Raw genomic sequence first — 139,609 nt, 5'->3', positions numbered from 1 at the left:
AGACGCAAGCACCGTCAATGCCATGATTGGCTATTTGGCTTCGTACGTAAGTGAACCATATCGTATCATTGGCTGGACACCTGTCACTCACTGAGTGAGAAACAAAAAAACAATATTATTGGGCGAATTAATTAGATTAGATTAAGTCTAATATTAGATATTAATTAATACGTTATGTTGATGTTGTTTATGCGCTGGATAGATTTTCTTGTGCGCTGAGAATGTGCGGGCAGTGCGCGATTGCGCACGCGCGCAGCTTAGAGGGAACATTGATCACAAGGTGTCTGTACATCAAGCTAAATAAGGCATTTTTCCTGACAATTATTTTTATTCAATAGAGCGCATAACCCATATTAAATAGATTATTCACAATTATTTTATTGGCATCATTTATTTATTGGCATCTTGAGTATAAGCAAGAGTCTCATGTTGAGTAAAAAAATAAGGATAGGGGAGTAGTGATACCAGGTATCGGTGTCAGGCCGATACCCGGCCTTATCTCAAAATATCAGTACTCACTCTGCCGATCAGGGATAAGAAATTAGACAAATAGAAAATTGCCATTAATCTCATACAATTTAAAATATATATATTGGAAAATACCTGTAGGTATTTCTTTAAAATTATCTCTATTTTTTTTGGGGGGGGGGGGGGGGTGTTATGTATCAAAAGTCCTATGGGTATCGGTACTTGTTATAAGGTACCAGTAACTACTCAAAACTCGTTTCGGTCTGAAAAAATTAATCGAACATCCCTAGTCAAAAAAAAAAGAAGATTGCAAACAATGACTTAATTATTTCAAAACTCTATATCCTGTCTTTAATTGTTGGCAATCGTCCTTTAACTGCATGATCCATACTAAAATCCTAACTGAAGCAAATGTAGGGAAATTGATAAGAATTTAGCAATTCCGATTCCATTTTTGCCACTGTTTATCAATCTGGGCGAGGGAATCATATAAAACACACGGGTTTGGTTTAGGGTTGACTTTTAAAAATACATATACTTATTAAACCTTAATTTATTCTGTTAAGGCCTTTCATATCAGATTCCCATTTGTAATGCCAACCTGTTTGCAGAAATTTTTATCACTATCAATAACTTTAACTATATTCGCCACCAGAGAAGTGTGTGGACTACAGAGAGGCCCTACTGGCAGAATCGATAAGAAAGGAGGTGTACTATTCCGATAGAATCAATCAATTGGAACTAGTTCTTAAGCCTAACCCCTATGCAGTACTCACAAAAAGTTTGGGATAGCTTTGGGCTGAAATATTAGCATTAACATGAAATGTAGTATAATCTTTACATTTGAGCTTTTTTCAACTTTTGAATGCACATGTCCAAAGGGTAACTGGTTAAGTACTTTTTTCACAACTTGCTGATCTCTCGCAAGGAACTGAAAGGTAAAATTTACAACAGGCGTATTTTTTCCCCCCAAGCACATCCACTTATATGTGTAGGTCACTCTGTATCTCTGTTACAACTTGCTGCTGATGACATTCACAAATTCACAAGGCTGGGTCCTCCAAAAGCAGAATTTATCGGCTGCAAGACGTCACTCCCGGCACGACTCGACAGCATCCTCGGACGTATGACACGGACAGGCTTGTGGAGTAACGGAATACATGTACCGCCGTTACATAATCAGATTGCAAACAAAAATTAACTATTCCATTACAGTTACAGGAAAAAACATGTCATCAGATTACTTTGAGGGATTACAATTTTTACGATGAGAGAGAGTGCGAAAGAAGGAGAGAGAAGGAGAGAGAGAGAAGGCCAGAGCGAGAGAGAGCGCGTGCACGCCCACGCGAGTGGGACCGTTGCTACCTGTCGAGGAGGTGAGAACGAACGAACTGACTAGTCGTGTCCTCCACACGCAGGCAGTTTGAAAAAGCTTCATGGACGGGAGGAGGAAATAGCGACCAGTATTCACTGGAATTTACTCGGAGCAAAAGTTTGAGTTAAGAGTCCAGCGGCATGCTATACGCTGTAGCTTCTTGCTAGCTAGCCTACAACCATAATGAGTTACACCTTCCAAACAAATCTTCCTCCCAACAATTCATTATTTAAACTTCCTACACAACATATAATCACGGCTAAACTTGGGACTGGGATAAAAGTTCATTTTGCAGTTGATGTCACACATCGTCATCCTCATTGGATGACTATCTATCTATCTATCTATCTATCTATCTATCTATCTATCTATCTATCTATCTATCTATCTATCTATCTATCTATCTATCTATCTATCTATCTATCTATCTATCTATCTATCTATCTATCTATCTATCTATCTATCTATCTATCTATCTATCCATCCATCCATCCATCTATCTATCTATCTATCTATCGATCGATCAAACTGTGAGGTGTGGTTGCTTTCAGTGACAGTTCAAAAACAGCATATGGCCTTCAATCAATCAATCAATCAATCAATCAATAGCCTACATGCTTTTTAATTACACAAGGATTTTTGGTATTTGTAGGCTGCCCGGGTCCCTATCACCCGCAAATAGCAGGGGCACATTGGATAGAATATATATTGTGGTGATATTTATTCTTATTTTGTCTTTATGAGCATACTCAATATTGGAGTAATCCAAAAGTAATCCAGTTGCATTACTTTAATATTATGGTACTTGGATTACATTTCTAACTAATTTTTTTAGCAGGTAACTTGTAACTGTAATGTATTACATTTTAAAAGTAACCCTTCCAACCCTGGATACGGACATATGAATGGACTGTCAATGCTTCTTGTCCTTAGCGCATTGACCGACAGTCCATGTGTTTTTTTCTCATATAACTTTATTGAACACTTTTAAACAGAACACATGTTTATTTTATTTTTTTGTATTTTATTTTTATAATTATTTGTTGTTGCTTTTTTTTATTAATTCAAACTCCAACATCCAATTCAAACTGAGCACACAAATCAGAATGGTGCTGTCAAACAAGACACAAGAAAAAGAAAACACACACACACACACACAAAAGGTTAAACAAAATACATGTGTAAGTCCGTGCTTGCTGTCGAGTCCCGCCGGAAGTGATGTCATGCAGCCGACAAATTCGCAATTGGCAATTTATTATTATTATTATTTCCCCTCTTTTTTATTTTGTTATTGTGACATTGTTGTGTATAGTGGCTTGTAAGTTTACTGTGCTGCTTAATTTTTGCCATGTTTTGGCTTTTGATTTCAATTTGTCAAAAAAATTTAAAAAATTTAAAGGAGAAAGAAAAGGAAGACCCAGCCTTGAGAATTTGAAGACAGGCATTGACACTAGGCTCAGTGGCCACTTCTCTCTGAGAACATCCTGCTTGGCCTCGGAATGACGAGGGACTGTTGATCAATTGTTTGGTGTCGTATAGGTCTCATGTCAAAAAGCAAAATGAAGATGATGGTTTTAGTGAACCAGGAAGTGTGCTGGTACAGGGCTGGACTGGCCATCTGTCATTCAGGGCAGATGCCCGGTGGGCCCGCCTCTTTTAAGCCTGATGCAGTGCTTTTTAATGATTATTTTCCTCTTTTATTATGTTCAGCTCCCTATTAGAAAACATATACAAGAACATTGAACAATTGGACGTAGTCATAATGCATTTTAATTTCATCCTGAAAATTCACCTGCAGTGCCTATACATACACTCCACACACTGACTGCACGACATTTTATATATATATATATATATATAATTCTAAGGGGGAGGGCGTGGTGGGGCACAAAACACACAACATTGCTCAAGCCAACACTATTAAACATAAGATGCCGGTACAATAATGCTTTAGCTTACACAAAAGTACAATAATACTTTAGCTTACAAAATTAGGTGATCTAAGCGTTGTTATAGCAATAATGACAGTGACAATTTATCACAAGCTAGTAAAGCATAGAAATTGTTAGTGTCCATCCATCTATTTTCCTAAATCATTTCTGGCCAAGATGACTGGGAAGCTGGAGCCGATGCCTATTATTTTTAAGCTGCTATTTAAGGTAAACCTACTACTAACTATTGTTGCTTTAATCACCTCCATACATGTTATCTTTACCACAAATTTATAAAAAAATTATTTTCTCTGCTGCACTGAAAATGTTTTTTGTAACATCTCAATATATCCACTATGTTCACTCAAGTCTGAACTGTGTTGTGAATCCCTGCCGCAACACAAATCTCAGGAACATTTGATTCCTGCTTTGAGACAAGGTAGCAATGGGCTTGAATGATAAAACTGCGTTGTCAAGGAAACAGGTTGTTCTGAAGACTGCAAATATGTCGCACTGGAATGCTTCTATACAATATTTCAACCTGCAGCCTCAATATCCCTGAAATGTAGAAGCTCTTCACTTCAATCCTTCAAAGTCATGCAGGTAATTGCTGAAGTAATATTTGCATTCATAATTCAGAGATGTTTAATAAGCAGTCTATCATCATCAAAATTATTGAACCCATACGCTGCAAATCTCATTTGCAAAAGCAAATCTTAGCATAAGAAAACCTTGAGTTGGCAGAGCGATGTATTCAAATGATGAATGGGGGGGGGGGGGGGGGTGCTGCTTGAGAATAGACACACTCAGGCACCCTTTCACATGGCTCCTGATGTAACCATGGATACCTCTATTTCATGGATGGAGTAATTTTAGCTGGAGTGGGATCTGAAGGATAGATATCCCTTTCTGCATTGCACATCATACACGAGCAAATCTTAAATAGCAACACCAAATGCATAGATTATAAAATTGTATGAACATTATTATACTTCAGTATGTTATTTATGATTATCACAAGTCAAGGCATGCGATGAATTTGCATGTACCTCCCATGTCTGCGTGGGTTTGCTCCGGGTAGTTTGGGTCACGCCTACATTTTAAAACATGCAGAATAGGTTAATTAAACTCTCTAAATTGCCCAAAGATGTGAATGTGAGTGTAAATGACTCTCTCTCAAAGTCCATTGGGACAGGCTTCAGTTGCCACAACCCTAATGTGGATTTGCAAAATGGATGGAAGAAGGTTTACATGGGATTGCAAAGTATGGTGCAATGCACATTGAATATTGAAAATAGTAAGTTTAATCATGGAGTCATGGCAGATGTCACAGTTGATTTGTTGATAATTGATTTATTAACATGCAGCCTAAAGAGCAGCGCTTGTGATTTTGCATCTTACCAGGAAGAGCCGTGTAATCGATACGACTACGAATTTAGGGTATGGAAGCAAAATAAATTAGCAATATTCCAACAAGGGCCCGTTTTTCGTGCTAAGTGCAAGTCTAACACAAAGTGTTGTCTAACTGTGTGCATGGGTGGAGTTTGCTTTTGTTTGGTATTTTTCTAGACTCGTGCAGATAGAAGAGGGCATTTGCTCTGCTATGTGCCGTTGTGGGAGGGAATGCATTCCACTCACGGCCAATCGAAACAGCTCCTCTTATTAATGTATTTAAATTCAGCAGAGAGCGGCTAAGGGTTGAAATAGGTTAGCTAGCCAAAAAATGTAATCTCATTTTCTTTTACATTGATACAGAGGAGTAACTATCCTCTATCTATAAAATCTATTCGGGTTGCAACTCAGCAGAGAAGCCCATGCTTCCCTCTCTTCTTCCATTTTGTCCAGCTTTTCGCTTTAGCCCCTAGTGCTAGCTAGCTAGTTAGCTCTCTAGCAAGTGTTAAGTTATTAACATTGTTTTTCAGTTTCAATTTCTATTTTAGCCGTTTTGGATTTAGTTATAGCAGTATGGCTCAATGAATAGAATTGTATTCTTATCTGTCTCACTCTCACAAGAAGGGCAACGGGTTTCTTCCATTTGCTATCTTGAAGGGAGTGTAGTCTGGTACCGGTCGGAGGCACAGGCTTTGTATTATTGTTTTTCTCTAATCTGATTTATACCTATGGGAACTTGCTGAGGGAGGAGAGAGGGATTTTCTTGTATTCACTGAGTTGTAAACAAATGTACTGTGGGCTGATGGGAGGAGACTTTTCGTATTCACCCACTTTGCAATAAATAATGATGTGCCGGAGTAGAAGAGACACAATCTGAACAGACCACTGTTTGAGTGAGTTCAATTGTTGTCATCAAAAGCTTTTGATACCTTTGCAAAGGGACTTCTTCACCAGAATCTCACCATTCAGTTAATTGAACACGCAAAGAGTAGAATACAAATATTCACTACTGTAACAAATGGTGATCCCCGACGCTGAATTATAACAAATGGTGACCTCCGCTGAATTCTAACGGATGGTGGTATTTTGACATGGAGCAAGCTGCGGCGTTCACGGACGGGCGGAACTTCTAGGCCTAAATAAATAAAGTACGGTAAGTGGAGACTTTTATCCACGTAGGGAGGTTCTGTCTGTTTGGGTCCGCTGCAACTGGGTTTTCGTCTTCTAAATTGTCTAAATTTTAAATGAGATCTGTGTGAACAAGTTGTAGTTTGATGTCGTTATAGAGTTGGGATAATTCCTACGATATTGAACTAAACACGTCGTGGGGTGGTGCATTTTTAAGTGACGTAAATGCAGACCTATTGAGAGATAAAGCTTTTTTTGTACAGGATGAAATAGCGTTTTTTTGTTATTGTTTTGTTTTGTTTCGTCACGCTATGAAGAATCCTTAGACCATAATATATATTGAATAAAAGGGTTACCGGATGACGTAAGAAGTCTTTCTTTTTACTAAGGATCGCGAAGATTATGGTATGCGCTCTGCCTTTTTAGCAGTTTGGCCGATTGGGGACTAGTATCATATTTGCTCATGACTCTTGGTGAGAACGTCCATTTACACGTAATATGTTTTTTGAAAAAGCGCCTGTTTGAAATTGAACAGTATTGAGGGGTCCAGGTTGATTACAGTGATAATTGGATTTGTGTTACTGTATTTGCAATCGAGAGATTACGTGAATTTATTTTATTTTTTGGCGCTCCTACGATTGTAGTTTTGGGGTCAGGATTACCGTATGAATTCCTTTTGTTCTACGGTTTAATTCGATAGCGCGTGACAAGTTATTTTGAAAATGAGCGCCTTGCAAAAATTTTGCAATATATGGAGAACAGTTTAGCTCAGCGGGATTGGATAACCGCTGTGTATAAACGAGAGGTCACGTGATTCTTATGTGTGTCTATTGTGTGGCCATTTGTGTTAACCTATTGAACTATTATACTAAAAGTGAGACGTCACTGTATTGATAAATATTAAAACTACTTGCGTAGAATAGAAACCGAAAGTAAAAAATAGCCTACAAACAAAATGGAGGGCGATTTTGACCCGGATACAGAATGGTTTGTCCTGAATGCGCTTCCGGTTCATAGTCGGGACTTAGAGTCACAGCCATGCGGAAATAAAAAAACGTCGATGAAAAATGAAAAAACAAACTATGGATCGATTGTATGAAAAGCTTTCGCTGGACAAAATGGTACGTCAGACTTTTGTATTTTCTTTGTTGGTAATGATGTAGTGGCTGAATTTGATGCTAAAATGACTCCAGCATTTGTGGAGCAGTTTACGGGTGATTTGTTCGAAGTTAACCCGTTTACTGAAATCACCGTACAAAACTGCGGTTTAAATGCCATAAGATTTGTAGACAACGAATTGATAGAATAAAACCGTTTATTATTTTATAATGACTAAAGAGTGTGTGCGTATGTATTTGAGTGTGTGACCTAGCTTCTAGAAGGTGGGGGCTATTATTGTGATTGTGAGTGAGAAATGTGCATATGGGGATTTTGTTTGTTTTTCTTCAATATTTTTAACTAAGTTTGGTGTTGTTTTTGTGTGAGATGAGACTGGTGTGATAGTGACATTTGTTTTATTAATGGGAATGTGATAAAATAGGTTTTGCGATGTATAATGTTAAGATCCCCCCCCCCCCCCCACCGTTTCTAGGTTAGAAGAAAAGGAGGGGGCTGTGGGTTAGAGCATAATGTTTCTCTTTTCTAGGTAAGAGAGGAATGATATACAATAAAAAAAAATAAGTAATAGTATTTGAAAGATATTGTTGAGTTTTTGTAGAAGAATATTACATCAGTGTTTTATTTTTTATTTTTTTTAGTGACTGAATTGATAGTCTTTTACACTATAATAATTGATGAAGATGGTTAATTTGTTAACTTTCCCTTTTCGGGACAAATGAATAAAAAATAATGATAAAATAATAGTATTTTGTTTGAGCTGTATTGAGTTGACATGATTGTGCCTACATCTGTACAGCTGTGGCTAGAAGTAAGATAGTTGAATAAGAAGTTATAAATGTTTTTGAAATTGACATAATGATAATGATTTTTAATATTTGTTTTTTCTCTGAGTGTGTCATTTCAGAAACTGATGTTTGAGTTCCAAGGCAGATGAGGGTTTGATGGCCTTCACTGATTACAAACTGCGAACGGGATGCGCCCCAGCTGCTGATACGTTGTATTTGCAAGTATTGCTAGTAGCTATTTCAAAGGGGTATTTAAAATAAAATAAAAGGCTGTTTTTTACGAAACATTTTTGAGAAAGCAGGAAGTGAACTATCTTGCTGTGATCCCATTTCCTCAGTCTGGCATTGTAGTGCATTGGATCAGCCGGGTGCATTTGTTGGTCGAGGTGAGCGCCTGGAAGGACCGAAAATGTGTCATCGGGTCCACATTGCAGACAGCGTCTGAATGGATGTGGCAGAGATCAAAGGTCAAAAGCCGCAGAGCAACAGTCTTCTCCTCCTGTGCCTAAAAAAACATGATGCTCAACTTCCACAATGCCCAGTGACTGTGTACAAGCCTCATTACAGAGATGTCTTCCCTCATCGCTGATACCTGCTGAACTTTGTCTGACACAGCCCCGCCCTGAACATTGACTTTTGAAAGCTGGTGGTCTGACTGGGATGCGACCCTTCAATCAGTGAAATGCTGCACGGTATATGCAAGGCATTTTTAATGTGTTGAATGGGGAACTGTGATCTATAGCAAGATATTTCAGGAAATTGAAAGAGACATATGTAAATTTGAAATGAGGGATTGAGAAAATTTATTTCATTCTATAGCCTACTAAATTTTTGCCTATATTTTTGGGAGAATCAGTTTCTGAATTGGTACAATGGGAATTTTATTAATATGATATGATACGATATACTTTTATTTTCACCGTGAGGAACTTTTTTGGACTTCGTCCAGCTGCAGCTACAGTATAGAAAAATAATAGAATAAAATGAGTAGTAATAAGTAAAAGGCTAACTAAGAAGTTTTCACAGTGGTATATATTATCTAAGTATAGGTTTTATATACATAATATTGAACCATGCATCTTATCGTACTGAGTTGATGCTATTTAATAAATAATAGCGAGTTTGATGGTTAATTTTAGATTTTTTTTTTTTTCACAGCACTGTGATTTATGAATCCCAGAAATATTTTGTGTGCTGTGTTTTTTATGAGCCCCGCTAATATGTGAAAGAGTTGAGGTTGATTAGTAGTTTAAATAATTTTTAGTTTGCTTAACTCTAGGAGAATTAGATTAATATGGTTATCTCTATTTTTATGGCCCCAAAGTCATCATATATTAGTGTCTTAAATTGTATCTGCTTGTGCTCATTTTTATTGTGTTTTGTAGCTTTTTCGTTTACCTCATAGCCTGATTTAGAGGGTTGTGTTATTTACGACGTCTTTTGAGTTATGAGGTCTCTATTTTATCCTCCCTTTATCTTGACGTGTTTGAAAAAAATCAGTGGATCTTTGTCAAAATGAGGGAGTTTATGTTTAAGAAATAAACCAATGTAGACGAATTAGTAGATTAAAAAATGAAAAGGTTTTGAAGTGATAATCCACAGTTTGAATATGAAGAAATCTACCAGAGGAAATCATCACGAGCAAAGTAAGTCTGAAGCAAGCAAGGACAATAATGCATATTCGCCGGATGAAGGTAATTATATTATATTATATCTTTTATTTTAGAAAAATGTAATGTTTGGAGCCCAGTGTTTGCAAAAGAGTATAGATAATATGAATATATGTGAGCTTTTTCCAGGATCATCACGATTCGATCGGTCGTGGGATTCTGGGAAGAGAATATATGATATGCTAGTAAAATGATTCCTTTCAGGATGGTGAAAGGCACAGTTATGCAAATTTAGAACAAATTTAGTCGTGGTAATAAATTACCTATTATTGAACAAACCCTATTTGAAAAATAAATATTTACAAGCTCTGTCTTATATTAATGAATGAGCGAATGTCATTCAACTCAATCAAAGGCTGGGCTCTATTTTAATGTCACAAAAATAGATATTTTCCTGTTCCAACAGCACAGGACCTACGGATCTTAACCAAGTAACATTTACTAATCCCAACTAACAAAAACTATCAGGGTTTTTCCTCCAAATAAAATTTATGTGGGTTCATGAGAAGACTAAAAACATATTCCGCTCTCAGGTTGATAACGGAAAGGAGAGACGAAATTCCACAACTGGTCTACAAGGCTGCCGGCTATCTCATCAACTGATGATCATCAATCTTATCACCTCCGACCTGGGAGCCACGTCAGCTGACCCAGTGTTCGGTTCTGGAGCGGCCGTTTGGACACCGTTCTGACATCATTCAACGGATCAAGTCAAGTGCCTTTTCCTGGGCAATCATCACGAGAATCACATTTGCAGGCAATCTATTCTGGGGATCTGCAAAAAGCTGACAACGTCATCTTCTCATTCAACAAAGAATTTCATCACGAGATGGCTTCAAAGAACACATATTTGTCTGCCGATACATTGCGACACTTTTTAATGAACAACATTTTATGTTAAGCCTCACATATGCTATGCTTATTCCACTAAAAATATTTTAAATGTATCAAATTGTTTTTTAATGTCATATGATTGCTAAACTACCTCCTCTCCTGCTAAAGGGATGTTTTAATGATAATTATTTCCACCACACAACCATTGAAATTTTTTTTTTAATGTGTTGAGCTCTCATGAGCTCAAATGAGGGAATGTTAAGTTATTAACATTGTTTTTCAGTTTCAATTTATATTTTAGCCGTTTTAGATTTAGTTATAGCAGTATGGCTCAATAAATAGAATTGTATTCTTATCTGTCTCACTCTCACAAGAAGGGCAACGGGTTTCTTCCATTTGCTATCTTGAAGGGAGTGTAGTCTGGTACCGGTCGGAGGCACAGGCTTTGTATTATTGTTTTTCTCTAATCTGATTTATACCTATGGGAACTTGCTGAGGGAGGAGAGAGGGATTTTCTTGTATTCACTGAGTTGTAAACAAATGTACTGTGGGCTGATGGGAGGAGACTTTTCGTATTCACCCACTTTTCAATAAATAATGATGTGCCGGAGTAGAAGAGACACAATCTGAACAGACCACTGTTTGAGTGAGTTCAATTGTTGTCATCAAAAGCTTTTGATACTGTTAGAGTAGACAATATTAAGTATTGTACTCTTTACGTGTTCAATTAATCAAAACAAATATTAAAAATCATTATCATTATGTCAATTTCAAAAACATTTATAAATTCTTATTCAACTATCTTACTTCTAGCCACAGCTGTACAGATGTAGGCATAATCATGTCAACTCAACACAACTCAAACAAAATGCCATTATTTTATCATTATTCTTTATACATTTGTCCCGAAAAGGGAAAGTTAACAAATTAACCATCTTCATCAATCATTAAAGTGTAAAGACTATTGGCTCAGTCACTAAAAAACAAACAAAAAAAAAAAACACTAATATAATATTCTTCTACAAAAACTCAACAATATCTTTCAAATATTATTCCTTATTTTTATTGTTTATCATTCCTCTCTTACCATTTTGACAAAGAAAAAGTCCCATTACGAGGACACATTATGCTCTAACGCACAGCCCCCTCCTTTTTTTTCCTAACCTAGAAACGGCGGGGAGGGGGGGGGAATCTTAACATTGTAAATCGCAAAACCTATTTTATCCCATTCCCATTAATAAAACAAATGCCACTATCACAACAGTCTCATCTCACACAAAACAACACCAAACTTAGTTAAAATATTGAAGAAAAACAAACAAAATCCCCATATGCACATTTCTCACTCACAAACCCCCACCTTTTAAAAACCAGGTCACACACTCAAATGCATACGCACACACTCTTTAGTCATTATAAAATAATAAACGGTGTTATTCTATCAATTCGTTGTCTACAAATCTTATAGCATTTAAACCGCAGTTTTATACGGTGATTTCAGTAAACGGGTTAACTTCGAACAAACCACCCGTAAACTGCTCCAGAAATGCTGGAGTCATTTTAGCATCAAATTCAGCCACTACATCATTACCAACAAAGAAAATACAAAAGTCTGACATACCATTTTGTCCAGCAAAAGCTTTTCATAAAATCGATCCATAGTTTGTTTGTTCATTGTATATCGACGCTTATTTTTATTTTCTCCACATGGCTGCGACTCACACGTCTATAAACCGGAAGCGCATTCAGGACAAACCATTCTGTATCCGGGTCGAAATCGCCTCCATTTTGTTTATAGGCTATTTTTACTTTCGGTTTCAATACAGTGACGTCTCACTTTTAATATAATAGTTCAATAGGTGAACACATATGGCCACACAACAGACACACATAAGAATCACGTGACCTCTCGTTTATACACAGCGGTTATCCAATCCCGCTGAGCTAAACTGTTCTCCATATATTGCAAAATTTTTGCAAGGCGCTCATTTTCAAAATAAATTGTCACGCGCTCACGAATCTACCGTAGAACAAAAGGAATTCATACGGTAATCCTGACCCCAAAACTACAATTTGTAGGAGCGCCAAAACTAAAATAAATCTTTCACGTAATCTCTCGATTGCAAATACAGTGATACAAAATCCAATCATCGCTGTAATCAACCTGGACCCCTCAATACTGTTCAATTTCAAACAGGCGCTTTTTCAAAAAACATATTACGTGATACGAGGACTTTCACACCAAGAGCCATGAACAATTATGATACTCGTCCTCCAATTCGGCCAAAACTGCTTAAAAAACAGAAGCGCATACCATAATCTTCGCGATCCCTAGTAAAAAGAAAGACTTTTTACGTCATCCGGCAAACCCTTTTATTCAATATATATTATGGTCTAAGGATTCTTCATAGCGTTGACGAGAAACAAAACAAATCAAAAAATTAACCGCTATTTCTTCCTGTACAAAAAAAGCTTCATCTCTTTGAGTCTGCATTCACGTCACTTCTAAATGCACCACCCCACGACGTGTTTAGTTCAATATCGTCGGAATTATCAACTCTCTAACGACATCAAACTATAACTTGTTCACACAGATCTCATTTAAAATTTAGACAATTTGGAAGACGAAAAACCAGTTGCAGCGGACCCAAACAGACAGAACCTCCCTATGTGGATAAAAGTCTCCACTTACCGTACTTTATTTATTTAGGCCTAGAAGTTCCGCCCGTCCGTAAACGCCGCAGCTTGTTCTACGTCAGAATACCACCATCCGTTAGAATTCAGCGGAGGAGACCATTCGTTAGAATTCAGCGTCGGAGGTCACCATTTGTTAGAGTAGACAATATTAAGTATTGTACTCTTTACGTGTTCAATTAACTGAATGGTGAGATCCTGGTGAAGAAGTCCCTTTGCAAAGGTAAATAATTATCAGAAGCTTCTGATGACAAAAGGCTGATGACACTGAAGCCGTGTTCTATCAGGTTGTCTGTCTCGTCCAACGTGGGGCATCAATACTTATTCAAAAGTGGGAGAATAGAAATCTCCGCCCATCAGCCCACAGTACACTTGGTTACAACTCAGTGAATACAAGAGAATCTGTTCCCATGGGTATAAATCAGATTAGAAGAAAAACAATAATAATAAGCCTGACTCCCTTCCGACCGGCCCTCCCATTAGAGATAGCGAATGAATGTACAAACCCGTTGCCCTTCTTCTGAGAGTGAGACAGATAATACAATTCTATTCATTGAGCCATACTGCTATAACTAAATCCAAAACGGCTAAAATATAAATTAAAACTGAAAAACAATGTTAATAACTCATCAATACCTTTGCAAAGGGACTTCTTCACCAGAATCTCACCATTCAGTTAATTGAACACGCAAAGAGTAGAATACAAATATTCACTACTCTAACACAAGTAAATGAGCACCATAGGTGCTAGCTAGCTAGCTAGCTCCCTAGCAGATAAACGAGCAACATGGGAGCTAGCTAGGAAGCTAGCTAACTAGCTAGTACCTGAGGCTAAGGCCAAACTGTGGTAGGGTTTTTACTTTCTGCATCTGGATTTGCCACCTCTGTATGCGGATAAAGACGATGACTGAGGGCTGCTCCTGCGTGAATATCCTTTAGGAGCGCCTGTGAGAGGTATATGAAGAGCGCATGCACCATGGATAATAGCAGTACGCGGTTGGCTCCTGTGCCCCGTACACAAATGGCGCCTGAGCCACGAAATGATCAAACATGTCTGATACTCGGCGCCGATGGCGCAGCACCATCCGTGCTCTAAAAATGTCCCCCCGCATATGAGATAGAGATGGCGAATGAGCGCTGATGGCGCCTCGTGTGCGCCGGGTTAAAAGTGGAAGTCAGCCTTAAACATTTCTTAACAATAATATGTTATATGTGACCTCACGATTCTAAACGTGACATTCTGATTAATAATGCATTTGTGGAATATGAGTTATGAAGCAAAATCCAGCCGTTTTTATCCATTTTAGAGGGCGGACATTTTACCACTCGCTGTGTAGACTGAAGATGACATCTATGTTGGCCATGACGACCAATCAAAGCTCACCTGTTTTCTGAAGCTGCGCTGTGATTGGTTGTTACCTGAGCAGCAAGGAAGCAGCAAGTGGCAAAATGGCCGCCCCCTGAGATGGATAAAAATGGCTGGATTTTGCTGCTCAACTCATATTCCACTAACTCAACATTAACCAGAATGCTATATTTAGACTAGTTGGCTGCATAGAACATATTATTGTCAAAAACAAACCAAAAAAACTGGGGTTGACTTCCCCTTTAAGCAGGGGTGTCCAAACTTTTTTTTCAGAGGGCCACATACAGAAAAATAGAAAGATGCAAGGGCCACTTTTTTTTTTAAATATAACTTAACTTATTTGTTAAACGCGGTAAAATCAATGAAGCAATTATACATTGTTGATATAAAAGGGAAAATAAAAAGGGATCTAAAAACATTTAATTGAAAAATTCAATACAAAAAATAAATATAAATGGACATAAAGACACAACTATATATATATACTGTATATTGTTGTTTTTATTTCCTTTTATATAAATTTTTTGTATTAAATTTTTCAATTTACATTTTTTTTAATAAAAAATAAAAAACTGTAATAGAATGCTATTACAATTTCAAAGATCAAATATTAAGGGAGAGTCAATGCAAATATAAGTTCAGGATAACTGAACTGTACTTTGTGCAGGAGCGCAGGGGTCACCAACCTTTTTGAAGGTGACAGCAAGTTTTTACTTACTGCTGATTAACATGGAGGGTTACCAGTTATCAAACACACTTCTAAAAATGTGCTCAAATTACCTTTAATAATGTTATTATTATATGTTACTATTAATAATTAGGGGAGACCGTGATAAAACGTCTCCTTGGTTTGTGGCCTTTATTTTTTCGGGTCAGCGGGAATCCAAATACCTTTTTTACACCACCTAAATATGCCTCTGTGATTTTTTTTTAAAGGATATAAATACACCAAGTTGAGAGTCTCGTGGAGGTTGATCAATTAGTTTGAACAGAAAATACCAAATTCTTCTTTTTTTTCAGTATGTGAAACTATTAAATATAACTTTGTGAGTGTCATGTTTTGGGTTCTGTTTTCCTTGTGTGTCTCCCTTGGTCTTGTTTAAGTGTGATCCTGCCCTTCCTCGTGTGATCCAATCAGTGCCCTCAGCCACTTGTGTCTTGCCCCAGGTGTGTCTTGTTGTGTCGTTAGCCTGTGTATTTAGTCTGCTGTCTCCCCTCTGTCTGTGTTGGGTCATTGTTGTATTTCCCCCTGTGATGCTGCCCGTTTTTGCCTTGGATTTTTCCCCCCCATGTCATGCTGCCCGTTTTGCCTTGTTGTTTTCTCCATGTTATGTTTTTCCGTGCAATTTAGATCTCGCCTTTTGTTTTGTAGAAATTAAAATCCCTTTTTTGATCGAACCTCTGCCTCCTTGCCCTGTCTTCCCGCATTTGGGTCCTCAAGCTCCCCCTTCTTGACAGAATGACCCGACCACGATCAGACCCAGCGGGAAGCTCCCGTTGCCGACCGGCACGCCGTCGGTCGGCTCGAAAGCACCGTCAGCCTGCCACCCAATCCCATTCCCTCCATGTAAATTATTTTTCTCTGGCTGGTTCCACCTTGTCCTCTGATCCCCATTCACCCGATCTCCTTAGTTCACTTAAGTCCCTGCCCTATGACACCATTTTGTCACCCCATTGTTTCATAGACACAGATTTCACCGATGATGAAGATGAAGAAGGCTGTTTTTTGGTTAATGCACTTACAGATTCCAGTTCCGATTTAGACACCGATTTGGATTTTTTCACCAGCATAAACCCTTACATGTTTTCGTCACAGTTTTCGTTTGCGGATTATTTTAACACCGGGTCATGTCACCCCCCGTCACCTCGGTCCCCGCCAAGTTCATCACTCCGGTCCCCATCTTGTGCACCTCATAGCCCCACATTACCGCCACGTCAAGACTTAGTCCCCACTTCACCTGGTTCCTTACCCAATCACGTTTCTTCTCGTCACGTTCTTTCAGTCTCAGTATCCTCGGTTTCTAGTATCCCTGCTGCTCCTCACTCCCCATGGTGGCAGGCTGATGTGGCCCCAGTTCCTGCTCTCAAGTCTACTTCAGCCACGCCACCCCAAGCCATGTTCACCCAGCTACCGCCAAGCCAAGCACATGTCCCCGAACCACGTCCGCCGCAGCCCCAGGTCCCTGCACCACGTCCGCCGCAGTTCCAAGTCCCCGAACCAAGTCTGCCGCCGCAGTTCCAAGTCCCCGAACCACGTCTGCCGCCTCAGTTCCAAGTCCCCGAACCACGTCTGCCGCCGTAGTTCCAAGTCCCCGAACCACGTCTGCCGCCGCAGTTCCAAGTCCCCGAACCACGTCTGCCGCCGCAGTTCCAAGTCCCCGAACCACGTCTGCCGCCGCAGTTCCAAGGCCCCGAACCACGTCTGCCGCCGCAGTTCCAAGTCCCCGAACCACGTCTGCCGCCGCAGTTCCAAGGCCCCGGTACCACGTCTGCCGCCGCAGTTCCAAGTCCCCGAACCACGTCTGCCGCCGCAGTTCCAAGGCCCCGAACCACGTCTTCCGCCGCAGTTCCAAGTCCCCGAACCACGTCTGCCGCCGCAGTTCCAAGGCCCCGGTACCACGTCTGCCGCCGCAGTTCCAAGTCCCCGAACCACGTCTGCCGCCGCAGTTCCAAGGCCCCGAACCACGTCTTCCGCCGCAGTTCCAAGTCCCCGAACCACGTCTGCCGCCGCAGTTCCAAGTCCCCGAACCACGTCTGCCGCCGCAGTTCCAAGTTCCCGAACCACGTCTGCCGCCGCAGCCCCGTGTACCCGAGCCACGTCTGCCGCCGCAGCCCCGTGTACCCGAGCCACGTCTGCCGCCGCAGCCCCATGTACCCGTGCCGGCTCCGCGGCAGCCCCATGTACCCGTGCCGGCTCCGCGGCAGCCCCATGTACCCGTGCCGGCTCCGCGGCAGCCCCATGTACCCGTGCCGGCTCCGCGGCAGCCCCATGTACCCGTGCCGGCTCCGCGGCAGCCCCATGTACCCGTGCCGGCTCCGCGGCAGCCCCATGTACCCGTGCCGGCTCCGCGGCAGCCCCAGGTTCCCGTGCCGGCTCCGCGGTAGCCCCATGTACCCGTGCCGGCTCCGCGGCAGCCCCAGGTTCCCGTGCCGGCTCCGCGGCAGCCCCAGGTTCCCGTGCCGGCTCCGCGGCAGCCCCAGGTTCCCGTGCCGGCTCCGCGGCAGCCCCAGGTACCCGTGCCGCCTCCGCGGCAGCCCCAAGACCCCGTGCCAGGTCTGCCGCCTCCACGGCAGCCCCAAGGCCCCGTGCCAGGTCTGCCGCCTCCACGGCAGCCCCAAGACCCCGTGCCAGGTCTGCCGCCTCCACGGCAGCCCCAAGACCCCGTGCCAGGTCTGCCGCCTCCACGGCAGCCCCAAGACCCCGTGCCAGGTCTGCCGCCTCCACGGCAGCCCCAAGACCCCGTGCCAGGTCTGCCGCCTCCACGGCAGCCTCAAGACCCCGTGCCAGGTCTGCCGCCTACACGGCAGCCTCAAGACCCCTTGCCAGGTCTGCCGCCTCCACAGCAGTCTCAAGACCCCGTGCCACGGCAGCCTCAAGACACCGTGCCACGGCAGCCTCAAGTCACCGTGCCACGGCAGCCTCAAGACACCGTGCCACGGCAGCCTCAAGACACCGTGCCACGGCAGCCTCAAGACCCCGTGCCACGGCAGCCTCAAGACCCCGTGCCACGGCAGCCTCAAGACCCCGTGCCACGGCAGCCTCAAGACCCCGGACCAAGGAGGTGCATGTCCCACTGCCGTCTTCTCCCTGTCTGGCGGCGCACGTTGTGGTCGCCCTTTGCTCCAGTGTGGCGTCCGGGGCGCCCTCCGGACCGGCGCCGCCGGGCTCCCCTCGTCTGGCGTCCGGGACGCCCCCCGGACTGGCCTTGATGGGTGTGCCAGGTTCCCGCCTCCGGGCCCCCTCCGCCCGCCCTGTTTTTGGACCTTTTTGTGTTAGGGACGTCTGGGAGCCGTCCCTTGAGGGAGGGGTTCTGTCATGTTTTGGGTTCTGTTTTCCTTGTGTGTCTCCCTTGGTCTTGTTTAAGTGTGATCCTGCCCTTCCTCGTGTGATCCAATCAGTGCCCTCAGCCACTTGTGTCTTGCCCCAGGTGTGTCTTGTTGTGTCGTTAGCCTGTGTATTTAGTCTGCTGTCTCCCCTCTGTCTGTGTCGGGTCATTGTTGTATTTCCCCCTGTGATGCTGCCCGTTTTTGCCTTGGATTTTCCCCCCCATGTCATGCTGCCCGTTTTGCCTTGTTGTTTTCTCCATGTTGTGTTTTTCCTTGCAATTTAGATCTCGCCTTTTGTTTTGTAGAAATTAAAATCCCTTTTTTGATCGAACCTCTGCCTCCTTGCCCTGTCTTCCCGCATTTGGGTCCTCAAGCTCCCCCTTCTTGACAGTGAGGAAGATGCACCAATCCATATATGGTATGATGCCCTCATGATTTTGCCGGTGTTACATGTCTGACAAATTCCGCACATCATCATCTAACGTATAATTCAAGTCAGAGATGTATTAGTACCCGTTTAAAAAGCTACTTTGCTGATTCTATGCCACAAAATAACATTACGCTATATTAAACTGTAGACTATGTAGGTGTGTCAAGTATGTTTGAGTCATCTTTTTACCTCAAGGAAGAGCCAATCTAATTCAACTTTATAAAGCATTTTAAAAACAACACAGCTGACCAAAGGGCTGTACACAAATCAAAGAAACAGGGACAAAATAAGCAATAACAAAAATAATAATAAAAAAGATAACAAATCAATAAAATACTAAAACAGTAAAAATAAAAAAATTAATCAAAACTTTTTTTAAACGCTCGGAAAATTAAACAAAAACACAAAAAGACTATAAACCAACTCAGAATAATAATAGCTGCACATCCTTAAAAAAAATAACCCTAACCCCTGTTAAAATCAATAATCATTTATTTTTGCGTTTCAATTGAAGTAAAAGCAATTGAAGTAAGAGCAATTGAAGTAAGAGCAATGCCAGAATATGAGAATGAAGTTTAGTATTATGCATAAATACCGAGTTTGTATGCATCAAAATGACGTGTGGGGTGGGAGGGAGTCAGCTTCCCCCACTAGGAGGTTGGGAGGGTTGGAAATGGGGGGTGCTTTCCCCAGGTTGTGGGGTACCATGCCCTTTTCATAAGATTTTACATTTAGTTTTATAAAAAGTTTCAGCATGCACCACGTGCGTGTTAGAGAAAACAGACATTTTTCTTAAGAGGGGAAGAATTTCATGATCTCACTCTTCCCATGATATATTAATTTACACTCTAAAAAATGGTACTGGTCGAGTGTTTGTGCGAAATAAAGTCGTCAGGCACCAGATACATTTTTAAATAAACTATAAATCTACTTAAAATATATATATTTCTGGATCCAGATGATTTTACTGTGTGCAACCACTTGATGATTTTTTCAGTGTACGAAACCACATTGTCCCATCATTTAATTGATAGCCATTCTTGATGCTTATTTAAATTTAAATTTCTTGGGACGTGCTTGCGATTCCCTCTAATTCCAGTAGACGGCAGTCATGTAACAAAGCAAGCAAACAAGAGGTGCGGTTTTGGCAGCAGGACTCAACTTGTCCGACATACTCTCGTCCTGCTTGCTCTTCTTTCTCTCTATTCTCTGGTTCTGCTAGCGGCACAGTCAGGGTGTGTTTGTGTTGACTGATCCTAGTGCCAGCTGCCTCGGAACTTGCCAAACCCCGGCCGACTGTCCAGCTAACAACTTGAGTGACTGCCTACAACGGTAAGTTATTGCACTTTATATAATTATCAACCCACGTAAGGTTGGATAACTATTAGCTAAATTAAAAGGTTGTCCAATTCGACAGGCAAGGTTGCGTTCCTCGTCGTTAGCTTGCTAGCTTCGTGTTAGCCGATACTAATATTAGCTAACTCGGGCAAATGTTGCTACGTAGGCGAGGCTTCGTCAAAACAGCACTGTTGAAACTGTATGGTTTGGAGATATTTCAACCACGAATATGTGTTTTCCCCCGCAATTTATTCCATCCAATAAACAGCGAAAAACAACATGATACAGTATTCGTTTTCAACGTCAAAGAACGAATGATACCGGTCTTACGGTACGGGTTGTGTGGAAAAACGGCTCATAGTTAAGGCTTGAAGACTTATTGGAGATCACAAGCGAAGAAGAAATAAACTTTGTTGGTCTCTTTCAGCGTTCGAAGTGCGGCTGCGTTTTCCACCAAGGTGGCGGGTGTGTCACAAGACGACGTAAAACGAGAACTACATGCATACAGACATTCATAATGTTTTATACTAGGGGGCGGGGCAGTCAAAAATTACACAATAACCCCAATTTTAATGCAACTTGAGGGGCTTTTGGTTACTATAACCCTGTCAGAAATCTGAGTATCCCCAGTTAAGCATCCCCAGTATATATTTAATATTCTAACATTCTAAAATTTATTTATAAATGATTTTAGTCATATACAATATTTACAATGTTTTTAATTACCTAAAACAAGAGGCATAGTGATGTCTACACTCATCTGTATTCAGTAAGTGTAATGGTGGCTAGTCAGTGTGACCCAATGTAAAAAAAGAGGTAAATAGGTAAAGATTTGTGCACTCCAAGCGGAAGTATGCCACAAAATTAAACAGAGTTCAACAAAACGACTCATCATATCGAAATACCATTTATCATGCTAATCTAAAAATAGACTTTTATATGAAATGTTTTTTATTTTCATATAAATATATTTGTTGATTATTATTTTTTATTTAGTTTTTTTGTCAAGGGTTTTAGGGTGACCACTATCAGTTCTGGGGTGGCCTCTGTTGACCAGCTGCCACTTCTTGTTTAATTTCACCATGTGTTTAATTGGTACTGTTGAATCCAGACCCAAGTATTGTTTGTGATGTATGTATTTTTGAGTAATATGTGTTACATTTGATATTCACAGCTGACTCAAAATGTCATTTGCCAGAAAGTTCATTGGTGGCCTGATTAATGTCATCGGGTGAGATAATGCACAAAGAATCATCCAAGAGTAAAACATGCACATAGGTTTTTAAACTTCTCTATTTAATTGTGCTTTTGCAGGAACATCGACCCAGCCCAGTTCATTCCCTCTGAACCTGTGAGTGACATGCATTTCCTATTTAACTCACTGTGTGCATCACTGCGCCATTAACTCAGTCTAATGACAATGTTTGTAATGTTCACGCAGCCTGCGCCTCGCAGACCTCTTGCATATGCAGAGCAGCATGAGAGCGATGAAGAGAAACAGTTCCGCAGAGTCTTCCAGCAACTCGCCGGAGATGTGAGTGTACCATCAGACTCAGCTGTCTGTCTGTCTTTTTTGTTGCCTCTGTTGATAGTTTAAACTGTTAATTAAATAAAAACAACATAGATGATTTTCAGAGAATAGCTGAGGATGGGGTTTGACATAAAAAAGGTGGATAGGTGATGAAATGATGAATAATTAACTGAAAAGTTGGGGTTCACTCTATTTGAAATACAATTATCCACTTTTATAATTTTTTTTTGCACGTACAGATGTGTTTCTGCAATAGTACCTGCCTGGACAAGATGTGTTGCCCAAATTGCTTTTGTGAATGTTTAGCACATGTATATCTTATATATCTACTGACCCCATGAGCTGTTTCTATTTCATTATTTGCAAGCTCCTTTTTTCTTGGTTCTCTCTTTAATCCCGCCAGAGATTCCATTTCAGTATTTGAGGAGAAATTACAGTGTGCCCCAGCTATTTGTGGAGGATAAGGCCCGGGCCAGTGCACAAATAGCGAAAATCTGTGTATAATTGATGCCCTTTGTATATGCATTGAAATAAAATAATAATATTTTTGGGCGGAAGTGCTACGAGTAATTAAAAAAAAAAACATTAAGCATTTTCCATGAACCGTTCAGGAATGGCACCCCTCATATAACAAAAACGAAGGGGGAAAAAAATTAAATATTGGGTGAAAAAAACACAAGTTTGCGAAGGCCCGCTGTATTTGATGAGTGAAGAGGGAAACGCGTTTGGAGAAATGAGATGTCTATATTTCATGGCGATTAGATGTATTGTCACTAATATTCATATATTTTATTCACACATTCATGCCCTTTTATGATGTCACTAAATGCATTTTACAACTTTAAAATCTATGAATGCATAGTTCATTTCGATTCCATACATAACACAGAAAAGAAAGCACAAACATCCCTTCGAACAAATCAATTATCAACTGAAAAAGGAATATGCTGAAGCACCAGTCTTTTGTGGGAATGCTGGAAGTTTAGCTCGGTGCTTAGAGCAATTTCTTCCCACCACGGAGAACCTGGGTTAAAATCCCGCTTGGACATCATTTAAGTACATTCAATGGTTCGATACCAACTGACTATCATATCAGGAAATGGATTATAATTTCTCTGAAATGATTAAATGCCACAAAAGGTCCGGTTCAGCGTGGGAAACGAACTCTGATCCATTTAAAGCGGACCAAACAGTGCAGGTCTGAATACACCCTAATTGTTTTACATTTGATCAATGGCATTATGAGGATTCATTATTTTTACATTTTCTTTTTTTCTTTAACACCATCAGAAAAGTACACAGCTTCAACGCATCCTCCAATCCATTCCACAATTTTACACCCAAAACTGAAACACGTTCTCACATCCTATGTTGGTCCTCACTTAACACGTTTCAAAAATAAATAAGCCCCTAAAAATTATAATTTCCTTCTCTTAATTTAAAGAGATTCTGACTTCAAACAGGTAGGCTATTGTTCACTGTACTAAAAAGCATGAAGAGCAGGAAGAATGGCAACAAAAATCTTGTAAATAGTGACCCTGCAAATTCAGTGTTTGTAAAGTCTGAGACCAGGCTGTGACTAAAAGCTCTATAAATGGTCTTGTAATGTAAGCAGGTATGAGATGATAGTTTTCAAAGGTACTTTTCTCACATTTTCTCAGAAGTCTTCTGATGTACAGGTAGCACAATACTGGCAATATTTACTTGATCCTACTTTGATAGTATTCTCCACATAGGATCAAGAAGGCTAAAGAAAAACTATAATTGAAGAACAACTGTTGTCCTTTTTCAATTTCACTAGCTAAGCAGTGCAGGACAAATATATTTTCATTTCATGTAATTTAGACTCATTATACCTTGGCAATAGTCAGAAAGCAGACTCAGCTCTTCAACATCTGTAGTAGTTGCCATTTTGCATTTGTCCGCAATGGGACACCAACTGTGATTTCAGTCCCGAAGCCCTCGTCCTTACATATAAGCTACTACTCTTTTATTTTATTTTTATTTTTTTTAGATGTTTGTGTAGCGATTATTTGGGTTGCCGTAATGGCTTAATGAGAAATTTAGAGAGTACTGAGGGTAGTTGTAATTTCCTCAGCAACCTCTGGGGCACCACGTTGACTTTGCTTGTTTGTAGGAGCAAAATAAACTATAAAAATCCTATTATCAAGTATTCATAATCTGAAGTTGCTACTTTAGTTAATCATGGAGTTCTTTGCTTTCATAAGAGAATTACTAATCCACTCAGTAAACACAAATTATTCGGAAGAAATTGAATTTCTAGACAACAAATGTATTTAGTAAACACACATATATCAGTCACAGCCTAACCTATTAATGAAACGGAATAAAAATGCGAATCAAAGATAAAAAGAAAACTTGCAACCTAACCTAAAGATAAAAGAAGGTAGATGAAAAAGGTAGATGGAAGCGTTTGACCTGTCAATTATTTTATGTTTGAATAAAAGCGTTGCACCAGTAGTATATGGTCAGATTGCAATGCAGGCGCAACTCATGGACTAGTTCAGTCGCACGGGAGAGAGAGAGAGACTCGAGCGTCGATCCTCGGTTGAATGCTGGTATGCTGCCCGGGAGTCTCTGGCTGCTGGTCGGTGATGCACGCACGGCGTGGAGGCAGCGCCCGGTCCTTTTGTGAGCGCTGAGGGACGCCTCGGGCTCACGGCTGGAACAGACACGCATGTTTTGGGGATGCGCAGTGTGTTTGCGAGTCCTTGCTTGATCCGTGCTTTGAGACGCGTGTTGTGACTCAAGTCCGGGGCTCAAAGGAAGAAGCCGCGTGGTCACCCTCAGCGACCACGTTTCTCGTGATGATCAAGAAAGGTTCATGGGGCCAGACGTGAGGTGGAGAGAGGGTGGAGGAGTTGCAGAAGAGCCCTTGAGCAGTTCATGGGGAAGAGAGTTCAGGAAAAGAGTTGGGATAGTATTTGATAATTTTTGGATCAGAATTGACAAGCCAGATGCTTCATTTATCATTTTGAACACATTTCAAACATTACCGCGATCTTAAAGTTATTGAATCCGCTAAGCTTACTAATTAGCTGGTGGCTACAGAAATTACACACGTCATTCATTTGAGATAGACATACAGGTTATGTACAAAGATAAACAACAGGAGTTATTTGATGTCAGTCAAGTATATAGAGTCCGTGTATGTCCCGAATTATGTAGACTTCAGATTAATTTGGAGCGGCAGGATTCTTGAGGATAACCGATAGTGACCGTTGGAGGGCACTGTTGTACCATACAACTTCCAAGGGGCATTGTTTCCCCCCCCAAAAAACACATGGCTAATTCCTGTGGATAGGCCAGACCATAAAAGATGGTCTGGGGACTGCTTATCAGACAGGATTTCAGGTCTGTCGGAGCTGTGATATGCGTTTCCTGGGTGTTATAAAACGAAGTCCAGTCCCTGCTGGAGGGAAACTCAGAGTCCTTTCGAACTGAAAACACAGAGTTAAGACACGCACACACATTCCCCCAGGGGGAAATGTTTAAAAAGGCACATAAAATGAAAACAATTGAGGGTGACTGGCAATATTCGTTACATTTGATACCAATTTTTTCGAGACCGATACCAGTACTTGTACTAAGATTCTTGAATAGTCACAAATACAGATACCAAGCACCGATAACTTAACTTAACACTAGTACTTTTAATACTTGTACATAACCCCCCCCCAATAAAAATATAAATTACAGATATTTTTAAAGAAAGACCTCTGCATCCCAATATACCACTTTTTACTTAAAGTGATCATTTCATTTATTTTTATTTTTTTGTTCTAAAACATTTGTGCTTTTGTATGGCTTTTATAAAATATAATTTTGTTTGGCTTGCTCAAAGCAAATAAAAATATCAAGCAATCAAACTCAAAAAGGCATTATTTGCATGGATTTATATTTGGAGCAGTATTGAATTAATATAAATTATATTTAGGCTGGTTCATCCCTTATATTCTGTACAATGTTTTATCATGCATTTAGCAACATATAGAACATAAAAATGCTCTGAAAAAAATTGTGATTCTGCACTGCCTTTTCATTACATGCAGTTAGATTTTATACAGAATATTTTTTTTGTTTGTTTTGTTCCCAATTTTATTTGTATTTTTTTTTTTTTTTTTTTTTTTTTTTACAATTTTACATTACATATTAGATTGTATGGCTGCACTTTTAAACTGTTACTCTTGAATTTTCACAGGACATGGAAGTGAGTCCAGCTGAACTCATGAATATCCTAAACAAAATCATTGGAAAACGTAAGTTACTTTGTCATACTGTACTTGCACATCTTTTACACATATGTCTACTGCCTTTTATGATTTCTTTGGAGTCTGATGCGAATCAGACTGTAATATACTGTAATGTAACGCTGTATATTGTATTGCAGAAGAAAAAAAAGTGTGTGTGTGTTGTTTCAGATGGAGATCTAAAGACCGATGGTTTCACTATTGAGTCTTGCAGAAGCATGGTGGCCGTCATGGATGTATCCTTTCTATCTGTGGAAGGCTTTATTTGATGTGTTCCAGAATGAGAAACATGTTACTGAAGCTTATAATTTCAAACGGGCACAATTAGCATGTTTGACAGGCATAAACGATTTTGGACTGATCCCTGAACACAAACTGAAGTGTGCACTGAATGAAATTAGTCCATCACTTTTATTGATTTGTATTGTCTTCTATTTCTGAACGTGATCATTTGGTTAATTAAAGGGGTACAAAGCCAGGCTTGCGTAGGATTTTGACCAATTTTTCAGATTATGCTACCTAAATTGATGGATAGTTTAGAATTCTACTGTACACAGAGGTATTTTTTTTTTTTTTTTTCAAACATCTATCAATCCATCCTTCTATATTCCCTACCACTTATCCTTATTTGGCTCGCTGGTGTGCTGGAGAAGCACTGCAAATTGCCGCGTAGCAGAATCTGGTGGCCACAGAACAACGTGGCGAATAGATAGTAGAGATGTAACGATATCCAAACATCACGATATGATAAATATCCCAATATGAACCTCACAATATGATAATTATCACGGTATTGTGGGGAGGTTGGCAATATAAATAGGCTCATTGTACCGTATAAAAACTCACGCTATTGTAAAAAAAAAAAAATCATATGTGGGGTGGGGGGGGGGCAATATTGTGTTTTTATACTTAATAACAGCAGTGACGGATAAATAGGCTTGGCTATGGCATTGACGTGCTCTTGGCTCATCGGGCACCATGGTCTGTGTAGTTCACAATGTTGTGTCCGGCTGAAGCTGGCCCCCAATTATAATTTTTTTTGACAGATGTTGAAAAATATTTGATGGCATGACTGTTTTATAGGAGTGATAACCGCTGCAGTGGCCAAAACATTCCTAATTAAAATTAAACAGCATTATTACACTAACCACCAGAGGGTGCTATCACTGCACAAATGGAATACAACCTCACCTTTTTAACAGATGTACTGCTTTTAATATCTTGACATAACAATATTGTGGCAATTTTAATATCGCGATATCACAATATTGCCATTATCGTTACATCCTTAATAGATAGTAGTATTGTGTTCTAATGCTGTCAAAGTTACAGCATTAATTCATTGATTAATCACAAAAAATTATTGCATTAATCACGTATTAACGCAGATTAATCACACTATTAATATTATTGTGTATGACATTCAGAATATTTGTTCATGTCAAACTATTGAGATATTTTTTTCCATTTTAAATTATGCAAGTAGTTAACTGATTAGAAAAAGAGGAGGGTGAGTGTGCAGTGGATCAAAAAATGTATAGACATCCTCATATTCTAAGATGTGATTAATCTGATTTTTTTAAATATAATTTGACAGCTCTAATTTTAACGTGTATGTTGTACATAAATTTAGTGCATGAGCTGTCCATTGTCGGTAAATATACATTATTGAAAAATTTTCCCCCCTTATGAGATTTTTTTTTTTTAAGCATTACGAAAAAATATCAATGCCGTTATCAGCGACTAGTTGACTCGACTTTCATTTTATTAGTGTCGATTAAAACCTATATGAAATCATGCAGCACCTCGTGCCCATGTAGTCAGCCTTTCACAGCAGGTAAAACTACTGTAAGTGAGATGTGAACTGGGTGTGTATGTTAAGTAAGGTGGACTGAAAAACACCTTAGGCAAATATGCCGGGGCACATGTTTGCATGTGCTTGATGAACACCGTGGACCTTAATGATGTTCCAGAGTGACAGCACTGGAAAACTTGGCTTCCATGAATTCAAATACCTCTGGAATAACATAAAGAAATGGCAGGCAAGTATTGCAGACTTGACACATTTGTTCTACATGGGTGTTTCCTTTCTCTGCTGTTGCATTCCTGTGGTCAGTTTTAATCGTCAGCAGTGAGTCAGAGAAGAAAAAAAAATTATAGTACAATGCAACAAAGGCAACAACAGTACAGTTCAAGTATTTTTGGAATTGCAAAGCGGTCAAGTAACATATTCCATTCCACTCAATAATAATTTCACTTTTTGAATTAAGTAAAAAAAATAAAAGAGCGCCATCCATTCTATTCTCTGCGGATTTCTGTTGTTTACAAACTTTCACATTTTTTCCGGCATACCTTGACGACAAGCCTCTTCAGTTTTAAGTTTGACTAGATAATTTACAAGCTTCAGTACCTTAATACTCAAATTCCACATCCTTTCAAACTTGAATGCATGTTTGAAAAATGTTCGTTCTTGTTGTTTAGGGAGTGTACAAGTCCTACGATTCAGATGGCTCTGGTGTTATTGGGGCCGATGAATTGCCCAATGCTTTCAGAGCTGCTGGTGAGTTTTTGTTTTGCCTGCCATTTTGTTCTTTAAATATCACTGAAAATTTATTTTTACATCGTTACTCGGTGCATCTTGAAACAATGCCCATTTTTTACAAATACTTTTCCTTCTTTGTCTTACTGTTTATCTGTGTGACTTTACAAAAACCGTATTAAAACAGTATTTGCAATGTCCCATATTACTATTATTTAGGCAAATTACAAATACTGCATGTACTGTACATTTGTAACTGTGGTGATTCCTGCGCAGTCCAAGCCACACCTACTCAAAACCCGTGCCACCATTTGGAGTGCTCTGACTGTTGAGCTATAAGCCCAGGCCGCATCCTCTTTCAAAGGCTGCTGAAGCATTCCCACATATGTTATTGTGGTTTCTATTCTTCACACTTACTTGCCCCATAACAACTCCCACATAATACTTCCGATTTAGACTGTTCGAATTTAAACTTGCTTCAAAAATTCACGCCTCCCGGGGTATATATCGTCTGACTACATATTACTTGCAATATTTGCACAGTTTAACATTATATCTATGAATCAACTTTTCCCCAATTATTTTCAATGGAAAAGACATTGAGCTTTTTCTAAGTCTCACTTTCCACGCCCACTTCCATACATATAACGTAACATCATTACCAGGTTTCTGATACTGCTCTGTGGCACAGTTGGTAAAGTGCATTGTCCAGTAACCAGGAGGTCAAAATGTCATAATTTATCTCTCAATTTACTTCATAAGCATTCCACATGCATTCAGCTATTAGCTAGCATTCAGCTTTCAGCATTCCCACGCAATTTCTCTAAAAATTGCACTTAGTCTAGTTTGTTTTTTCTATTTGACCAAGTTTAGAATTCTCATCAGATGCTGTTGGCTAACATAAATATATATTAATTGTGAGACGCTACAAGGAGGAGGTGCACGCAGCTGTTAAATCGCCTTTTTGGTAGTTTGCAAAATCAATGTATGACTTGCTGCTGCTTTTTAGACAAGTTGAGGTTGCTTGACTGTTGCACATAATGTACTTGTCACTCGCAGTACTGTCAAATATTTGCAACATTACTAGATACTAGATTTTTGTAGATATGTATCTTAAGCATTATACTACAAGTGAAAGCCCAAGCCAATTTATCTGAGAAAGATTTCTGCCACCCTTGTAATTGTTAAATGTTCAATTCTCTTTTGATAACTCAATACTGTATAATATACGCTATATTTGTATGATTAATTGATTTTACAAGTGACAAAGAAGATTTGATTTCTAAACTAGTTAAATTGCCTTGCGCAAGATATTCAATCTCATGTTACCTTCATATGAGCAGCTAATAAAATGTTTTGTATTGGAAACCCCATTTTTGTTCTTGGTTAATGATTTGCATGACATACCAACCTATTTTATGGTCACGAATCACAATCACCTTTTCAAGGTATCTGGAAACTTCATGTTTTCCATATTTTTGCTATGCTACAGGCTACAGCCAAACCCGGATCAGTAATCTGGACATTTTGGCAATTTCCCAGTGGGTCGGCCTGTGAAATGCACTGCCTGAGATGGCTGTTCTAGCCCGCACATTTTTTTTAATTATTATTATTTTCTTTCTAGCCCGCACATTTAATCTCCTCCGGCCCACTGACTTGTTTTAAACTCAAGAAATAAAGTGTGGTTACATTGGTTACATTTAAATCTATTTGCGCTTTCTTGTACAAATGTTCTCTTGTCACTCAAACATAGGGCATTGCTTTATTTATAGCACCGACTGGACTACTTTTATTACTAAGGGTGTCACTAAGTAACAACAATTTAATACCCTACTAGAAACAACACCACTGTAACTGTACAAAATAACATATTAAAAAGGCATAACATTGTCACAAGTGTTATTTGTAATGGCAACAAAGCATGTTTGGAAAGCTTCCACGCAGTCATACAGTTAACGTTAGTCCACTTAGTCCACCGGATATGGTGTGAATAGATTTCAAATAGGAGCACTAACAGGAAGTGACACGTTAGCTGCCTAAATGTTGCTGACTCATCATCAGTGTTTGATAAATCTGCCTTGTTAAATGTAAAGTGTCTTATTACGTGTCCACAAAGTCTTGCATGTTCTCAGTTGAGATTCCATGGAATGTTTCATTCTTAATGCATTATACACTTTTATCTGTGGTATGTGGACAATAAGAACTTCATTTGGTTTAATACGGACTGTTGAAATGATCTTCTGCAGGCTTTCCTCTAAGTGAGCAGCTGTTCCAGATGTTAATTCGCAGGTATTGCGATGAGAGCGGCAACATGGATTTTGACAACTACATTGGCTGTCTTGTAAGGCTGGATGCCATGTGCCGTAAGTTTAAAATGAGCCCACTCAGATATGATATGAGGTGCTCAGACACTAAAATTGACCTGACTGCTCGTGTTTAGGTGCCTTTAAAACGCTGGATAAGGAAAACAATGGGACAATCAAAGTCAATGTTCAGGAGGTAATCTCATCTCACTTTTTGTTTGACATTTTATAGAAGTCTGATTGATTTCAAATCCTTTAATCAACTATCACTGTGTTGTTTGTCTTTTCAGTGGCTTCAATTGACCATGTATTCTTGAGCCCAGAAGGATACTCCTACTTGGACTCGATTTGTTTGGATGTTCTTTATATATATCTATATATTTCTCTCCACCTTCCAACAACTTCCCAGTCTCTCCAAATGTTATTTTCAAAGCAATGCCTGATCACGAGACCGTTATAGGATTGTTGACTGTGCCATATTACTTGTAAGGTAGAAATTATGCTGTATCAACCCAGGGAAGCACAAGCATTCACTGACAATGTTCACAACGCTGAAGAAAAAGCAGTTATACAGTGTGATTAATTGCATGCTGAGTTTAAGTCAATAGGTTTACTGTTTGACATTTGATTTTGAGCTGCACTTAAGTACAAATGAAATGTGAAGACATAATTGCAAATCATAGAGCACATACAATGTGAAATAGTAGGACTGAATCAAAGTTTCAGTTGACAAAAAAAATTTGGGTTAAAATTTTGAAAGTTAGGATCAACTTTAGAAGGTATTCCTCTTAACGCAAATAACAAGAGTTTAATTGCCATAGGTGTTTTTTATTTTATTTTATTTTTTATAATTTTGTTTTGCATTACATCACATACATTTACGCTAGCCTTCAAATGTTGGCTCTAATGAGGGGAAAATGAGTAATCAAATATCGATTGTACATGAAACAATGGAAATATAAGTCAAATATTGTACATCAAACAATGGAAATAATGATGATTTTAGCATACAAAGACAATCAATGATTTGTTTGGACACTATCGTTTTATGTTAAGTATGCACACATGCCCACCTTACTATCTTGTTACGTTTACTATTTGATACAACTTTGCATTCTGTGGATATGCCTGAACCAGCATAATGTGTGAATTAATAAACAATATAGCAGATGTGTATGCTACTGATGCATGCAGCCAATAATTGAGGTGCCTTTTTTCCAAGTTTTTGTCATTGTCGTTATAACCACTTTAACTGCTCAATGAGATGTGCTATATATGAAATAAAGATGTGTTCAATGATGAAGAACACTGGCTAGTGACCAACTTCATTAATGACCAACACTGGTTGAAATGTGCCCTTTCATCATTATCACAAGTAGATTACGCTTGCCTCACTTCCTAAACAATAAGTGCACACTCAAAATTTTGATTGATGGATAGATAGGGGTGTGTACTCCCTCTCCAAAAAAAGATGACTTGACAAGCATCTCGATACATATATGATTCAAGGACGGTTTATTTCAAAGTGGAACAATTTGGTTCAATAGTATAGGGCTGAGTTTGAAAGGGTGTATGATGCAAATAGTTTATTTTGTAATATGAATGAATTTAGCAGGTTACTGGAAATGTAGCATTTTCTTAAAATATACATTTCTCCAATACAAGACAATTTGATACATATAATATATTTTAAAGATGTTCAAGTCATTGCTCTCATCTTTTAAATCAAATTTTATATTTAGATTAAAATAGCTTCTTATGCACCCCTAATTAGTTAGATGGGGGACTTTAGATTGACACAATAGCAATACAGTATTCACAATTAATTACACCCTAAACCAGAAGAAAGGTAGTTAAATACACCCAATATTGTTTAATCTATAATCTCTGTGGCCTTAAATACTAGAATCGGCGAGTTTATTCGTTCAAATACAAATCTCTTTCTCCTCCTACCTCGGGAGAGTTTTTCCTTCAAAATAAGAGCATATTTACAATCTGGAAAGTGTCAAAGACCAAATTAATCGCAAATCCCTAAAAAATTATACTGTTTACTATTTCGCACATAACTAGGGGAATTTGAGTCGTGTAATGTAATTTAAATGTATTTTTGCATAAAAGCAGGATCGCTGTTTCAGTAAGGCTATGCAAACCTGAACGATTTACCGGACATACTAATCTGGGTGGGAGTCTACCCGCTAGCTTTATACCAGCTAGCTTGTTGATAAGGACGTTTATATAAATACTCTACGAACAAATATCAATATTTGGACTTTCAGGTGAGTTCACAATTTTCTGAGTACGGGTTGGAAGCTCACCTCCCGTCCAATAGCCAGCGCGTGTGAATACTGCGCTTTATTAGCTTAGCACTAGCATTAGCTTTCGCTATCTTGCTGCAAAGAAAGCATAGCTGAGTTTGGGTATCACTAAGTGATGCCACATAGCTAATACTGTCAAACAACGTCTGTCGAATTACCATTATATGTGCAGGTGAACTGTGTGGGTGTCATGTTTAAAATACATGTGTACATTACAAGTTCATATAGTCCACGAGGTGAGGATGAATTTAACAGTGCATCATTCATTAGCTCAACCTGCGAACCTCATCCAATGTTAGCTTTAGCCATCACTACCTCAGAGAACTAGCCGAGCTGAAATAGAGCCGACGGTACCACACATCTTATGTCTATGCAAGTGCTCGTCGAAATTAATTTGTCTATAAATGCATATGGTTATTTGAAGTCCGTGTCCGTAAAGTATATTTATGTGTGAGGTCATGCGAGTAAGAGTATTGTGTTCATTTAAGCTAGGCTGTCGCAAGTGTGCTAAAGTGCTTGCATTGTTCGTTGGGTTCTTCGTGGGCAAGGTGAAAATGCACTGAGTACTTTATGTAATCTAAACATTACGTTTAAATGTTTAATTGGTAAAATAAGTCTAATGTCAGAGTTGTCGAGGGTGCTCGTCTGGAACGCGTGGACGTTTATTCTCACCTCGTGCCAAAATAGCAAGCCATTTAAACCCCCATTGTTCAGTTATTGTAATTTTGGTTATAATGTATAATAATTAACCTTTTGACAGAGTCCTCTGGAATTTGGAGCAGAGAGGCTATTACAAAGCAGCTGAAGAACCTCAGACGCTGTTTTGTGGAGGATGTCGTCAACGTTACTCTTCAACCAAGACAGTGTTATACGCTTCAAGAAAAGGAAAGCCCGTTTCACTTTCAGTGAGGTCCACATACTTTTAGATGAAGTGAGGAAACATCGCTCCGTGATTGTGGGTATGTTTCTAAATGTGGCTTTTTATATGAATAGACTAATGTTCCTGTGACCACACATCTGATTTAACAAAACATAATAAAGCTAAGAAGACACAGCATTTCAAGTAGAGAGAGGCATTTGAGGACTGATGAAAACTGTCAATTATTTATTTATTTATTTATAGTTTATATTATATGAATGTCAAAATACTAAGGAAAGTGTATTTTTAGTTTTTGCATTTTCTTTTAAACATTATACATTAATGATATAGAATAAAGCCATTGTTGTCATTTTTGTTCTCTCAATTTAAACAATCTGAGATTAATCAAGTTATCAACAGCTTCTGCTGGTTGCAGACAAGTAGTGCACTTTTATTTGCTTATTACTCATTCATTAATTTTAAGGCTGGATACTACAGGTCCAAGTTCCCACTTCCGAAATATTAGGAATGGACAGATGTTGGATTGTGATTCGTGAGCAAAAATAATGTGGTATCACATTAAAATTACAGCTCTAAAATTAAATTATTTGAAAAATCTGGGTAAATCTAAACAGCATCCCAAATTGAATATTTTTTTATTTTTTTAACAAAATATAGAATATTTGGTACATTAAGAAACATGTACCATGTTAAGTTTAAATAAATAAATGATTGTTAACATTATTCTTCTGTTTTCATTCTTATTCTTGGTAAGTCTAGATGTCAGGTGATTATTTTTAGAACTGACTGCTCACGTTGTCCTTTGAGCTAACTAGTACCCACTGGCACCATGTTTAGTTTTTTTGGACAGTGCACATATGATCAAACAAATATGTATGTTGGAGTTTGCATGGTGCCATAGTGTCGAATTCATCAACATGGAATTAGCTATAGAATTGTAAAATGTTAATTATTGGATGTCAGCTATTTTTACATTGTGACATTTAAAAGTGCATCATCTGGTTGCTTTTGTGTTCTTTTAACCTAAAGGAAAATTCAACCGTGGCGTGGCAACAGACGTGAAGAAGCGCACATGGGCTGAAATTGCAGCCCGTGTCAATGAGATTGGCGAGTGTCAACGAGAGGTCATTGAGGTCGTAAAGAAATGGTCGGACCTGAAGTGTGACACCAAGCGGAAAGTTGCTGCCATGCGGTCGGGCAAGGTGCCAAACCGGGGCATCAACTCACGTCTATCTAAAGACCTTAATCAAACAGAGAAAGTAGTACTTCAGATTCTGGAGATGGATCAGGAAGATCAGATCAACAGTGACTTAGGCCCACTTTGTGATGATGATGATGTTGAAGAAATGGAGGAGGATGACATGGTTGGAATGCAGAGTTCACCAAATGGTGCTGATGAGTTGTCTAGGCCTCCACCGATGGCCTACTCTTCAAGCGGATTTGCACAGTCAGGTAGCAAAGAGGAACCATCTCTACTACTCCATTGACATTTATTATAGTTTTAAATTAGGTGTTAAAATATCACCATCATCAGACATTCAATCAGTATATAGGCAATGTTTTAAGTAAAATAAACAATTTAAACTGTTACACTGGTATAAAACTGAATGGCTGTATAACTAGAAAAACATTGTGACGTGTGATGGTGGTAGAACAAACAGAAGTGAGCAATAAGGATTGCAGAAGGACATAGTCAACTTTGTCCACCACACATTTTAACTAATTGTTCCCAAAAACTTAGAAATACGTTCTATTATAAATATTACCATGCTCCCAAAGATGTATTTATACGTTTTTTTAATGTTTATTTTATGCTATAACATACAGAAGGCTTTGATGCAGCCTCTGAACTGAAGAGAATGCATTAAGCAATTGTAGTTATTACAAAAACGGCCAACAGGTGGCAGCAGAGTATAAGAGATCAACCAGGGCAAGCTGGGAAGCAAGCTGTTTCCCCCGCTGTTTTCAACAGGTTTGTGAATAATTATGAAACTTAGCTATATTCTAATGCTAATTGCTGCAAAATGAAAATGGATAAAAATATACTTTTTTTTCCTGATGAAAGAAGGGACTCTAATTTTTCTTTTGGTAGGTTCCACGTTTTAATAGCAATAGAACACAATATTCTGTGGGCCTTGCAAAATCTGTCAAAATCCAGTAAACCAGTCAGGAGTGAAGGGGGTTGCTTCAGTGTGTTAACCTTGCTTACATTATAAATGCAGGAATTTAATTTGTTGCTTTTCGGTAAAATAATCTTAAGTCAAATTAACCTTGTTTACATTATAAATGCAGAAATTTAATTTGTTGTTTTTCAGTTAAATAACACCCTTAACTTTGGTGACGCTGTTGCAAAAGTACAGTACATAGGATACTGTAAAATCTTACAGGAGTTTTGTTGATTTTGTATTTCTTCCTTTCGATGCACCACATTGCAAATTTCATATTGATGTTTTTATTGTTTCAGGGGACTCATCACGGACTGCCTTTGATGTGCAGTTTGAAATACCTGCTTCGGAAGGTGAGTTGTCGTGAATGGGATCCGGATGCAGTTTAACAGACACCGCTTTTAATTACAGCAGGGACAACCAGCTCTGGTCCTCGAAGGCCCTTATCCAGCATGTTTTAGATGTTCCTCTCCTCCAACACACCTGATTCATATGATCAGCTCATCAGCAAGCTCTACAGAACCCTGATCATTTTAACTTATACAATCCCAAAAATGTATAAATGTTTTTTAATACTTTGTACTGCACTCTTAAAAACCTTTTTATATGTTTTTTTTAATGTTATTTTTAAACATACAGAAGGCTTTGATGCAGCTTCTGACCTGTAAAGGTCGCGTAAAGCAATGGTCATAATTTCAAAAAACGGCCAGCAGGTGGCAGCAGAGTATAAGAAATCAGTCAAGCTCTTTTTGCCATTGTTTTCAACAGGTTTGTGAATAATGATTAAACTTAGCTATATTTGCTGCAAAACGGAAACGGATACAAATATACTTTTTTTCCATGATGAAAGAAGGGACTCTAATCTTTCTTTTGGTAGGTTCAATGTTTTAATAGCAATAGAACACAAAATTCTGTGGGCCTTGCAAAATCAGTCAAAATCTAGTAAAGCGAAGGGGGTTGCTTCAGTGAAAATGGCTGGGAGTGAATGAGTTAATCAGGTGTGTTGGAAGAGGGAAACGTCTAAAACACGTTGGATAGAGACCCGCAAGGACAGGAGTTGGTGACCCCTGAATTACATCCAGTATGTCCGTTTGGATTTCTTTGACTCAAGATGCTCGTTTCTTTGGCAGACTGGGATGATGACGCAAAAGATGACTCATTGCCTTCAAGTCATGCAACTAAACTTAGAGGGGATCACCAAGGAAATAATGGCCTCCAGAAACGAGAACGACCTCATACTTCCTCTGGCACTTCAACGTTGTCAGCCTCACTCCCAATCACTGGTCAGCCCAACGTAAACATGAGGGAAAGCATGCTACAAAATGCGTCACTCAGCCTCCAGGAGCAGCACGCCACCAACGTCCTGCTGGAAACAGTTTCCCGCTCCCTGGAGCTTCTGTCCGAGTCGGTGCAGCAGCTAGCAGAGACTCAGCAAGAATTTGTACGCGAGTCTCTGCAGCTCCAACGAGAAACAGTCCAGGTTCTTCGAGACTTTACAGGCAGCGCCATCACTCTCATGCATGACAAACTAAATGGACGGCCTGCATTATAGCATCAAGTTGGCAGATACATCTATGACTTTATATATGGCCTTCTGCCACAAAAACCTTCAATTTCCTTTGGATTTTACACTGGTTACTGTATTTATGACAGTACTCAACTGATATTCCATTATGGGTAGAGACAGTGTATTTAGGGTGACCAGAGCCGGGGTTTTGAGCCTATTATCCCGAGTCACAGCGGATTTCACCAGCCCTATTTTGTCCCAATTTTACACAGGTCCTATCCTGGCATCTGCATTTTCCAGTCAGCAAGCAGATTGTTTGGGCCATGTGTCTGTCGATCACATATCTGAGATGCGCACTTCCGTCAATCGTCAATACCCTGGCCGTCCTTATCGATGGGCACCTTTCGCCGAGTGCTTACACATTTTCAGTAAATGTTTTTTGATGCAAAATTACAAGGAAAGGGAAGGACCGTCTGTACTCAGCCCAATCGACGGATGTAAACCTGCTTCAGGTGAGCATTGTCATTGTCGGGAATTGACAGAAGTGGCGATTCATACAATAATACCAATTTAATAGGAGTTTAACTGTTAAATTCAGTCCAATTTACTTTCACATCCATGTCTGCATTTTCATTCGCATCTACTCGCGAGCAGGCATGTTTTTGTCATACTAAAAACAAAACTACTTCCTGCGTCTGTAGTGGGGGTTTCCATCCAATTATTTAAAATGTACTGAAAATGCGCAAAACGGACATGTGACATATGCCCGTTTCCATCTGTTCTTCTTTTGTGAAGATTGAGAGGGGACTCCCCCTTGGAGATGTGATCCACTAGTACTTTAAAAGAAGAAGAAGAAAAACAAAGCGACTGCGCCGTGCGATGGTGTTGTATGAGTTTGCTTTTGTAATTCTTGATAAACCGTAGTTTTTCTTGGCTGTTTTCCATCTAAAATAGCATTAATATTCGCTTCTTTATTTAATTCCAAAAATATTTCAGTTTTGTCGTCCCCCCAAACATACCTTACTTTATCGTTCGACATTGCTTTGGGACTACAAACGTACGTGTGATGTAATATCCGGTCAAAACGTGCGACGTGTATCTGGTCGTGGCAGCGTTTAATCGCAAAACCTGTTTCCGTAGCCAAAATATGCATTTTCCTTTTTTCGATTCGCTTCAAAATCAAACCCTTCTAAACGTAAAAACTTTTGGGTGAATTTGAGCCCTTTTTGAATGTCTGGCATTTCCATTCAGTTTTTTCGCATTTCTTGAAAATTCGAATAAAAATGAGTGGATGGAAACCCAACTTGTGTCTAATAATCATGTGAAATCCCTCTAACACAATTCTGCGGTTGCCCGTCACACCCAATGCAAGCTGAGCTTTTCTGGCGGCATATTTCCAATGTTATAATAATTCAAGACTGTTGTGAGTTAAACGGTACAGCCAGCGTCCAATAGCTTCAGGGACCGATCAAAAAAAAAAAAAAAAGGTTGGATAACGTAAGTGCATTGTCTTGTTCAGTGCTGTTAAAACTCAACCAAGACAGCATTTAACAACAATATATCAGATTTATATGGTGATACATTATTCACATACTCACACTGGTGGCGGTAAAGTGCATCCGTAACCACAGCTGCCCCGGGGCACGCTGGCAGAGGCGTGACTGCCAGTGTGCGCCTTCAACCCCTCCGACCACCACCAAGCATTCACACCTGCCATACACCAATGTGAGTGCTGCTGGTGCAATGTGTGTACTGTGTCTTGCCCAAGAACACAATGGCACGTTATTTTGAGAGAGCAGGAATGGAACAGTTGACTTTTCGGTTACTAGACGACCCCTTCTACCTCCTGAGCCATGGCCGCCACGTTTAGCATTAGCTAAAGTAATAACACAACCAACCACCGTTCACCAGATTGACTATGCACATACTTCCTGGTGAATATTGATTGTATATTTGATTTTCAGTGAAGTGTATGGTTTATAATTTTAAAATAAAATCTGGTCACCCTAAATGTTGTTAGAAAGTCTGTCTGAGGGGTTTAATTGAACTGTTTTTTTATTTTTTATTTTGCTACTGAGTGATACTTGTGTCACTGCGTTGTAAAGCATGTACCACTTTTTAAATCCTTGTTTTATTGTTGACATTCAAGAGGGGATCATTGAATTTGAAGTGTGTCAAACTCAGCGCGTTCTGTCCATAAGCGTTCCCTTCCATCTGTGTATAGAGAATCACTCGTACTGTAATATCATTGAGTAGTTTTCAGCACCTGACCATTATATGGTCCAAATATCTTAAAGCTATACTTAACTTGTTATTTTTACATCCTATAGTGCATTATATATATTAGAATATCCGTAAAATAAACTTTTTCTTTTAGACGTTGAATAAACTATCTAAACATTGTGGGCGTTTTTTCCATCGTCAGGTCAAACGTTTTTTGTGTGTGTAATTTCCAAAACATACTTTCTACACTAGAGAGTGAAGTATTATTGTCATATTGGAAAGGTACGTTTTTCTATTATGGAGAGCAGAAAATATGTTTAAAAACTATTGTGCCTTCTTCCAGGAGGCTGGGCACAGACGTCCTACCAACTTTGTATTCATTCCACTAGAGGGCACTGTGGTTGTTACTAAAAGTAAAAGCACAATATTGTGAAGGCCTCCTTTTAGTGAAGCTTTATTTATTTTTGCAAATGTTGTCTGATCTAGAATGAAATAGAGCAGAAAGAGCACAAGTCTTATTTTATCTGGCGCCTTTTAATAAAAAATAAAAAAATCAATAAAAGGCAGTAATTGTACTTATACCAATGTCAAAGACCATTCATTCATTCATTTATTTTTCATAGCTATTAATAATGATCCCTAATACAGACAACATCTATGTACAATATAAAATAACACAAATGAGCCAAAAAGATTCTAAACAGTGTTGAAGCTGTTTCCACGAAGATCAATGAGGAAAATAGACAATACAGTGAAAGTACAAGTAATTTTATCAATAAAAGGCAGGTAAGGTAGGTAATTGTACTCATAACAATGTCAAAGACTCAGATTCATTTATTTATTTTTCATAGCTATTAATAACACTGATCCCCAATAAAGACAATACGGTGTGTATATACAATATAAAATAATACAAATAAGCATAAGGCATTAGATTCAAATGACACCCTCTTATATCACATGACAGGCCTTGTACATGTCAATAACACTTAATTCAACTAACTTGCCATTATTTACCAGTAGTTTGAGGCATCAAGACTTTCACTGGATTTCACCAGATCAATGAAGGTTTTCCTTAGCTGGTACATTCTCAGCACCTCTTGATTCACAAGCAGCCTTTGTTGGATGATCCTCTCACAGAATATTTTGTAGCTGACATCAAACAGCGGCTCATTCCATAAACACACAAATCTGAAGCAAAGAAGTAAATAAATGGATAAGTGTTGTGATTGTGTTCACATACAACATAAGGGGAAATATATTGTATGTTTACATGTAATGTTAAAGGGTCCATATCATGCAAAATCCACTTCTTTTTTTTAGATTTTAGCCATGTTATAGTGCTAATTCCTAACCAAAAACAACACCAAAGTGGTGTTTTCCTCCAATCACGCATTTCTGTATGAAGGACCAAAAATGCAAAAAATTATAAATACATAAATAAAAGTGACACGTTTTTATATTTATTTCCACTACATTTATTTTTATATTATTTTTATTTTTTTAGTCCCATTTTCAAAACAGAGATCCCCCAGCCCCAATAGCGGTGTCCATTTTCAAGCCTTTGCCAACTACTGTTAAATGGGATTGTCGAGCCTTCAAGACACTTTTTGGTTGCATCACATGGCAGGATTCCAGAGGAAAACAAAAGGACCAGCTGTAGTCTGCCCTAGAGAAGCTTCACCCTGATCACCATTATCTTTAGTAGGTTATTCCCATTTAAAGTGTTTTGTAAACACTTTTGTGTGTAATGTTTGGGGTCAAAAGTATAATTTTGTTTGATGCTGATTTCCCCTCCGTTTTTAGCGACATGGTGGTAAGATGGGACCCTGGACGATGAGATAGACAGTGAAGACATGCACCCCCTATCTCCCGCCTGATCAGTCATTTCTCCTTTACAGGGAAGTAAACAGTTTACATTGTGGGGAATATTTGACACCTTTGCCTGCTTGCACGGTAAGGGGGAGACGAAACGAGACTCCTGCTGGAGGCAGTGATAGTCAAGAACAATGGCGTCCTTAGACCTATTTTATGAGGCTCAAGCCTACCTAAAATGTTCTTAAGCCCTCCCTAAATGAATTGGTTGTGTATTTTATATATATATATATATATATATAGTTTTTTTTACTAAAAAGATTGAAAAACCTTAAATATATAGTATACAGAAAGCGAAATGAACTAAATATTCAGGCACATAATCTCATTATTCATGTAAATATTATCATAAATCTGTTGGTTTCCCTTTACTTCCAAGTGTAAGGTCGTCCACGCTTCTCGTGAGTCATTATCCAATCCATTCCACTTTATCATGTCAAACGTCCTTATTAGTAATAATCCCGTCCATGTTTTCATGATTTCATGCTTGCAGTTGAACGTGCCTCTGTCAGCCATGTGTTCCAAATATGCCAACTACAAGCAGCATTGAGGAAAATAACGTGACGGATGGACTGTAATTAATTATTTATATGATCAGAAATCAATTAATTTCCTTCACTTCAAGAGTACTGTAGATAGCGAGAGCCCTTGTCATGTTTTGTTATCCAAAAACTTCCTTATTACTGATAATCCATCCCATGTTTTCCTCCTTGTTTGCTTGCTCCTAACCTGCTGCTATTAGCGGCCATTGTCTATCACGGCCGAGAAAGGGAGTCATGATGGATATAAGGAAGGAAGTTTCTGAAGAAGAAAGTAAGCTGGTAGTAACAATTAGTTAGTAGTGGCCATGACCCAGCTAACAGCAGAAAGTCCTATGCTATATTGTCTAATAATTACTCTACAATGCATGTGAAGTTCCTGGCTGATATACAGATGAAGCTGTTTTTTAGAGGGAACATTATGCTTGAATTCACACTAAAGTAAAAAAGATCACTTATGGTTGACGTCATGTGGATGTCGTGGATGATGATAATAATATAATTGACAATGCTAATCCTCCACCCATGTTGAATTGTAGCAAACAGCACGGTGAGTAGAGAGAGCAAGTGTGGAGCAATACCTGCTGGAGACGTGAGTGTAAAAATCATATAAAACTCAATACGGATTTAATATTATGAATATGAAACATGTGTTAAGTTATTAACATTGTTTTTCAGTTTCAATTTATATTTTAGCCGTTTTGGATTTAGTTAACTCAGTATGGCTCAATGAATAGAATTGCATTCTTATCTGTCTCACACTCCTGAGAAAATAAGGGAGTGTGTGTCTGGTGCTTGTCTCTTCCGAAAGAGACAGGCTGATGTATGATTGTTTTTCTCTAATCTGATTTATAGCTATGGGAACTTGCAGAAGGGAGGAGAGAGGAATTCTCTTGTTTTTACTGAGTTGTAAACAAATGTACTGTGGGCTGATGGGAGGAGACTTTTCGTATTCTCCCACTTTTGTATAAGTATTGATGCCCCACGTTGGACGAGACAGACAACCTGATAGAACACGGCTTCAGTGTCATCAGCCTTTTGTCTTCAGAAGCTTCTGATAATTATTTACCTTTGCAAAGGGACTTCTTCACCAGGATCTCACCATTCAGTTAATTGAACACGCAAAGAGTACAATACTTAAAATTGTCTACTCTAACAAATGGTGACCTCCGACGCTGAATTATAACGAATGGTCTCCTCCGCTGTATTCGAACGGATGGTGGTATTTTGACGTGGAGCTAGATGCGGCGTTTACGGACGGGCGGAACTTCTAGGCCTAAATAAATAAAGTACGGTAAGTGGAGACTGTTATCCACGTAGGGAGGTTCTGTCTGTTTGGGTCCGCTGCAACTGGTTTTTCGTCTTCCAAATTGTCTAAATTTTAAATGAGATCTGTGTGAAGAAGTTATAGTTTGATGTCGTTAGAGAGTTGATAATTCCGACGATATTGAACTAAACACGTCGTGGAGTGGTGCATTTAGAAGTGACGTGAATGCAGACTCAAAGAGATGAAGCTTTTTTTGTACAGGAAGAAATAGCGGTTCATTTTTTGATTTGTTTTGTTTCTCGTCAACGCTATGAAGAATCCTTAGACCATAATATATATTGAATAAAAGGGTTACCGGATGACGTAAAAAGTCTTTCTTTTTACTAGGGATCGCGATGATTATGGTAAGCGCTTCTGTTTTTTTAAGCAGTTTTGGCCGGATTGGAGGACGAGTATCATATTTGTTCATGGCTCTTGGTGAAAAAGTCCTCGTATCACGTAATATGTTTTTTGAAAAAGCGCCTGTTTGAAATTGAACAGTATTGAGGGGTCCAGGTTGATTACAGTAATAATTGGATTTATCTTACTGTATTTGCAATCGAGAGATTACGTGAAAGATTTAGTTTAAATTTTGGCGCTCCTACTTTTGTAGTTTTGGGGTCAGGATTACCGTATGAATTCCTTTTGTTCTACGGTTGAATTCGATAGTGCGTGACAATTTATTTTGAAAATGAGCGCCTTGCAAAAATTTTGCAATATAGGGAGAACAGTTTAGCTCAGCGGGATTGGATAACCGCTGTGTATAAACGAGAGGTCACGTGATTCTTATGTGTGTCTGTTGTGTGGCCATATGTGTTAACCTATTGAACTATTATACTGAAAGTGAGACGTCACTGTATTGATAAATATTAATACTACTTGCGTAAAATAGAAACCGAAAGTAAAATAGCCTATAAACAAAATGGAGGCGATTTCGACCCGGATACAGAATGGTTTGTCCTGAATGCGCTTCCGGTTTATAGACGTGTGAGTCGCAGCCATGCGGAGAAACAATAAAACAAAGCGTCGAACAAACTATGGATCGATTGTATAAAAAGCTTTCGCTGGACAAAATGGTACGTCAGACTTTTGTATTTTCTTTGTTGGTAATGATGTAGTGGCTGAATTTGATGCTAAAATGACTCCAGCATTTGTGGAGCAGTTTACGGGTGGTTTGTTCGAAGTTAACCCGTTTACTGAAATCACCGTATAAAACTGCGGTTTAAATGCTATAAGATTTGTAGACGATGAATTGATAGAATAACACCGTTTATTATTTTATAATGACTAAAGAGTGTGTGCGTATGCATTTGAGTGTGTGACCTGGCTTTTGAAAGGTGGGGGTTTGGGAGTGAGAAATGTGCATATGGGGATTTTGTTTGTTTTTCATCAATATTTTTAACTAAGTTTGGTGTTGTTTTTGTGTGAGATGAGACTGTTGTGATAGTGGCGTTTGTTTTATTAATGGGAATGTGATAAAATAGGTTTTGCGATTTATAATGTTAAGATCCCCCCCCCCCCCCCCCCCGTTTCTAGGTTAGAAAAAAAGGTGGGGGCTGTGCGTTGGAGCATAATGTGTCCTCGTAATGGGACTTTTTCTTTGTCAAAATGGTAAGAGAGGAATGATAAACAATATAAAATAAGTAATAGTATTTGAAAGATATTGTTGAGTTTTTGTAGAAGAATATTAAATTAGTGTTTTCTTTTTTATTTTTTTTTATTTTTTTTTAGTGACTGAGCTAATAGTCTTTATACTTTAATGATTGATGAAGATGGTTAATTTGTTAACTTTCCCTTTTCGGGACAAATGTATAAAGACTAATGATAAAATAATGGCATTTTGTTTGAGCTATGTTGAGTTGATATAATTATGCCTACATCTGTACAGCTGTGGCTGGAAGTAAGATGGTTGAATAAGGAGTTATAAATGTTTTTGAAATTGACATAATGATAATGATTTTTAATATTTGTTTTTTCTCTGAGTGTGTCATTTCAGAAACTGATGTTTGAGTTCCAAGGCAGATGAGGGTTTGATGGCCTTCACTGATTACAAACTGCGAACGGGATGCGCCCCAGCTGCTGATACGCTGTATTGCTAGTAGCTATTTTGAAGGGGTATTTAAAAAAAAAAAAGGCTGTTTTTTTACGAAACATTTTTGAAAGCAGGAAGTGAACTGTCTTGCTATGATCCCATATCCTGAGTCTGGCATTTTTAATGCATTGTATCAACGAGTGTGCATTTTTTGGTCAGGTGAGCTCTCAGAAAGACTGTGTGTCATCAGATCCACATTGCAGACAGCGTCTGAATGGATGTGGCAGAGATCAAAGGTCAAAAGCCCAGAGCAACAGTCTTCTCGTCCTGTGCCTCAAAGAACATGATGTTCAACTTCCAAAATGCCCAGTGACTGTGTACAAGCCTCATTACAGAGATGTCTCCTCTCATCGAACTTTGTCTGACACAGCCCCGTCCTGAACATTGACAACAGCTGCCGTCCTGCCTTCTGCTGGGGGACTGGACTAAGAAAGTTGGTGGTCTGACTGGGATGCGACCCCAATCAGTAAAATGCTGCACGGTGTATGCAAGGCATTTTTAATGTGTTGAGTGGGGAGCTGTGATCTATAGCAAGATATTTCAGGAAATTGAAAACGACATATGTAAATTTGAGATGAGGGATTGAGAAAATTTATTTCAATCTATAGCCTACTAAATTTTTGCCTATATTTTTGGGAGAATCAGTTTCTGAATTGGTACAAGGGGAATTTTATTAATATGATATGATACGATATATTTTTATTTTCCCCGTGAGGAACTTTTTTGGACTTCGTCCAGCTGCAGCTATAGTATAAAATAATTAATAGAATAAAATGAGTAGTAACAAGTAAAAGACTAACTAAGAGTTTGATGGCTAAGTTTGATTTTTTTTTTAACAGCACTGTGATTTATAAATCCCAGAAATATTTTGTGTGCTGTGTTTTTTATGAGCCCCGCTAATATGTAAAAGATTAGCAGTTTGAAGATAATTTTTAGTTTGATTTAATCTAGATAGATATTAAATAGATATTTGTAAATTTTGTGTAATTTTATCCTCAGCCCCACTAATCTGTAAAAGAGGTGAGGTTGATTAGCAGTTTAAATAATTTTTAGTTTGCTTAACTCTAGGAGAATTAGATTAATATGGTTACCTCTGTTTTTATGGTCCCAAAGTCATTATATATTAGTGTCTTACATTGTATCTGCTTGTGTTCATTTTTTATAGTGTTTTGTAGCTCTTTTGTTTATCTCATAGCCTGATTTAGAGGGTTGAGTTATTTATGACGTCTTTTGAGTTATGAGGTCTCTATTTTATCCTCCCTTTATCTTGATGTGTTTGAAAAAATCAGTGGATCTTTGTCAAATGAGGGAGTTTATGTTTAAGAAATTAACCAATGTAGACGAGTTAGAAAATTAAAATCAAACTTAAAAACAAAATTAAAAAGGTTGTGGGGTATCGGCCTACACTCCAATTGACAGGATGAGTTTGAATGGGATAATTCACAGTTTGAATATGAAGAAATCTACCAGAGGAAATCGATCGCAAAGTAAGTCTGAAGAAAGAGGACAATAATGCATATTCGCCGAATGAAGGTAATTATATTATATTATATCTTTTATCTCAGAATCACATTTGAAAAATGTAATGTTTGGAGCCCAGTGTTTGCAAAAGAGTATAGATAATATGAATATATGTGAGCTTTTTCCAGGATCATCAGGATTCGGCCGATCATGGGATTCTGGGAAGAGAATATATGATATGAAAGGCAAAGTTATGCAAATTTAGAATAAATTTAGTCGTGGTAAAAATGACCTATTATTGAACAAAACCTATTTGAAAAATAAATATTTACAAGCTCTGTCTTATATTAATGAATGAGCGAATGTCATTCAACTCAATCAAAGGCTGGGCTCTATTTTAATGTCACAAAAATAGATCTTTTCCTGTTCCAACAGCACAGGACCTACGGATCTTAACCAAATAACATTTACTAATCCCAACTAACAAAACTATCAGGGTTTTTCCTCCAAATAAAATTTATGTGGGTTTATGAGAAGACTAAAAACATATTCCGCTCTCAGGTTGAAAGGAGAGACGCTCTCAGGTTGAAAGGAGAGACGAAATTCCACAACTGGAAAGGAGCTGCCGGCTATCTCATCAACTGATGATCATCAATCTTATCACCTCCGACCTGGAGCCACGTCAGCTGACCCAGTGTTCGTTCTGGAGCAGCCGTTTTGACATCATTCAACGGATCAAGTCAAGTGCCTTTTCTTGGGCAATCATTCCACGAAGAGTCACATTTTCGGGCAGAATAATCCCAGTGACAAATCGAAGAATTTGGGTAGTCTACCCCAGATTCTTCGATTTGAACTATTGCGTCACTTTTTTCATTCAACAAAACTTCATCACAAGATGGCTTCAAAGAACACATATTCGTCTGCCGATACATTGCGACACTTTTTAATGAACAACATTTTATGTTAAGCCTCACATATGCTATGCTTATTTCACTAAAAATCTTTTAAATGTATCAAATTGTTTTTTAATGTCATATGATTGCTAAACTACCTCCTTTTCTGCTAAAGGGATGTTTTAAGGATAATTATTTTTATCACACAACCATTGAAAAAAAATGTTTTAATGTGTTGAGCTCTCATGAGCTCAAATGAGGGATTGTTAAGTTATTAACATTGTTTTTCAGTTTCAATTTATATTTTAGCCGTTTTGGATTTAGTTAACTCAGTATGGCTCAATGAATAGAATTGCATTCTTATCTGTCTCACACTTCTGAGAAAATAAGGGAGTGTGTGTCTGGTGCCTGTCTCTTCCGAAAGAGACAGGCTGATGTATGATTGTTTTTCTCTAATCTGATTTATAGCTATGGGAACTTGCAGAAGGGAGGAGAGAGGAATTCTCTTGTTTTTACTGAGTTGTAAACAAATGTACTGTGGGCTGATGGGAGGAGACTTTTCGTATTCTCCCACTTTTGTATAAGTATTGATGCCCCACGTTGGACGAGACAGACAACCTGATAGAACACGGCTTCAGTGTCATCAGCCTTTTGTCTTCAGAAGCTTCTGATAATTATTTACCTTTGCAAAGGGACTTCTTCACCAGGATCTCACCATTCAGTTAATTGAACACGCAAAGAGTACAATACTTAAAATTGTCTACTCTAACACAAGTCAGTCAAGGTGCATCATTTAAGACTAATTTAACCTGAGAGTAATGAACAGAAAGTGGAGATATTTAAAACAAATTCAAGGCAGGCAGCTATAGCATGTCATGCACAAGGAAACTCAAAATAACAAAAGACACCTACAAAGTACGGAAAGAAACGTTTACATTTTAGAGATTACTAAAATTAGTAAATAAAATTTACAGTGCAAGAAAAATTATTTGGGGTTAAAAACTTCGAAATATCTCAATTATAGGCATGGTGAAAAAGATTTTTTTAAAACCTGAAATAAAAAATATTCACACTTTAATATTACTTTCATATTTAATTTAGAAGTCATTGAGTAATATTTTTCTTCTAGTCACATATGCTACGAAAGGTACCATGTGACTTCAGAACTATTTGGGAGCAGACAGTTACTGTGCTTTGAGCCAAATTCATGTCATTGGCCTCTCTGTTGATCAGTTAATAATTCATTCAATGTATCTTAATTGAAAATGATAGACTCACTTTATGATAACACAGATACTTTTTTTTTGCATACAGTTTTCGTACACTGTAGACAATGTGTACATTGTCATACATATATACTGTATATTTTTGGTTAATTTGATAAAAATGCTTCATGTGTGTGTGTACCATATTAAAATACTGACGGAAATAACACTTCAAGTCTAATGATGACAACTCTGTCCTCGAGGGCCGAAGTCCTGCAGTTTTTCGAGGTGTCCCTCTTTCAACTGGTTATTATAGTTTGGGAATTTTTCCTTTTAGTTAGTTTTTATTTCGTTTTGAGTTTTGGTTTTTACATTTAGTTAGTTTTAATTAGTTATCAAGGTGGTTCTGTTATTTTTTATTAGTTTTAGTTATTTCATAAATGCTTAGTTTTAGTTTAGTTTTAGTTAGTTTCAGTATTAGTTTTAGTTTAAAAAAAGTGTATTACTTGTGCGCAATATTTAAAAAACACCATGGGAGCAACGTCATCTGAAGGTGCGTTTCTATTAGCTGCTGCTAGATGATGTTACTTTTGTGTGACACATTTTCAAATGTCCTTATTGCGGTTAATATAAAAATAAATCTACTTAAAATCACATTTATACTCATTACACATTAATTTATTCAATCATTATTTTAAAAAATGCTATAATTATAGTTAGTTTTAGTTAGTTTTGTAAACATACAATGTAGTGTCAGTTAGTTTAATTTTTTTTTAAAGCATTTTCGTTTTTATTTTATTTCTGTAATGAAATAGTTTTTTGAATTTTGGTTTTAGTTTTTTCGTTAGTTTTAGTTAACTAAAATAACCTTGCTTTCAACACAAGCTGATTCCAATCAACAGGATCGTTATCAGGCTTATGCAGAGCAGGACTCTAGCCCTCCAGGACCCAGTTTGCCCAGCCCTGTCCTTGGTGCTAAGCCCCCCCCCCCCCCCTTTTTCATGAAACCTAGTGACGCCCCTGGTTAAGAAGCCTTGAGCCGAGCACAAAGCACCTTCCTGGGCCACTTGGAGTGGGGAACCCGGAGGGAACTTGGAACATTTCTTGCTCCAGTTAGAAGGAGAGCGTGCGTAAAAGCAGGCCGGGCATCTCTTTGGGTTTTGCTACAGCAAAGCCTCAGGCTGAGCACCTGCCCCAGGAAGCCCGCCGGTCGACAAAATTGATGGTCATCAATCACTTTCTTTTCTTTCCAAAAAAGAGCATCATCATTATGATCAGGCTGATGAATGTTTTTTTTATGTTTGTTTTTAGATTATTATTAAGATTGGAACTTTTTTTAGTTACCATGTAAATTGAATTAATCATTTACTGTATGTTGTAATAAACTAATTAGTGTGTTGTGTGTTCCGGTGTTGCCCATTCTATTTCGCACTCTTGTGTCTGAGTGTTATGTTAGTAAACGCAACACATGTCTCGCGGTGGAGGTTTATGGATGACCAAAACTGCAAAAATGAAAAAATAAATAAATTTAAAGGGGAAAATAAAAACGGATATAAAAATAGAATTCAAAAATTTAATACAAAAAAATATATGAATGGAAATAAAATATAAAAAAATCCTAAATGAATAAATAAATAAAAAGTAAAAAGAAACACAAAAATACTAAATGAGATTAAAAAAATGTATATAAAAATGTTTTGTATTTTTTCGACATTTATTTTTATATTCATTTTTATTTTTAGAATCTTGTTTTTTATTTTTGTATTTATTTTCACTTTTGTTTAATTATGCTAATAATATAATATTGCTGTTTTTATTTCCATTTATATTTATTTTTGTATTTAATGTTTTAATTATATTCTTTATATCCGTTTTTAATTTCATTATTATTTATTTATTTAATCATTTATTTATTTTGCCCGCCGCTTATGATTTGTTTTCTTGTTTCCGGCGTCGGTCACGGCCAACATTAGCCGTTTGTTCAAGAAAAATAAAAAGGGTGACATCCCAAACAATGTTTGCTGGCGGCATTCTTCTGCAAGACATCATAATATGTTAAATGTTTTGAAATGCACGTTCAACTGTATCGCTCACACTTTCATGGCTGACTGTGGAAACAATAAGAATGGGAGACAGGATACAACATGGTTCAATTTGGAAATTCCTCTTGCCTCTCTTCTGGTTAAACAGCTGCCATAGCTGTCCTGGTGTGCGGCAGTTGAACAGATAGCTGGAAGGCATGGGGCAGCGAGTGTCTTGCTGGGTGGGGCTCTTAATATGCAGCTGTATTCACTTGTGAAATGCTCTTTCTTTTGCATTAGCTGAGCTCTTTAGGGAACTATTGAACACTGGACTTAAGCTTCAATGAAAATATATTATTCACTCTGAGTGACTGTAAAACAATTGGAGCTCATTTTACCACTACGAATTAAAAAAGTACTTTTTTTCATAAACTTGGATTAACATACCAAATTTACATTGCTGGATTGTTTTTATTTGATTCATTGCTTGCAATTTATCTTAATACTAATGCTGCATTTGGTTATGGTTTGTTTTTATTCTGATTTGTTCATAATAAGATGGTTTTGTCTGGCGTCAGCAGAAAATGAAAGGATGGAAAAAATGCAGCTGAATAGAAAATAGACATGCAATTTTAGCACATAACAATGAAAAAATCAGTACCAGACCAAATTATTTTGCTGAACGCTCCATAGCTGAACGCTCCATAGCTGAAAATAACTTGTTGACATCTGGCAGAAACATAAAGGGGGGAAATATATATATATTGATCTGTCCTTCTGCAAGTTTCCTCCCTCGTTCTATTGCCACAGTTGACCCCTGTGCCCTTTCCTTTTCGTCATTTGTTACGCCTGCTGTTTACGTGCCCTCCATCCTCCCAACTCCTCCTTTCATCTTCCATCTGCTACAGAGAAGCTGCTGCAAGACTGTCTGGGTTGGGGACGAGGAAAGGTGGGACTGCGACGTGGGGGTGGCCCTGTATCACAAGTGTAATTATACATATGCTGCATATAGTCAAACAATTCACTTCCACTACCCACTGTTGTATTAGGAAGAGGCAGTAACTCAGATATACTGCCATGCAAGCCTTTGTAGAGCTGTCTTGAAATAGCTTTTCATTTACAACTCTTCATTAAGACAAAAAAAACCATTAGGATGATAAATGTGAACAGCATTCCCACTTCTGTTGTTTCTAACCCTTATTATTATTTCAGGCCCTTTTTATTCGCCACACTTTTTTGCCGTGCAATAACTCCCACATAATACATCCGATTTACACCGTTCAAATTGCTTCAAAAATAAACGCGTTTCTGGGAATATATCGTCTGATTAATTTAACGTTAAATATAAACTTTTCACCATTCATTTTAATGGGATAGAATGACATTTTTACCACGTTCCACGCCCACTTCCATCCATATAACTGATGATCATTGCCATTGTCTGTTACTGCTCGGTGGCGCAGTTGGTAAAGTGCACCGTCCAGTAACCAAGAGGTTGTGGGTTTGAATCCCACCTTCATTGCAAATATATCTATTTCCATGGCCATTATGCTAAGTGAGATACATGTATATCAACTGACTATCAGGAAATGCATCATAATTTCCCTGAAATGATTAAATGAATGTCGGACCTTTCGATATCAGATGACCATTTTCAATATAAATACGCCATTAGCCATGACCTTAAACAAGTCATTTAGCTTACTGGTAAAACATCCATTTGGTATTGCACAGGCATGCCGGTGTGAGCGTTCAAATTCAGGTTGGAACACAGTTTTTTTTCCAACTTCAATTTCTAAAATTTTCATTGTCTAATAATTTCACGTCAATTTTATTAAACGTCCCATTTTATTAAATGTAATTTGACATTAACTTTTGTATTATATTAATCCATATTCTCAGCTTTGTATTACAGTATTACACTCTATTATTCAATATAATTACATGCAATGTCAAAGATACTTCCATATTCAAGTGCGGTGGTTAAAGCACATGACTGGCATGTGGAAGGTTCTGGGTTCAATTCCCGCTTGAAGCTCCTTAGAGTGAATGCCGTTCAACTCTTCTTTTTTAGTTATCATTCACACTAAATTAAAAATTTGAAATTTTCACATAATTGATCTTTCAATTTACTTCATAAGCATTCTGCATGCATTCAAATCTTATCATTCAGCTATTAGCATTCAGAATTCCCACGCAATTTCTGCAGAAATTGCACTTTGTCTAGTTTAAAATAGTATTCTAACAAGCTAGCATGACAATATATGGTATGTACTCATAATCCAGCATTTACAGTATTATACAGGTCAAATACTCTTTTCTTTCATTATTTTTAATTAGGTCAGTATCTTTTATTACTACTTTTCGTTACTTAATGACTGAAAGAAATGATGACTTACTACCTATGTAGCCTCCATTTTAACTTAAGCAAACACATAAGAATTCTATCAGTTGAAAATTGTACTTAATTATATCAGCATGCATACATGCATATATACATACATACATACATACATACATACATACATACATACATACATACATACATACATACATATATACACTCTTTTGATGCTTTTACAGCAGGGTATTGTTAGAGTAGACAATATTAAGTATTGTACTCTTTGCGTGTTCAATTAACTGAATGGTGAGATTCTGGTGAAGAAGTCCCTTTGCAAAGGTAAATAATTATCAGAAGCTTCTGATGACAAAAGGCTGACGACACTGAAGCCGTGTTCCATCAGGTTGTGTCTCGTCCACTCCGGCACATCTTTATTTATTGAAAAGTGGGTGAATACGAAAAGTCTCCACCCATCAGCCCACAATACATTTGTTTACAACTCAGTAGAAACAAGAGAATTCCTCTCTCCTCCCTTCTGCAAGTTCCCATAGCTATAAATCAGATTAGAGAAAAACAATCATAATAAGCCTGTGACTCCCTTCTTCCGACCGGCAGAGACCGGCCCCAGACTAAAACTCCCTTTTAGATAGCAAATGAAATAAACCCGTTGCCCTTTCTCTCATGAAAGTAACACAGATAAAAATACAATTCTATTCATTGAGCCATACTGCTATAACTAAATCCAAAACGGCTAAAATATAAATTGAAACTGAAAAACAATGTTAATAACTTAACAATCCCTCATTTGAGCTCTTGAGAGCTCAACACATTAAAACATTTTTTTCAATGGTTGTGTGGTAAAAATAATTATCCTTAAAACATCCCTTTAGCAGAAGAGGAGGTAGTTTAGCAATCATATGACATTAAAAAACAATTTGATACATTTAAAAGATTTTTAGTGGAATAAGCATAGCATATGTGAGGCTTAACATAAAATGTTGTTCATTAAAAAGTGTCGCAATGTATCGGCAGACGAATATGTGTTCTTTGAAGCCATCTCGTGATGAAGTTCTTTGTTGAATGAAAAAAGTGACGCAATGGTTTTTCTCTTCTTTAAGAATCTGGGGTAGACTACCCAAATTCTTCGATTTGTCACCGGGATTATTCTGCCCGAAAATGTGACTCTTCGTGGAATGATTGCCCAAGAAAAGGCACTTGACTTGATCCGTTGAATGATGTCAAAACGATGTCGAATGATGTCGAAACGGCCGCTCCAGAACCGAACACTGGGTCAGCTGACGTGGCTCCCAGGTCGGAGGTGATAAGATTGATGATCATCAGTTGATGAGATAGCTGAGCCTGGCACGTCTCCGGAAGCCTTGTAGACCAGTTGTGGAATTTCGTCTCTCCTTCTTTCTGTGCAGCGAACTGCACAAGATTTCCTCTCCGACCCCCTGGGGCCGTTCTCCTGAGTGCAGAAACTTTTCATTTTTAGTTTCTCATAAACTCACATAAATTTTATTTGGAGGAAAAACCCTGATAGTTTTTGTTAGTTGGGATTAGTAAATGTTATTTGGTTAAGATCCGTAGGTCCTGTGCTGTTGGAACAGGAAAAGATCTATTTTTGTGACATTAAAATAGAGCCCAGCCTTTGATTGAGTTGAATGACATTCGCTCATTCATTAATATAAGACAGAGCTTGTAAATATTTATTTTTCAAATAGGTTTTGTTCAATAATAGGTAATTTTTTCCACGACTAAATTTGTTCTAAATTTGCATAACTTTGCCTTTCACCATCCTGAAATGAATCATTTTACTAGCATATCATATATTCTCTTCCCAGAATCCCATGACCGGCCGAAAAATGGCATGCCGGAAAAAACTCACATATATTCATATTATCTATACTCTTTTGCAAACACTGGGCTCCAAACATTACATTTTTCAAATGTGATTCTGAGATAAAAGATATAATATAATATAATTACCTTCATTCGGCGAATATGCATTATTGTCCTCTTTCCCGCTGCAAGTTTACCTTTCTTCCGCTCTTGTTTTGTTCCCTGTAGATTTCTTCAAACTCAAACTGTGAATTATCCCATTCAAACTCATCCTGTCAATTGGAGTGTAGGCCGATACCCCACAACCTTTTTAATTTTGTCTTTAAGTTTGTTTTTAATTTTCTAACCCACAACCTTTTAATTTTGTATTTAATTTTCTAATTCGTCTACATTGGTTAATTTCTTAAACATAAACTCCCTCATTTTGACAAAGATCCACTGATTTTTTCAAACACGTCTCTTAAAGGGAGGATAAAATAGAGACCTCATAACTCAAAAGACGTCGTAAATAACACAACCCTCTAAATCAGGCTATGAGGTAAACAAAAGAGCACAAAACACTATAAAAATGAGCACAAGCAGATACAATTTAAGACACTAATATATGATGACTTTGGGACCATAAAAATAGAGGTAACCATATTAATCTAATTCTCCTAGAGTTAAGCAAACTAAAAATTATTTAAACTGCTAATCAACCTCACCTCTTTTACAGATTAGTGGGGCTGAGGATAAAATTACACAAAATTTACAAATATCTACCATTTCCTTGATTTAATCAAACTAAAAATTATCTTCAAACTGCTAATCTTTTACATATTAGCGGGGCTCATAAAAAAACACAGCACAAAATATTTCTGGGATTCATAAATCACAGTGCTGTGAAAAAAAAAATCAAACTTAGCCATCAAACTCTTAGTTAGTCTTTTACTTGTTACTACTCATTTTATTCTATTATTTTTTCTATATTATAGCTGCAGCCGGACAAAGTCCAAAAAAGTTCCTCACGGGGAAAATAAAAGTATATCGTATCATATCATATTAATAAAATTCCCATTGTACCAATTCAGAAACCGATTCTCCCAAAAATATAGGCAAAAATTTAGTAGGCTATAGATTGAAATAAATTTTCTCAATCCCTCATTTCAAATTTACATATGTCGTTTTCAATTTCCTGAAATATCTTGCTATAGATCACAGTTCCCCACCCAACACATTAAAAATGCCTTGCATACACCGTGCAGCATATCTCTGAACAAGGATCACATCCCATTCCGACCACCAGCTTTCAAAAGTCAATGTTCAGGGCGGGGCTGTGTCAGACAAAGTTCGATGAGAGGAGACATCTGTAATGAGGCTTGTACACAGTCACTGGGCATTGAGGAAGGTGAACATCATGTTTTTTTAGGCACAGGAGGAGAAGACTGTTGCTCTGGGCTTTTGACCTTTGATCTCTGCCACATCCATTCAGACGCTGTCTGCAATGTGGATCCGATGACACATTTTCGGTCCTTCCAGGCGCTCACCTCGATCAACGAATGCACCCGGCAGATCCAATGCACTACAATGCCAGACTGAGGAAATGGGATCACAGCAAGATAGTTCACTTCCTGCTTTCTCACAAATGTTTCGTAAAAAAAAAAAAACCTGCCTTTTTTTTTTTTTTAAATACCCCTTCAAAATAGCTACTAGCAATACTTGCAAATACAACGTATCAGCAGCTGGGGCGCATCCCGTTCGCATTTTGTAATCAGTGAAGGCCATCAAACCCTCATCTGCCTTGGAACTCAAACATCAGTTTCTGAAATGACACACTCAGAGAAAAAACAAATATTAAAAATCATTATCATTATGTCCATTTCAAAAACATTTATAACTTCTTATTCAACTATCTTACTTCTAGCCACAGCTGTACAGATGTAGGCATAATTATGTCAACTCAACATAGCTCAAACAAAATACCATTATTTTATCATTATTCTTAATTCATTTGTCCCGAAAAGGGAAAGTTAACAAATTAACCATCTTCATCAATCATTAAAGTGTAAAGACTATTGACTCAGTCACTAAAAAAATAAATAAATAAAAAAATAAAAAAATAAAACACTAATTTAATATTCTTCTACAAAAACTCAGCAATATCTTTCAAATACTCTTACTTATTTTTTATTGTTTATCATTCCTCTCTTACCTAAAAAAGAGAAAAAGTCCCACTACGAGGACACATTATGCTCTAACCCACAGCCCCCTCCTTTTCTTCTAACCTAGAAACGGGGGGGGGGGGGGGATCTTAACATTATACATCGCAAAACCTATTTTATCACATTCCCATTAATAAAACAAACGCCACTATCACAACAGTCTCATCTCACACAAAAACAACACCAAACTTAGTTAAAAATATTGAAGAAAAACAAACAAAATCACATTTTTCACTCACAATCACAAAAATAGCCCCCACCTTTTAGAAGCTAGGTCACACACTCAAATGCATACGCACACACTCTTTAGTCATTATAAAATAATAAACGGTTTCTATCAATTCGTTGTCTACAAATCTTATAGCATTTAAACCGCAGTTTTGTACGGTGATTTCAGTAAACGGGTTAACTTCGAACAAATCACCCGTAAACTGCTCCACACAAATGCTGGAGTCATTTTAGCATCAAATTCAGCCACTACATCATTACCAACAAAGAAAATACAAAAGTCTGACGTACCATTTTGTCCAGCGAAAGCTTTTCATACAATCGATCCATAGTTTGTTTGTTCATTTTATATCGACGTTTTTATTTTTCCGCTGAACCGGAAGCGCATTCAGGACAAACCATTCTGTATCCGGGTCGAAATCGCCTCCATTTTGTTTATAGGCTATTTTTACTTTCGGTTTCAATACAGTGACGTCTCACTTTTAATATAATAGTTCAATAGGTTAACACATATGGCCACACAACAGACACACATAAGAATCACGTGACCTCTCGTTTATACACAGCGGTTATCCAATCCCGCTGAGCTAAACTGTTCTCCATATATTGCAAAATTTTTGCAAGGCGCTCATTTTCAAACTAACTTGTCACGCGCTAACGAATTCAACCGTAGAACAAAAGGAATTCATACGGTAATCCTGACCCCAAAACTACAATCGTAGGAACGCCAAAAAATAAAATAAAATTTCACGTAATCTCTCGATTGCAAATACAGTGACACAAAATCCAATCATCGCTGTAATCAACCTGGACCCCTCAATACTGTTCAATTTCAAACAGGCGCTTTTTCAAAAAACATATTACGTGTACGAGGATTTTCTCACCAAGAGTCATGAGCTATTATGATACTTGTCCTCCCATCGGCCAAAACTGCTTAAAAAACAGAGCGCATACCATAATCATCGCGATCCCTAGTAAAAAGAAAGACTTTTTACGTCATCCGGCAAACCCTTTTATTCAATATATATTATGGTCGAAGGATTCTTCATAGCGTGACGAGAAACAAAACAAAATAATAACAAAAAAACAACGCTATTTCATCCCGTACAAAAAAAGCTTTATCTCTCAACAGGCTGCATTTACGTCACTTAAAAATGCACCACCCCACGACGTGTTTAGTTCAATATCGTCGGAACAACTCTCTAACGACATCAAACTACAACTTGTTCACACAGATCTCATTTAAAATTTAGACAATTTGGAAGACGAAAAACCAGTTGCAGCGGACCCAAACAGACAGAACCTCCCTACGTGGATAAAAGTCTCCACTTACCGTACTTTATTTATTTAGGCCTAGAAGTTCCGCCCGTCCGTAAACGCCGCAGCTTGTTCTACGTCAGAATACCACCATCCGTTAGAATTCAGCGGCGGAGACCATTCGTTATAATTCAGCGTCGGGGACACCATTTGTTAGAGTAGACAATATTAAGTATTGTACTCTTTGCGCGTTCAATTAACTGAATGGTGAGATTCTGGTGAAGAAGTCCCTTTGCAAAGGTAAATAATTATCAGAAGCTTCTGATGACAAAAGGCTGACGACACTGAAGCCGTGTTCCATCAGGTTGTGTCTCGTCCACTCCGGCACATCTTTATTTATTGAAAAGTGGGTGAATACGAAAAGTCTCCACCCATCAGCCCACAATACATTTGTTTACAACTCAGTAAAAACAAGAGAATTCCTCTCTCCTCCCTTCTGCAAGTTCCCATAGCTATAAATCAGATTAGAGAAAAACAATCATAATAAGCCTGTGACTCCCTTCTTCCGACCGGCAGAGACCGGCCCCAGACTAAAACTCCCTTTTAGATAGCAAATGAAATAAACCCGTTGCCCTTTCTCTCATGAAAGTAACACAGATAAAAATACAATTCTATTCATTGAGCCATACTGCTATAACTAAATCCAAAACGGCTAAAATATAAATTGAAACTGAAAAACAATGTTAATAACTTAACAGTATACCAATATTGGGTCTAATTTGAGCATTTTTCTCTCTTCTGTTCAAGGTTTAAAAAAAAATGCACGATTGTTGGATGTTCATGACTGATTTGATGTGGGTTGTGTTAAGAGTGCTTTTTGCTCTCCACTGTTCTTGGAAAACGATAGCTATAAAAGAAAAAGAAAAACAAGATTTTTTTTAACTGTAGAAGAAGCTTAAATTAAACTTCAGTTTTCAAACAATACGCAGTTTAAAACACTTTGGTCACTAACAATACGTGTTTATAAGTGATGGCTATTTGAATTTCTGCTCCTTCCGCAGTTTCAATCTTAGGAAGAATTGAGGCTAAGTTTTTTATTTTATTTTATTTTATTTGTTTTCAATTTGAGAAAACCATGCCTTTAGATTTATCTGCATTTAGAACTACTGGTAGTTTTAGTTGAGTTTTTAGTTTTATGAGATAGCTAGTTTTACGCGACTATAATTGATCAACTTTGCATAGCAAATCATGTAGTTAGAACACTGACTCCCATCACTCAACTCAACTCAACTCTAGAGCACTTTACAACAATCACCGCTAAAATGGAACCCAAGTGCAGCAGATACAATGAAAACAGCAGAGACTCCAGGGTTGGACCCTGTGGAACGCTATATGTTCCATTATAAACACATTTTAAAAATTTTGTTTAGATTTTAAAAATCGGTAATCAGTATATGTTAATCCAATTTTATTGATTCACAATTGTGGTAAAGCACATGTTATTAAGCACAAACGAACAGTCTGTCATTACTTCACTCATGCAAGTTTTTTGAATGCTGTTCAACAGCCACAATCAGATGTCTTCTTTGTTAGCATTTAACAATGCTATATATACTACCTAAAATGCCGGCTTTTCTTTCTGTGTCATGGTCATGGAGGATGACAAACAAACCGTTCAGACTCTTGAGGATGGATGGTGACAAAACGGTAAATCTTTGTCTGTACTTTATGTCTTCCATACGTGGCTAAATCCATACCCACATCGGAATACGAATGTTCCTTCCTCAGCCCACAAGCTAGATTTGTAAATGAGTTTTGTGAAAAAGGTCATTTTAATTAAACTGGTAATTCCCAAACGCTTTTGAGTTTATTCAAAATATAGGGTGTGCCTACCATGCTCAACATTATTGATTGACCTGATTGAGTCAATTAGTTTGTTACGTTAACTCATTGAAACCCAAAAACGTATAAATACGTTTTTAAATACTTTTTCCTTTACTCCATAAAAAAATTTTATAATTTTTTTTAAAGCGATACAAGACTTATAACTCGTTTTCCAGTATTGGATTAGGCATTGTGTACAAAGAGAAAAGGTGCAAATATCTCTGGCATCTTATTCCCTGAATTTTCTTTTAAACCGATTAAGTATCAAAATAAAAACCAACCGTGTGCAACGCCATTATCCTGGTCATGTGACCGTGATGACGTATCCCGGGCGGAAACGACAGCTGCCGTCATTCACTTGAATGGGAATTTGCTGATGTAATGAGCAAGAAAAAGGCCGTCTTCTATTCCAATTACTGCGCCAATTCTGATCAGAGTAAAGTCCTCAGCATGTCAGGTTTCATGTCATTCCGTGTGGAGTTGGGGCGGTGGGGGGTGGCCTCTCCTAATGTGGGCTAAAGCGTGCTTAGCACACAACATGTAGCGTGGCCTGTCAGAGTCAAAGTCACCCGGGTGTTTACAGTCCAGATTAGGGACCGTCCACAAATTACATTTTCAGAGTGAACAATCTCAATGGTGACTTGACTGGTCATTTGAGCCTCTGTAACATGCAACTTTAGACGGTCCCCAACTTCGACTTGCTATGAGCCTGACGGCTGAATGAGTCGGCCACTTTCATCCGGCTTTCGGCTAGATTAAAATCTTTGGCTAGTCCTCCGTGACTGTACTGCTTTTGAAGAAGAGCTTCTTTGCTATAGGAAGTAATTCCACCTTTGATGTCCGCCGTGGGATGCAATAATTACTTGTAAGTGGCTTTGTTCTCATTAGCGGCCATGTCATATATGAGTGTGACACGTCACGATGATCACGTGACTGTCCAAAATGGTTGATACTGTACTTCATGCAAAAATATTCCTAAAAAGTGCTATAAAATCATAATCGCATAACACAACATAACATAGCATAACATAAATTGACTTTTTTATTCAGGTAAGAGTTTAAATGAACTATTTCACAGAATAGCTGGTTAGTTTTTCATAAGTCTTGTATTCCTTTAATGTTTGTTATTTTATGCTAGAGCATACAGAAGGTTTTGATGTAACTTCTGACCTGAGGACTTAAAGCAATAGTAGTTATTACAAAAAACGGGCAGTAGGTGGGAGCAGAGTATAAGAGATCAGCCAGGGCCATGTTGCAACAAGCTCCCCCCCCAGTGTTTTCAACAGGTTTGTGAATAATGATGGAACTTAGCTATTTTCTAATGCTAATTGCTGCAAAACAGAAACAGATACAGACTTTTTTTCTTGATGAAAGAAGAAAATCTCATCTTTATTTTGGTAGGTTCCATGTTTTATAGCAATAGAACACAGTATTCTGTAGGCCTTGAAAAATCTGTCAAATTCCAGTAAAATAGCCGGAGCGAAGGGGGTTGCTTCAGTTAAAATGGCTGGGAGTGAATGATAAAGCATGGGAATTATTGGCCTGTCTGCAAAGCTAATTCTATGAAATTATGTTGAAATCGTATACATTAAACATCCGTGAGCCTCAAAATGTTTAAACGTGACAGATATATGAGCTGTCATTTTCCATGTGCTGCCCTTGTCGTTCCCATCTGTCCTTTTCTCTCAACAGCCTTCAAGTCGATGTATGTGTACAGAATGTCAGCATGTTGGAGATGTTCAAATTTGGACCAATTTTTGCCAAAGGTGTATGCTGCCACTATGTTGCTCCAGCCAGATGTTTCGCTAAGACTTTGAAGCAGTGCTAACACAAAACAAGAATCAAATGGTTCAATACTTCATTGAAAAAATTGGGATGTATTTATTTATTATTATTATTATGTATTTATTTATTTTTTATTATTATTATTATTATTATTATTATTGTATTATTATTATTATTATTATTATTACATTACAGTGGTACCTCGGAGTTTGAACATAATTCATTCCTGCGAAGTATTCAAAGTCCGAATTGTTCAACCTCCGAAAAAAAGTTTCCCATAGGAAATAATGTAAACACAATTAATCCGTTCCCAAGCTCCAAAAACAGAAAATTCCTATTTTTATTTCAATTTATGTTTTTTACATTCACATCCTATACAGTATTTAAACAAAAAAAAATACCTTACCTTTTTTGTTGTGGTGTGATGGCATCAGTGGATGATAAACGCTATGTTAATGCTTGCTCTAGTTCAGTGCTGAGTTTGTGTATTTTACATTGGGCATATTGGTAGACTACTAAGCGGTCCTTGTGTGCGTTGTTTAACGTCATGCACGTTGTTGAACAGCTAAGGGGGTCCTCGTGCCAGTATTTACAGAAGTACTCATGGTAGTTACAACTGTGCGATAATCTCCTTCCTGTGGTTCGTAGCACTATACGTTTTTCTTTGCTGACACTGTCACTGTTGTCTTTCTTTGGGCCCATGGCGAAGAAAGTTGTCATTGAAAAATCAAAATGCACTTGCGAGTATGGAGCACCAGGAGTATTCACGATCTGACAAGAATTGAGCAGTGCATCGTCTCATTCGGCATTGCTCGACTTCGCTCGGCTTCACTCGGCTACCCGTTTTCAAGGTATGTTCGGCTCAGCTTGCTTTGCTTGGGTGTTTGAACTCCGAAAATGAGTTCAAACTCCGAGGCATTTTTTACTCAGATTTTTTGAGTTGAAGTCTAAATTATCTGAGTTCCGAGACGTTCAAACTCCGAGGTTCCACTGTATTATTATATCATTATTATTTATTATTTTTACTTTATTTATTTATTATTTTAGTTTTATTTATATTTTATTTATATTAATTAGTAAAGTTTTTTCACATCAGAAATTGTCGTTTAACTCCTTGTAAAATGTACTTAGAATTTCTGAGTGGATCAACCTTAACCAGGCTTTTTCAGTTTTCAGTGTTGTTCACAACATGTATGTCGCTGTAGAGAAATTTATAATATACAGTGTTTCCCTGTATTTTATGTTCACTGATTTGACTCACAATACACGTCCTAGACACTTGGTGTCTAGGACGTGTATTGTGAGTCAAATTGACTCAACTAATAAATCTGCTCACCAGAGTTCTGCCTTTTTGTGCCTAATCATCTAGCACCTTAATAAGATACACCAATCAACCAAATTGCATGCATACATATGAGGCTGGCTCCACACGTGCGCACACACACATACACACACATACACACACACAACCACCCCCCCCCCCCCACACACACACCTTCTAACCCATGAGACACCCTCAGCACGCCAACTATTGTCTCAATATCAGACAGTCAGCGAGGGCTGTGTGGCAATGGCCACAGCAGGCTGACTTTTCCCTGGAGAGCCTGTGTGGGTCAGGTTTGACGCAACTCCCCCTTCCTTATCTTTCACGTGTCCTTCGGGAGAAGGTTTTCAAGCTGCTCTCGGCGAGCCGTATAAGAGGCAGATGCTGGCCTCTATAATGGGAGGTCCGTGGGGGGACGACATGACTCCTCTCCGGTTCCCATGCCCCATGGCACGTTCATGTCACACTCCTTGCAAGTAATACATATGACAACAGAGCGGCTGCATTGTTCATCTGCTCAGCTGACACAAAAGACACGCACACACATTCTCCCCCACGCCAGATATATGCATCAGGCACTGTAGATCGATAAAGCATCCAGTCTAAAGCCTTCAATGACACATGTTGTACTGTCCGATGAAATGTATATTTTGGTGGTTGTTTTTGTCTTCCACTAAGCATTCCCACATATGTTATTGTGATTTTTATTCTCCACAATTTTTTGCAGTGAAACAATTCCCACATAATACTTCCGATTTACACCGTTCAAATTTCAACTTGCTTCAAAAATTCACACCTCTCGAGGTATATCGTCTGATTCCACATTACTTACAGTATTCACACAATTCAACGTTAAATATAAACTTTTAACCATTCATTTTCAATGGGACTGACATTTAACTTTTTCTAAGTAGGCTACCACTTTCCATGCCCACCTCCATACATACAACTGATCATCATTGCCAGGTGTCTGATACTGCTCGATGGGCGCAGTTGGTAAAGAGCATTGTCCAGCAACCAAGAGGTCGCAGGTTTGAAACCCATCTCTGACTGTACATTGCAAATATGTCCACGGCTGTGATATGACATGTATACCAACTGACTATCATATCAGGAAATGGATAATAATATAACTCTCTTCTTATAATTTTGTCAAACTCTGCATCATTTAGCAGTGAGATGTTAAAACGCCATGTGGTTTTAAGGTGTAATCAACTTGTAGGGTGAGGGAGACTGGTGCATGGTTGCTAATAATATGTATTTTTGTACCAATTTTATCAGCAATGGAATTATTTGTAAGGAAAAAATCTATTCTTGAAAATGACCGGTGCACCGCGGAAAAGAAGGTAAATTCCTTCTTAGTCTGGTTTTTAAGTCTGCAGTTGTCGACGAGGCCAAAATCGTCGATATATTCCCCTATTACTTTGGCGGATTGTAATCGCTTTGTACGTGTCGTATTATTAGAACGACCTATTAATGGATTTAAGACTGTGTTCGGGGCACGTTTTGAAATCTTTCCACTCTGGAGCCCGGTTACAAAAGCGAGCGGCTATATTGACAGGGGTGGGTGATTGTCCCATCAATGATGGCATCAAAGGCAATGAATAACCTTAGCATCGCCGTAGGCACGCAGCTCAAAATTAGCAAGTCATGTTCATTTCTATTCATTCATTCATATCTTTGGCTGTTGTTTGCTGAAGCGAGTTCTCGCTATCAGGCTGTGCTTTTTTGTTTTTTGTCAAGCCATTATCTATTGCATTGGTTCTCAACCACGGTCCTCGAGTATCCAGCCTGTTTTCCATGTTTACCTCAGCCAACACAGCTGAGGATCATTATCAGGCTTAATGCAGAGCTTGCTGATTAGCTGATCATTTGAAACACCTGTGTTGGCTGAGGGAGACATAGAAAACAGGCTGGATAGGGGTACTCGTAGACCGCGGTTGAGAACTACTAATCTATGGTATCCAATTGTATAAAAGGTCAAACAAGGAAGCACACTAACATCATGCCTCAAGCAAGGCTACATGCTATTATGCCACCAGCATCAGCAAGGTATGTTTGGATTAACTGTTTCAAGGTTTTTATATTTGTTTACAATGATTTTGTACTGTAGTGTCCATTTTAGGCCATAAAAAGTGTACAAAACATTAATTTTGTACAGTATTGGATGTTTTGAGCCCATGAAAAAAAAGTGCTTCCATCTAAGCTTCAATGGACAACCCCTTCACCCATAACTCTGTTACATCTTGGTTCCACTTTATTAATGGACTATATGCCACGGAGGAGGCGGGACTTCCGACTTCCAGGTTTTCACCCATGAACTTTGTTTCCGTTTCCGGTTTACGACTTGTGGGCCGCGTCCCAGTACTTGCGCTTCCGCCTTTGTGCCCCTCGGTTGCGTGTTCCCGTCGACGGGTGCAAGGCTGTGAGTGTGTAGTGATAGCCGAGACGCCCTTCCGCCAATGAGCAGGAGCGCGAGGTTGGGGGGCGCAGGGTTGGGGGTGCGAGTTTTGGAACGCGGCCAGCAGTGGCCGGAAACGGCGCTGATGTGTAAAACCCGGAAGTCGGAAGTCCGTGGCATCTACTCCATAGGTACAGATCACTACTGAAGTTTTTCCTAGTTGAAAGTGGTTGTAACGTGAGGATGAAGAAAGAAACACACCCATTGCTGATCTGCCAGCATACTGATTATAAACGTCCTGGCCGGATTATTTTGCTAGAGGCTTACATCTATGATGGCATATTAGGGCCACGAATATATATTTTTTTCAGAGGGCTGTAATATTCTGAGAAAAAACTCACAAATTTGCCACCTTATAAAGTGGCAAATTTGCAACTTGGCAAATTTGCAAGAAAAAGACTCAGAAACGTACTTACAAATGCACATAGCGCAGCTATAGTCTAATGTGAGGATGTGTTGGTGGTTAAGGAGACACTGTTTATAAAATGAAAAGGCAGGATGGAGACAGAGTCATTATTAATTTAAACTTTCCTCGTCATACGCGGCAGCTAGAGCGACAACACTTCAAGATCCCCTATCAGCTGACTAAACACTAACCAATCAGAAGCTAGCATACTTTAGGTAAATGCAAGTGAATTAGGCAGAGCAGCAGATTCGACACATCAACTTAGCTACTTGTACAAAAAAAAACGCCAAATTGCATAAATGTGCAAATAATAATTCTGGAAACATGAATGTACAAGTAAATATTTATTTTAACAAATTAACTTAAATGCTTGATGTGGACCTTCACAAAGCGAGGCGTCTTTGTCGCTGGCCATACCTAACGTTTCAAAGTGTGAATGCTTAACATGATATGGTTAAAGCCATTACTATCTCCTTATTTGAAAACCCGACCAAAAAGTATTGGCACAAAGTAGTACGCTACGTATATTTCTCTTATGTTTCAGATTTTTTTCTCTCGCAAATCTGCCACTTTATAAAGTGACAAATATGTCACTTTAGAAAGTTGCAATTTTCCCACTTAAAAACTTGCAAATTTGCCACTTTACCAAGTCGCAAATTTACAAGTTATTTTCTCGCAAATTTGCGACTTTATAAAGTCGCAAATTTGCCACTTAATAAAGTTGCAAAGTTACGAGTTTTTTTCTTGGAAATTTTCCACTTTATAACGTCGCAAATTTGCCACTTTATAAAGTCGCAAATTTCCCCCTTAAAAAACTTTATAAAGTTGCAAATGTACGAGTTTTTTCTCACAAATTTGCCACTTTATAAACTCGCAAAGTTACGAGTTTTTTTCGCGCAAATTTACAAGATTTTTTTCTTGGATTATTGCCCTTTTTTTTAAATAATTATACGTGGCCCTAATACGCTGTCGTATATATATAATTATAAAAAATGAATACATAAAAAATGCATACAAACACCTCAAAACTAAAGAAGCAGTACAAGTCAAGAAACAACAATTAAAAAAACTGACTGTTAGGAATACATACATACAATGTAATAGAACATGTTAGAGTTTAGGTTGTAAATGTAGGTCAGTGTTTCGGATTGTATTTAGGTTAGTCACCCTAACCCCTACATTTTGCTTCACTTGAGACGTCTTCTCTTTTATTGTTTATGTTGTAAGGAAGCCGGTCAGTGTATGTAGGCACGCGTCCTTCCCCCATCATTAGAATATCAATAGAGCCGCCCTCATGCTTCAACCATCACCACACACGCATGCTGCACTTGCTTACCCTCGGGTAGCTGCTGTGCTGGAACATACCCCAATTGGCTTTAGGTAGAGCAGTGGTACAAGTTTGTGTAAACTGGTCTGCAGCAGATACCTAACGTTAGGTTTGTGCCCACATATAAACACTACAAATTGTTTCTACAAACTTAAGCCAGCATGAACCAGCTTTATGGTATGTAAACAACAGTTGAGGTGTGTTTAACCTCCACCACCTCGTGCAACGACAGGTGGTGCAACGGCCTGCCCACCCGGGTGCTCCCTGAAAAATTGGATTTGTTGTGTATGTGTTAGGGAGGGGCGTGTGTGTGGGTGTGGGTGTGGGTGTGTGTGTGGGTGTGCGCGCGCGGGAGTGTGTGTGTTGGAGGTCACGCTCTGGGAAAACAATAGCAGGGTTGGCGCCGCACACGACCGACCATGTGCCGTTGATTATCATACAGCTGTTCGCTTGAGGGCCAGACAAAGGCAACGTGATGCACGCACGCACGCACACGCACACACGTCTGAATAGCCTCTAGTCTCTCACAATAGGTCGAGTCCACCGACCTGCCACCGCCCCTTTGTCTCCCCCACACGCGTCAGAGCAATTATAAGGGTAAAGTGCAAAAAAGAAAAGAAAAAGAAAAATTTAAAAAAGGGACCATGTGCCATCATATCTGTTCTTTGTTTGGTGCCCGAAAAATAAACTACAAATAAAAATCTAAAAAAATTATAAGGTGTGAATGTTTGACTCATTTATAAATTTAACATGTTTAATTTTAGTTTCTATGCATCAGAGCAATTATAAGGCTAAAGTGCTAAAAAAATAACGAAAAGAAAAGAAAAAGAGGACCATGTGCTACCATATCAATTATAAGGATGAAGTGCTTTAAAAAAAATTATAAAAGAGAAAAAAAAGAGGACCATGTGCCATCATATCTGGTCTTTGTTTGGAGCCCGATAAAAATATAAAAAATAAAATCATAAAAAATGAAATAAATAAAAGGTGTGAATGTTTGACAAATTTATAAATTTAACATGTTTAATTTTAGTTTCTATGCGTTTTTATAGGCGTGTAAAAATACAGAAAGTATCCTATCATCCTGCATTATTTATTTATATATATATATCCACCCATTATTCGAACCGCTTATCTTTACTATAGGCTACCCACCAAATCCTCACACAAACACACTCTTTGCATGAGCTTCTTATGCATATTCAAAATAAATAAAGTCCAGATGTATCGTGGGTTTTCTAAATCCCCAGGCAGTCCTGCCGTTCTCCCCTGAGGTCTGCACTGGCTCCACCTCTTGGCCGTGACGCGCGCCACCGCGGAGTATAAAACCAATCTTTACAAGGCAGAACCCCAAACAAAGTAGAGTGCCAAGTGTAAGATAGGGTTAGAGGAAAACAAGGAGAACAGTATATGGAGCGCATTGTTTAGGGTGATTTGTTTTTTAAAGGATTGCTTTCTTTTTCTGTGATTTTTATGGAATAATTGCGGACGACGAATGCCTGCATCCACATAAATTTGGAAAGCCCAAAAAAGAAGAAAACAAAGTCAGTGAGGAAATGGCTCGTGCACACCTTAGATTAATTTTGGCTTCAGCCTTGGTGCACGTTGTAAGTGGATTTATTATATTGGAAAAGTCTTAACCTCGCGCAGATTTTTGTTGAATGGTGATTTGTCATTTCAGGTGTTATCCTCCGGAGTGTTTGAGCTGAAAATCAATTCATTCCACACGGCGCAGCGCATTTGCAGGAGACATAGAGACTGTCATATATTTTTTAGAATTTGTCTCAAGCACCCGGAAGATGTGATCTCTGCAGAGCCGCCGTGCACGTTTGGGACCGGGCAAACCAATGTTATCAGGGCTGATCACACGTCCATCTCCAGCAGTGCCCCAATCAGGGTGCCTTTCCACTTCAAATGGCCGGTAAATGCAACATCAGGATAAAATTATAAAAACACCAAGGATGGGAGGGATATCATATGAAAAAAAATATGCATCCTGTCATAATATATATTTATATTTTTTTTAATTCAGGGGACATTTTCGTTGATTATCGAGGCTTGGAACGCAGAATCCCCAACTGAATACACAGGTAAATTTTTAGCTGTAGGTGAGATTGTTGTCTTGTATCTTTCCTGTGAGTACAAAATGTTCTCATCATTTCCAAATTTTCAGACAACCAAAACAACCTGGTGAATCGCCTGGCGACCAGAAGGAGACTGGCCATCGGGGAGGACTGGTCCCAGGATGTGCACTTCGGAGAGCAAAGTGAGCTGCGGTATTCTTACCACGTCTTCTGTGATGAATACTACTTCGGAGACGGCTGCGCCGAGTACTGCAGGCCGCGGGACGACAAGCTGGGCCACTACACTTGTGACGAGGAAGGCAACCGCATCTGCCTGGAGGGCTGGAAAGGAAACTACTGCTCTGAACGTAAGTGCCTGTTCACTCATGTAACGATATCCAAACGTCACGGTATGATGAAATGAATCATGATATGAACCTCACGATATGATCATAATCACGATTGGCAATTTTTTTTTTCAAAAAAGCATGATTTGCATGAAAACTCAAGATAACACCAAAGAAAAAAAGAAAAAGAGAGAGAGCTCTATTGGGGAAGAAAAAGCACAATAATGTGTTCTGCACATAGAGAAAGAAACAGGCTCGGCCATGTCATGTCATCTTATGTCATTGTCATGTGCTCCTATTGGCTCAGTGGTGCAAACTGCAAAGTTCACTGGTATTACTTATGATTTATGGGAATGATAACTGCAGCAGTGACCCAAACGTTCCTAATTAAAATTAGACTACACTAATAAACTAACCATCAGAGGGTGCTAGAACTACACAAATGGAATACAACCTTGTCTTTTTAACAGATGTGCATGACGATGACGATCATGGCAATTTTAATATTGTGGTATTTCTGTTATCGTTACATATAGTCATGTGCGTGCGCAAACACTCCCTGCAGCTCTTCATTGCCATTTGAGCATGTATCAAAAATCACTAAAATTTGTGTCAAAAATTGGTCCAAGCCGCTACTTGAATACATTTGCCCCAAGTTTCTGGGTTGATTTGTACGAAACAAACATTTTTTTATGGTAGGGGAGGGGTGTGTGTGTGTGTGTGTGGGGGGGGGGGGGGGGGGGGGGTCCAAAACAACCAAATTTCGTTTTGATAGAAAACAGAAACAAGTTGGATCAAACTGATCCAAGTAGCAAGTCGGTCCATTTTTTGATCAAAATTGGGTGATTTTTGACCCAGCTTGAAGGGTGTATGACTTTGGTGAAAAAACTGGGCAGAATTGATATCTGTACTATGTGCTACTAGTATTACTAGTGAAGTGTGATAAAATTATATTAATGAACATCTAGAATATCACTATATACTGTAGCATGCAGTGTCAACTAGTGCATCTTACTACACTCTAACTGCTACTATGGAGGACCAAAACTGCCAAAAGTATGTAATATTATATTTCCATTTATATTTATTTTTGTCTTTAATTTTTTAATTATATTTTATATTCATTTTTATTTGCACTTTTATTCCTTCCTTCGTGTATTTATTTATTTATTTTTAATTTTGGCAGTTTTGGTCCTCCATAAAAATATTCATATTTTCTTTATATCTATATTTTCTTATAATTATATTTAACAAAGCAATTTTAAGGGCTTTAGTAAAAAAAATTCCCCACTACTGCATTCTCGCACTATATGACAGACATATCTGCACACTAGTAGGACAGCTTTGACATATTAGGACAACTATATGTTACTAGTGAGGCAAAATTGTAAACTAGTTGCCATCTTTACTATAATGATTGATAGTCCATATGAGTGATGTGTTAGTTGTCATCTAGCAGAATTTTAATGCACTTTACTCATACTACTAACTGGATGTCAAGTAATGTACAGTTGTGCCTCAATAGTACCATAGTTGTCCTACTAGTATGTCAATACTATTCTGCCACTACTGTGCAGAATGTCATAAAGTCATGTCTTATTTCAATGTATCAGTACTCGCGATGTAGCCAGTACTGGCCTCTTGTGGCCGTTTTACAGTCAGGAACAAGAAATTTGAAGAATAGAAAGTTGCCAATAATTTCATGCAATTTAAAAAATAAATGCTATATTGGGATATTTAGGTTTTTCTTTAAAATTATCTGTCATTGTTTTTTTGTTTTTTAATTGGATGTATCAAAAAATACTGGTGGTATCAATATTTGGAATCAGTATCAATGACTACTTAAGAATTGAGTACTCCTACTGGCATCGGTCTGAAAAAAAAGTGATATAGAAAATCCCTAATTCCTGTCACAATGGGACATTCTTGTTTTCAGCAGAAAATAGTGGATTGTAAGCGACATACAATACAACAACCAAATTCCAATATACAATAGATATTTTACAACACAAGGCAGCAAGAAGACGAAGTAAATGTAGCAACTGAACATGCATAAATACACATACTTGCCTGTTATTATATTGATCAGGTGGACCCAGCTGAGTGTTCAAATTTAAGTTCATTGTAACAATCAAGGTTGTAATTTTGATTCCGTTAAAATTTCATAATTTTCATTTAGATTAAACTTAACATAACATGCTCACAAATCATTTGTTCTTATCCGGATCTCCCAAAGAGAAACTTGAGACTTTTATGTTTATGAAGAATGCCTTTTATCCTTGTAAAGTTTTGCTCCATCTGCCTTATGTTCCCTGGCACAATAAGAAAAAGAGCAATGGGGAAGTGCAGACACATTCTTCAAGGTGATATATTTGCATGCAGGGAGAAGAAAGAAAGAAAGGAAGAAAGAAAGAAAGAAAGAAAGCATACCCATTCCCCAGGCAGTGTGCCTGCCAGCTGCTTGGCTTAATACTTCACCCAACAGTGAAGTCTGGAAGGGGGCTGGGGTCAGACAGCGGGCCCCTATATGTGTGTATAAGATGTATGCGAAGGCGTGCCCATTGTAATCACACACCATCTCCCCTCTCCTCCCCCTAGCCATCTGCTCGGCCGACTGCAGTGAGAGGCACGGCTACTGCGAAGCCCCTGGGGGCTGTAAATGTCGCATGGGTTGGCAGGGTCCCTCCTGCAGCGAGTGTGTGCGCTACCCAGGCTGCCTCCACGGCACCTGCAGCCAGCCGTGGCAGTGTAACTGTCAGGAAGGTTGGGGGGGCCTCTTCTGTGACCAGGATCTCAACTACTGCACCAACCACAAGCCATGTGCCCACGGTGCTACCTGCACCAACACTGGTCAGGGCAGCTACACTTGTACTTGTAGACCTGGTTATGGGGGCACAAACTGTGAGCTGGAAACCAATGAGTGCGACAGCAACCCCTGCAAAAATGGAGGCAGCTGCAATGTAAGTTTCCCCATCTAATAATGGTATTCTTTAGTGTATACATTCATGTAGTGTATACAGGTGAAATCTAACTTTACACATAATTGATTGATTTAACACTTAAAAAAACAACAACAATATTTTTTAGGTAATATCGATGTAAACTGCTTAAAATATGCATCGATGTAAAAAATAAAAGCAACAATTCACAACGCCATGTTAACTGTTATGCCTTGTGCAGTTTTTCATCGTTTCGAGCCGGACCCTTTTTGGGAACGAACACGTTATGAAGCTATCCGGTATTGTTTTGTGGTTCTTTGTTTTGTAGTAAAAACGTTAAATCTTTGTAAGTAATCAATTTAATGTTTTAAGTTTTGTAAGTGGCTTCTCGTTTACTTAATGAGGCAATTTATCGTCTGTGTATTTATCGTCTGTGACCGCGATGAAATACGTGTTGCAGATGTAGTTTCTTATTAGTCCAGTAGAGGGCCTTATTGTTACACTTGTTGAACAGATATCTGTTACGTTTTTGTCATTTGATTTTGATTTTATTAATCTCAAACAAGCACAGCAATAAAAACATAACAAAGGAAAGGAAAAAGCAAAATGTGATAAGAGGCAAGTTTGAGAAGGGGCAGAAAGAAGAAAAACTTATCAAGTTAGAGAGAGAGAGAGAGAGAGAGAGAGAGAGAGAGAGAGAGAGAGAGAGAGAGAGAGAGAGAGAGAGAGAGAGAGAGAGAGAGAGAGAGAGAGAGAGGTCAAGTTAACAAGTACTATGTAAGTTAACAGAAGAGGTAAACTATTTTGTGTGCAGAGAAGTGTGCCGACTTTCTAGTTTTAATCTTAAGAGTTGGATCAATATTTCTACTTTTACCAGAGTATTTTTCTTTTACACAATTATCTGTACTTATACTTAAAAACAGAGTGTGATTACTTTTGTCACTTCTATACTGTACCAGATTTAAATGTAATGATATCCAAACATTACAATATGATATTATCTCTTAATGAGCTCCACGATATGAGGTTATAAAAAAATAAATAAAAAAAGAAGAATCAATTTAAAAAAAAAACAGCAAGAGGCTACTGTGTAAAAACGCAAGACAGTAAAAAAATCTTATGCTATTAAAAAAAAAAGCACAAAATTGTGTTTTTGTACATAATAACAAAAGCAACAAAGCGCTAAATTCATGCCATTAGTGCTTTTAGATACTCAACACCCTCAGCCTGGAATCTTCTGGAGAATTATAAAACTCAATGAATCGGTGTCTTTAAATGCTTTTAAATCTAAATTGAAAGACATGGAAACAGCTTCCATACACAGTTTTTAAGCTTATTGATCATTTAATCCAAAATGTTGTGCTTTGTTTTTTTTAAATTTGTCTCATTCTGTACTGTATGTCTGTATTTTTTGTGTTCTTGCTGCTGCTTGTCTTGACCAGGTCTCTCTTAAAAAAGAGGCTTTTCAAAAAAAAAAAAAGACCAACTTGGTTAAATAAAAGTAAAAAAAAAAAGTAGGTTCACCGCTCTCGACGCAAAGTATATGGTCTATGTAGTTCATATTACTGTGTTTAGCTGAAGGGGCAACAACTTGGCGACAAGGACGATATCGTGCCAATTTTACTACCAGTTACTTCCTACGAACTGAAAAATAGGACAGTTATTTGAATAAGCCATAAATAACACGTGTAGCTTGATTTTACTAGACAACATAAACTTTGGATACTTTAATTGAACTAAAAGTTTAAAACAACTGTAATTATATTTTTAACTTTAACACAAAATAAAGTGCAAACCTAGGAATTATTTACCCACTTATTTAATGCTCCCTAACATAAAGGCCGTGTTTTTTTTCCTGCAGGACCTCGAAAATGACTACTCGTGCACCTGCCCACAAGGATTCTACGGCAAAAACTGTGAAATCATTGCAATGACGTGTGCGGATGGCCCCTGCTTCAACGGTGGGACGTGTGTGGAGACCATGACTGGGGGTTACACATGCCGCTGCCCGCCCAGCTACATGGGCTCCAACTGTGAGAAAAAGCTGGACCGCTGCAGCAATAGGCCTTGTTTAAACGGTAGGTTGGCGCTACCTTTTGGCCAAAAAAAGAACTATGCAGTTTGATAAAACTAGTGCAATGGTAATGCATCTATGTGGTTGCTTGCCTTACTAAACTTTCAGGCCTTGTTCAATACACTTATAAGATGTGTTATAATGAGTTTCTGTTTCTTTTACACACACAGTGTTTAGCAAGCAAAATTCCAATTTTACCCGTTTTTTTTTTGTGGAAAACGCTAATTGGAAGATTATACCCATTTTTTTCTCCAAGATTTCATAGGTTAAAAAATATATAGACCTCGAATACCGCCGGTCCATTTTATTCTCAGTACCACCTTTTTTGTTGTTGCTAACAGTACAGTCTTTCTCCAGCCAGAAGAAGGGAGCTTCCACCTTTTAAATTAAAATGTCATTTTTCTCCATCGTCAGAGGGGGTATCTCCACCTCATAAAAATAAGACAATAATTTGTCCAAATATGGAAAATTACTGTATGTAATCTGGTAAAAAAAAAAAACATATACTGTAAAAACAATTTGTTGAGTCTATACTGAAATACATTTGATTTCTGTATGCAGTGGAAGGATATATTCATAATACTAGACATGTGCAATTTTTTGAGAAATTGCATGGGAATGCTGAAAGCTGCATTCTAATATTTGAATGCATGTGGAATGCTTTATTATAACAATAACATCAACGGTCATTGAATATATACTGTAACTACAATTTGTTGAGTCAAGACTGAAATCCATTTTATCTCCGTATGCAGTGGAAGAATTTATTCATAATACTAGATGCGCAATTTCTGGAGAAATTGCGTGGGAATGCTGAAAGCTGCATGCTAATATTTGAAATGCATGTGGAATCCTTTATTATAACAATAATGTCAATGTTCACTGAATAGAATACATGTTAAATGGGACAATGATTATTATATGAAATTGAAGTTGTACTCCAATGCTCCAAGCGGGATTTGAACCCTCACACACTATTCACCAGTTGTATGTATTAACCACTGGACTATTCTTGCCATAAGTACATCTGTGACATGGTATGTAATTGTATTGAATAATGCAGTATAATACCGTTGAATATATGAAATATATAGAAAATGAAAATAAGACAGCTAAAATGTTTTTTTAAAAACGAGGTTTAAATGTGTACACCCAGCATTTTCATCTGTGATCTGCCTGATGCTGAACAAGTATTTTCCCCTCTCAGGTGGTGAGTGTCTGGACCTCGGCCAGAGCGTTCTATGCCGCTGTCAGGCCGGCTTCACTGGTGCCAACTGCCAAGTCAACATCGACAACTGCGCCTCAAACCCTTGCCAGAATGCTGGGACCTGTCAAGATGGCGTGAATGACTACATTTGCTCCTGCACCTTAGGCTACACCGGCAAGAACTGCAGCGTGCGCTCAGACGCATGCGGAGAACGTCCTTGTCAGAATGGTGGCACTTGTTTCACTCATTTCACAGGGCCCGTATGCCAGTGCCCAAAAGGATTTATGGGTCCAAGTTGTGAGTTCACACTCCAGCCCAGTTTCAAGCCTGCTTTGCGCCAAATTTCCCAGCCCTCCTCGGCCACGCTGACCATCTCCTGCATTCTCGCCATCCTGGTGGTGGCTCTCGTGGCCGGTATTATCTTGCTGAGGAGGCGCAGGAGGCTGCAAGGAAGGAAGCAGCTTAGCGACATAGCAGTTTATAATGACCTGGAGACGGTGAACAACCTGGGGGGAAGCGACAGAGACTCCTTCCTCAGTCCGAACGGTCTGTTCAAAATCAGCAACAGCACAGCCCGCCTCAGCTTCGTCCCCTGTTCGGAAGGAAGGTCAGGGTACAGGCACAACCCTGTTGAGAGCAGCCTGGCCAGGGCGGATTTTATATGGAGGGATGAGGCAGGCCTGGGGTCAGTTACTGGGCTAAGATGAACAGAACTCAGGGAGAAGACAAGAATGTTAGCACTTGCTGCTCCTCTTTCTTTGCGTACGAGAGGAGCGAAATTGAGTTGAAACCCACTGTACATCAACAGACCAAACAATGGACTACTCGAATGAAAATCATTTACAAAGATTATTAAAAGAATTATATGGGGCAAAACTCTTTTACAGTTAAGACCCAAAGAGACAACTATTAAGATCCGTCTTTTGTAGGACCTACAACTCAAACCAAATACTTAAAGTTACAGACAGTACTGAACTGCTTTGGAAAATTTGCCTCAAATGTATCACTTTGTTTTGATGCTACGTCCATTTGTTTTTGTTTTTTGCTTTTCAATCTTCCTTTGCTCATTTTTTCCTTATTGTGCGCACCATCATTTTTATACTTTATTATTTATTTATTTGAAAAACAATGTTTATGGCTTCACTTTGATTGTCACAGACATATATTTATATGATGCTGAATGAAGACAAAAGAAAACATTTTTATGGGTAATGGGAGATAAAATATCCCCAAGTTATGAACGGCAGGGATATAAGGATAACCAGTTAACTGCTAACAATTGATTACATTGCCCTGTCATTTGCCATCTTTTGTGTTCATGCCAAAGTTTGTGTTGTGTTTAGTGTTTTCATTAATATTTAAGTTGATCATAATGTGGATTTGTTGTGTAATAAACACGTTTGATGTAAAACATTGAAGTTAAGATAACCGGTTTACAAGTAGAGGAGACCAGGGCTTGATGTCACACTTTTTACACTTTTATATATTTCTTGGAATCAATACATCATAAATAAACAAAATGTGCAGAGATGAAAGACCAAATTCACATGTATTGTATTTATGCCATTTTCAGTTATAAGCTATCAAATAAGAGTGTGTGAACATGTGACATGTTGACTAGCCATTGGGTAAGCTGTCTCACTATATGGGGTAAGGTGTCACACTGGATTTATCAAATAATAAAACAAGGACAACATTATTGTTGAGGATTCAACCTCTGAACTGGTTATTTGGGATTGATTAACCACCACAGGGCGCTCCGGTAAGAATGCAAGTCTTCAGTAAGTCTTCAGTTGAACTCAACCATTTAATCAGAATGCAGACATATTTGCATGTGCAGATTTACAGTATCTGGAGAAATAAAGGGAAAGAACTATTACATTTAAAGCAACTATCTGAGTACTTCTGTCTATCATCCAACAGCTAATTACGCACTCCTAATGCAAATAAACTTAAATATATAAATGTTTACAGGTTGTTTTGGATGAAAACTAACTGTAACTGCGAAGTTCTGGCATTCACAAACTGATTTGCCAGGTTTGCATTACTCAAGGAGCAAGAGAGAGTGAGAGAGAGAGAGAGAGCGAAAGAGAGAGAGGGAGAGAGAGAGAGAGAGATCGAAGCTCGGCCTTGTTTGCATGTTTAACATTAAGAGATCAATTATTGAATATTATTTTGACAGACAACAAATAAATCAAATATTCATTGAACGATCGTGATGGACAAATGAAACTTCATGAAGTGATATTTTTGACTTTCATCAATTTGCTTTGCACTAGCCTTTATCTTTAAACCAAGAGCACCATCTTGATAACGAAAAAATATCGCAGGTGCTTCATGAAGCCTAATTTTTTTCCCCATAATTATTGAACTGTATACACGAGTCCCCTGTGCAAACACCTACATCGAGCTGGTCCAGATAGGGGATCTTTATTCAATTTTGCCATTACAGCAAACATGCTCCAAAGTTGCCCGGCATCCAAGTTTCATCTGATATGAGACACACGAGGCCATCAGAACCTGAGGCTGGGAAGGAACATACTGCCAATTCATGCCAAAAACTGAGTGCGTCTTCGGACCTTTGACTCACTAGGCAACAGCCCCATGCAAAGTGCTGAGAACATAAGTATAGACGTAGTAGGTAGGTAGCAAAAAGGTACATATTATTATAATCATAACTATTATTATAATTATTATTAGTGATTTTATTTTGTTTGCCACGTGTAATCCTGTACTTTGACTTTGGGCATGCAAAGTTCCCATCCTAAAAGCACACCCTGTAAAAAAAAAAAAAAAAAAAAAAAAAAACGCTAATTCACCACTGCACTTAATACAGTAGTTTACGTAAGGGGGATGTAGAGTTAAACACAGGGTTATACAAATTCTGTAGACGTGTCACAATAATGGGGTTCCATATACATACTGTGATGGAAGCACAATTTAGAGAGAGTGAAAAAATTATCTCCACAATTGTACCGTCGTCACCTCCTAACACTTCTCTCCACTCTAGCTTGTTAAACAAACTAACAAAAAAAAAAGAAAAGGAAAAAACAAGACGCCCAACCAGTCAGACCAGTCCAGAGCAGACATGGCAGCCGAACGGACCGGTACAGCACTCGGAGAAAGCGGGGACGTTCATTTAATAGACCAAGAACCGTTTGAGGAACACGGCGGGCATGCCCCGAAGAGACATGCCCGGGTCACAGTTAAATACAACCGGAAGGAGCTGCAGAGACGCCTGGATGTGGAGAAGTGGATTGACGAGCGTCTGGACATACTCTACGGTGGTCAGGTTAGTCTGAGGAGCGGCGGGAAACTACCTGGTGCGGACCCCCCTTTTTTTTTATTTTTAAACAAAAACTGTCGTTTAGGTTTCTTATGTTTTGTTTTTTTCATTTAAATAATTGCTACAAAACTAGTTTTAAATTATCATTCCAATTAGTTGGAGCTCGACAGAATACAGTAACTAAAGATGCAGTACTTGACGGTCCTAGCCTATCTCGTGATCCATCAAATTTAAGAGTTGAACAGAGGTGGGCACTGAGCAGGTCCGCGTCTCCTTACAAGGCCAAGCACCCTGTCCGATTCTCCCAGATCTGTATCTGTCTCAGGAGTTATTTCCTTTCATGGGCTGTCTGGAACTGTGAGGCGCTTAAATGATGAGGAAAATAAGTAAGAGGAGGGAAGACAGCATGAAGATAAACATGTGCATCACAGCTGATTGTGTAGCCGCCATTTAGATTACATGTGAGGAGACGGATTCTTTTAGTTTGCATATAAAATCTTCAACTTGGTCTTGTGGCTCACATCCAAACCATAATGTAAAAAAAGAATGGACCTATAACGAGAGACAGTACGATACACAACAGTGCATAGTGAGGATGAATCTGAACCCCCTCCCTCACCCCACTTTCCTCAGAGAACACTCAGTTGATACAATAGCTACAATCGCCATTTGTTCAAAGGGAGCAGGCCACTGTCGCGCTGGTATGACAAAACAACAGTTTTAGTATTCTAGCCCGCAGCTTGCACAAATGACTGAGATGCAATTTTCTAATATCGGTCTTTGCATGTGAGGAACCTTTCTTATCTGCCATGATTCACCTCATGAAGACAATTCAAAACCATTATTATTATTATTATTATTATTATTCAAAAGTGAGTGAAAATAGAGATTGTGTTGAATGACTAAATCCCCTCTTGAATAATTTCAAGTTGGTGTTATATATATTGACGTATATGAACCCAGTTGGTCTTCTTTGAATAAGACAAAATAAGGCTGTGCAAATAATCGGAATTAAATTACAATTTCAATAATTACACGCCACAATTACAAAATCAGCATAATTATAAAAAATAAAAGATTATTAATACTAATTTGTGAGTTGTTTAAATTTATCCATTTGCACATTTTAAAAATGTTTAAATAACTAATACATTTTGTTTCATCCAAAAGGAACTCGCATATTTACACTGTTTCAAATAATTTTATTTGTCTTAATATTTTTTATTTGTTTTTTATGTTTAAACATTTTCTTGTTTTGTATCAAAAAATAAATTATCATCCTACTGCACAGTGGACAAGCTGCACTCCAACTTTAAGTTTTTGCCAACATAAGTAAATATATATATATTATTATAAATATATATTATTACAAATTCTGTTTGGTCCAAAATGAACTTACATAATTATAGTATTTCTATTAGTATTATTTCTATTTTTTTCTTAATATTTTTAAATGCTTGAAACTTTTCTTGTTTTGATTTTGTTTGAATAATCGTGATTTCAGTTATTGTGAAAATAATTGTGATTATTATTTTTCCATAATTGAGCAGCCCTAAGACCAAACATTAGACAAGAGTTTGCCTTTTTTTGTTTACCCTCACACACACGTTTTGATATGGATGTGGCCTTTCTATGATAACCTTTCAAATGTTTGTCTTTATCTTACTTATTTCTGTGGTATCAGGAGGGAGATATGCCAGAAGAGGTGAATATTGATGACTTAATTGATCTACCTGATGATGTGGAACGCATTAAAAAACTGCAGGTATGTAAAATAGAGATAGACCGATATGTTTTTTTCAGGGCCGATACAGATGCCGATTATTAGTAGTCAAGGATGTCAATAACCGATATTTGAAGCGGATATTCATTTTTAGTAAAAAGGAGGAAAAAATATTGGCATCAAATTTTTTTAAAAATACAAATGTCAATCTTGACTTTGTTGCAATCTTAGACAATATATTTAATTTCAAATTTCTACAAAGAAATGTTCAGGGAGTTCCCAAGGTTATCAGTACATCTTAAAAAGTTAAATGGACACTTAAAGAAGTAAATACCATAGCTCAATTTTTATCTAAACAAAAAAACCCTGAAATTTTAAACTTTCACTTTTCTATGTCTTAATATCAAACAAAAACAAAAGGTTCAGAAGGTTCCCAGGGTCAGCAGCAATTTAAATGAATAGCTTCCTGAGATTAAAATGGTTTTAGCTTTACCTTTATTAGCCGTCAGATTTTGAAAAAAGGCAGACACCGATATTCATCAAAATGCCCAAAACCGGTGCCGAACATCGGCCAGGCTGATTATCTATCTGTCTATCCCTAATGTAAAATTCTGTTTAATTGGAATGAGTTCATAGCATTATAAAGTATTGTATGATTGTTGATTTCTTACTATATAGAGCAGGCGCTAACGTTTTACACCAGGTTTTATTCATGTGTGGCATATTAAATGAATATTATAAACATGTTCCACATTAGAACATTACAGAGAGTCAGGGTCATGTTGAAAACAGGAGATCCCAAGAACAACCGCCAAAAGTGTAACTAGAACAAGTCCAGCCGTTGTTTCAAGATCAAATAAAATTTTATGTTATTTTCTTAAAATATATTTGACTCCTTTGGTTTTACTGTATTGTGTTTAATGAAAAGAAAAAGTGGCCCATGCATAATTCAATTTTCTGTATGTGGCTTATTGCAAAAAGGTTGCAAATGTGTGTTTGACACAAAGCTGCTTTGGCAAAACGAAATCAGTTAAGAGTTACGTGAGTTCTATTTATAGGTCTATGACAGACAGATAACATCAACATTTACTCAAGTGTATGCACTGCAGCTGTTTTTCCAATGTAGATCTTTGCTTCGACACCAATTGTAAAGTCTCCCTGTCTCAATTTGTTCTTGGACCCTTTGGTGAAGTACGGTACCTACCAATATGTTGGAGACTAAAGTAGTATTTTTTGTATCCCTGTTTTTTTTTTTTACAGGAGCTACTTCACACCTGTAATAATGACACAGAGGTAATTTTTTCTTAAATATTGCACAACATATGAACCTATTTTTATGCACACAAACATAAATGGCAATTTTGAGTTGATCTTCTGTACTTCTTGTACTTCTTCTGTACTGCTCAACCTGTTGACAGTTGTGGGCAGAGGTGGCAAATCCAAGTCCTGAAAGTAAAAACCCTATCACAGTTTGGCTTTAGCCCCAGTTGCTAGCTAGGGAGTTAGCTAGCTAGCACCTGGGGCTAAAGCCAGAGCCTTGTTTATCTGATAGGGAACTAGCTAGCATTCGGGGCTAAAGCCAAACTGTGCCTGTGTCCAAATTCACAAGGCTGGGTCCTCTGAAGGCCGAATTTGTCGGCTGCATGATGTCACTCATGGCGCAACTCGACAACACGCACAGACTTACACATGAATGGAGTGTCAGTCAATGCGTTATCGACAAGCAGCATTGACAATCCATTCATATGTACGTCCGTGCGTGCTGTCGAGTCGCGCCAGGAGTAAAATCATGCAGCCGACAAATTCGACTTTTGTAGGACCCAGCCTTGTGAATTTGGATACAAGCAGAGGCAGGGTTTTTACTTTCAGGCACTAGCTAGTTAGTTGCCTAGCTCGCTCCCATGGTGCTCGTTTATCTGATGGGGAACTAGCTAGCATTCGGGGCTAAAGCCAAACTGTGCCTGTGTCCAAATTCACAAGGCTGGGTCCTCTGAAGGCCGAATTTGTCGGCTGCATGATGTCACTCATGGCGCAACTCGACAACACGCACAGACTTACACATGAATGGAGTGTCAGTCAATGCGTTATCGACAAGCAGCATTGACAATCCATTCATATGTACGTCCGTGCGTGCTGTCGAATCGCGCCGGGAGTGAAATCATGCAGCCGACAAATTTGACTTTTGTAGGACCCAGCCTTGTGAATTTGGACACAAGCAGAGGCAGGGGTTTTACTTTCAGGCACTAGCTAGTTAGTTGCCTAGCTAGCTACCACGGTGCTCATTTACCTGCTAGGGCGCTAGCTTGCTAGCTAGGTAGCTAACATCAGGGGCTAAAGACAAACAGTGGCAGGGTTTTTACTTTCTGGACCTGGATTTGCCACCTCTGACAGTAACTAGTAGTTATAGTAACTATTAAAAAATTAAATTAGCAACATAATCCAAGTACCATAATATTAAACTAATGGAAACTTGATTACTTTCAATTACTTTTGGATTAATCCAATACCAAATATGCGGGAAAAAAGGGAGGTGGGGGGGAATCAATACGGTTTATATTTACTGTACTGTATATTTTTTGTTCTTTTATTATGGTTGTATAATATGAATGGTTTTGGAATTCAAGAGGAGGCCTGAGCACCCGCAATCCAAATCCAAAGCACAGAAACTGAGGCAAACATTCTACACTTGTGCACCAAAGATATAGAGATAGTTAGATAGATAACTTCGTCCCATCCATCCATCCATCCATTTTCTTAATTGCTTATTCCTCACAAAGGGTCACGGGGGTGCTGGAGCCTATCCCAGCCAGCTTCGGGCAGTAGGCGGGGTACACTCTGAACTGGTTGCCAATAACTTCGTCCCGTGAGAAAAATTAGATTTGCTAGCTTCATAAAGTTTTTCAAATGTTTCCACATGACCAGATGTTTGTTATAACAAGTGAAGGGTAATAAAGAGAAGTTAGCTTCAATCCCAATGGCTATAATGTCAGACATCAACCATGAAAAAAAGTATGTAGGCCTCAGTATGTATTTATATATTCAATTCCATATGATTTATTTTGCAGATTATATCAATAATATGGCATTTAAATTGTATAAATAAATAGTAGTGGGTGCTTTGTGACTGGAGTCATTGATATATTTATATAAATTGCAGGCGTAGCGCTAGCAGCTAGCCACTATAGCTCCATATGGTAACCAGCTGTCCAGATAATTTTGATAGCTCACACATGTCTCTATTAATTAACTATTTACTTAGTCAATCAGTTATTTATTTATTCAATTTCATGTGATATATTTAGCAGATGATATAGATAATATGACATTTAAATTGTATAAATAAATAGTAGTGACTGAGTTGCAAGCCTAGCGCTAGCAGCTAGCCACTATAGCTCCATATGGTAACCAGCAGTCCAGATCATTTTGATAGCGCACACATCTCTATCAATTTTATTTAAAATCCTCCAGTGAATATGATACAATACAGTCATCATCTATTCATTCTCTTTGAGACAGTTTTGACCCGACCGCTTTAAGACCCACACATATCCAGTGACCTGTCCCATTTAATTGTTGACCAACAAAAACCTTATGTGGGACAGCAAGCGCAGTCCATTGGGCTATATTGTGACCAGTTATCCATTTCACTCTGGGAAAGTTTGTTTGGCCAATCAGTTTGAGAGTGGGGAGCACTCGACACCGGCAACTCTGTCGCCACATTAAAAATGTAATCCTGCAAACTAATTGCCATTTTTCATATTAGGGCCAAGTATAAATATATTTTTTTGGAGGGCGGGGGCAATATTCAGAGAAAAAAAACGTGCAAATTTGCCACTTTATAAATTTGCGAGTTTATAAAGTGGCAAATTTGCGAGTTTAGTGGCAAATTTGCCACTTTATAAAGTGTCAGATTTGCGGGGGGAAAAACTTACGAGAAATGCATGTAGCGTAGCCATAGTCTAATGTGAGGATTCATTGGTGGTTAATGGGACACTGTTTATAAAAAAAGGCAGGTTGGAGACGGATTTATTCTCAATTTAAACGTTACTCGTCATACACGGCAGCTAGAGTGACAGCACTTCCTGATCCCCTATCAGCTGACCAAACACTAACCGATCTGAAGCGAGCATACTTTAGGTAAATGCAAGTGAATGACGGAGCGCAGCAGATTCGACACATCAACTTAGCTACTTGTACAAAAAAAAATATATATATATGAATGTGCAAATAATAATAATTCTGGAAACACAAATATACTAGTAAATGTTTAATTTAACAAATTAACTTAAATGCTTGATGTGGACCTTCACAAAGCAAGAAGTATTTGTCGCTTTTACATTGGGCAAATTGTTAGACTACTAAGTGGTCCTTGTGTGCGTTGTTTAACGTCAGGCCCGTTGTTAAACAGCTAAGGGGGGTCCTCGTGCCAGTAATTACAGAAGTAGTCACGGTAGTTACAGCGGCGCAATAATCTCCTTCCTAATTCCACTGTGGATCGTAGCACTGTATGTTTTTCTTTGCTGCCACTGGAACTGTTGTCTTTCTTTGGGCCCATGATGAAGAAAATTGTTGTGGAAAAATCAAAATGCACTCGCGAGTATGGAGCACCTCCGGGAGTATTTACGATCTGACTGGAAATGAGCAGTGCATCGTCTCAACTACCGCAACGTGAGCATTCGGCATTGCTCGGCTTCACTCGGCTACCTGTTTTCAAGGTATGTTCGTCTTAGCTTGCTTTGCTTGGGTGTTCGAACTCCAAAAATGAGTTCAAACTCCGAGGCATTTTTTACTCCGATTTTTTGGTTGAAGTCCGAATTGTACGAGTTCCGAGACGTTCAAACTCCGAGGTTCCACTGTATTTATACGTGGCCCTAATACTCCGTCGTATAAATTAATCTGTAATCTGATTAGGTGTTTTCCCCCCCTGTAACTATATTGGATCACAGTTAAAAATATATATATTTTTGGCATCTAGTACGTATTGCCGGTACATGTATTCTGTTACTTCCCTAGCCTGATGGTCAGATCTAGCCCACAGATGATCAGTATGTGGGAGGTTCTAATCCTACCTCCGACTATTTACAGTTAAAGTTATTATTCAGTTTTTTATGGGCAGCCAGGTCTAGAAAGAGTAAGCTACTGGTTACAAGCCTGACAGGAAATAACAGAAAATCCTTGTACTTGATATGACATGATATTCTGTGTTCTTCCTAAGAACTTCATCAGAGAGCTGGTGGAGAAGCTAGAGGGAGTTCATAAGGAGGAAGAGCTGCAGAGCGAAGGCATCGAGCATCCGGTCATCAGTCACAGCCACCATCGTCATGAACCTTATCACTTCAACAACCCCCACCATTTCCACCACACCCAAGGCCAAAACCAGACCCTTTGATGACCCCACGCCACCACCTCATTATATACACAGTAGTGAAACTGTCAACAATGCATAACACTCATGTATTTAATTATCCTAGTTTGTTTATCAAATCCATGCAAATGGATATGTAAAACTTTTGTGGTTTGAGAATTGTGTCAGCCTGTCAACTCCGTGGTTGTGGCACAGCGTGAAAGGAAGTGTCTGTTCCTTAAATATAAAACTTATATAAAACATATAAAACAATATTAAATTCAATGTTTTGTGATAGGAAAGAATTGTGTCCCTTACATGAGGTCTTGCTTGCCATATTAATGACTTTCAAAGAACTTTGGACTATTAATGTAAAATGATATTAGGAAGATATTGTTGAGCAGTGTAGCATAGTTTACTTACTCAACAATTTTACAAAATTAAATAGCCTACAGTACATCGCACTTCTCACAGAAAACATGGAAGAGAAGCACAAGCTCAAAGCATGTAACCCATTAAAAAATATTGACACTTGTTATTAGCATAATTTGCAATTAAGTACATTTAAAAGTGTATTCATAAAAATAATGCATGCATTTAAATAGCATCCCAAATTCAGAGGTGGCAAATTCAGGTCCAGAAAGTAAAAACCCTGCCACAGTTTTGCTTTAGGCTCAGATGCTATCTATCTAGCTAGCTAGCTCCCTAGCAGGTAAAGCGCACCATGGAACCTAGCTAGCTAGCACCTGAAATTAAAAACCTTGCCACAGTTTGGCTTTAGCCTCAGGTGCTAGCTAGCTAGCTCTCTAGCAGGTAGACGAGCACCATCGGAGCTAGCAAGGTAGCTAGCTAGCTAGCTAGCACCTGAGGCTAAAGCCAAACTGTGGCAGGGTTTTTATTTTCTGGACCTGGATTTGCCACCTTTGCCCACATTACAAACATTCTGTCATAAATTCACATTATTATGGAGGTTCAACAGCTGAATTTATTAACAGACTCGCAGGGCAACAACAGTGTGGAACTACGTAAGACTTATCAGGGTGTCGTAAAACGTGGCTACTGCCGTAAACAAGTGGTGGTAATAATTTCTAAAACTGCTAGTACCTCCCAGTAGAATAATCCTTTTAAATCACACCACACATTCAACAACATGTATTCATGAGCCAATGGTGGATATTGGAGTATATTTACAATGAAATAACCAAGCTGCCATTGCAGTATTTTATTCATTGATTATTGTTGGAAATCGTTTCTTTGATTTCTGCGTGTTCAAAATAAAACTCAAAGTTGAAGTCTTGTGAATAAGTTTTTGCCAGCTTTTTATTTCAGAATTCTGAAGTCACTTTAGAACCTTGCTCAAACAGCATCTGGTCTAGAAGTGTGTCCCCTCTTTTCGCACTCCCTCACTTATACAAAAACAGTTTACTCCCCCCTGTCAGCTTGTCCTGTCAGCAGAGTGAAATACACAACTTGATCATCTTACTTCAGTTCCTATCTTAGTCCACTCCAGATGTGGGTAAACAATTGGCCCCCGGCGCCTCTTTGCACCAGGGATTTTTATGGACAGAACTTTGCTTGCACTTTCATACATCCTTTCATTTAGATTGAATCAGAAACCTTACTTCCCCAGGGAAGAGAACAAAGACTATAGATTGACTAACATATGAATTAACTGTTGTCTTATTATTACACAGCTCTAACTAATATGAAAAACAATTAAAATATAAATTGAAACAGAAAAACAATGTTAATAATCTAACACTATACATGTAGCCTACAGTGAACATTTTCTTCTTCCAAAATATTATTTTCATGCTGTCCCACAATACCAGTATGGGGTTACACACGTTAAATGAATCCTAATTCTTTGTCCACATAGTCAAACTTATTTAATGACATGTCACTGATAATCATTGCTTCTGTTTTGAGCTTACTTCTACACAGAGTTGCTAATAAAGGTAACATATTGCACTTTTTGTTTGCCAATATAATTTCACTATGAGCATATTGAAATTCAGATGAGGCATCCTGTACTGTACAAAGTAGATTGTGAACTAGAGCTACAGTCACAGCTAGCTCTTCTATGGTTTGCCTTTTACTTGTCTTGTTTATGTTCAGTATATGATGAAGGAAGCATATTGAACTGCAGCTTTCTTTCATTACATGTTGAAGAGCTGCATTAATATAAAATGACCAAACGTCCTCTTTTGGGACGACATTTAGGAGGACAGACCATTTTCTTGCGTCCTCTACGGGTGTCCGGGTTTTTTATAAATTCATGAAAATGTCCGGTTGGCATTGCGTGACTAAAAGGAGGTGAAGTACACTGTGTAACAGCGACTGGTACCACAATTTCAAGGCCAGGGCAAGTGTTCTCTTTTTTTGGAAATGGGAATATGGTCACAAATATGGTTCGGAAAGACAAAAAATTGCAGTGCAGAGGCAAAATAGAAGATACCATCTTGTGTCATACCAACATGTTTGCTTGTTGGGTAGCTGCACTTGTTTATAACAGTTTCTAGGTTACAAACGGTACTCAATAATCTAAGTAGAGCTGTCAAAAGTAATCGATTAATCGGCAAATAATCGATTATCAAATTAATCGACAACTATTTTAAGAATCGAGTAATTGTTTGAAGCCATTTTTTAAATTTAAAATTGTCCAAATCTTCTGATTTCAGCATGTCAACAGTAATTGTTCACAGATTTCTGTAGTCCTTCGTGAAAAAAGACTGATTATTGTCATGTTTCGGTTCTGTGGGGGTTGGGTTTTTGTTTGTTATGGGTGTTCTTGTTGTTTTTGTGTGTGGTTGGTGTTTTTTGTCTTGTGTTCCTGGTGTCTTCCCTTGTCTCGTTATGTCTAACCACGTCCACCTGTGTGTGTCTTCCCTTCCTCAGGTGTGTCTCATTAGTGTTAGTGTATTTAACCTGTTGTGTTTGTCCAGTCAGTGTGGGTGCATTGTCTATGTATGTGTGGAAGTTTGTGTGTCAAGTCATTGCCACAGCCAAGAAGCCATAGGCACTCCATAGCAAGTCAAGTCTAGGCAAATCAAGTCCTGTCACGTCACGTCACGTCACGTCACGTCACGTCACGTCACGTCACGTCACGTCACGTCCAGTCATGGCGACCAGTCCAGTCACGTCCCGTCTAGTCATAGTGACCAGTCCAGTCACGTCCCATCCAGTCATGGCGACCAGTCCAGTCACGTCCCGTCTAGTCATACTGACCAGTCCAGTCATGTCCCGTCTAGTCATGGCGACCAGTCCCGTCCCGTACAGTTATGGTGACCAGTCCAGTCACGTTCTGTCCAGTCATGACGACCAGTTCAGTCACGTCCCGTCCAGTCATGACGACCAGTCCAGTCACGTCCCATCCAGTCATGGCGACCAGTCCAGTCCTGTCCTGTCTAGTCATGGTGACCAGTCCAGTCAGGTCCCATCTAGTCATGGCGACCAGTCCAGTCACGTCACGTCCAGTCATGGTTGTCTGCTCACCTTTCTCTCTATAATTAATTAAAGTACCACACATTGCACTTGATTCCTGTTTCTCTGCATTTGGGTCCACCATCCCTCATCCACTCACTTTTCAACATGACAATTATCTTCTGTGTTTAATCAATATAAGACATTGGCAAACATCTTTGGAAAACAATGACGAACCGGTAACATAGCACATCAATCTTCCTTTTTTTTTTTTTTATCACTATATGAACACGAAGTACAATATAATCACCAATCACTGGTTAATAAACAGGAAAAAAAAATTCGTAATACACTTAAATGCAGAATTAAAATGAATCAGATTGGTCAATTAATAGATAGATTAATCAATTCTAAAAATATTCAATAGTTTAGACTGGGCGTCCTTGTGCATGTCATTGCTACATGTGACAACAGTCACGATGCCGCTTAAAAAAAACGAGGAAGTTGAGGAGATAAAGAGGGCGCCTGACTTTAAGTCGGAAGAGATTGCTACTGTTGCTAAGCAGCAAAAATTAATACCGGACATGATGAGCAAGATCAAAGCTTTAAAAAGTCAGAACGAGGAGAAGGAGAAGAAGATTGCGAGTCTAGAGGGCCATGTAGCTGAACTAGAGCAGTACACCCGCTTAAATGTCATAATTGTCAGTGGATTGTAGGCCAGACCCCGGTCCTACGCCAGGGCAGTGGCAGGGACAGAGGGTAGCGAGCCAACAGAAGCTGACATATGATCAGTAAAGCAACAAGTGACAACCTTCTTCCAAGGCATTTCCATTGACAGCACAATCATTGATGTGTGTTTTTGATGTATTCCGGCACAGAAATTGACTGGGAAAAAGAAATGTGTACTGAGTTGTGTACATTCAAATTCACGGACCATAATTTACAGGACTTTAGGCAAGACATCAACTCCGAAAACAATTTCTTTAATAGCCTAAACAACAACTGCAATTATTATTCAGAGGATCAATTCAACAAGCATTCAAATTCAGAATATGGGATATCGATTATTCATTTGAATAGCACACCAATTTTGACAAGATTAACGATTACTTAAATCACCTAAATAAGCCATTTAATGTGATAATAACCATATCTGAGACTTGGTTAAGCAATAAAAAGGGTATGTATTTTGCGATAAATTGGTAGGAACTAAACTAATTACACAGGCAGAACAAAAAGGAGAAGTCGCTCTCTATGTTGATAATAGATTAAAACACAAAATAGTGGAGAAGATGAATGCCATTATTGATGATGTGATAGACTGTTTGCATGGGAAAAAAAGGCAAAATATATTGGTGAGTTGTTTATACAGAGCTTAGGGGTCTGATATTGAATTATTTAATAATTGTATGGAAAGAATGTTTTCCAATGAAAACAAAAAACAAAGACGTGTTCATTTGCGGGTATTTCAACGTGTTAAAAAAAAAAATCATAATAAGCATAAACTAACTGATGAATTTATTAATGTAATGTTTAGTAGGAGTTTACTTCCTTTAATCACAAAACCAAGCAGTGTAACATCTTATTCCGCCACACTAATTGATAATATTTTTACTATTTGTATGGATAATACCTGTTTTTTGTGGATTACTTCTGAATGAAATCAGTGATCATCTGCCAGCGTCTGTGAGGTATGATTGGAATCGTGTTATGTCTATGAATGTCAATGTGTTGATTTGGCTTTTTTTGATAGCAACCCTAGCTCAATGTTTTTGAATGCTGCAACGGAAAAAGAGATTATTTATATTGTTGGGAAATGCAAGAACAAAATGCCCACAGACTGGAACGACATTGATATGTTTTTGATTAAGAAAGTAATTGATGTCATTGTAAAAGTGTTGACCTATGTGTGTAATTTGTGAATTCCCAGATAGAATGATAACTGCCAAGATCATCCCCATCTACAAAGCGGGAGACACAAGTCAATTCACTAACTACAGGCCGGTCTTTAAACTCTATCGATTAAAAAGAAAAAAGAAAAAACTTTTTGCAAATAGACTAGACAATTTCATTGAAAAGTATGAATTGTTAAATGACAGTCAATATGGATTCAGACCAAAGAAATCAATGGCATTAATGGAGTTAATGGAAGAAATAACCAGTTCTCTAGAAAAATATGCAGTAGGAGTATTTGTAGACTTAAAAAAAAACATTTGACACAATAGACCATAATGTACTAGTTAGGAAACTTAAAAAATATGGAATTAGAGGAGTTACACTCAACTGGTTGACAAATTATTTATCTAATAAGAATCAATTTGTGCAAATGGGAAATCACAAATCAACTCAACTGGGTATTACTTGCGGAGTCCAACAAGGGTCGGTTTTGAGACCAAAATTGTTTATTATGTACATAAACAACATTTGTATGGTTTCAAAAATCTTAAAGTTTGGGCTATTTGCAGATGACACAAACATTTTCTGTTCTGGGGACAACCTGCAACAGCTTGTGGAGGTGGTCACCAAAAAGATAAATAAACTTAGAACATGGTTTGACTTAAACAAACGTTCATTAAATCTGAATAAAAACAAACTGATGCTGTTTGGAAACCGTAAAATAAATACACACATAATACTGAGGATTAATGACATTCAAATTGAACGGGTTTAAAATCTGCTGGAAAGCCCATATAAAACATGTTAGGGCAAATGTTGGGAAAGGCCAGACACATATTAAATGTGAAAGCAATGTACATTTTGTATTGTTCATTAATATTACCGTATTTGAATTACTGTGTAGAAGTTTTGGGTAATGCCTACAAAACCACAATAGAATCATTATGCACACTGCAAAAAACAAAACAAAAAATAGGAGTGCTGTGTGCACCTGCATGTTTGGACCACCAATCTAATGAACAGGATTCTGAACTAATGGTCATTGGTGGGTTCTGATCTGTACCAACGCACAAAGTACTCAATTGAGTCGTCATCCGGTTCAGAATCAGATGAAGCAGCCAAAAGGCGTATTTTTTTCGTTGTTGGCTCTAAAAAAAATTCTTCCACAGATTTCAGAACAACCAGCTGTTGCCTGACTAAATTGGTGACGGAGACCTATACCTCATTCCTCTCAGCTCAGGGTATACACTTGAGGTCCTTGAATCTAGGGTCCAATGCAGTAGCAATTTTCAAATATGGCATTTTCCTTACATGTCTCCAGGTCCTTTCTGAATGTAGATTTAAACTTGGCCACATACGCAGGATCATCATCTGAGCTCTCCATCACCCGAGCGAGATGGCAAAAAGCAGGCAGAGCCACAGAGCACGAGACATACTTTTCACCTCCCAAAAGTTCAGTCACATACCTGTAACAAAACGAACTCCACATTAGTCAAATTAAATCACATTTTAGACCCACATGGTTCCTCGGGGTACCTGAATTTCAATGTTGTGTTTCAGATTCTGAAAAGTGCTTGAATATTAGTTTCAGTGCTTTACATTTTAACTACATATATTTCACTAAATTGACATCCTTTAATTTCTAAACCTGTTTATATAATGTGAATCATATAAGAAGTTTATAGCATAATAAAATGTACTCGGTGATAAAGATAAGCAGTGACAATATATAATCATGAGTATGTATTCCTGTAGATAGGCATTTTACTCAGTGAGGGAAACATTACACAACGAACATTGACATGAATTTCACCATGGGACCCCATGTAAGGCTAAAAACATTCTCAACATATTAACAATAACACCACACATGCACGCACATACACATGCCGTCTTCAATGCACACATGACAGGATTGTGAGAAATATGATGTACTGTAAATCATACCTGCATGGCTCCAGTAGCGTTTCCAACCTGCGCAGTTTGTCCATTTCAGGTTCTGATGGCATGGCAATCTTGGTGTGTGTGTGGGGTGAGGACATCCCTCAGTGGCTGTTCATTTCTGATTATGCTTTTTTATCATTGCCAGAGTTTAATTCCATCTGGTTGGAATGTCTTGTATAAGTGACTCCTTATTTTGTCCATGTTCAACTTGTCGTTGCTCCAATTCTGCAGCATTTACTGGACTGTGTTTAAAATGCCCCACAATTTTTCTGCACTTGGCTAGGACATTGTCAAACGCACTGTTATGCAGAGATACTGTGATAGAATGCTGGAGAATGTGTGCAAAGCAGGGGATATGTTCGAAAGGCAGGTGTCTCACTCTCTCACTGCAGCAACTATATTTCTTGCACTGTCTGTGCTAAGCGTGGTGACTTTGACACATTCCACTCCCGTGCAACTTGCAAAACATGTCCCACACACGTTTCGGCAAAATGCCTCTCATTATAGTCAGAGCATGTGAACGCAGCTCTCACTGTTCATCAATGTAATACACTGCAACCCCAAGGTAATTATGGTTATCCAATGACGTCCAGTAGTCCCCAGTGAGAGCAACAAAAGGTGCACGTCGTAAATCTGTCTCTTTTGCAGTCCTCTCCTTTTTGTACAACTTTTGTGTTCTTCTTGTGATGGTACGTCTTGAGGGTGTCATGTTTGGGTTATGTTTTTCTCTTGGTCTTGTTAAATGTAATCCTGCCCTTTCTCGTGTCAACCAAATCAGTGCCCTCAGCCACTTGTGTCTTGCCCCAGGTGTGCCCTGTGTCATTAGTGTGTGTGTGCGCGTGTATTTTGTCTCCTGTCTCTCCTCTGTCTGCGTCAATTCATTGTTGTTTTCCTCCCGTTATGCTGCCATTTTTTTGCCCTGTTGTGCCACCCATGTTTTGCATTGTTTGCCTTCTTGGAGTTTGTTGTTTTTGTTTCTGGACAGTACATCGTTTACCTCCTTGTTTTTGGTTTAATTAAATCTGCCTCCTTGCCATGCTTCCCTGCGTTTGGGTCCGCAACCACCACTACCCCCTAACAGAGGGAATCTCATACCCGCCGTCATTTGTTGCGACTCTGAAAGCATTTCTCAATCCAACATCTTCCACAACACTCACAGGCCCGCAGTCTGTTGCTATCTACTTGGCGATGGCATTTGTAAGCTTCTGTTGCCTTTGTTTATCGATAGTTCTTCCACAAATTGCATCTAACGTAGTCTGGCGAAGCGTAGCTCCACTGCTTGTTTCGTTGAATGGTTTAGTAGTGTCGACCGTGTGTTTTGCATTTAGATGATATTTCAGACTGGATGTACAAACCCAATTCCCAAAAAGTTGGGACACTATACAAATTGTGAATAAAAACTGAATGCAATTATGTGGAAGTGCCAAATTTCAATATTTTGTTCAGAATAGAACATAGATGTCAGGTCAAAAGTTTAAAGCGAGAAAATGTATAATTTTAAGGGAAAAAATATGTTGATTGTAAATTTCATGGTGCCAACAAATCTCAAGAAACGTTTTGTAAGAACGCCACTAGCAAATTAAGCAAGTTAATTGGGATATCACCCTTTTATGGCTCTCAACACAACGCCGCTGTTGGCCGTAGCAGACGCCGGAAAAACTAAGTACAACAACTCACGAGTCTAGCAGAAGAAACCCAACACACGCAACCAAACCGCACGTCCCCCCGCCACGCGACACCCGTGCTGCGCTCACCAACAGTCAAACACAAGAGTGCCAAACATATATGGCAAGCCCAGAACACACACAACACATTTAGTTCGTTAGAGTATGTTGTTGTTGTTTTTAATCTGGCTGGTCGCCAGTCCGCCACTATACTTTATTTTCCGCCGTGAGCGCCGCAACCGGAAGCAACACACTTTCATAATAAAATAAAAAATACGAATGATGTTAGTGCTCGTTTTCAAACGACGAATTAAAAGCAAGTCAAATTATTTCCGGATGGAGGAGTCTATACATTTCATAGCTCCGAGTCAATAACTACGCCTATCTAGTCACTGGCAAAGATTATGTAGATTGACAAAGGTTTTCTATTCCTGGCCCACTTTATACACTTTTTCAAATAAGAAGTGAGGCGTTGTCTTTGTCTGATTGGTCCAAAGCTCCTTCTCGTTGCCGTTGAAGTGCAGAAGGTGGGTGACTTCCAGTTGATGATGTCAGAAGCTTCCTCTGTTCGCTTGCCAGACATTTATGCACAAATGTTTCATTTTTAACAATTAGGCCTTTAACTTTAGCACATGAAGCTCAGAACAGCCTAACCTTATCCCTGATGCTTGCCTCCCTGCCCTTCCCAAGCTACACAAGAATTTTCCCAAATAATTCTAGGCACTCATCTTTATTACAATAAAACATAATTAAATAAGTATAAGTCAAGCGACTAGTGTGATTATGTCTATTTATGTATATATTTTTTTACAGCTATCTACAATTAAGCAGCATATATATATATATATATATATATATATATATATATATATATATATAATATATACCTAAATAAATAAATAAAAGTAAACATATATACAAAATAAGAGATAGAAAAATTGACAAAAATAAATGTTGAAATAAATACAAAAATAAATATAGAAATAGAAATAGATATCAATCAATAAATAACGCACTGCTCTCACATTTATTTATTTTGAGCTCAACCAAAGACACGCTTATTTATTTTAAATTTTGGCAGTTTCGGTCCTCCGTAGTACACTAGGTGGCAGAAAGCAGCAACAAGAATTCAGTACTGTATCATGAAAGCTTTTACAGGCGGGCTGTACATTTTCATTCAAAGTTACGTTACACAGTACAACTCAACCCTTTGCACATATCTTCATACACAAGGGCAAACGCATCTTCAGCAGCTTCCTTTTTGTGATATTAGAGCCCTGCTATGGCAATACAACCCTCAGTTATGTTACACACAATATGGCATCAACCTACTGCATGTGTTTATCATCATTTCTCTCAGATCTAAACTTTTCCGCTGAGAAAGAATACGCTACTGCTGATGCATGAATGGAATTTGGACTCAAGGCCACGGGCATCGATTCATTCTTCAAGTTTTACCACCCAAAGAAATAAGTTAAATGGGTTCATGCACTCTATTCTGCATGATAAAATTATAATACACCGCAGGGAATGCTGTGGACCCTCCACTCGGCACTCAATGTAATTGATGTACAAAACTAGGTTCCCTTGAGGGCATGCAGGGATGGGCAAGGGAGTGGGGGCTGAAGGTTTGCTGGTGTAGGAGGGGTAGAAGCGACAGGACAGGCCTTTCCTCAGGAAAACATATCACCTTCCACCACAATAGAGCTCGCCAGGAAACCACGGGCAGCCACATTGCTCTCTTGAGTCCATGAGTACTTTCAGACACACTCTCACACTCATCAGTCACACACGTACACAAAGCCCGCACACTCCAGGATGACACGCTACTGAAACACTGCAAGGATATCTTCTCAGGTAAGACTGTTTGAATTGGACTTTTGATATGTTTCACTAAGCTCCATCACTCAGGGAGCTGATGTGGTTTGTGTGTGTTTTCTAATTTGTTGTCTTCCTCCATACAGATGTGAAACAGGTAACGTCTCTAATAGATTTTGTCTACCCACCAGACACTTCATTAGGTACACCCAAAAAATCCAATGAGATCCAATACAACAATCTTGTACACCCTGAAATCATATACAAAATATTTCAAATGGAACTTAGCAGTGATAAACCAAGACAATTACAAAACAATGACCTTAACATTATTATTGTTACTTATAATACAGTAATGAAGCTGTTGAATTTGATTCAATTTCAGTGTGTTTTGAGTACAACTTAATATTCTGTGAGGCAAACACATCATTTGTCATTATTTGTTTAATGTAGCAGTCACTCTAAAACATTTTATTTTTTATTTAGTCTTTGTTTTGACAACTGGATATAAATCAGTACACGGTAAAAAAACCCCAAAAAAACTGTAATATAACAGATTTTTTTGTTTTTGTTTTTGTTACAGTTTTTTTCCCTGTATTTTAAAAATATCATTTAATTTAAAAAAAATAAATTCTGGTTTTACATGTCAAATGTAAAATAACATGAAATTCATTGTAACTGTAAAAACACACAATATTTCTATAATAAGTTCACATCGGTTGTCTGTTATTTAATGGAATAAAATGTACAATTCAACTTTAAAACCCTAAAAAATATTAAAAAATATATATATTTACTAAGTAATTAACAGTAAAAATTCATAATGTTACCATAATTCCATTGTGAATTGACCTTTTTTTTTTTTAAGTGAAAAAAACTACAATTTCTTTAATGTCCTATAGATGGTATCATTCATTGTATAACATTTATTTTGAAAGGACATCTAATGAGGTATATATAGTACATTGAAAAAAACTTTCTTGTCAATATAACTAAGAAAGTATGTTTAAAAAAGAGCTTGACTTATTCTGAAAAAGTCAGTTATTAATAATAATAATACAAAAAAATCTTCAGTTTTATTGTCATTGTACAGATTACGCATGTATAATTGGGCATTGGGGGGGGGGGGACAAAAAGGGTATACAGAAGGTGCCGTAAATATATCATTTACAACATATTTAGATTATGCTATATCTTAATCTAGTTATATGAGGAATATTAATATGTAAACTAAGGCTAAAAATATACTATGATATTTTAGGCTAAATGTTTCTGACTTTACAAAAAGTGTAAACCCTGTGACAAGAAGTACAAAAACAGGATGGAATATGTCACAAACATATAGGCTGATGAATCCCAACGATGGTTTGATTTTAATTTCAAGATCAGAAGTTTGTTGTCTGAATGTAAACATGTTTTGAGTTTGATGTCTTGTAAACAACAGCAATGTATTATATAGCTGATAACCTGCATGTGACAGCTTTTAACTTCTAATTTATTAACCGTAATGCCAGAAAAGTAGCTTTGTCGATTTCAATATCAGATACAACTAGGTCAACTAGGTTTTAATCATATCATATCATATCATATCATATCATATCATATCATATCATATCATATCATATCATATCATATCATATCATATCATATCATATCATATCATATCATATCATATCATATCAATAGTACTACTACTAATACTAATAATAATATTGTGTATAATAGAGAATTACTGAAGCTGCATAGTTAGTCATAGACTAAAGCTGCTTTTTTCTTGTTCTTGTTCAACAGTTCAAATCTCAAGTGCAACCATGCCCATTCTAAAGAAGCTCCCAGGTAAGTCAAAGAGCTGCCATGAGTTCCCCAGAATGAACGGTGAACGTATTCTACCAAGACTCGACTTGGACCTCAAGAACTTGAATGATCTTAATGACTTGAAGGAATTGCACGACCTGAAGGATCTGAAAAATAACCTGAACCCTTTTGAGGATGTTGACCTGGATGAGGGGGAGAGGAATGACGGTGACACGGGCCTCATCATGGGGGAGGTCAGGGGGAAAATCGGGCTAAGGTCCTCTCGTGATGGAGAAGAAGAGGAAAACGAGCTAAATGCGGAGAGACACGGAGCGGGAAATCCTAAAGGGAAGCCACAAAGGGGCACCCTGGAGCGGATTTGTGGTGTGTCACCACTGAAAACCCTTGGAAAATTAGGCAAAGGGCTCCGTAAATCTGGACGGAGTGTGTGGGGGCACAACTCACCCTACTATAGTCCTGGAGACTCAAACACGCTCCCAACAGAGAGGGAAAAAAGGAAAGGACTGCGCAGAAGCTCAGAAGGAATTATGACGCTGTTCCGGTGAGGATGGCTACACATCATTGTTTGCTACTAAAATATTAATATTTATCTTGAGGTGGTCAAAGCCTATTTCCTGATGGAGACACATAAATATGTTGGAAGCTTCATTTATCATTGGAGTACCAATATAAAATTTACACTGCATAATGAACGTTTTATGTGCATAGAAAAATGCATGAAAAGAACTATAATTATTTTATACTTACAGTTGTGCTTGAAAGTTTACATACCCTTATAGTATGTAAACTTATGAAGACACAAGACAAAAGGTTAATGCCCATAAAATCAAAAATACGGTAGCAATTGTTTTGATAATTCCAGATTTTGAAGTTGACAAGTGATGTGTGTGTGTGTGTGTGTGTGTGTGTGTGTGTGTGTGTGTGTGTGTGTGTGTGTGTGTGTGTGTGTGTGTGTGTGTGTGTGTGTGTGTGTGTGTGTGAATTTTGTTGACGATTTGTAGCATTTGTAGCAAAGGTATGTAAACTCTCAAGTGCAACTGTACATCTAAACCTGGGGTTTCAAACTCATATTAGCTCAGGGGCCTCATGGAGGAAAATATATGACTAAGTAGGCCGGATCGGTAGAAAAAATGGTATGTAACCTAAAAACAATTGCCGTCAATTATACGCGTATTTTTGCTATTTGTGGACCAGCCCTAAACTACGGAGCGCAACTGTAATCATACTGTTCCAAAAAATAACACAAATGCAAATGGAACGCGGCAACACTTTGCCTGTTTGAGTTCCGAATGTGTTAAATCTACCTGTTTTGCATATATATTGTTCCCAGAATAAATTGTGGGACGCAGTTAATGAAGTTATAAGGACGTTAATCTTTGTCATATGTATTTGTGCTCCCAGTAATTGAATTTGTGTCATATTCAACACGTTTATGTTGGTCTATGATATAAAAATTAAAAATAAATTTAAACAAACCGTGACTTATTAAACCCCTTTGCGGGCCTGATCCGGCCCGCCGGCCGTATGTTTGACATCCTGATCTAAACCATATAAAATGCCGTGAAGCCTTTACTAAGTGTTTATGACCATAGACTTAAGGAAACAATAGCCAGGCATTAGTATATACTTCTCCACAGAATATAATCACAGGGGTCAAACTAAATGCCCGGGGGCCAGATCGGGCACGCCATATCATGTTATCAGGCCTGCCAGAGCAAATCATGTGCATTGATTTAATGTTTCTTGCTAAAATACCAAAATTGGTAATTGTCGTCACTTTTAAAAAATGTTGATATTTTGCAAGTATTTTATTTTATATTTATCTAAAGCTGTTCATTATGCTTGACAGTAGCACAGCTTCACAATATAGGTGTCACTTTTCAAAAGAATGCCATTTCTTCTATCAACAATATTTAGCACCAAGCCTTTAAAATGGCCTCTTCTCTTCATCCCCATCCAATTTATATTGTTAATTTTGTTCTGTACCGCGGATCATGTGCAGCATTACCAACCGTCGTAAGGAGGAGCGCAGAGAAAGCCTGCCCTGTGGGGACCTGAGTGTAGACAGTGAGGCGGAGGCTTCTAGGCGGCCCTCCTTCCTCAGGATGGTCAGCCTTGGCAAGCTGAAGAGGGAATCCATGTCCGACAAGGCCTCACAGGAGACTGACGAGGAAACAGAGGAAGAGGAGCCAGTGGTCAAAACTAGAGAGCCTCTCTCAGGTAGTGAATAAGCAATGAGTCACCTCTGATAATAAGTGATACTTCACTGAATAGCCCTTGTTTTGGGGAACCAGGTTCCTTCTGCCTAAGCTCCAGCATGTTCTATGACATGAAGTCTATAACCTGAAGTGGCAAATCCAAGCCCAGAAAGTAAAAAACCCTGCCACAGTTTAGTTTTACCCCCAGATGCTAGCTAGCTAACTCCCTAGCTAGTTCCCATGGTGCTCGTTTACCTGCTAGGGAGCTAGCTCAATGGCTAAAGCCAAACTGTGGCAGGGTTTTTATTTTCTGGACCTGGATTTGTCTCTAACCCTTTTTGAGCACTTATGGCAGTACAGTAATTTGAAATTCAAATACAGTGGAACTGATTGGGGCAAGAGGTAGTCTATGACAGCCAATTGTCTGTTACATGATTGGATTTTTCTCATAGTCTAAAAAACCCATAGAGTGCAAAATTATTATTATTAATGTATTTATTTGACCCTTTTCATAGCCTATAAATGCCCAGTCCAGTTAAGAATTATTGTTAAAAAAAATTAAAAAAATACAAACCCAACCTTTAAACTGTTAGATTTTTTTTTATCTAAGCTTTACATTGTTGGTGTTTGGGGGAGATGTGCAAATGGTTGAATTCATGATGCACGATGTTAGCACTTCCTTTTTTCACTTCTTTGGTCTATGCTTTACTCTCTACAGTACTTGAGATTCTACAGTTAGTCAACCATCGAGACCTGCTCCTTGCCGACACACATATTCAGGAGCTTGAGCGAGAGTGTGAGCTGTTGTCTCTCCTGCCAGCTCCAACCAGTCCCGTCCTCAAACCTACTTTTAGTCCCTGCAGTCCTCCTGGCATGATTCCACTATCATGTTTATCGTTGGATGAATCACTCAGCTCCAACGCAACTCTGGATTCAAGCCGTCGGAAAGAGAAGGACGTAGAGCTCCTCTACGAGGCTTTGATGAAGGAAATGTGGGATGTCGTGCGCGAGTCTCTCCGTCAGCCCAGCGCGGGGCCTAACCTTGGGCTTGTGGTACTGGTTATTCAACAGGAGGAGCATGCAGATGTGACCTGGGCTCTCAGAGAGGAGAGCAAGCCAGAGCAAGATCTAGACATAATTCCCCAGACCCAACAAAGCCACCGTCCTCGGCGAATGAAGATGAAGTGGAGGGAAGCTGTGGCGGAGGCTGCTGATTGGAGCCTGCCACACCAGGTGGCCATTCAGGCAGGCCAGCTGGCATCATACCTGGAACGCCTAGGGAGTCGGATGGTGGATGACCTGGACGCAGCGAAGAGGAATGCTGTGTCGATTTACCCTGAGGAGTTTTCTGCGTTCCAGGTGTATGTGGAAAGTTATCATCAAGCTGTGGCTAAACGCCTAAGAACCCTTACCCGTGGCCCACTGCAGATTACTGATGTCTACTCACTATTGGACTGGTTCTACAACATCTACAACCGGTAGAACTCCAGTATACTCTGTATAGTATATCAGGACTACAGTGAATCTCATCTAAAAAACTGCATTTTTGTCTTTATAAGTGATGTTCTTGGAACCATTGGCACTGTAACACCAATCAACTATGCCTCCCTGGAACCTATTCTGCCTCAAGACACAGTGGATCAATTGGAAAAGGAGTGCCTTAGTATTGTTAAAGTAAGAAAAGAGTCTTCCTTTGACTGCCCCTTGAAAAATGTAATGAGACAAATTTTTTACATTTCACTTGCAGGAGAAGGTGACCAAAGAGCTCATTCAGGTTCTGGATGACGAAGAGAGGCGATGGGCCCATACGCTACACATCGAGGAGTATCAGTCCCACCTAGCGCGATCGGTCATTCAGGTATTTATTTATTTATTTTTAACATTTAAAAACATGATACAACTATGACACAGCTACCTTAACACAATTCCAGAGGCTGAAAGTAGATCTGGACAAATCTACGTCTGTAAACCAGTTCCTGGGGGCAAGAGTGGCTCGCTTTAGTCTCATCGGTTTGGCTGACTTTCTTTATAGGTGAGTTTTAAAACAACCCCAAAATCTGTAGAAATCTGTAGCAACCATGCTCGATGTTAGTGGCCATTTTCTGACTACATTGCCATCTTCTGTATCTGGTCTTGCCCTTTATATGAAATTGCCACTGCTGAATATGGCTTTTTTTTGTGGATCGAGATTCTCAAAGAAAATGTTATGTACAGTTTCCAGAGAAAAGTGGAGATGTTTCATGAGACCCAGGCAGAGTTTGGGGATCGAGGGGATGGATATGTTTCCAGGACCATAGCTCTAGTCAACTGTTGCCCTCCTCTCAGGTAGATCAACCTTTTATTCAAGCTATGCTCTATTCTTATTTTTTTTTTGTTTAGGGTGGATTTCAGTAATTTGTTTAATCTTTATTCAAATCGTCGTTGGACACTGCAGATCGTTTGTGGAACGTTGCAGGCAGTGTGATCCACAAGCCAGTGAGGACTCAGCAAAGAGAGCCAACTCCTCCCTGGACAGGATCATCAACCAGTCTGTGAGGGTGTTGGCTGATAGGCTGTTTGAGCACATTAGGGTGAGCAAATTGTTCAGTCAGATCGTTATAAACAAACCACCGATTACAGACAGCAGCCATGGCAAAGATCATCAGACTTGACTTTACAAGTATAACGAGAAAGAAAGTTCAAACAAAATAGGTGGTGAAAATTTGAATACAATATACTAGGGATGGCGAGATCTAGTCCTTGAGGCCCGGAGTCCTGCAGGTCTTGGATATTTCCCTTCATCAACACAGCTGATTCATGATCAGCTTATCACCAAGCTCTGCATAAGCCTGATAACGATCCTGTTAATTGGAATCAACTTCAGTTCAAGTAAGGAAACCTCTAAAACCTGCAGGATTCCGGCCCTCGAGGACCGCAGTTTGCTTTCCCTGCAATATACTGTGAGGAATAAGCGGCTAAGAAAATGGATGGAAGGATGGAATATTGTCATCAGGGCTACTATGGAGGAAATATAAAATATCCAAGATCCACATTTGAAATGAAATGGGAAATTAGCAGTATAAATAAATGCATCAGATTCTTCTTCTACACAAGTGAAATACCATTTACCATTCTTGTTACCATCACATTTGTCATATGACAGTTCCGTTATTAGACCAGAAAACCAAAACAAAAAAGTGAGTGGTGAAGTTTTTGTCAGAAAGCTCCCATTTTAACCTTTGTTGCTCCGTGTTTATTTCCAGCCCTTTTTTGACAAAATGATAAAGAGAAAATGGCTGAACAACACAGACACATTTGAGGCCATTGAAGCAAGCATTAAACAACACTTCAAGAAGTTCAGAAGGATGGATCCTCCACCATATCAGGTATGTGGTAACAGAATCTAGTGTTTCACAAGGTTGAGGTCACATGAGAAAAAAAGTATCTTGGGATTTTTCGAATGACACAGACGCTTGTGGGTGAGGTGCACCGTCGAGTCCTGGTGGAGTATGTCCGAGCCATCATGCGCGGACGGCTCATTTGCACATCCTCCAAGATGAGAAAGAGAATGGCTTTCCGCTTACAAGATGAAGCCAAACAGCTTAAAGGACTCTTTAAGGATTTGGTGAGTCTGTTCTTCATCCTGAATAGAATATTATCAGGTAATGCAGAGTTATTAACAAAGAGAAAGCCTGAGATACTACAGATTCATAGTTTGTTATGTTTGCAATGGCTCTTTAGTTAACTTGGCCCAAAGGTTTACAACCTTTTTGTTATTATTTATATTTATATATTTATAACTAATTATAGCAATAGCGAACTTAGTAATTGTTATCCTTTCACTCATTTTCAAGTTATAACTTAGTCAAATGAATTCCAGGGGTATCGCATATCTCGCATTATACCAAGCGTGTTTCCAATATTGTGGTGACATGTATGGGTCAATATTTAATATCTGTTAATATGTGAATTTACAGGTACCGAACTGCAAAGATGCATCAACTATAGTTTTCATTTGAAATATAACCATTCACCACTCTTTCTCTCCTGAATCGCAACAAAGGTGGACCTTTCTCACTCTGCTCCCCTCCCAATCGTATTGCTTGTCCAAACTTCTTCTCATTCCTACCTCACGCTGCATTTTCTTCCAAAAACCAAATCATGGAATTCGTTAGCTGGTCTCTCAACACAATTGATCAAATTTTCTCGACGAGAAGAACAGGAAAAGGGGTCTTGTTGTTGGTATGTGAATACATCAAAATAAAGAATAAACCTGCGGTTTTATAGAATTATTATAACATTTACCATAAAAAATAGGAGCACCTTTCCTAAAGTCCCTTTTATACAGCATTAAACAAAACATTGAACAGGAAATACACAGTCTGAGTCATAGTTTAGCAGTTTTATTTTATTTTCATCAGTTACCTGAGTTTACATATTATACTCCCTGCAAGTTCTCACATACTTCTGGTTGGGAATCACTTCATCAGACGACCTCATCCAAAGTAATGTTGAAGGATCAGATTTGACTGATGCTAGGCATGCTAAGAGCTGCCCCCTCTCCATTGAACAAACAAAATTAAAAGCAAAGCCTTTTCCCACCCCAATTTATTTTTAAAGCAATATAGAATATTTGACCTGTTTTAGTGCAGACAAATCTTGTCACAGTAAAATATTTTGCAGCTATATGTTGAGTCGCTGTCATTCTTTACGTCATCTGAAAGTACGCTATGCAAATTGAGTCAACTATACATGAGCAAATACAGTCAAGCTGTATCTCCCCCAAAAAAGGTGCGACCAAAACTTGTATGGTGTGACCAACTGAACAAGTTTTGCACCAGAGTGCTGACTTTTAATTTTGATTTGAGATTTGCACAATAAATAATGGTATCCAATGTACCGTGATAGGAATTTTGGGCCATATCGCCCAGCCCTTGTTTCAGGTATCCTGCTGTTGGGAGCTGGCAGTTTCCCAATTTATCACGAAATCTATAAGTCCATGTTTGATGCGTTGTGGCGGATGATCACTCAGACTCAGGTCACGAGTGAACTCTAACACAGGTTGAATGTGATTTCTGAGCCACTTCGCGTATCGTACAGTAATGTGAAGAATTTGACAGCTCGTTTCAAAGAACTGATCCCTAATTCCGCCAATTATTGGCCATCGAGAGCGCAAGTGAAAGACTCAAGGTTGACTGAGTTGTTGACAGCCATTTTTTCATAATTTCTCTTGGATATTGATGCAGAAAGAAGTTGCACTTTACAAATAACTCAATAATCGGTATAAGAAAAAATACATAGTTTTAACCTTGACTTAAAATATTTAAATTTAATAACTACACAATCGAGCTCCATCTACACGACTAACTGATTCAGTAATGGACTCACCTGACATAAAATGATCGCTACACAAGCGATATCTAACGTTGTTCACCCTTTTCATGGCTGCTATGTTCCATTGGCTATGCGTTGGTTCCTCTTTTGGTAGCCTGGAGAATGCTCAATCCTTTTTTGGCCTCTTCTAGTTGTGGCCCGTGGTCTACAACAGCTGTCTATCATTGTAAAAGTGTGGCGTTTGCCGTTTATTCAAAGTAGCGGGTGTGTCTTCGACCCTGCCAGGCTGGCGGCACTAACGTGCATTGTGGGATGCGTGACGTCAACGTCTGGATCTCAACGGGGTAGATGCCACGGACTTCCGACTTCCTACACTGTTTCCGGTTACTGTTGCGCAATTGAGGGGCACAAGGGTGGCAGTGCGAGTAATACTTCGCAACAGTAACCAGAAACAGCATAGGTGTGTGACTTGCGGAAGTCGGAAGTCCCGCCTCTGCAGACCTCAGAGCCCTGCTGGGTTTATACTTGATTAGCATTTCTTTAATGTAATAAAGTCATAAACCAGGCAGTGATCTATAGACTAGTAGCAGAACTTTAAAGTTGATTCTATAGCTGACTGGGAGTGAGTATAAAGTCTTTAGAACTGGAGTAATATGCTCTGACCTCTTTGTTCTGGGAAGAACCTGAGTTGCAGCTGTTTAATGCTCTTTTGAGGGAGTCCAGTCAGAAGACCATTTTAATAATCAAGTCTACTGTAGATAAAAGCATGAATATGTTTCTCCTTGTTTTCTTAGAACATATAGCCCTTCCTTCTGGATATATTTTTCAGCTGGTAAAAGGCTGTTTTAGTGATTGAGTTGATTTGATTAATGTAAGTCAGATTCAAATCTATCAGCGCACCAATGATTCAGACTTGAGGACGGTGACTCTAGGTAGGGATGGGCGGATCGATACCAAAATATCGATATTTCGATCCAGCGCGTTCAGTTTTAAGTATTGATCCCCAAGCTAAAGTATCGATATTTGCAATTAATTTATTATAATTTATATCCTTTATTATTTTTTTTATATATTTTTTTAAATATTTTTGTACATACAAGCTACTTTTTCCTTCCGCCTTCTGCACGCATGTAATCAATGCACCAGCGTCTGCCTCCGCCCACTCTTACACCCAAACCCGTCCGTGTCAAGCGTGCTTTTCCTTCGCCCTTCTCACAAACAAACATTTTGAAGCATGGCAGCAGCATCATCGGCATCAGTTGATAATGGTATGTGTGGTTGACTGTAAAATCTAATTCGTGGGCACTGCACGCCACTGTTGACAAGGTGAAATGGAATTGGTAACTCAATAGTTTGATTAAACTGAAGATGGTGTGAGCGCAGCGGCAGCGCATATGTTTTTTTTTTCCAGCTTTGTCTATTTAAAAAAAAAACACACACAAAAAACACACTTCCGGTACCGATATAGAATCGGTATCGCAGAATTTGGTCCCAGAATTACATCCAAAATCACTCGTATCGCCCATCCCTAACTCCAGGTGTTTACTAACAACAATCCTCTTTTCTTCATTTCTAAAACAATGATCTATGGTTTTGATTTAATTGAAGGAACTTTTAAACAGTGACACAAGACCACAATTAAACTGGAGTTATTTTAGGACACTGCTAGATGTGAAAGTGTGTATTAGCCATAATGGTCAACATTAGCGTTCAGAAGAATTTGATCCAAGGGTACTTTATTCAGGCTGAACAAAAGGTGCCCAAAAACTTACTTTTGGGGGGGACGCCATATTTGATGGCCATTTCATCAGATTAAAACTTCCAATTGTCACAAAATAACTCCTACCTTTAAAGTATGACCAATGGTGTAGGCACGTGGTGGCCAGGGGTGGCTTTGACATCCAACAAGATGCCAAACAGGTAAAGAATTCCTGCATCAACTTAAGTTCAGAGTCTTAAGTCCTGTTTACTAACACAAAAATAACTACAGGTAATAGATTTGACCACAGGAATGATGGAACTATGGGGAAAAAAGTCGTATTTTGGTGAGGTAAGGCATCAACATAGTTTTTTGTTTTTAATACTTAGTTGTGAATTTCGCTGTTCGGTTTCCTTTTCTACTTATTGTGTAGAGGTCAGTAACTGACATTTGCCTTATTGCCACCAAGTGGCAGAAACCTCTATTGTAACTGAGCAACGCATTGACAATTGTAACCAGTGGCGTAGCAAGGGTGCCCAGGGGCCCTAAGCAAGAAGGGATTGGGGGCCCTGGCAGATGGGGTATGGGTGGGGGGTTGGCACGGGGCACGACAGACAACTATTCGTAAGATGCATGTTGTTAAATTTTTAAATTGCACATCTGCATCTTAAAGAATCTACATGAATTGTGCTTCATTCAATTAACTTGTTGAAACAAAAGAACAACAGTAATACAATAGTAAAGTGCGCATAGGGGACTACATTTATTTAAACAAACAAATTTGGAACCAAAAATAGAATACAGCACAGTTTGGACACACTGAAGGCATCAACATTATGACAACTAACAAACATATGTGGAGTTATGTACTTAACAAAAAAGGTGAAAATAATACTATAAATACATAAATAAATAGCCCCCCTTTTCTCTGATGACTTTTTTGCACATTCTTGGCATTCTCTGGATGAGCTTCAAAAAGTAGTCATCTGCAAGGGTTTTCCAACAGTTTTTAAGGAGTTCCCAGATGTAAGGATGCCCAGAGTATGCAAAAAAGTAACAGAGCAAAAGATGGCTATTTTGAAGAATCTATACGATAAAACATGTTTTCAGTTATTTCACCTTTTTTTTTTGTTAAGTACTCTAGTGGACCAAACATTGACAAGGACACAGGCACCTCAAAAAAAGATGATATTTAATCAAATCAGAGCAAAGATTTAACAAAAAAATTCCAACATCAACTAGTAGCTAAAGTTTTGGGCCCAATTTAAAAGAGGTGAACTTAACATAACACAACTTAAACTGGACTGCCCTTCAGACAAACAACTCAAGTGGCTTAAATGGGGGTGGACCAACCTAAAAGAACTACAAATAAAACAAAAAGACCAACTTAATTATATAGGACACATTAACAAAAACATATATCAACACTAACGAGTGAAAACTAAAGTGCATTTAAACCAAATTAACAAAAATAAATTCTCCAAGCAAATCGTTAAACAAATACCCCCCCCCCCTCTTGAACAATGGCAGGTGCCAGATCTTCGTTCCTCCCACCTTCCAGCTCTGTTGCTTCCCTCAAACAACAACAAATGCAGTAAATATTAAGACAAATATTAACTAAAGTGTGCACCCCTTAGAAAATATGTCTCCAAACAAAACTTCTTACTTAATAATAACTGAAACTGGGTGTTGGGGTGGGGTGCCATCGGTTGGGGCAGACCGTAGTATAGAGCAGTGCTGCGGTCCCCTGTCGGTGTCCCCGCCGCGCCCCCCCCCCCCTTTCCCTGCCTGGGGTTCGGGGGTGCCGGCCGTCCTCCGTTGCCCCCATCTCCCCTTCTGCCCCCGGTGTTCTCTCCCTCCACGCGGCGGGGGGTGGGGTGGGCGCGGGTGCCCTCTCCGCTCCGCTGTCCGGCCCCTCTTCGGCGCCGATGCCTGGGTGCGGGGGGTCCCCGGGGGCTGCCGGGTGGTCGGGGGCGGCTTTGTTGGGGGGGGGGGGCGGCTGAGGCTGGGTTGGGGTGGATGGCGGGGGTGGATGGGGGGCGGGGGGGTCGTGGGAGGAGCGGGGGCTGTGGACCGGTGGGGTGCCTGGCGGGCCTGCAGTGCCCCGTCCTGCTGCGTTGGGTCGGGGGCGCGGGCCATGTTGGGGTGGGGGGGGCTCTTGCTCCGGGGTTTGCTCTCTGGCCGGTGGCCCTGGCGGGGCCCGGGGGTCGTCCTTTGGCGCTGCCGCGGCCTGGGGGGCCCTGAGGTGTTGCGCTTGCTCTGTCCTGGCAGGGGTCGACGGCTCCCCTCTTTGGTGGAGATTTTCATGCATGCCAGATCCACCACACCAGCATCTATCGAAACTCAGACACAATCTGCTTCTTCCTCAGGTCATTGAATCGGTGGAGGCTGGTGTCTGTGGATCTCACTCTGCTTCGTTTGTCCTTCCTTCCTTTCCTCAGTCTCTCCTTTGGTCTCTTGAGGTCTCCCTGATTTGTTGGAATTTAGATGTTTCTGGGGTTGGTGAAGAACTCTGGTTGGTGGCCCGGTGGGTGGTGTCTGGTCGGTGCTGGATTTCACTTTCCTTTGTTTTCTTTGGTCCTTCCTCGGGTCTCCTGACGGCGGTGTTCGGTTTAGGTGAACGGTATGGGATTTTTTTAATAGGTTTTTGGTGAACTAACGAATACACACACACTCGCACGCACGCACACACGCACATACACGTACTCACCCACATACAATATCATAAAAAAAAAGTTAAAAAAAGAGAGCAATGATGATGACATTACCGAATGAACAATACTGAGCTCTTAAAAATATATATAATAGTAATAATAATAATAATAATAACTGAAAACATTAAATAATTCAGCTAATTAATAAGTAAATTCAAACAATACTGACATTAGATGGTGGTGGTAAGGGTATCCACCACAGTACATAACTCCACATCAGTTCATACATAGTTTTGATGCCTTCAGTGAGAATCTACAAAGTAACCAGCCATGAGAATAAAGCAAATGCATTGAATAAGAAAGTGTGTCCAAACCTATGGCCTGCACTGTATATCCAATATTAAAGTTATTAAATAGCGCAAAAGTCAAAACTTGGTTGATTCAACATCGATTCAACATATGTTCGATCCATTTTCAAAAGTGGTGCTTCCTTGATTTGGCTTGTGCAAAAACAATTAGGCTTTATGTTCACAATTCAGTGATCTTACGCTGTACTCGGTTGAAATTAAAACCATCCCTGAAAGTCTCTCCTAACACAGACAGTCATAAACAACTCTTACTAACAGTCACCACTGTTTTCTATTATTTTCTCTTCTCCCTCTTTTTCTTTAGTTTTTCACTCCCAGATGGATAGCTCCTCTTCATCCTGTCAGTCTTGTCGGAGAATCTTCTGTCACCCTATTTTGTTTACACTAGCGCATGCACGCTGTGACTCTGATGAGCAATAAGTGGGGGAGGGGTGAGTTTGTCTCGCGGGGCCCCTATAGGCAATTTTAAACTTGGCACTCCTAATGTGAAAGAATAAGATATATGGTTTGTGTGAAATCTGTTGGCCCTCTGGGGTCCCCTCTGACTAGGGGGCCCCAATCAATTACCTGGTTTGCCGAATGGCAAGCTACGCCTCTGATTGTAATAGCTCCAATGCATTGAATTCATAACATATATTTTATGCAGCCCACTCATCGGCGCTCACAGCCCAAGGTCGGCATGCGAACGGTATGGCTGCATGGTTACTTACCACTTATTTAGACATTTCAGGTATGAACTTATGGCCACCTCTATATGAGTCATGGTTTCACCCTGGCCACCCCAATGAAAAGTTTCTGGCTACGTCCCTGAATATGACCGGAACCATTTAGGACTGTTCTGTTTTGTTTCCAACCTGTCCAACCTGCAAATGCCCATGGATTCAAATGTGGTCACCTACGAACGTGCATTGCTCAGCTACATACAGTACTGTATATAGAATAATAAAATAGAATAGACTGCCAAGTTGAATGCCAAGGTGGTTGAGAATGGATCCAGTCCTTCCAACTTCCTAGGTCAGAAATTAGCCAGACAGTGTTGATACAGGAGGGAGTTCTGAAAAATGGCTGCCGTCAATGAGATGGAGATGGATGATCCTGGCTTACGTTAGCACCAACCTAAAGGGGGAAGAGGCTGTAAAACAACTATGCCGGACAGTGTGGCATTTGCCCTCTTTCTGTGCTCGAGTTCAAACAAGTGTCCGTCACTTCAGTTGACAACAGGAAGGTGCTGTATTCAGAGGGAACTTCCTGTTCCTGTCAGCTGGGTGACTTTGAAGTGAGTCCGGGATGGCCTTGATGGCATTTTTCGCTGAGGAATAGAATGAAGTGACTATGGAAAATGGGAACTGGGGTGGGGGTAGCTTTTTAGTGACGGTTTAAAAAAGAGATTGTTATTTTTAGCAAATTCCAAACCAAAAAATTCCGCTGTCTTTAGAGGAAAACAATGGCTAGAAAAAAACATAGTTAGTTTTGATATTCACTTAGAATTAAGAATAGCTTCTAATGGTAGTTAAGTAATTTTAAATATGTATATGTATATGTATATGTATATGTATATGTATATGTATATGTATATGTATATGTATATGTATATGTATATGTATACTTACATAAGAAGTGCATTTACCTTTGCTGCCAATTTCAAGTTCTGTGGAATAGAGAACTGATTTTTCTTGAGGTCTCTTGTCTTTATTCTAGTGTTGTCACAATACCAAAATTTGGACTTCATACAGTCCACACAACTTTCGGCAATAGTGGGTTGGGGGGTGCTTGGCTGTTTGGCGGCTGACTAATAAAATGCTACAACAACAAACGCAAATCCACTATGTATTTTTATGCACCTGTACTAGCAGCACAAACACCATATCAAGGAAAACATCGCTTTAATATGGTGAGATCACTATGGTAATGCTTAGGAATGATACAAGCAACAACAAAACTGGGGTATTTTGTAGATATAACAATAAATGTGAAGACACATTTTTATGTAACTATATTAGCAGCGCCCTCCTTAAAAGGAACCCCGACTGTAATGACAAGTTAGTTCTATATTATTTATTTGGTTGTTACAATGAGATTCATTTTTCAAAAATCATTTACAGTTTAATACATTTTGTAAAAGCTTTATTTGGCCGTACGCTGCCATTGCTATTTACGTCGCAACGCATTCAGTGCGTAGTGACGTAGAATGGCGGCTGGCTCTCTGACGAGCAACGTGAAACATCTATAAAGAAAGCAGGGTAAGTATCTGTTGTGTTCCTAAAGGGATGATCAAAACTCTTGAATGCATCTGGTGAATGATGAGTGCACGGCGCCCTGTGACTCTCCCTGTTGTTTCGCATGTTGTTTCTTTAGGAACGCTATGAGGCTTACCTTGCTTTCTTTATAGGCGTTTCACATTACTCGGCAGAGAGCCAGCTGCCATTCTACCTCACTACACACTGAATGCGTTGCGACGTAAATAACAATGGCGGCATATGTCCAAATAAAGTTTCTACAAAATGTATTAAACTGGAAATGACTTTTGAAAAATGTTTCTCATAAATAATATAGAGCAAACAGTCGGGCTTCCTTTTAAATGCACCAACATATAACAAGACACCACAGAACAAATTTAAAGTCCATGAGAAACTCTAACTCACTCACCATAACGTTAAATTAAGAGCCGCTCGCCGCAGAGCGGGCCATCATACGTGGAAATCACCTGTAGCTGTAAGTCCATGCACCTTACTTTTTCTTCTTGGTCTTAGGCTCCTGTGTTGTCTCAACGCTGGGCCTTTTCTCAGTTACAAAGAAACTTTCCAAATATGTCTGTTTTTTACTCAGGGAGAATCCAGTCACTTTTCAAATTAAAATATTTTTAACCGTCGGCTAATCAATTAACCGCAAGTACAGTACGTTTTTTAAAATTATTTCAACTGTTCGGCCCATCGTGGCCCGGTCCAAAGTGCCCCATGGCCCGGGACTGGTCTGTGGCCCGGTGGTTGGGGACCACTGCACTACAGGAGTGACTGTTGCTTTTTCTTCTGCTTCTCTGCGATAAACATTTGCTCTAAACATTTCTAAAATTGAAAATCGAAAACATGTGTTTATTGAAAACATGCGTAGGTAATCGCGTGGCTTCCAGTCATATTTATTTGTTTAAGTACTGGTGCAAAAAAAAAATGATACAGAGCCGTTTTTGACGCCAAAACATCGAGGTACGGTACTGGTACCGGTATCCCGTGTAACACTACTGTACTTTATTCACGTAGCAAAGCACAAACATATTACAGTCATAAACCAGGCACCACACAACAACTCCACCGGTGTTGTCACACCATTTGAGTTTCTCAGGACACAACTTATACCAACATTCATGTTGTCTAAGGGTGCCATGTCAAGGCTATTTGTGCTGATTATGCAAGGGGGGGGGGGGAATCCCCAGCATGTCTGCTTATCTGACCATATGATTCTTGAATCTGGAACACGTGGTGGTTAGTTGTCTGTATAAATGTTGAACCTTGACAACCTCAAGGAACAATATAAAAGGGATGAATAAATGTAATGTATAAAACAATGAATATATTAATATGATGAATAAGACAATTCCCATTACACGTCTGTTTCAGGAATCAAGTTCATCTTGGTTGGACAGTCTAATCTGCCACCTGGCTGACATCATTCTCCTTGAAGACACGCCCTCCATCCAGATGGAAGTTGCTGTCCTGGTGAAAGAGTTTCCAGATATTCGGTAAGGGTTTAACAAATAAAAAGTGTTATGATATTTTTGTCAATCTGTGTCTATAATAACAAATTCTCTGCACTGCATGCAGTCTTATACTATTAATGCTTACTATCACACATTCACAGTTGTTTTTGGCGCCTAGCCAAACAGGAAAATGAATCAGTATGTATGTTGTTTTTTTTGTCACAATGGATCAAAACAAGGAAAGGAGCATGAAAACATATCATACATTAACTTTGCTATTTTTGGATTTGCTATTTTCTTTTGAAAGTGGATAAGGGTAAGTGGCTTCAGAGTAGAAGGCAGCCCAAACTGCCAAGATGTTTGTTCTGAGATTGAGATGACAGTTGGCAATTTAACCTCCTGTGACGCAGAACTCTCTAAAGAGCAGACAGGAAGCTGCTGTGGAGTACTTCCTGTTCCTGCCACCCTGCAGGAGACAGACTGGTGCCACATAGGGAGAGATATACAGACATGACCTAGCTCACTGCTTGTCTCACCCTTTTTCTTCACTGTGGTATTCCCTGATGTTATTTTAGACATTCTTGTTTCTGGTTGCTTTAAATAGTAACATTTCCAATAAAGAATAGTAATTTAATTCCATTCATTTGAAATAATAGAGAAGATATCAAGGTTACACTTGGAAGCTATGCTACAGATTGTAGTTAATGAATTGAATTATTATATTGTGCAAGTAGTCTTAATGTTGGCTCGTGAAGTACGTAATCTTTCTGCCTCAAACTAAAAGTATTAGGCAAGACAACATTTTGCAATTGAGACTTCAGGGAATTTATGTCCTACTTACAGTAAATGAAAAATTAGATTAGTTATATTTTAGAGACGGAGAAAGATTTTGATCCAGAGAAGTAGAAACTGTTGACCTCTTCATAGAGAAAGAGGAGACAATATGTGTATATATGATATATGATGTGATATATATATATATGACAGTATGCCCTCAGGTATTCAGAATTAGACCTTGTCCCCACATATCAGTGTTTTTGTAAAACTGCCCCTCTGTCTGGAAAATAAACTTCCACCTTCCATAAACGCCCACCCCATCTCGTTATTAGAAAGAGAAAAAAAAATCATCCACACCTAACCATCTAAGTGCGTTTTTAAGCACATTCATAAGCATGCAATAACTCCAACAATGACAGTAGCGAGAACTGAGACATACGGAAATTTTTACACCATTCCTCCGGCAGCATTTCCGTCTTAAGGTTCTCCCACCAGCTGGCTGCCCTTTCCAGTCTGACCGTCGTCGGTGTCTTTGATGAACAATCTGCTTCAGAAGGGGAATAGCAAGACCCATACTGTTTCCGAATGTAAACATAGGTTGTTGTAATGTAAGAACATGTTTTGTTGCAGGAAATTATGTTTTGAAACACAAACCCCCGATTATTGATGTCCGCATGCAGACGCATAAACAGAATATTCACACGTCGTCACTTTCATCTGAGTTTTTTTTTTAAATCTCATTCACTCCCAGCTATTTTAACTGAAGCAACCCCCTTCGCTTCCGGCTGTTTACTGGATTTGGACTGATTTTGCAAGGCCCACAGAATATTTTTTCCTATTGCTACAAAAATATGGAAACTACCAAAAGAAAGATTAGAGTCTAAAAAAGTATATTTGTATCTGTTTTTCCGTTTTGCAACAATTAACATTAGAATATAGCTAAGTTTCATCATTATTCACAAACACTGGCAAAAAAAGCTTGTTGCAACATGGCCTTGGCTGATCTCTTGTACTCTACTGCCACCTTCTGAACGTTTTTTGTAATACCTACCATTGCTTTAAGCAACCTCTTCAGGTCAGAGGCTGCATCAAAGCCTTCTGTATGCTCTAGCATAAAAACAAAAACATTGAAAACACAAAAACAAAAAATAAGTTTTTGGGAGTGAAGGACAAAGTATTAAAAACTCATTTATACATTATTGGGATTTAATGAGTTAAAAAATCGTTCTAATAACGTAAATTTGCGCTTTCGTACGGATGACAGGCCAAATCGTAGAAAAATATCTTTGTTTTGTGAGATTGCGTGTGGACAAGCCCAAAATTGTAAGACTTGCCAGCAAAGCAGCACTTTCTTTTTTTCTCACCGTATATCATTATTATTTTTCCTTTCCAATCCCTATTCTTACTGAAATGTCATGTAGACCAATAAATAGTGGTACATAGTAAATTACCTGAACAATGACTTGCGATCCCAATGTCAATTTATTTGCACATTTCGCATCAAAATTGATTTTAGAAAATGCACCCATTATGAGCAGCTATGCAATGGCCAGCGGCCTCATGGCAATGACCGAATCACAGCTGTAATGACATTCAGTGTATCACACCTTCTTGTATATTGTTTAATTCTGACATTCCTTACCACATTATCAGTGACTAGTAAGTGTAATAGCATTTGTCTATTTATGAAGCATTCATAGTTACAATGTGCTTCAAATATCATCAGTTCCTTTCCAGAAACAGATGACTCAGACGGATGTGATGCAAAGTCATTACCATCTCGAGCCAATGTCTATTAGCAGTCGTCACCTTCCACTCATCACCTGCGTCTCCTTCCTCTCAACAGGCAAAAGCACATCTCCACCCTGCTGAACATACGAGGCATGATGCGTCAGACGGAGAGTCTAGAGATCCTCAACATAGTCAAAGACTTTCAATGCAGCTCTGCCTTAATCTGCCGGGATCGTGCCATCTTTTCTGATATCCCCATTACCTCAGAGATGCACTGCATTAGCCTGGGATTCCTGCGTCTCGCCATGGCTGTCACCAACTGGTTCTCGGAGCATCGACCAAGGCAAATCCGCAGGAAAAGTGCCAGAAACACAAGACCTCAATCCACTGAGAGTCAAAACATTGAAGACACAAATAAATTGAACAGAGAAGAATAGCTGTTGGTGTGAAATTGAGAAGAGCAGTTGCAGCCATTCTGTGATGGGATGAGACGTATATGCACCTTGACAAAAATGTTTTTGACAATACTAGCTTCTATGCAAACTACTACGTAAAGAAACTTGAGGTACTGCTCATTCTGTTCACACTCAGGTAACACTATTCTGAACAACCATGACCTTTAGGACGACGTTGTATTAGAGCCACGTATATTTGTTTTTTTTTCAGAGGTGGGGGGGGGGGGTTAAAATTCTGAGAAAAAACTTGCAAAATTGCCACTTTATGAGAAATTTGTGAGTCTATAAAGTGGCAAATTTCCGACTTTATAAAGTGGCAAATTTGCAAGAGAAAAAAACCTCAGAAACTTACAACAAATACACGTAGCGAGGATATGATGGAGGATGCGGACGAATTTATTCTTAATTTAAACTTTACTCGTCATACACACAGCTAGAGCGACAACACATCCTGATCCCCTATCAGCTGATTAACACTAACCAATCAGAGGCTAGCATACTTTAGGTAAATGCAAGTGAAAGACGGAGAGCAGCAGATTCAACACATCAACTTAATTTTTTTGTACCAAAAAAAACCAAAACTAAATGTATGAATGTGTAAATAATTATTCTGGAAACATAAATGTACAACTAAATACACATTTTAAAGAAATTAACTTGATCTTCATGGTATGGACCTTCACAAAGCAAGGCATCTTTGTCGCTGGCCGTACCCAACACTTTTTTAATCTCTGCTAAAGCAATTACTAACTCCTTATTTGAAAACCAGACCGAAAAGTATTGGCACAAACAGTAGTACGCTACCTGTATTTCTGAGGGTTATTTTCTCACAAATTTTCCACTTTATAAAGTCACAAATTTGCGACTTTATAAACTTGCAAATTTTCCACTTTATAAACTCTTCTCAAAATTTGTCTCAGAACCCCCCCCCCATAAGAAACGTAATAAACAATTCATCTCAACCTTTTTAGGCCCACTTTCAGTGCCATCAGACAATTCAATATGATGCTTTGTTGTTTATCATTTATTTACCAGGCAATATATACTGTATGCATTTTTGGTTCATATACTATGGTATTTAGTGATGTGTTGAACTCTCACTGTGAATGTTATGGATCCACTGCTGGAAACCTAATAAAGACCCATTGATTGGGTAGATTGAGCAGATATGAAGTGGTGTCATTGTGTGTATAAATAATGACAGTTAGGTTAAAGCGGAAGTCAACCAAAAATGTTATTCATAATAATATGCTGTATATGCACCCACTAGTCTATGCACGACATTCTGATTAATATTGTGTTTGTAAAATATATGTTAAGCAGCGAAATCCACCAGTTTTTATCCATCTCGGAGAGCGGCCATTTTGCCACTTGCTGTCGACTTAAAATGCCATCACAGTTGCTCAGAGCTTAGGTAAAGACCAATCACGGCTGAGCTTCAGAAAACAGGTGAGCTGTGATTGGTCGTTACCTGAGCCCTGAGCAACTGTGATGTCATTTTTAGTCGACAGCAGGGGACAAAATGTCCACACCGAGATGAACAAAACGGGTGGATTTTGCTGCACAAATACAATATTAATCCGAATACCGTCATTCGACTCGATGGGCTGCATAGAACTTATTATTGTAAAGAAGTTTTTGGGGTTGACTTCCCTTTTAAAGAGAATCAGCTTACGACTCACTTGGCTGACCAAGGTTCAATCTTGAAACTTTGTTATTGAACAATTGTCCTATTCCCATCTGCCTACTGCTAACTTTAGGTGTTGTGGTCCCTGAACATGGGTGTGTCAGTCTGCAGCTATTTTAAACAATACATACCAAACAGACCAGGTTCTGACGCAGAAGCAACACTGCCACTACATAAACACACGCATACACACGCACACAGAATCACACGTCTTGGTTGCTTATATTAAAGAAGTTTTGTTCAGCATTCTTAAGATCTTAAAATATGGGCTCCACTGTGACTACTTCATGACGTTCTCCCTCTGTATAACAAGAAGGGTCATACACCCCCTGAGGCCAACAACGGGATGTTTTTCGATAAACAAAGAGTTCCTGTTGTCCAGTGAGGTGCCAACGGATGCTTTTATTGGAGCCAAGTTTACGTTTTGCACCGGGGGGAATTTCCTTTCGTCCAAGTGAATGTGCAGCAAGGAGCATTGCTTTTTTACGTCAGAGTTGCTGTTAGGCTTCTCGTATGTACTGTGCCTTGTGAAAGTATATGCCCCCTTGAACTTTTTGACCTTTTGCCACATTTCAAGCTTCAAACATAATTATATATATGGAAAGAGAGAGATAGAGAGAGAGAGAGAGATGGATGGATGGATGGATGGATGGATGGATGGATGGATAGATAGATAGATAGATAGATAGATAGATAGATAGATAGATAGATAGATAGATAGATAGATAGATAGATAGATAGATAGATAGATAGATAGATAGATAGATAGATAGATAGATAGATAGATAGATAGATAGATAGATAGATAGATAGATAGATAGATAGATAGATAGATAGATAGATACTTTCTTAATACCCAAAAGGGAAATTTAGTTGTCCATCAGTAGCATCAGGAAATAAATAGAATAGATATTAAAAACAAACAGTCTAAAAAATGCTTTTGCTTTATGTCTGGTATTATTGTTTTGTAAGTCAACCTGCGTCTCAATCTCATGTCTATCGAAGATCCAACTGTTTTTCTTCCTGTATTTGGCTCCATCTTCCCATCAACTAAAGCTACCTTCCCTGTTGAAGAAAAGCAACCCCAGACCATGATGCTGCCACCACCATGTTTGACAGTGGGTGATGTGCAATGTTGCTTTTACACCATGCATACCATTTTGCATTTAGCCCAAAAAGTTCAATTTTGGTCTCATGTGACCAGATCACCTTCTTCAATATGTTTGTTGTGTCACCCAGGTTAGGTAGCTTGTGGCAAACTTCAAACAAGTGTTTTTTATGGTTTGCTTTGAGAAATGACTTGTTTCTTGCCACTCTTCCATAAAGGCCTGATTTGCACAGTGTGCGACAAGTTGTCCTATGGTTGGTCCTCATAGTTGCCCAATAGACAGATTCCCCCGCCTTAGCTGTGGATCTCTGCAGTGGTATGATACTATCTTTATTTCAATATAACTGAGATGTTTAAAGCTTGTGAAAACTTTCCATCCTAATCCTACTTTAAACGTATCCACAACTCTATCCTGGACTTGCCTGGTGCGTTCCTTGGACTTCGTGATGTTTGCGTCTCATTATTCTTTTAACAGACTTTTAAGACCATCACAGAGCAGGTGCATTTATACTGAGACACAATTACACACAGGTAGACTCTATTTATCATTAACATTGGATCATTCAGAAATTCATTCTGGAGTCAGTTGGCTGCACTGGGAGAAAAGGGGGTGAATAATAATCATATGCCATACTTTTCCGTTATTTATTTGAAAAAATAACAACAATTGTGTCCCGCTTGGTATTGATTCTTCACCCCCCCAGAAAAAATATTTTATAGCTTAATGTTTGATGCCTGAAATGTGGCAAAAGGTCAGAACATTCAAGGGGGGCTAGTACTTTTGCAAGGCACAGTAACAGCAGTGGTTGGTCTCTGCTCAAGTCTCTTGGCACACATACAATTTAGTTATATAATTAAATAATTACAAAGAGACTTGTTGCTTGTGTCATCCTCGGAAACCATCGATACAGAATTCAAGAATTCAGCCAACCTACACAGCAGTGAAAGGACATGAAGTGCTGTCAGTACACAATGGCAGTGCAAGAGATCATTCTTGTCATGGGTCTTCATCATTGTTTGCAGTATTTACAGTGTCCAAAGCGATACTAAAACTTGTATTGTACTGTACACTCCAACCTATTTTGTTGTTGTCAAAATGCCAACATGCAGGTTACTGTTGCATTTTGATGTAATGAGATTGCATTTTATTGCAGTATTATGTGATCTTTTATCATGAGTGAAAGACAATTGAAACATGACCAAACATAAAAAACAAGGGAAGTACTAAAAAAATAAATAAATAGAACATAACATTACATATTTTTCCAAAATGTTTACCTGTAATCAGTGCCGCAGTTATTTTGTGTGTGTGGGGGGGGGGGGGTGTAGGGGTGTGCGTGTGTGTGCGGGGGTGTGCGTGTGTGGGGGGGGGGGTGCGTGTGTGTGTGTGTGTTTTCATGAAGCCATCGTACAGAGCAGGAAAGACATTAAGTCGGCATCAGTTGAATGTTAGCTTTGGCAATGTGAATTGTCAGTCACATGTTTCTGTATAATCATTGTCAGACATCCTTTCATATATCAAGCTAATGGCGGATGCCGGACGGCTGTTTTTCAGGCATCCCATGTGGGGAATACCGTTTGTGACTGAGAAAGGCAGGTAGGAATGAGGCCCAAAGTCTTGATCGAGGTTTCTCTCGATCAAGCTTTGAAGGAGGAAGAGTCGTCAGTATCACAATGCAATCCCTGGGAAGTACTCCCCTACTTCCTCTCATTAACACAACTCTGCAATGGAAAATCCATCTGTCTGGATTTGCTGTTTGTTTTGGGAAGCAAGCATTGCCCTGTCTTTGTTTTCACTGTCATGCAATTTCATGCATGCCGACTTTTCCGTTTGTTTGCCTGTCATTCTTCTTATATCTATAAGTGCTTAATCCAGTGGTAATATGCCACAGGATTCTTTGGTCCAAATAAGTTTTTGTTCCTCTGTTGTGTGGCATCAGTCTATGCACCATCTATGTGCTTTATTGCAAGTTTTTAGGAAGACAGAATTTAGGTTTGCTTCACAAGATAAATGTTCTGGGTTAGATTCTTAGTTGGGGCGCCCCAGTGTGGATTTTGCATGTTCACCCGTTCCTTGTGTGGTATTTCATTGGGCATTCAGGATTTCACATAATAATGATGTTACACTCTAAAAACAGTTGGGTAAAAATTGGGTCAAAAAAGGACCATTCAACTTTTTGGTTATTCAATTTAACCCCAAAAATTTGGTCAAATTAATGACCCACTAAACAACGCAAAATTTGGGTTGGTTTTAATAATAACAAATAATAATGCATTAGATTTACATAGCGTTTTTCTAGACACTCAAAGACGCTTTACAATGGAGTGGATACATTATTCATGCACTCACACTCACACTGTGGTGGCGGTAAGATACTTCAACAAATTGGGTTGATTGGTGGGTTATTATTTCATTTGACCCAACGTTTTGGATTAAATAACTCAAAAAGGTTAATATTTGACCTAATTCAATTGGGTTAGTCAATTTACCCAAAAAGTTGGGTCAAACAAACAACCCACAAAATAACCCCAAAAAATAGGTTGCTTTTTGGATTATTAATCTGTTTGATATACCTCAAAAAGTTGGTTTGGTCCATTTTTGACCCAGTTTGGGTTATTTCTGACCCAACTGTTTTTAGAGTGTAAGGTAAGTGAAAGCATATAAATTGTCCATCAGTGTAAACGTGAGTGTGAATGGTTGGTTGTCAATATGTGCACTGTGATTAACTAGCAAACAGTCCAAGCCTAAGTGTGTCTCTCACTCAAACTCAGCTGGGATAGGCTCCAAGCTCCTCATCATTCTGAATCACACACCAAAACAAATGGTTTGTGATTTAGAGTGCAAACGGGTTCATTCGGATAAATGTGTATTATAGAAGGTATCCGTGAAGCAAATGTATCATGCGAATAGAGTCGCTGTTAAAAAGCCGCTATGGAGCAAACACATACTTGAAGCTGCTGGTGTTTCTGGAGCCCCAAGAATTTCTTGATGCAGGATCATCCAAACGCCCAATTCACCCTGACTGCAAAGCGGACGCGGAGCGGTTTCTATACGGCATCCGTACAGACTGCAATCCACACCGCGTGTGTTGCGTGAGCTGTATGTGTCCAGAAATCTTCACCCGCCAGACCACCAGATCACGGAGAGAGTTGAGTTTACGCGATAACGACCATGTATATAGAGACCTATTGGTAAACAATAGCCACGCTTGCCTGTTATAACATCGATGCTTTAGGGACATTATTTCTGGGACTTCTACCATGGATCTTCTACCATGGGTAAGTACGTTTTGTGTTTAAATAGTTTTTTGTCTTTTAAATGTTCGACAGATATCAAGCTATGTAGTTAGCTTAATTCCCTCCCCCAAAAAACGAGTTCGCAAATGTTTTATTTTGAAATATACCAGATCTACATTGATGCCGACTCCTGAATTCCTGTCCAGCTCATGTAATTTCTTCAGCTTAATGAAAATCCGCATGAGGAATCTGGAAAAATTGAAAGCTTGCAGAAACCTTTCATAGCTCTGCATCCAATCCACATCGCACTGAAGCTATTGTGAATTGACATGCAAACTTAAATGCTTTCTATTCTGCTTCGCGTCCGTTCCGCATTCAGTGTGAATTGGGGGAAAGGCTTGCTGTCTTGCATAAAGCACCACTAACAATCTGCATAATGAAAAGTTCAGGAACACTAATATTTAACTCCTTCACTCACTGACAACATTTACATGCAGGCAATAACCCTTTTAAAACCAGAATATTGGCAATACAGTATTCGGGTTTTGTAAGGCAATGTAAACAAGCGCAATAACTCGAATATGCTTTTTGACCTTTTGTCACATTTCAAGCTTCAAACATAATTATATATATATAAAGTTGTTGTTTTTTGTGTGAAAAATCAAAACCAAGTGAGACATAATCAGAGGTGATAAATCCAGAGGTCTAGATAGATAGATAGATAGATAGATAGATAGATAGATAGATAGATATTCGGGTTTTGTAAGGCCATGTAAACAAGCGCAATAACCCGAAAATGCCGTTATTCGGGTTCTTAAAAACCAAAATAAGACCCCTTTCATAACCCGAATTCATGCTCATATAAACACATTTGGAACACCTCGATTGAACGGTGCATTGTTTTTCACTGTGCGCATGCTCTCTAGTTTCTTCTTCATCTTCTTTTCTTCTTCTTCGCTTATTTGAACTCGCAAGGAATCTTGGTCTTTGTAGTAACGACTTATATGCGCAGCTCCGCCCTGCTTGCTAAAGGAGCCTTGCTTGAATACATTGATTTGTCTGCGGCATATTCACATTATTTTCTACGGGGAAAAGGCCACTGTTTGTGCCAATACACCGTATATACACGTATACAAGTCCGTGCTTCTGACGTGTAACCCACCGGAAATACTCAAGCTGGGGTAAACAAGCCGGGGTAAACAAACATGATAACGCAGCAAGAACCACACTTCTGGAGCGAGGAGGAAACCGAATAGTTTATTTAGCTTGGTGAGTGAGATGAATATAATGTCTTTTATTAACCATAGAAAGTTAAAAGTGGAAATGACGTCTGTTTACAAAATTACGTCTGTGCGTCGCGATTCGAACTGGATATTCCAATCGAGCACAAATGACCATGTAAACCAAGAATAACTCTGTCCGCCATGCATGTAAACATTGAATGTTGACTGCATGTAAACGTAGTCACTGATGAATGTCGCACTACTTTGGATAGTCCAGATGGATGGAGTTCTGGCTAGTTGGTGGCTGGCCACTTTGTCCTAAACAGGGCTGCAACATCAACAGCAAGGATGTGGTTAGTGTTGTTTTGAGCTGCGGTAAATAGGATTGAGATGGTAAGCCCTTGAAAGTTGTCCGAAGGTATAGGGCTGGGGGAAAAAAGTCAACCAAGTCAAATAAGTCGACCTAAAAAAAAAACAGTTGACGCAAAATATTTGTCCAAGGCTTCGTTTGCAGCATGTACGTCATCCATATAGACATTTCCTGCCTCTATAAACATCCAGTCATGACTTTTCACACTGTATATTTGTGGAAAGATGGCAATGAAACCAGACAAAGACACTTTGGAATAGGGCTGTGCATGAATCGGTGGTGCCTTGAATTGAGATATGAATTGGCTGTTAAAGCAACACTAAGGAACTTTCAGTTAACATTGATTATGGTGGCACATTATGGACAAAATCGGTAATGTTATCCTGAAGGAAGAGCACATTTCCCATAAGGAAACGTGCATTGCGTAATTTTTTTCGCTCACGCCAGCGAGTCAAAGCTGGGTCAATGTTGTTCCCTGACTGTCCTTTTATCCGAGTAGCTTCCCTTTTTCTTTTTTGTCTGCTCAAACAAAAATCTGTCTGTTGGTTTGCAGCTTCTGTCAGGAAAGCGGTAATCGTGCATCGACATTCGAATTGACGTCTTTGTAGCGAATGGGTAAAGGGGGAAGTGATGTATGCCATAAAGCAGTCAGCACATTTGTAGTTTTTTGTGTGGCAGTGTTCCTACCATCCTCCTCAAAGTTGTTTAGTGCCAGTAAAAATGATACAGACCCCCTCAGGCCATGGCAAAGTTACCATTCAACTAGTTTTAAGTCGATGTTTCATCAGAAGAGTTATACAAATATTTTATTATTTAAGGTTAAAAAGTTCCTTAGTGCTACTTTTAAAAACAAATATGTTGAATCAGTAGGACTGCCACCTTGGATTTGTGAAAAAAAGGGACACTTGACCAAGCAAGTATGTACATGAGTGTACTACTACTACACACACACACGCAGGCACGCACGCACACACACGCACACTTGCACGAACTTGGTCAAGGGAAGCTCAGTGCTACTTATGTTCCACCAGCGAGCTAGCAACAAGCTTCGGCTGGCTACTGGTCTGGCAATAAAACGCATTGCGCAGTCACTCCTAAATCAGTAATCATCACTTCCATGCTGGCAAATAAGATACAAGCCATGGTAATTGCTATGCTAACCAGATTAACACAGATAGTGCGTTTAACACCAGAATTACTTGGGTGATCGAGTACAGGAGAGAATCAGCATTCCCTGCATCCTTTGTTGCAGTTAAAATTAACATTTGTGACGAACCCACGGGCTGTATTAATGGGCTTTGCGGACTGTATGAATTGGTTTTTTGGGCCAGAATAATGGCCTTTAGCCACTCATAAACCAGTCCGGCCAACCAGGAATTTTCCCAGTTCTCCAGATTGGCCTGTATAGATAAAAAAATCCAGAAACTAATTCAAATTCAAAATCAGTCTAGATTTTGATAACATACTGCACAAGACAGTATGCATTCCTTTACCAAATTACCAATGTTTATGTCTAGCATAGCCTGATTTATTTAGCCAGATATTTTTGCTTGAGGTGTGGTCAAGTCAGCCGACACATTGCATAATGTACGTAAACGTCTCGTTCGGGGCAAGAAAGAACGTCCTCTCCCATATCCAGTACACACTGTCACTCAGGATGGCTGCCCACTTGAACCAAAACAATGGTACACTTTGTCAATGCTGGTGGGATATCCTGATTTATGTTATCTTGGGTCTACATCAAGTGTAACTTTATATAGCAATGAGGAGATGCATGGTCCAGGCCCCCTGTGCCCACATGTCTGAAGATTAGTCTAAAAAACATGCCAAAATGTTCGTTTTATTATGAGTAGATGTTAAATCATCGCTGTCAGATCTTGGCATCAGACAGAGTGCAGGAAATTCACCTTTGTTCAAAACTGCAGCGACAATCAAAAATAATCTCTTGGAAAGTATCAATATTAAATTGTCTGTTCTTGGAATTTATGACCAAAACATGTGCATTCATCAAGTGTTGTTTGAGATTTTGGATCCATTCCCCAAAAATGGCACTAGCACTGGGTGGACTTGTGGATATGAATGTTATGCTGCAGCAGTTCTATGCTGGCCTGATGCCACTGAGTCTGTAAACATCCCAACCTGTGGGCTTATTTGTTTTCCTTTGTTTAAACTATTTTGACGTCTCTATAATAGAGAAAAAACAGGGTGAGACGATTGTTGGTCAAGCTGTATTTATGTGAGCACATCCCACCGCCTCAACAGACTTGGCTGTATAGTACTGTACTGGTTTTCAATACCAATCAACCAACGATATAGTCATCAACGGAAAAAACAAACAAACTATAATCCCAAGCCAGTGTTCCTCTACTTTACACTGGCTTTAGACTGGCTCCCAGTCAGCTGTAGAATAGATTTCAAAATTCTGCTACTGGTCTATAAATTACTGAATGGTTTGGGTCCTGAATATATTCAGGAAATGCTGATTGAATACAAACCCATCAGGGTTCTGAGATCTGCAGACTTGGGTCAACTGGTGGAACTCAGAGTTCAAAGTAAACATGGTGAAGCTGCAATTAGCTGTTATGCTGCACACAAATGGAATAAGCTATATATATATATATATATATTTCCCCAATTTTAGATTTGTCCTGGTTAATTCCAGAATACCCTGTGTCCCTCCGTTCTTTGTGGAAATATATACGTAAATGTACAGTCAAGCCTGAAATTATCCATACCACCGGCAAATTTTGATTGAAAGTTATGCCTTGACACATTGCCATCAGCAGAGGCCACATTCACCAATATGGCCTTGGTGGCGATCCTTGAATTATTTTTCACCTTTCTCACTATGCTCCTGGCCAGCACTCGTGTGACTTTTGGCTTGCGGGCATGTCCTTTGAAATTTTCCACAGTGCAAAATGTCAAATTTCAAATAATACTTTGCACAGTAGCTACTGGAAGTTCTGGAACTTGAAAACATTTTGACATGGCCCTATCGCTCTTTCCACACTTGTGAGCAGCCACAGTGCGGAAATGCAGACCCTCAGTGTGCTCTCGTGGCCTGCCCTTTGACTGTCCAGAGTCAAACGTGCAGCAGACATCTGCTGTTTTTCACCTGTTGAGTTTGAGTTGACTTGAAAAGCTTTTCCTAATCAATCAGGATAATTAGGATGCTTAAGAACAGTTTGGACTATTTGAAATCGTTTAAAATGTTGGATTTTCCAATAGAATTCGACAGTTTGCAAAAGGTATGAATAATTTTGGACGCGCCACTTTTTGTTCAAATGCAAATAAGAGCTATGGATTATTTTTCCCCACAGTGATGCCTCTTGAACAACATTCTATTATCTTCTGTGAGACACCTGTGTCATTTACAATTCAGGAAAAATTGCTGGTTGAATACAAGAAAACTTTAAATCTAAATTTGCCGGGTGAATGAATAATGTCGGGCTTGACTGTATGTATGTATGCATATATATATACATATATACTGTATATACATACAGTCAAGTGTGTGTGTGTTTGCAGTTAGTACAGTTTAGTTAAGTTTTTCTTGTTTTGTGAAAAATAACTGAAAATTGACTTAGGCCATTATTTTAGGAAGATGTCAGGAAGGTGTCAGATTTTGTGAGCGTAAGCCAACTTTTATGAGCATTGAAATCATTGCTCCTTAGAAATGGCCAAACTGTCAAACTACAGTAAAAATAAACATCAGTAGCAAGAGAATTAAAAGTCAAATGGTAGCAGCACTGACCCAACAATTCAGGAAAAACATTGTTCTTGTCAGCAAGCTTATTGGACACAAAACAGACAGGAAGTGACATTTTTTTCCAACCATTTCTTAAAATAAATATATATGCATATTATTTAAAAAAGTCCAGTTTTGTGATTAACGGTCAACATGACAGCATAGAGAAGATTGCGGCGCCAATGCTGGTGGCTCTCAATAGTTTTGCCAAATAGGACTAAACACAGCATCACAACCAGTGGAATCTGTAACAACAATTTAGCGGAGCATCCCCAAACATATCTACGGACTCCACGTCATAATCTGTGTCTTTGTCCGGATTATATTTTGTTTTGTTTCATGTTGTTATGCCTTTTTTTTTCTTGTGTTCATTCTTGCTCATTAGTTTTTTTGGGGGGGTTCACATATTTTACTTTTATTTAGTAATCTTTTATTTTTTAACAAATTATTATTGAATGTTGACATTTTTAGTAGGGACACATAGACCATTTCTCAATATGAAGAATGCAGAGTATGATCTCGTGAATTTACTCAATACGTTCTTCTAAAAACTTTATTTCTAAGAATGCAGGTCTCTTTGTAAATTGGAGCAGCTGTGTACTTGTTATTCTCCTTCCCCTACCCTAAACTCGAATGTATTTCTGTGATAGGAGCAGGTAATGCATCTTGGGATATTTTCCTAGCCAAAACGTCCCAAATATCCAACTGATGAATCTTTGGTTTAAGATAGCTGACAAGAACAACATCCGGATATTTCGTCCGTTATTGGTTTATTAGTAATTTGAATTGGAACAGTACTTGACCATTTCATGAAATGACAAGGACGTAAGAACGGACAAGAATGCAACAGCCATTGGGTAGTTAGTGAGCATTATGGATGAGCTGAGGAGCCTCACCTCGGCCTGCCGCGAGCACCGGGACGCCTGTGCCATGGTGTTCACGGAGACATGGCTCCACAACTTTAATTTTATCTCTTTCTATTCTGTTGTTTTTTCTTTACTGTAACTGCAGCTGGACGGAGTCCAGGAAAAAGTTCCCCACGGGGAAAATAAAAGTATATCGTATCGTATCGTATCGTATCGTATTATCGGCCATTTGTTGAGCACAGGAAGCACACAGGAGAATATGCTCTTAACTGCACAAAAACAAGGAGGGTGACAGTTAGTGAGTGACTGAAATGTTATAATTGAAAATATAGTTTAATTACAAACATACACGCTCAAATTGTGTTTATTAGGGAGGAATGTTTGTCTCTGACTTGACACATTCGCTGTATGCTGCCATGACCATGTAGTGGCTAAGAATTAACCCTTTTGTGACACAAAAGCGGCATTGTTTGTGAAGAAGCATCCCCCCACTTTGCTTTGCTAAACATTTCTCTCCTGCCATTTTGCAAAGAGGGAAACTATACTTTGCATTTCAAGGAATAAGCTTGCAGTTAAACAATGGTTCCTCTTGTGAAATATGGCAACAGGCGGCTCACCTTTGGCTCCTTGTGCCTTCTCCCTGAGCTTATTTACGTAAGCAGGTTGTGTCCTTTACCCCACCAGGAAGAGGTGTTGCAGGAAACCCAAAAACTGTGGTCAGATTTAGAGTAAACTGACTGCCACAGACTTGCAAATAGGGCTTGTCTTGTCTGTAGAAGGTGAATAGAAGTCTAAACACAGACATGACCTATGCACTATCTGGAGGAGCTCTCTCTGCTTTGACTGCATATTTCCACATTGTTGTGAGGTTGGGCTGACCTGAAGGATAACCTGTCCATTGTGTAGTAAATTCCGCCAGCTTTGAATTTATGGATATTAAATTAATCTGGTTATTTATTTATTATTATTATTATTATTACTATCGTGGCAATAATCACGGCTAAGCTTTGTTGCACAGTACCAGCTAGCTACAAACTACGGCTGGATAGCTAGCGCGGCTAAAAAATGTCTTTCCATTGTGCAGAGCTTTTCCCCAAACTCACTAATCCTCACCTCCATGGCGGCGAATAATCTATATTTGTGACAGGTGTTGTTATCACAACAGGACGAGGAGCTACTTAACTGTACTCATGCGACACACCAAGCAAGACGAGAGAACAGGAGAAGACGCAATATGCTAACCGTTAAACTATCGTGAAATTTCGAGTTGTGAAACATGAAGTGAATTAATTTAATTATAACTGTTTGATTTATAATATTACTATTTAGAAGTGGCCATAACTGCTTTAATTTACTCAGTATGTCTCTGTGTGAGAATTCAAGGTGATGTGGGGGGTTGAAGCGAATGTGTTAATTAGATTCCTTTGTCTTTTACAAACCGGTTGAGCAGGAGAGGGTTTATTGACACCTCTTCTTGCTCTGAAAACAATGTAAATCTTTATCTTGTGAGGTGAGGGGGAGCAGTTTGGTGATGTGTATTGATGTATCATGTGACTGTCTGAGAAGGAGAGGATTGGCAGAAGAAGACGGGGAGGGGTTTGAAGAGTCACGGAAGGATACGAGTGCCTGGAACTGGGGGAGGAGCGACACACATGAGGGAGAACAATGGCGGCGTTCAGCCGATCTCGTGTGTCCATAAGCTTATGTGAAAATAAATCCTGATTTCACCGATCTCATTGTCTGAGTTTGATAATCAACATTATGAACACGGGAAAACAAAGAACGATTTCCCAACAAACACCACGCTCCCCGGGTGCTTGTTTACCTGCTAGGAAGAAAGCTGGTCAGCCACAGTTTGGCTTTAGCCCGCGGTGCTAGCTAGCTAGCTCCCCGGGTGCTTGTTTACCTGCTAGGGAGCTACCTAGCCTGCCACAGTTTGGCTTTAGTCCCAGGTGCTAGCTAGCTACTTGGGTGCTTGTTCACCTGCTAGCAAGCTAGCACGAGGACTAAAGCCAAACTGGCAGGGTTTTTAATTTCTGAACCTGGATTTGCCATCTCTGCTTGTACCGTATTTTCACGACCATGAGGCGCACGGTATTAAAAAGCACAGTCTCAGTTATGGGTGCTATTTCTGTATTTAGCACATACATATAAGGTACACCGCATTTTTGGGCGCAGGCATGGTAAAACATACAGTAGCTTAAAACATGCGGTAACATGCTTTCATGCTAAAAAATACTCTAGCATGCATGCTAGCGTATGTTTTTTAAAAGGCAGTGGAGAAAAACTCGGTTGTACTTTATTGAAGTATTTAACTATGTAAACAGTGAGTTTGGTTGTAGTTGAAGTATTTAACAATGTACTCACGTTACTTTTGATCAATCCTCATCCACAAATCCCCCAAAGTCCTCATCTTCTGTACCTGAAACGAACGCCTGGGCAAGTTCTCCGTCAAAGTTTGCTGATGTACAATGAGTAGAATGAGACATCAAATTATACTCTGGCTGGTTAAATCGAATTCTGCCTCTTTGGAATTGCAATTCTGAGCTCAGTTCACTTTACTGCACACACGTCTCCAAATTTTTTCCGCAAAGAAAAGCAATAAACATACAACAGCAAATGCATTTTATTGTACGTTCAAACACGCCAGGTTCCCTCTCGTCATTGTAGTATTGTCAGAGTCAGTCTCGTTACTGTGCCGCTCCTTAGAAATGATGCCGGCTTTTTGATTTCTGCTTTTAACTTTCTACGGTCAATAAAATACATTACATTTATGTCACTCACCACGCTAAATAAAGTAGTCGGTTTCCTCCTCGCTCCAGAAGTGTGGTTCTTTGCTGCGAGCGTCATGTTTGTTTACCCAGAGGCGGACTTACCATTAGGTGAACCTAGGCAGTTGCCTAGGGCCTCACGTTACTAAAGGGGCCCATAAAATTCCTCATACACCAATAGCCAATATAGTTTTTACTTATTTACACACATTAATTATGTTTTTGATCTAAATCATTTTGCTAAAATGCCAGTAGAAGGCTTCTTGTATCGTATGTCTCTTGGGCCCTCCCCTCAGTTTCCACTAATGGATCAGGCCATCTTACTGTGCTAAGTGCGCATGTGCATGTTCAAAAACAGAGCGAAAGGGCGCGAAGTGACGGCAGTTAGCGAGACTGAGAAGAAACGTAAAAAATGAAACGAAGTTATCCCAGTGTGGCCGAAAAGAATGAGGAAAGCAAAAAGTTTATTGCCAAGTTACAAAAAATGACAAATATTTTCACTGCGTCTATGGTGATTTATAGCCTGCAGCAGCAACAACAAAATCGACGCCTGTTGGCGACGCAAAAGTCGTGAGTAGCTGTTCAGCTGGTGACATTTCCTCTGTATTGATAAGTATTACTTCAACTCACTGAACTTGGGAGGCCCCGTTATTGTTGCAGCTTACGGTTGCTATTTTTAGAACATTTAGGACATGTACATCACTACCCTGGCTACGTCACCCCGCAAAGTAATATTCTTTCACTTTAAATCATCATTTTGGGGGTGCGTACATGGTTTTCGCTGAGCAGGAATGGGTTAATATGTAACCAGCAACATAATGTACAGTGCTCAGCGTAAAAAAGAGTACACCCCCTTTGAAAAGTAACATTTTAAACAATACCTCAATGAATACAAAAATAAATGGGAAAGTGTTTTATTTTCTTCAATTGCAAATCACCCATGAGGAGAGTTATAAATGCATCACAAACTCCCTCACCCCTCCCTGAACCACAATCAATCTTTCATCAGGAAAGCATTTAAGTTGCAGCCTAATGACTCCACATCCTTCTGCCCTCCTGCTGACAGTGCTCTGCAGAGCCTCCCCGATTTAACAATTGTTCCCTTCAACCCTTTTGACACATGAACTTGCTCGTATTTTTCTCAAACTTGTCAGTACAATCTGTATGACCTAAACCCCTTTCATTCATTATTTCTGCTGTTTAAGTTTCACAACAAATAAAAAAAAATGTGTCACAAGAGCGCTCCAAAGGACTGTGGACACCTGCAGAACCAAACAGGGGAGCCATCGGTGTGCAGTTGCAAGCTCACTTCTGACATCTAGAGGGTATGTGACGGGGGTGGGGGTGGAATGATACAATTAACTTAAACAACAGTTCACAGCAGTTTAGTTTTTTTATGTCTAAAAGTATAAATCAATTCATCCATCAATTTTCTACACCTTTGGCCCTCATTACCAGAGCATGGTAGTGAATGTTTAGAAATATAACTATTGAACTTGGGGAAATCCATATGAGAAAAATTATTATCCTATTTTTAAGCTACAGAATAGAACTATTAATCGAGCTAAATACATAGAACCAACAAATCACTTTTTCATTAATTTAAATATTTTGAAATGTTATGATTTAGTTGTATATCATATTGTGCAAATAATGTACAAATTGCATAACAATTTAATGTGATTCAACAACAGCTCACCTCTGATGCTGAGCTGTGATTGGTTGTTACTTGAGACCTGAGCAACTGTCATTTTCACTTGACAGCAAGTGGCAAAATAACTGCCTTCTGATACTGATAAAAACTGCTGGATTTTGCTGCTTGACTCATATTCCACTAATGCAATATTAACCAAAATACCGTATTTAGACTAGTGGGCATACATAGAACATAAGCTATTATTGTCAAGAAATTTTGGGGTTGTCTTCCGCTTTGCAATATTCCAACTTCCCTTGTATTTTATTTTAGGTTATTATTAAATTGCATTTGTTTTCATTTAGTTTTTCATTTTACACATTACAAACACAAAAATAATAATCAAGGATTTATATAGAATAAGAATTTTTAATATTTGTAGGCTACAATTCAGAAGGTGGGAAAAAATGAGTGGTCATATCCCCTGGGGATCCTATCCAATATGGCCTCCCCCTATTTAAAGTGGCAGCTCCTCTACTGGGGTGATGTCTGCAGTTAGGGGAACAGCCCTTGTGCCAGATGCATGTGCCCCCCCCCCCCCCAAAAAAAAATGCATGTGCCATTTTCTTAACTAATAAAATTAGTGAAAGCAATAATATACATGAGTAGGCACCTTCACAGGTCAACTCAAAACAACAACTCAACGTGATTAACAAATATATTAAACAAGTGTAAAAATGTGTGGCAAATTTTGTCGACCTGACAAGGGAGAATGTTTTGTTTTGTGAAGCAAGTTTGTGTTTGTTTTGTTTTGTTTTGTTTCTCTTCATGACTTGGGATGAAGAATCTTGTGTTTATGTGTTGTGGTTATTAATTATTGTTATTTATGTTATGTAATGTAAAAGGCTAGATAAGCCATTGCTTCACCTTACACCTTTTTGATTGGCTTGTTTGCTGTATTTCTGTTGATTGACTGATCGAATTAAATGAACCAACCATATTCATAATGGTAAAATATGAAGAAAAGCAGACTTCACAACTATTGAGGTTAAAACATTCAGGTTTCGAGATGCATTGAAGGAGACGTAGAAGAACAAGTTAATTGAAGGCAATAACTTCAACAAGGCCGCTGGATATACGCAACTCGTAAGAAGAGCTCATTAACTCATTCACTCTAAGCCATTTTCAATGAAGCAACCCCCTTCGCTCCCGACTGTTATACTGGATTTTGACTGATTTTGGAAGGCCCACAGAATATTGTGTTCAATTGCTATAAAAACATGGAACCTACAATAAGAAAGATTAGAGTCTCTTTTTTGCATCAGGAAAAAGTATATTTGTATCTGTTTCCGTTTTGCAGCAATTAACATTAGAATATAGCTATGTTTTGTCAATATTCACATTCCTGGTGAAAACACTGAAAAAAAGAGCTTTGTTTCAACATGGCACTCTCTTATACTCTGCTGCCACCTGCTGGCCATTTAAAATTACCATTAGGGATGTTCGATACTACTTTTTTGAGATCGATACTGATACTCAAATATTATACCATGATATTTTTTATATATTTTTATTTTATTTTAATGTATCATAAGTACTAAAGAGATTTTTATAAGACATATATCCCAATTGTAGTAAATTTCCTTAAAATTACTTGAAATTAATAGCAACTATATTTTTTTCAATTTGCTCATAACAGTCATTTTGCATATAGCACACATTAAAATGTTGTTGTTTTTTAAATAGATGAATAAAATGAAACAAATAATCCAGGGGCCAGGGAACAAAAAGTCCCAATCAAAATATAATGTATTTTAGCATTTGAATACTCGACTGAAAATTATATCAAGTACTCAAGTACTCGGATAAAATGTATTTTTGCATTGATAAAGAGTAATTTAATGTACACAAAAATAAAATATTGTCATTTAATAATGAAAACCAATTGGTTTCCTCTTCTTCTTTTTTTAATCAACAGTTTATTTTTTTCAAATTGTACACTTACATTATACGCCATGGTAGTGATTGTGCATTTATAAACTTGGAGCAGTTGACCATATAATATATAATAATAAGGCAAATTAAATAGAGTATTTTTAAGGCATTTTATTCTTTCGCGTTACAGGTAAAAACACTTCTTTTTTTTTAAAGGATGACTGCACGTTGACTGTGACAGCATTTTACACCTACCCAGCCCAGACACCAGCGACTTGTTACTTTACATATTGCTAACCTCTAGTGTCTATTTTAAGTATTACATCACTGAAATGCAGACAGTCTGGTTTACATTAGGCAGACGAATAAACAGAGCAACAACAAAAACATTGGATGACAATTTAAGACTTAAGCAATTCAACAAATAGCCATCAATTATATTGTATGTATTTTATAAATACAATGTATAGTAATAGTCTATTCCCTGTAATTATGAAACCTAGTAGAATAACAATTGATACAGCTACACTAGTAGATAACATATTCAGAACTAAAATTGACCATAAAATAGAAAGTGGACTTCTTATTAATGATATAAGTGATCATCTTCCGGTCTTTGCAATTGTCCAATATTATTTTGATTATAAAATAAAAAAATTTAATTAAATCAACAATAACTTACACATCAGAAACAAGACTAAGGACACAACGCTCTATGGCTGCCTTTAAATTGGATTTAGAAAAACATAACTGGTCTGAGGTCTATTCAAACGATGATCCTAATATCGCATACAGTGCATTTCAGTAACCCCTTTATCTCTCTATACAGTAAACATTGTCCATTAAAAAAAGTCACACGAAATAAATAAGGCAGGGATGATGATGAAGGGGATAAAAAATTAAAAAGTTATTCCTATTCATAAAAATGGACAAAGACACATATTCACTAATTATAGACCAATATCACTGCTGCCACAATTCTCAAAAATTCTAGAAAAATAATTTTCATATAGACTGGACAATTTTATTGAGAAACATAAGCTTTTAAGTGAAAATCAATATGGGTTTAGAGAAAAACAGACCACCTCAATGGCAGTCATGGACCTCATAGAAGCAATATCAACTTGCATAGATAATTAAAAAAAATACTGTCTGAATTTTTATAGATCTAAAAAAGGCATTTGATACTATAAATCTGAAAATATAAACGATAACCCCAATATCTTGGATTTTACGGTGGTGAAAAGCCTTTTCCTAGACTAAAGTGGGAATGTGAACCGATGTGCACATCAATTTGGTGATGATTGGTTGTGACACTGAAGGGAAAAAAACCCATGGTTTGATATGTCCTCATGTAACCTCTTGTATAAGGATATGTTATTGTCCTGAACTGTTGTACGAATCCAGGTGCCCAACAATTTTTAAATAAAGGGCAGGATCAGCCTGGGAACTCTTCCTTGTTTATACTACAGCCTTCCCTGCTTCGCAAACATGTTTTCGAGAGTGTCTGGGAGAGGGCTTGGACAGCCCGGTTTCTCACGCTCACACTTTTTGCTAACGAATAAAAGACGGAGCGGCACACGGTCCGGACAGAGTCAGCTGTGGAACACGTGCGATTGCCCAGCCGTTTTGCAGCTCGTTCTACCCGGACCGTAGGCTCTCCGGTCTAGAGTCAAGGTAAGTGCTGATGATGATCATATTATGCTGCTTAACGTTGTAGTGTATTGATTGCTGTTTGCGGGGAATAAAAGGTCCAATAATTCTAGCAAATCTAGTTGTGATTGTTGCTGTTTGCGGGGAATGAAATGTATAATCATTCTAGCACAGCGCAGGTGTTGATTAC

The 139,609-nt window shown here is 38.7% G+C and overlaps 5 protein-coding genes and 1 long non-coding RNA gene across 7 annotated transcripts; 5 read left to right on the top strand and 1 right to left on the bottom strand.

Moving 5' to 3' along the window:
* The first annotated feature begins 20,356 nt into the window (after nt 1–20,356).
* capns1a (calpain, small subunit 1 a) lies at nt 20,357–32,527 on the top strand. Its single transcript, XM_086098955.1, has 11 exons — nt 20,357–20,571; nt 21,752–21,808; nt 21,892–21,928; nt 22,019–22,111; nt 26,331–26,388; nt 26,551–26,615; nt 28,353–28,421; nt 28,861–28,939; nt 31,165–31,281; nt 31,359–31,417; nt 31,512–32,527. The coding sequence occupies exons 2-11, from the start codon at nt 21,762–21,764 to the stop codon at nt 31,536–31,538; spliced, it is 651 nt and encodes a 216-aa protein (XP_085955081.1). The 5' UTR covers nt 20,357–20,571; nt 21,752–21,761; the 3' UTR covers nt 31,539–32,527.
* A 695-nt stretch (nt 32,528–33,222) lies between these two features.
* Nucleotides 33,223–40,892, top strand: LOC147160376 (uncharacterized). The gene is made up of 5 exons (XM_086057982.1): nt 33,223–33,497; nt 34,297–34,495; nt 35,446–35,868; nt 36,881–36,934; nt 37,712–40,892. Exons 2-5 carry the CDS (start codon nt 34,369–34,371, stop codon nt 38,131–38,133), a joined length of 1,026 nt encoding a protein of 341 aa, XP_085914108.1. The 5' UTR covers nt 33,223–33,497; nt 34,297–34,368; the 3' UTR covers nt 38,134–40,892.
* A 29,200-nt stretch (nt 40,893–70,092) lies between these two features.
* dlb (deltaB) lies at nt 70,093–79,129 on the top strand. The gene is made up of 7 exons (XM_086098756.1): nt 70,093–70,366; nt 70,441–70,680; nt 70,792–70,849; nt 70,933–71,190; nt 73,768–74,129; nt 75,970–76,186; nt 77,390–79,129. Exons 1-7 carry the CDS (start codon nt 70,316–70,318, stop codon nt 78,094–78,096), a joined length of 1,893 nt encoding a protein of 630 aa, XP_085954882.1. The 5' UTR covers nt 70,093–70,315; the 3' UTR covers nt 78,097–79,129.
* A 1,319-nt stretch (nt 79,130–80,448) lies between these two features.
* ppp1r14aa (protein phosphatase 1, regulatory (inhibitor) subunit 14Aa) lies at nt 80,449–89,650 on the top strand. The gene is made up of 4 exons (XM_086098757.1): nt 80,449–80,681; nt 82,360–82,440; nt 83,659–83,691; nt 87,614–89,650. Exons 1-4 carry the CDS (start codon nt 80,478–80,480, stop codon nt 87,785–87,787), a joined length of 492 nt encoding a protein of 163 aa, XP_085954883.1. The 5' UTR covers nt 80,449–80,477; the 3' UTR covers nt 87,788–89,650.
* Nucleotides 89,651–98,385: 8,735 nt separating this feature from the next.
* Nucleotides 98,386–119,428, top strand: exoc3l2a (exocyst complex component 3-like 2a). 2 transcript variants are annotated; one of them, XM_086098734.1, is made up of 13 exons: nt 98,386–98,526; nt 100,279–100,843; nt 102,305–102,522; nt 103,219–103,978; nt 104,060–104,174; nt 104,248–104,358; nt 104,432–104,532; nt 104,715–104,825; nt 104,956–105,070; nt 105,743–105,865; nt 105,949–106,104; nt 116,146–116,267; nt 118,849–119,428. In XM_086098734.1, the coding sequence occupies exons 2-13, from the start codon at nt 100,299–100,301 to the stop codon at nt 119,168–119,170; spliced, it is 2,799 nt and encodes a 932-aa protein (XP_085954860.1). In that variant the 5' UTR covers nt 98,386–98,526; nt 100,279–100,298; the 3' UTR covers nt 119,171–119,428. The 2 variants fall into 2 exon arrangements, with proteins under 2 accessions (XP_085954860.1, XP_085954859.1); XM_086098733.1 differs by having other exon boundaries at nt 104,935–105,070; nt 118,849–119,425.
* Nucleotides 118,809–133,913, bottom strand: LOC147160372 (uncharacterized). Its single transcript, XR_015097409.1, has 3 exons — nt 133,795–133,913; nt 118,996–119,120; nt 118,809–118,867 (listed from the first exon to the last, which is right to left on the bottom strand). It is a non-coding gene; the product is annotated as an uncharacterized LOC147160372 (long non-coding RNA).
* Nucleotides 133,914–139,609: the final 5,696 nt, after the last annotated feature.

The sequence above is a fragment of the Leptonotus elevatus genome, chromosome 16, assembly GCF_054856555.1.
Source record: "Leptonotus elevatus isolate MCC_2025b chromosome 16, RoL_Lele_1.0, whole genome shotgun sequence".
Lineage (NCBI taxonomy): Eukaryota > Metazoa > Chordata > Actinopteri > Syngnathiformes > Syngnathidae > Leptonotus > Leptonotus elevatus.
The sequence above is the reverse complement of the archived record's forward strand: the minus strand, read 5'-3'. Positions and strand labels throughout refer to the sequence as shown.

Coding starts and splice junctions, on each gene's coding strand:
- capns1a (XM_086098955.1), top strand. CDS start 21,762: ATGTCATTTGCCAGAAAGTTCATTGGTGGCCTGATTAATGTCATCGG. Junction 26,616..28,352: donor GCATGGTGGCCGTCATGGAT/GTATCCTTTCTA, acceptor ATGATGTTCCAG/AGTGACAGCACTGGAAAACT. Junction 28,422..28,860: donor ATAACATAAAGAAATGGCAG/GCAAGTATTGCA, acceptor CTTGTTGTTTAG/GGAGTGTACAAGTCCTACGA.
- LOC147160376 (XM_086057982.1), top strand. CDS start 34,369: ATGTCGTCAACGTTACTCTTCAACCAAGACAGTGTTATACGCTTCAAG. Junction 34,496..35,445: donor ACATCGCTCCGTGATTGTGG/GTATGTTTCTAA, acceptor TTTAACCTAAAG/GAAAATTCAACCGTGGCGTG. Junction 35,869..36,880: donor AAGCGGATTTGCACAGTCAG/GTAGCAAAGAGG, acceptor TTATTGTTTCAG/GGGACTCATCACGGACTGCC.
- dlb (XM_086098756.1), top strand. CDS start 70,316: ATGGCTCGTGCACACCTTAGATTAATTTTGGCTTCAGCCTTGGTGCAC. Junction 70,850..70,932: donor ATCCCCAACTGAATACACAG/GTAAATTTTTAG, acceptor CCAAATTTTCAG/ACAACCAAAACAACCTGGTG. Junction 74,130..75,969: donor AAAATGGAGGCAGCTGCAAT/GTAAGTTTCCCC, acceptor TTTTTCCTGCAG/GACCTCGAAAATGACTACTC.
- ppp1r14aa (XM_086098757.1), top strand. CDS start 80,478: ATGGCAGCCGAACGGACCGGTACAGCACTCGGAGAAAGCGGGGACGTT. Junction 82,441..83,658: donor AACGCATTAAAAAACTGCAG/GTATGTAAAATA, acceptor TTTTTTTTACAG/GAGCTACTTCACACCTGTAA. Junction 83,692..87,613: donor CCTGTAATAATGACACAGAG/GTAATTTTTTCT, acceptor GTTCTTCCTAAG/AACTTCATCAGAGAGCTGGT.
- exoc3l2a (XM_086098733.1), top strand. CDS start 100,299: ATGCCCATTCTAAAGAAGCTCCCAGGTAAGTCAAAGAGCTGCCATGAG. Junction 103,979..104,059: donor TTCTACAACATCTACAACCG/GTAGAACTCCAG, acceptor TGTCTTTATAAG/TGATGTTCTTGGAACCATTG. Junction 104,175..104,247: donor AGTGCCTTAGTATTGTTAAA/GTAAGAAAAGAG, acceptor TTTCACTTGCAG/GAGAAGGTGACCAAAGAGCT.